The 144,179-nt window shown below is 43.0% G+C and overlaps 4 protein-coding genes across 4 annotated transcripts in view; 3 read left to right on the top strand and 1 right to left on the bottom strand.

Annotated features, from left to right (window-relative positions):
• The window catches only part of retreg1 (reticulophagy regulator 1), a gene marked incomplete at both ends in the record, with an annotated part of 23,637 nt that extends 12,966 nt beyond the window's left edge, over positions 1-10,671 (top strand). Inside the window, 6 exons of the mRNA XM_080543469.1 lie at positions 4,771-4,897; positions 6,929-7,013; positions 8,864-8,986; positions 9,318-9,397; positions 9,625-9,748; positions 10,133-10,671. Coding sequence (XP_080399595.1) covers positions 4,771-4,897; positions 6,929-7,013; positions 8,864-8,986; positions 9,318-9,397; positions 9,625-9,748; positions 10,133-10,671 — 1,078 coding nt within the window. The remainder of the gene's footprint in view (positions 1-4,770; positions 4,898-6,928; positions 7,014-8,863; positions 8,987-9,317; positions 9,398-9,624; positions 9,749-10,132) is intronic.
• Positions 10,672-27,314: 16,643 nt separating this feature from the next.
• On the top strand, positions 27,315-33,322 carry znf622 (zinc finger protein 622). The gene is made up of 7 exons (XM_080543037.1): positions 27,315-27,385; positions 28,456-29,050; positions 29,390-29,680; positions 30,419-30,581; positions 31,021-31,121; positions 32,452-32,595; positions 32,913-33,322. The coding sequence occupies exons 2-7, from the start codon at positions 28,462-28,464 to the stop codon at positions 33,044-33,046; spliced, it is 1,422 nt and encodes a 473-aa protein (XP_080399163.1). The 5' UTR covers positions 27,315-27,385; positions 28,456-28,461; the 3' UTR covers positions 33,047-33,322.
• Positions 33,323-37,172: 3,850 nt separating this feature from the next.
• On the top strand, positions 37,173-42,506 carry marchf11 (membrane-associated ring finger (C3HC4) 11; the record flags this gene model as incomplete). The annotated part of the gene is made up of 5 exons (XM_080543468.1): positions 37,173-37,280; positions 38,654-38,806; positions 41,440-41,635; positions 42,010-42,242; positions 42,495-42,506. 5 exons carry the CDS (start codon positions 37,173-37,175, stop codon positions 42,504-42,506), a joined length of 702 nt encoding a protein of 233 aa, XP_080399594.1.
• Positions 42,507-44,616: 2,110 nt separating this feature from the next.
• Positions 44,617-140,847, bottom strand: myo10 (myosin X; the record flags this gene model as incomplete). Its single annotated transcript, XM_080542730.1, has 41 exons — positions 44,617-45,625; positions 45,869-46,060; positions 46,178-46,666; positions 47,551-47,671; positions 47,932-48,068; positions 48,284-48,491; positions 49,947-50,244; positions 50,505-50,628; positions 51,144-51,301; positions 52,416-52,607; positions 53,450-53,592; positions 54,274-54,329; positions 55,180-55,273; positions 55,579-55,674; positions 56,083-56,326; positions 57,152-57,272; positions 57,614-58,546; positions 58,705-58,744; positions 59,357-59,581; positions 60,798-60,904; positions 62,794-62,908; positions 63,398-63,522; positions 70,171-70,251; positions 70,917-71,025; positions 71,789-71,871; positions 72,268-72,336; positions 72,651-72,743; positions 72,973-73,039; positions 73,134-73,234; positions 73,656-73,802; positions 75,771-75,889; positions 76,635-76,764; positions 77,156-77,259; positions 77,503-77,587; positions 77,868-77,881; positions 78,819-78,943; positions 79,887-80,021; positions 89,715-89,902; positions 101,133-101,291; positions 113,136-113,234; positions 140,827-140,847. 41 exons carry the CDS (start codon positions 140,845-140,847, stop codon positions 45,515-45,517), a joined length of 6,258 nt encoding a protein of 2,085 aa, XP_080398856.1. The 3' UTR covers positions 44,617-45,514.
• Positions 140,848-144,179: the final 3,332 nt, after the last annotated feature.

Genomic DNA, 144,179 nt, shown 5'->3' with positions numbered 1-144,179 from the left:
GTAAGTCATGCTCACACATGGACTTGTAAACTCACCACATCCACATCCTGTTTCATAAATATGTGGATGGCGAGGATAATTTTGTCACCATTCCAAGCATTGTTTCGCTGTCTGTCTGTTAGTCTGTCTGTTAGTCTGTCTAAGACTATTTTTAAGGTACCTTCACTAGACTTGTTAGAGGTCTATGTTGACATGTTGCCCCCTGTGTTATTGTAGAGATTACTGATAGGGTGAAATGCCATGTCTGACAGCTGCTTTGGGTGCCTCTGGTCTTTCCGTGTGACTGTTGTTATGGAAGGAGCCTCTTAGCTTTCCTCTGTGAACTGGGAATAAAACGCAATAGGAATATGGTTAGGATGGATTTTGAGGCATTTGGGGATAAGGAGGAGACACTTTACAGAGGATTGAGCATGAGGATAGAAGATTCAGTGTGATAGCCTGCATCAGTGGCCTAAAAAGTGTTTTGCATGATATTATTAAACTAGAGAATGAATGGGGTTACAGCCATTATTAAGACTACATTTGTCGAAGCCCATGATCCTGTTGCATAGAGTTGGAGTTATAGCCCACCAATGATCATTTACAAGCAGTGGACACTGTAGGGTATCTAAATGTAGATATGGAAAATAGTATAGTAGTATTGAATAACAGATTTTGAGGTCAGACTATATGTCAGTCACAAGACTCAAAGGGCTCTAAACAAGACGTCACATGCTCATGAGGGACAATGTGTTGTTGAACCTGTCCGAACTTTTTTAAAGAGTCTTTTAAATGTCGCGCCGTCCAAATGGAATGGAATCTGATGGCCACAACACTGGTCATGTGACATGGGGGATGGAGAGGGAAAGTTTGGCAAGAGGGGAATGTTTGGCAAGACTGCAAATTGGGTGGGGGGGGGGGGGGGGGTGGGGTGTGATTCAAGAGACACTCGGGCCCCACTAGGCCCCGGCCCTGGCCTCTTGCTCCTGTCTAGCATTCAGGGTAGTTGTTGAAAAGGGAGTGGAGGGGGAAGGCAAAAAGGGGGGTGTGGACGTTTGGCAAGACTGAGACCAAGGCAAATGTGGATGTGGAAAACAGCTGTGGTGTGGGGGTGTAGGCGTTGGGGATGAGGGGGAGGTAACAATTTGGAAAAGGACACTGCTCGAGAGGACCTCCGTTAATAGTTGCCCGCAGCCTGCCAAGGAATCCCATATTATTGTGCCACTTTGAATGCCAGGCCTTTTCCTTGAGAGCTGAGGAACATGCAAACCTACGTCAAAAGCCCCCACAACAAGATTTTCTGAAAGGCATGCTGGGTATTGCAGTTTTTCTTCCCCCAATTTTCCCACCCACCTTACCTCGGAATTAATAACATGTGATACGCTTGTCATCCTTTCCAGGGTCACAAAGGGGGTTTGGTTACAAGCAGGTCGTAAAGGTTGACCTACTCATCTGCCAATTCAAAATGGCAGATTAGAGGGGTGGGGAGTTGTAAAGAGACAGGTTGTGTTCCTTAAGCTTGTCTGTCAACGCACTTCACTTTAGTACCTGTTTGAGATCTGCAATCCGGCTCCATGATCTCAATAACTCCGGAGGTACAGCAAAGGGCAATTGGTGATCCTTAAGAGAATCTTGTAAATGCTGGTAAGCCAAAATAGATCATATCCATTACAACCAGACGTGTATTGATGTCGAGAGATTTCGAGGCGTCTGATACCACGTGGTTATATACGGGCACTGCAGCTGGTGCCAAAAAGCATGTATCCCCATTGAAACCCATGTTACATTGTTTGGACTGTGATTTCGGTTTATATTATTTCCTACTAGTCATCTACCTGGGGCCAATAATGTTTTCATAGCCCACAAGAAATGTTGTAAGAATATTTATAATATAATGTGACAGAGCCGATGAAAAGGTCTGCAAGTCTGGCAACATCATTTTTCAGTTTGTTCCAGATTATGAAAAGTAGATTGTAAGCTTTCAAATTAATGGTCATACATTGAAATCTGAAACAAGTTGAAGAAGTTATGTGTATTTGAATGCTGATACCCCCCAAATCAACGAGCAGAGAAATTCACCCTCAAAGTATTCACAGCTACATTTCACAGGTAGGTAATGGGTAGGAACAATAGCTGGTTAACTCCACCCTAACCACTCCCTCAAGACAACCACTGCCCCATTACACTACCTGTCATTATCTACCTGTCATTTGTCAGTGGGATTGTCAGTTAACCCTCAGGAAACAGATTTGCAGGGCTGACATGTTTAAATTGCTAAATAATAATAACAATAATAATTCAAGATTCATGATTTTTTTATTGCCATGTGTGCCAAAAGTTCATCTCTTATTACAAGTACGAGAGAGTAACATTCTTATGGGTTCAGTTTCAGTCGACATTGCAGCAGCAAGAGAAAAAATGTGCTTCAAAATACTAACAACAAATATATTTTATTGTCATTTTCTTAAATATGGATGGCAGTAGGCTATATAGATTTTTTGGGGGGGTATATTAATTGATATTAAAACTACCCATATTAAATTGTACTAAAGTTGTATTTAATATACTATACAAAAATGTTAAATTATGTAGTACTTTCAACACACTTAAAATGTAATTTTAGTCATATTACAACCATTGAAACTACATTGGTACTTTGGGCCTTACCTGAATACCATAGCACATACTTTCAATATTACTTTTAATATTCAACTTACAAAATGATGATTGAATCCAATAAATAACAACATTGTAAGCGTTGTTACATTTGAGATAGGAATGCTGGTATATTTAATGTGATTTACATATTACCCTACTTCCCTGTCTGAAATGTACTTATGGTGCAAGACTACCCCGTTTTCAATTAACACTGGGAAAGTGTCAAAGCAGTGTTGAGTGGCGGGAATATGCTCACTCTCCACAGTAACCAGATCTCCATGGCGACTGTGAGCGATTTCACGCAGGCAGTGTCCAGGACAGCTGCTTTGACAAGACATGTGGTCTCCAACCAACATTGTTTTAGATTTAGCCATTGTTATTTCATCGGAAAATCCCCCCTCAGGCCCCCCCTCCCAACCTCAATCTCCACTGTCTAATACTGACCCTGTTGAAAGGCGATCCACAGATAGTTCCTTTCTTCATGTCCCTATGCACCCACAGAGTGTGGTGACCCTCAGTGTGTATTTACAATGCACTGTACAGTGTACATATCCGACCAAGAGAATGAAAGGGAGGTGTTTCCATCTTGTCGGGTTGCCAAGTTCTGTCGGATGTGAAGATTCTATGTTGTGGCATATCCCGTGACTGTACTACGGGTCTGTAATACCTCCACAGCATGTGATCATCTACAGATAGATAGCATGACTAGAATATGACGCAGTTCTCACGTCAGGGGTTTATATCTGTTTCATCAGAAACAGGATAGATGAGTGAGGGGGCCTCACATGCTAGAACGCTAACCGCTGATTCAAGGGACCTCGGTTTAACCTCAGTCTCATCCAAAGAAGGGCTTTCTCTTCAAGACAGTGCCCCAATCACTGCCCTGAAGCCTTGGGGTCATCGAGTCCAGAGTGAAGTGTGCCACCAACACAGCTTTCAGCAGCCTTCCTTCGCCCTCGATCCAAAGAGGAACTGGAACAACAGGATCTCACACTTAATTTGTATGAATTCATACAAATTAAGCATGAGGTCCTATTGCCTAGAAAGGACAATGTGAAAGGAAAATAATAGAGCAAACACAGTTTGATTTGGGTTGGCCCTGTAATGTCGAATGACCTGATGGTAACTGATTGTGATGCACTGTCCAGCTATTTGTTCACCCACACCCCTCTGCATTTAAAAAAAAAATGTGTAGTATATTTTACTTAAACACACACATGCATGGACTGTATTACTTAGGGTTAGGCTTTTTGGCTATGGAAGAATGTCTGCTGACAAAGGGGTGTTTTATGACATACTTGTAACACGTCTCAAGAGCCATATGTTTTTGCCTCAGGAAGTGCTGTCCTTATATGGGCATTTTAGGATGACTTCCTGTGAATCTGCCCTGACCTTTAACCTGGAATGACATTAGGTCAGAGTGACATCATATGTGACTGCCCCACTTTCACACTCTGGTCACCAACTACAGTAATTGTGATAGGCTATTGATTGAAACTGTATTTACATATTATTGTTTATAAATAGGGGAGTGGGCCCAAGGGGACGCTCTCTCTCTCTCTGATCCCAGCACCTCTCTCTCTGATCCCAGCACAGCTTCTTGACCACCAGCAGCCAGCTCTCATATATTTTGTAACCTGTATACTTTGTTTAAATAAATTGTCTTAAAAACTCAGAAGTATATTATTGATTATTATCCAACAAGTAAGTGAAATCTCTTTGGCTGCATGCTACAAAGGGAATAATGTCTCAGAATCTGTCATCTTGAAGCTGTCCTTGTTGTAGTTAGTCGCAACACATGAAGTCCAGAATAACAGTTGGTCCGTCTCAAAATGTATTATTATTATTAAAACAGTAACGGTAAAAAGCTAACTGACGCGTTATTTCCCAAACAACGCGAGAGCAGACCAAACGAGATTACATTACAAAAATCACTAGAAACAAATAACAGCATTCAAACATTAATAAGCAGATAATATGCTAACCAATATAAATGCATTGTCAATTATTTACACGAAATGGGTGGCTACAGCTACATACTACAAATGTAATAAAATACAGTATAATGACCCGCATGAGTCAACCTGAGCATCGATAGTAACTGATTCTGTCTCTTCCTGCTTCTGCCTCTAGCTGGGAGATGATTGACCCTGGCCAGGACAGCCGGTCTGGGGCCGGGCCACAGTTCACAGACTCCTGGATGAGCTTCAAGCTTTTCCTGAAGGAGACCTCCTCTTTCAAACAGCAGAATCCAGGCAAGGTGAGGCAAATATATAAATGTATTTATTTATGTTTATTTGACAGGGACAACATGTACAACGTAAACATATCTTAGAAGCTAAAATGTGATGCATTGTACCAGATACAGTATAGCTAAATTGCTCATTTCCATCTGCAATCCTTCATTTGCATGAAGATGGCTGATACTTGTTCTTTAATATTGACCCATAATTATATATGGCATGAGATTCAGGTTTCCTTTTTTCCTTGTGCAAACTGTGAAAAGACCAGGTACCAGGTGGTGGGTTAGGACAGATCTTTACACAAATCTTGCGTTAACACAGTCATAGGAGGTAAATGGAAATGCCGAGAATGCACATTGAATTAATTAAATGTATAGTATGTATATACCTTCATCACGTTACTCAAATATCCCCACCCCTTCATTAGCGAAGACTTGCCTTGCACCTTTTCACAATCTGAAACTTTGCTGAACCCCCCCCCCTAACCCCAAAGTTGCACAGATGTCAATTAAAAATTAAACTAAACTTCTATCGAAATCGCTGCATTTTGCTCATAAGCAAAATGTCACCCATAGTATGTGTTGATGTTCTTCATGCAGTAGCAGCACAAAGGAGACAACAGCAGAGGTATTGTACCTTTATGATTGATGTGCACTCTACTTCTACACTCTACTTCTTTTTTATTATATATTTTTATTAACAGTAGAGAAACTGTACAGAGGGATAGAGCCTCTACATAGAGGGGATGTACTTAGATGTTCACCAAGCTGGATCTTCTTCACCATCTCGCCTGTGTCAGGCAGTGGGATGAGTGGGCACTATAAGTACCTGGTCATGCCCTTCGGGCTTGCGAACAGGCACTGGTAAATGACCCATCCCTGTGCGTTCTTTTCGTAACGGCTCACATCGACGGAATGCAACTACTATTTGGGGAACCTGCTGAGGGTGAAGATCGCATTGGAGGAGAGGAGCCACTGGCTGGAGGGTGGCACGCACCCGTTCATTGTGTGGACTAACCCCAAAAACCTGGCAAACATCCAGGGGGCCAAGCGATACCACCCACGCCAGGCCAGATGGGCACTCTTGCTATATGTACCCTCGCTTCCCTTCACTCCATGCTAAGTCTTCACCAACTTTGTTGGTCGCTTCACAAGCTTGAGTTATATGAGTACACTAATTGTAATTAAACTATCTAACTAAATGTAACTAAATGAGTACTAATTTGAGACTGTGAGATCCCCTTTTATTTAGAGCCTTGAGTCTATATTTTGTATCCTGTTTTGTCTACTCTTCCTAAGTAAAGATCCTTTTGTTTGTTACCGCTAACTTCTTGTTAACTACTAATAGTCCCTCTCTTTGCACCGCACCAGGGTCCACTTACAACGCCAAAACCTTCCACCAAAGTCATGCTGGAATCGACCTCATTTGGCCTGTAACAATATGACTTTTATTGGTAATCGTCTTTTTTGGACATAACTACAAGTTAGCGGCCACTAGGTTTTTTTTCCGCGTGCCCCCCAGACGATCCCCTGATTAACCATAAAACAACAAATTTGTATCACTCACTGTTCATAGACAACCACAACATTGTAGTAGAGTCGAGTGTAGTATTCCTTAGAGCAGTGGCGGACTCAGGCTGTTTGAAGGGCAGGGGCGAAAAGAAAAAAAGGGCACCTACTGCACAACATGGGACCCCATCAGTGCACATGGTCAAGTTTAGACCATTGGAAGGGCAGCCAATAGGGCACATCCTCTAATTTTGCCACTCAAAAGGGCACTTTACGTTTTTCAACTGTGGGGGCACATGGTCAAGTTTAGACCATTGGAGGGGCACCAATAGGGCACATCCTCTAATTTTCGCCACTCAAAAGGGCACTTAAGAGAGACGTTTTTCAACCCTGGGGGCACCAGGAGGGGCGGTCGCCCCCCCTGCCCCCCCCTGAGTCCGCCAGTGCCTTAGAGTTTAAAAATGATCAATGAAATGGTTTCCCAGAGTATGGTCCCGATCCTTAATGAATGTTTCTGTTTTTGTTTTTCATCTGTTTTAGTTTTGTTTGCTGGTTTGCAGTTTGTGCACTTTCTTGGCTGTCCTCGGACGCTACATTCCAGGGGTTATAATTTCATATATATTAGGTAAGTTGTTAATTATTTGAACAAGATATAACTCCTGAGAGTGTACCACCTGAGAAAGAGCATACATACACAAGAGAAACATTGATAGCACTTTTCCTGCAAACATTCATTGTAAACCTGCTAAATTCATAAAGCACTATTAAACTGTATAAGAAAGCAAAAAGAAAACGTATTCTTTCTGTTTATCCCAGACATAGGGCCTTTAGTTTATATTTTGTTCTACCCTTGTATCCCTTAACCTGACCAGTAAGACAGTGTTTACCATGGGTAGACCAGATCAGTCAGTGGTAATAAAGTCCTACCTATCAGTATACATTCATCCACTGCATCATTAACACAGTAATAAGCTACCCAGTAGGTTTGATACATTGGCCTACATGAAGGGATGACATCATATAGTTCATGTAAATTGACATTTTCCCTTATTAACACATTGAGACATTACCTACTGGACATTATTTATAATAAGCTGTCCAGTAGGTAATGTTAAAATCTGTAATGCAATCATTTGTGGGTGGAGAATGAATAGAGGCAACACGTTCAAAAACTCCATATTACATATGTTGGAGTTGGCTCTTCTATTGGACTGAATAATATTTCAAACATATTCACTGCAACCCAATCGTTTATCCAATCCAAAATCCACCTTACAATCCGAAGCTGCTGCTATGGCTCGAGCTCCACAGCTAACATTAGAGCTAGCTACTTTCTAATGTTTGCTTATTGCTAACAATTTTAACAAATATATCATGAATTTAAAAAGTAACACAGCTACAGCATCTGTAGCTATCTTGTAACTTTAAAAATAGTCAGTAAGTTAAACAGTACCTCAATTAGGTTTTTTTGTGTCACGGTTGTTCAGTGAGATGGCTTTTCTTCTATTGAAAGAAGCAATTGCGCGTGAGCCCCTGATGGGAAGCGGCCTCTGATAGGCCGCTTTCACACCGGCAAAGAACCGTGCCGGTTCGCGTTCGCGTTTGGGAACCTCCGAACGTTGGCGCTGTCTGGCGAACGAACCCGTGGTATGAATGCGGGCTCGTTCGCCAGACAGCGCCGACGTTCTGAGGTTTCCGAACGCGAACGCGAACCAATACTACTACATATTAACAACCATGGTCTTTGTTGTGAGGTTGAGACAGGGTACAAGGCTAGAACAAAATGGAAACAGGTAATATAGGATTTTCCAGCTCTGATACCTCATTATTATTAAACATGGAAACTGTAATGGCAGAAGTATTCAGGCAAGGGACTCAAACGCACGACTCTGAGACAAAAATAATATAATCCGATGAGGAGAAAGCAACAGGCAGATTCAGGGAAACTAGTGGTGATCACAACATAGTGCGGTGTCACGGCATACTCAAAGATTCAGGAAAATCAAGTATCCAGACTAGATTTCTCGCATACTCAAATGTCACATACTATGAGTGCGAACGCACTGCATACTCAAAATCTACGTCATACCTAGTATGCTAGTATGCCATTCCGAACACAGCCACTGTCTTTCTTGTTACTGGTAACCACCATTGTTATTACCATGCTATTACCCATTTATTCTGAGCTGTAATGTTAAGTACTACTACAGTCTCTATCTAAGAATGTTACACACAGTTCCCAGTTTTACCCTTCAAGGAAAGAGAGTTAGGTATAACCTACACAGTGTCACAATTCTCCAGGAGTGACATGTGACCCATGTGACATGTTATCCCTGGGACATGCACCCATGTCGTCACATAGTCTCACGTCGTGTCCGGTAGCGCTCGTTCCCCTTTGGTCAGCAGATACAGAGAGAGAAACCTAGAGAGAGAGGCACATATGTTAATGCATTCTACCCCCCCCCCCCCTGTTAGTGTTAGGCATCTTCCTGTGGCCACTGATGTCAACCCAGGAGTTTGGGTTGTGGTTGGAGCCAGTTCTGCAGAAGCTGGACTTCGGACTGGGGGAGTTCCTACAGAAAATCAAAGACAATCATGGTAACCACCTCATCATCATCATCATTATCATCATCATCACACACACACACGCACACACGCACACACGCACACACACACACGCGCACACACGCGCACACACACACACACACACACACGCATGCACACACACACATGCACACACACACACACACACACACACACACACGCACACACACACACACACACACACACACACACACACACACACTCAGTATGTTTCCCTGGCACACATAAGCTACCATCTGTTTGGATACATTTCTCACCATCTGATATAACTTAATTACAGGCTATAATTTGAATAGAATGTTCATTACTTTGTTGTCTGTTTTAGAAAAGAGACTTTTGGAGAGACTCCAAGCACAAGCCGACAGAGAGAACATTGAGGAGGATCTGTCCTCCCTTTTCCCCAAGGTAAGCTAGTTATCAACTTGAATCTAATTATGGTTCTGTTAAGAGTCTTAATCAGAATGTCCCTACTTGAAATTCAATGCTCATGACCCACATTTGCATCCCATGGCCTTGCCAGGGTCGGCCCGGTTGTAAATATTGTTGGCCCCATAGCATTAGTTCTCTCTCTAAGATGACGTTCACAGCTATTAATTACAGTATAACATGACTAATTTGTTTATTTTGAAAAGCTGGACTCCACAGTGTGTAAGGACATGTCCATATCAGATACTGAGGCGTCGGACGTGACGTGGACAGATAACGGCACGTTTAACCTGTCAGAGGGACACACGCCACAGACGGAGAACTCAGAGGGTGTGTGTTACTCTGTGTGTTACTCTGTACTCTGATGACTTCTGATGGAGCACAACTGCATGCCGCCGTTTGAGTGCAACTGTATTGCAAGCAACTACAATTGCGTCCAAGTTTCTTTGTGTAACCCGGTTTTATAATAATTGCATTACTATCACAATAACATCACAATGTAACCGGGTCAAAACCTTTCATTCATCACCAGTTTACGATTTATGTTTTGATCCGTTCTCTATCAGTTACAAAAGCACATGTTAATGCTTCATTTACAGTAAAGCACTTATAATACATATTTCCACATAATAGTAAGATCATGATGATTCATGTTGCTTTAAGTCATTGGACTTATCTGCCATGCACATGTGTGCTCCTGTGTGTTTCTCACAGACCTTGACCGGGAAGAGGTATTCACAGGGGGCCTGCCAGAGTTCCCCTCTCTGGACAACGGCATGGGGACCAATGGCGAGGATGATGATGACCTGAGCATTGGCCTCCCCACCCCTCCTTTACCCCAACAGTCGAGTACATCCAAGGGGGGGTCACCAGGCTGTCTGGACCCTTCGACCCAGGCCATGGAGATCATCCACAGGATGGCTGGCGATGCCATAACTGCCGCCGTCACCGCCGCCATCCAGGAGCGTTTGGAGAGCGCAATCTCCGCATCCATGACCACCAGAAACCCCCCTCCTCGTCTGAGACTCCCCGACCCCGCGACGCTGACACCCTTGGGCCTGGCTGAGGACTCCTCAGACAGCGAGGTGGAGGACTTTGAGCTGCTGGACCAGTCAGAGCTGGAGCAACTGGAAGGGGAGCTAGGATTAGGAGGGGCGGGGAGGGTCCAGCAGCCGAAAGATGAAGATGAAGGTCCAGCCAAGCCCAGCAAGTCATCCGGCGGCTTCTTCTCCAAACTTATGGGGCGCGACTGATTGTAAAAAGAGGAGGGTTTACTTCTCTGTGTTTGGTGGGGGAGGTCTGATGTTCCATTCTTCTTTTTCCAGTAATGCTAATCAAATACTTTTGCTGTTTTATTCACATTTTATGTTCAGAATAAAAGTCAGAGGTTGAAGGTTGTCAATGTGTTTGGGTGGTGAGACCATTTTCCCCACCATCAACCTGTTGTTATGGGTAGAGTTATCGGAGGAATTGTAGTCTTCCTGTTTTGCAACCAAAAAAACATAATCTTTGTTTAAGATTCATAACACAACAGGCTGATTGGGCCTATTCAACTCCATCACCCATGATTCTCCAGTTCAACACCTGTGCTAATATTCAAACCATATCTTCATACTTGTATGTGAAGGTTGGTTCCACATCAGGCGACAGTGTCGTAGACAATATAAAAAATTGTTAACATTATATTTTGTATAATTTGTTTTTTCTAAATGTGTTTATTTTTCATGAAAACATATGTAATCAAGGAACTTTACCTTTTAGGACAGGTCTTGCAGTAGGCAGCAAGTCTTGCAGTATTATGCATGCTCAGTTAAGACTTTGAACTTTTCCTGAAGCGCATTGCCACAAATGCTGAAATAACACTAACATAGTAATGACAAAATACCTGTTTTTATAAGACACATCTGTCAATATCAACCCATTTCTCAGTTATGAAAATTACACAAATATATAATAATTCATTCAATTTCATAATTCAACTAATTGATCATATTGTCATTAATGCCACTCAGGATACTTGCATTATGTGTTATTTTTAACAGTGCACTTCAACCATCAACAAGTTTTACTCAATGTTTTATGTGTACGTGCACCTTAATTGTTATTTAACGATGCAGCTAGGCACTTGAGAAGTTGAAGCTTACCATAGCGCCAGCTTTTAGTACAAACTCCATATTTGACATGAACAATCCACTATGACAGCGTGCATGGTACAGTATGAAGGTGTTATGGCTATCTTACAGTGAGGAGAGGAGAGGAGAACTAACAAAATTCATCCAAAAATATAAGGGGGAAGTAACCCATAGCCACTTTCCCTCCATCATATTATTCCTATACTATAAGACGATAGAGGTTTGTTCAAGAGAGTGGAACATGAAAAAAAAAAAATCCCTCTGTTTTTGTGGATAAAAGGCACCAATGTCAAATCTACATTTAACATTTATAATGGTAAATGGACTGACTTATATAGCGCCTTATTCCAAAGCGCTTTACAATGGCCTCTCATTCACACACACATTCACACACCAATGGCGGCAAGCTACCATGCAAGGTACCGGCCCTCTCATTGGGAGCAATTTGGGGTTCAGTGTCTTGCCCAAGGACACCTCGACGGGGTTCGAGCCGCCGATCTGTCGACCTTGTAATCCTTAGACGCAGGCTCTACCTCCTGCGCCACAGCCGCCCCCCCCATTTATGTTATGCAATGTTAACCTTTCTGAACAAAGTTGTCAAATTTACTTTTATTGCCTACACCTTTTCTACACCACTGGGAGTTTGTTGTACAGTGAAACTGAAGGGTTAGCAGTGATGGATCCAAACCAATTAGGAAAAGTTATTTGATTACATTATAACAAGGTTGTGTTGTTTTAATGATTGAGTCGGAGGTGTAAAATACATTGTCAATAATGTGATTTTAAGCAATTACCATGAACTGTGTCAATATCGTACATTCTGTGGATAACAGGACCTGTGATAATCGCCATGTATATCTCTTTACCAAACAGAACTGACCACTGTCATGACCTACGTTGGCTCATGTGGTCAAATAACTGCCATGTAACTATTGCTTACATGATAACATTGGTGTCAGATTTATGAAACTCATATTTAGAATTATTTACCTGGCTCCAGATCTGTATGCTTTAGACAACTTCTATGATATTGTTACCATGCCATGACAGAGGAGCTGACTAAAGCATACGCCAGGCTGTATGATTACGGTGTTGGCAACTGACAGTTGTGTGTCAGATACTTTTGTTTAGAGGAGAATTCATAGAAATGCTTAATTCCAAAGGTGAAAGTGGAGATATAGTTGAGAATGTATTCATTTATTTTTATTCTGCAAGAGTGTCATATACTGGCGTATTGTAACTGATTCTATCTATCAATGTATAAGTCATCTAACACCTTAATGAAACTTGATGGAAATGTTCTAAATTATGAATTAGGTGGATATTTTATGCTGAATCAAATCACACTATCGTTCTTTTTAGAGAGAGGTTATTCTATTGGGCTAGCATTCATTTAATGACTGACCATGAATACATCTCTGGAATTCACCCTTGTGAATGAGACAAAATTGCATAATCAGTAGTTTGAGCATACAATATTGATCAATTATGCTTCGAACATCCTCTATTAATTGATTAAATGAATGAATCATTTATAGTTCGACCATCATGTCAGGTCACAGTGGCATGTGATTGCCTTACAGTGACAATGTACTGTCTTCTACTCAATAGGTTTCTGTGTGTTGTTTGTCTGAACTGATATGCATACGCAAAATGTAGTTTTATGTAAATTATCTATTAAATAAAGTATCCAAATTTAACACATGGTCTTTGTGATTTCTTACCTGTGTGTGTGTTGTACAATCAAAGAGATATATTTGTTTTACTTTGACATAAAGTACATGGGATAGATAGAAGAAAAAGAGTTACAACTTACAATTTTTCCTCATACCATAATATGGTCATTATGGTAACATATTATGTGACAAAAAAAATAGACTTTTATTTTATGGGGCATATCGCAATGTCACAGCCTAACCACTGGGTGGCAGTAATTATAATTTACACATGTGTGCAATACCGTTTTGCATGGACTGTACAAAAATAGACAAAACTTTATGAAATCCTTTATTTATGCAGGGTGTCCCACTGAGACCACGGTCTGCTGGAGAGAGGGGGGGTAAACACCTTCATCAGTCACACAGACGTTGCGTGGACGACTACCTCTCCTGAGCCGCTGTTCTGGCTGAGGCTGTCTCGGGTGGCCAGATAGGGGGGACAGCAGATGGACAAGGGGCGGAAGCAGAGACAGGACCAGGGCTGGAGGGATCCCTGTTGGGTGGGAAGTAAGGGGCCCGCAGCTGCCTTGTCATAGTTCAGGACTTCCCAGTGGAGGTTAGCGGCCCGCCAACGCATGAAGACATTGTGCACCGCTGGCCCTTCATGGACAACCAGGCCTGTGAGCAGAACAACTAGTTTAGGTTTGGGGAAAAAATGCCTCTCTTCTTAAACTAACACTTCACCTTTGCAATCATTTTACATTTCCTTGGGCCTGTTTTTTTTTTTTTTTTTGCATATCATATACACTTTATAGCCTTTATTTGCTACCAGACAATCACAAGTATGTGTGTTTATCCATAGTTCTATACCACAATGAAGAGGAGTAAGTGAGTAAGTCTGTACTACTTTACAGGCAATGGAACGGTGCAATACTGATTGATCATTTTGGTAACCTGATGTGACCCGATACATTTGGGCCCTAGACAGGACCGTAGAGAGATGTGGCTGCTACAAGAACCTCACCCCAGTGCAGTAAGTGCCCCAGTCTCACCTATACAGACAAGGATCATGAAGCCGTACATGGCGTAGCAGACCTGGAACAGGACGTTCAACGTGGAACCCTGGGGGGGCTGGGGGCTGAGGCCCGACCACAGGAGCCAAGAGATGCTGGCCACCAGGAAGAGAGAGCCCAGGCACACAGCGATGATCTGGACCTTCTCCACCAGAGTAACGGTGATGGCCTGCCACTGTGGTAAATAGGATTTGAAACGTCATGGCCAATCATGGTAATAATACAGATGCAAAATACATAATAAAGACTTTTTATACTTAGTCTCCCTATTTCAGGGCACCAAAGTAATGGGAGAGATTCATATAAAGTCCAAATTAAGCACTGATGATTAGTATTTGGTCGACAATCCTTTGCATGCAATAACAATATCTGCGACCCAGTAACCCCCCCAGGTATCTTCTCTGGTGAAGTTCTGTCAGGCCTGTACTGCAGCCATCAGTTGTTGATTGTTTTTAAGGTTGTTTTCCCTAAAATCTTGTCAGGAAATGCCTTGGCCAGTCAAGAACCTTCAACTTTTTTGACTTGAAAAACTACTGCTATGGCAGTATGTTTTGAGCCATTGTCTTGCTGTATAATGAAGCACCATCCAATGAATTTGGAGGCATTTGCTTGTACTCGAGCAGACACTTCAGAATACATTCTGCGGCTGCCGTCCAAAGTGCAAAAGCAGATATTTGATGTGTGGAGAATAATGGAATTACAGTGATTGTACTAATTTGGTGCATGGTGCATGGTGTCATCAGTGCATCCAATGAGAACAGCAAACACCATAAAAGGTGAAGCGGTTTAATCTAAATGAATTCCCCATACATTTCGCCCCATCTGGATTTCTTTGGTAATAATAATAAACCCAAATTTGAAGACACTCCATTCCAATTTCGACTCTCCATGCCACTCTATCCCACCTGGAGAGGGGAAACAGCTACGCGAGACTGCTCTTCGTGGACTTCAGCTCCGCCTTCAACACCATCCTTCCAGACAGGCTAGTGACCAAACTACTAGACCTGGGTCTATCACACTCTATATGTGCGTGGATCAAGGACTTCCTGACCGACCGCCCCCAGAGGGTGCGGGTGGGCCCCCACACCTCCACAGCCCTCAGACTCAGCACTGGGTCCCCCCAGGGCTGCGTGCTAAGCCCCATCCTCTACAACCTCTACACCTACGACTTCACCCCCGTCCACCCCAGCAACTCCATCGTAAAGTTTGCAGACGACACCACCGTGGTGGGATGTATCTCGGGGGGGGACGAGGCGGCGTACAGGGATGAGGTAGAGCAAATGAGCAAGCTGTGCAAGGTTAACAACCTGCTGCTGAACAAGTCAAAGACCCAGGAAATCATCGTAGACTTCAGGAGGAAAAAGTCCGAGATCCAGCCCCTGCTCATCGACGGAGAGAGCGTGGAGAGAGTCTCAACCCTCCGATTCCTGGGACACAACATGCGGGATGACCTGACCTGGAAGGACAACACAAAAGGCACCATCAAGAGGGCACAACAGCGGCTATACACCCTGAGATGCCTCAGGAAGGAACACAGCAAGCAGGAGATACTGGTGACCTTTTACCGCGGCGCAGTGGAGAGCATCCTCACCTACGGCATCTGCAACTGGTTCTCCAGCTGCACAACAGCGGAGAGAAATGCGCTACAGAGAGTCGTGAGAACAGCACAGAAGATCACCGGCGCCCCCCTCCCCTCTCTGGAAGAGCTGTACAACACACGCTGTCTCAGGAAGGCCTCCAAGATCTCCAGGGACCCGACCCACCCTGGGTACGTACACTTTACCAGGCTGCCCTCGAAAAGGCGGTTCAGGACCCTGGCCGCTAAGACAAACAGACTGAAGAACAGCTTCTACCACAGGGCCGTCCAGGCCCTGAACACAGCAAAGACCTAAGTTCTGGGCCCTGGACAGTCTGGACGGATTGTATGGCAGCTGCTGGACTGAAAAAATCAGGTGTAGTGCTGAGGCACAAACATGTACATTTCAAGCCTGCAAACTGTGACACTTTAAATAACGTGAAACAATACTATTGTGCAATATGACAACCCTAGTCGTCTATCTGTACAGTATAGTACAGTGGATTGTGTACATAGCCTTTATTTATGTAAACCAGCTCCTTCCCTTCTTGTGATTTTTTTTTTAAAGTGTTTTTTTTCCCCTTTCCTAACACCAGGGGAGCCACCCCTCCTAAATGTCGTTGTTTGGTACCTGTACTGTAGCAATGACAATAAAGTCCATTCATTCATTCATTCATTCATTCAATTTCTATCCCTCTCTGAAGACTGTTTGCATAATTTTTTAGTATGGGTTAGGTGTTGTTTCTGGACAAAGAAGCCTTAGATTCAGCATAACAAAAGCCCTTAAGGCCTACTCCTTACCTGCCCGGGTCTCTTGTGAATGGACGTGACGTGGAAGCGGTAGCGGCACAGCTCACAGGCCCAGGAGCCCTTCTCGCTGATCCACTTGAGCAAGCAGTGCTGGTGCACGTGGCGGACTGAGCCGTCACATCGGCACGGGCTCAGCAGGTTGCCCTATGGGAGAGCAAAATAAGTTGAAAGTTCAAAATTCAAAATTGATACAGATCCATGCCAGTAGTGCAACAATAGAGTCGTCAACCCCGGTGCTTGCCTACAGGGCATTCAAGGGAACAGTCCCTCCCTAATCTGCAAGCAATGGTCAGCCCCCACACCCCACCATAGATTTCCCATTGTCTGTTGACGAGTTTTTTTTTTTTGTACGTTGAGTTTGCCTTTGATAATGGCAGTCAATAATATAATGTTTCATTTCAGTTCATTATGAATTGTTCTGGGTTCAGTCTCTGCTGTCATCCATCCTTAACGAGCGATTAGAAAAGTCAAACGGTTATAACCAGATCGCGCCACAGACAGGGAGACACAGAGAGAAGCAAAGAGAAAGGGTGCATGTGTGTGTGTGTGTGTGTGTGTGTGTGTGTGTGTGTGTGTGTGTGTGTGTGTGTGTGTGTGTGTGTGTGTGTGTGTGTGTGCGTGTGTGTGTCTGTGTGTGTGTGTGTGTGTGTGTGTGTGTGTGTGTGTGTGTGTGTGTGTGCGTGTGTGTGTCTGTGTGTGTGTGTGTGTGTGTGTGTGTGTGTGTATGTGTGTGTGTGTGAGCGAGAGAACGAGAGAAAGAGTAGTAGACAAATCATTCGGAGCATGAGCATTTCCACGGGAATGTTATTGGTTTTAATATTTCGCAATCGTGCCAACGTCAATGCAGGGCTCGACATTATTAAGTGCCATAGCTCTATAGTGTCATATGCCATCAAGGGGGAGAAATGCAACATGAAACAGGTAAAAAATATGTTAGTATCATGTACAAATCAGCCTAATGTTAGATAGATAACTTTACATTAAATATGTCTAACATCCGCTGTCAAACGCCACATCGTGAGCTTAGAATTATAAGGTTCTATCTCCGTTTAGGGTAGTTCAGAGATATTGAGCGTCAAAGTTTTTACATTCCATTATGTTCTGTGAGATGGAACCTTTGTATTTTATGAATTACTAACTCAAAAATGTCAACATTTAAAAAAAAATAACACCACACAGGCATTAATGGGTCTGGATGCACCACTCCAGTGGGTCTGGATGCTGATGTGGTTGGTCATCTTCATCCCAGGTGTGGGGGGGTATGGTTATGGTAGCGCCTCCCAGTGGCTCCGCTTCTGTCTCTGTCTCCCCCCCGCAAACTACTAGACCCCCCGCCCCTCCCTCCTCTGGCTCTGCGCTCATCATAATAAAATAATGAAAGAAAAGTCCCAAAAAATTGGTATTGATTGATCACGAACCAAAAAAGAGAGGCATCTCCACCACCACCGTATGAATCATTTCCAAAAAACAACAATCGAATCGAGTGAATGCAGCTTAGCAACCGAATCCCCAACGGTAAGATATTAGTTTGATGAAGTTGTTGGATATAACGGACGTGATGCTGCGTTCGGAAAGGTTCGGAAAGGTTCGTATCCAAACAGACTCTGAGAATCTACTGTGTCCCCGCACCTATGTCGCGTTTCCTAGGAAACGTATTTAATTTCATCCAAGAAGACACCGTGAGTTTAGAATGATAAGGTTCTATCTCCGTTTAGAATGATAAGGTTCTATCTCCGCTTAGAATGATAAGGTTCTATCTCCGTTTAGAATGATAAGGTTCTATCTCCGTTTAGAATGATTAGGTTCTATCTCCGTTTAGAATGATATGGTTCTATCTCCGTTTAGAATGAGAAGGTTCTATCTCCGTTTAGAATGATAAGGTTCTATCTCCGTTTAGAATGATACGGTTCTATCTCCGTTTAGAATGATAAGGTTCTATCTCCGTTTAGGGCAGTTCAGAGATATTGAGCGTCAAAGTTTTTACATTCCATTATGTTCTGTGAGATGGAACCTTTGTATTTTATTAATTACTAACTCAAAAATGTCAACATTTTTAAAATAACACCACACAGGCATTAATAAACACCTAATGGATCAGATTATGTAAAAAAACTCAATTTTGACCAAAAATGGAGATTGATTGATTGATTTATTGAAAACTTTATTAGAAGATTTGCAGAAGTAGGTACATGAAAGTACATATTACATACAAGGTCAACTAACAGGATAAAAACCCAAGAAAGCCACTGGCTTATTTCAATTGGGGTCCTTGATTATAAGGTTCTATAAGATAGAACCTTATAATTCTAACGTCACGATACACTTTCCAGAACCATGTTACCGAGCCTCTGGTGAAACCTTGGGGGGCTATTAGAAGAAGGGTCGCACTCACACTGGTGTAGGGTAATAATGTGGGGTTTTTGCAAGTGCTCTGTGTGCGTGCAAGTGGGAATATTGATGAGAAATTACACCGATGTGTCATTTTCCTGCTGTATAGCAGGCCACTGGTTAATATGACAGAGGTTATTAACTCAATAAATCGTTCATTTTTTATATGTAATAAAGTGTAACCAAGTGTAACCACGAGGTGATGGGTCTATGTGTGTCTGTGTCAGCAAATATGTTCAAGTCAAGACTAAAAACCCATCTTTTTAATATTGCCTTTAAATGACTAAATAATTAAATTAAGAGATTATAGAAACCCATCCTTTTAATATTGCATTTAAGTTACAAAATAATTAAATTAAGATAATATAATATAATGATTAAAGCACTTTGAGCTGCAACGTTTGCAGGAAAAGCGCTATACAAATAAAGTTATTATTATTATTATATTATCATTTAACCACTCAGCAAGGCGACAGTGGCCTTCCAAGCGCTGTAACGGTTTATCGAACTTGTGGCAACTTTTCTCATGTTTTTATCATTCGCATCAGCTAAATAAAGAGGCAATTTTCCATTCTCGCAACAACAAAAAAACACAGTCGTTACTATAATTACCTACAACTTTGGTGTAGTCTTTAATTACATCAGTTGCCTTATACTGTATGTATCATTTAATTTACATTTACTTACCTTTTGTGTTTCCTCTGTGTAAACACGTTCGCATGCACAACATGTATTATTGGAGTAGGCCTATACTCTGTGGGCCAATGTATGGTCGCTGGCAATAGTGTATCCAACATAATAAATAGTTTAGGTTGTTTGAACCTGTTAAGACAGCGAAGACTACATTGGCCTACTGTATTATTTTCCCCTCCCAATATTACCATAGATTAGCCCCCAAACCTATCAGTGATGTATATTTTCCCGGAGAATCTCTACTTTGACCCCATAGTAATTGTTTGATTTTAAATCCAACCTTTTGGAAGCATAGAGCTAAAAGAAGACAAAATGCTACCTCTTTCCAATACTGATGGAGGACACTGTATAAAGGCAGCAGGACACTGTATAAAGGCAGCAGGACACTGTATAAAGGCAGCAGGACACTGTATAAAGGCAGCAGGACACTGTATAAAGGCAGCAGGACACTGTATACACTGTATAAAGGCAGCAGGCATTGTTGAGGTGCTCACACATGATAAGTGATATGCACTGGCCTCAACACAAGGTAGGGCAGGGCTTGCACCCAGAGTTCAATATATATTTCAACTCTGGACGCACCCTAAACACAACACAAAGAGTTCAAATATATTTACTTAATATATATAGGCCTATTGAAATCTTGGCCCAAGCTGCGCTGTACCTTCTGCTGATCCGTAGGCTACAGTAATGACTTGAGAATGACACTGTCGAGAGGGCATTTACCTGGTAGGTAAATATTGATTGCATCTGTAGGAGATCATGAATATGATGATAATAGTCAGCCTAATCTGAAGCAGATATTGAGATAGATATTGTTCTAGAAGGTCAGGGAGGTAGTGAACAAAATTGTGTTTATTAGGATTTAGTTTTGTGTAGCCATACCTCCAAATCACTTCGTTCTCACACCTCTTTAGTTTTTTTTTTTTTTTGCCATTACAGCTTGGACTGAACTGGATGGAGATGGAGCAATGGGAGAATGTGTTGGAAATGTAATTGGATGAACACTCAACTCTCCACTAACACCAGCTGCTTGTTATGATGTTACGTTTCTTATCAGTTTTTCTATTTTAATAAGCACTTATTACAGTATTTGTATCCTACGAGCACACATCATCATTGTACTAGCATGGGAATGAGGGAGTTTCTGTCTGGGAAGAGGTCTCTGTTGGCCTTGAAGCCAGGTGCAGGATCCTCTCCCCTTTTTGTGATTTCACACGCGGGCCACAGACAACACTCATTGTATAGTTTTGTACATTCTGATCAAGGTCATGAGCAGATAATGGTTCTGTCATGATTCATAGTGGCCAATTAGGGGGAGGTCTCTGGGATTTGGGAAAGTATATACGTATGTAATGGAACTGAATAAATCATCACTCTTCTCTGGGACTGCCTCAGATTAGGGTGCACTGCTTTGTACTCTACTTGATCTACGTGATCTTCAAAAATAAACTACCACTTGGTGCCATAGAGAAAATCTCCTCCGTATTTCCTTGGTGCTGTTCAACAATAGAACCAAGGGCTAACAATTGTCCAACTTGCTTAGAAATCTTACTGGTGGGCGCTTAGGTGGCGTAGCGGGTTAAGCGTTGACCATGTAACCGCGGGGTCCCCAGTTCGATTCCGGCCGGGGACATATCCTGCATGTCATCCCTCCTCTCTCTCTCACCCATCCTTCCTGTCTAAATCTCTACTGTATCTGTCAATAAAATGAAAAAATATGAGTGGGACTGCCCCACTCAGAAAAAAAAAGAATTAAAAAAATAAAGAAATCTTACTGGTATGTTTCATACTGTGTAAGCTACAAATTCATAATTGGAGCCTGAGAGAGCCATTTGTCTGAGGACGCCTGTTCAACAAGAATCTGTCCTTTTTTGAGGATGTGTATCGCTTTCGAAGGAGCAGCGGTAATGGACTCTAATGCAACAAAGGAAATTACCACTCATGTCAAATCACTACCTTCATCCAGATCAATACCAGGCCCCAGAGGCTCAGAGGGAGATCGGGAAAAAGAGGAAAGGAAGGGGGTAATTGACAGGTTTTTTTCAACAAATTCCAGGTCAAAATGCTATGTCATGATGACATCATGGATGGGTGGTGGTAGAGGTATAAAACAGTTTGGATGGACATTTTAAAGATAATTAATTGATGCATGACAAAGCATACACACATGGTATGGTTTGATTTGACCCAGGTTAAACAAGTGTTTTTCCCTCGTGGGAATTTGAAAAACAAAATATATCCCTAACCCAGGGTGATAATACCATAGGGATCATACACCCATCCTAATTGACATTCCATACAAATTATAGCATGTGGAAACATATGCCAAGTCTCTGAGCTTTACCATCAAAAGTATAATTCATACAAAGACACTATAAATAAATAGTTGATGTTGAACACATGTTTGGATCAGGCACGATGAGATGATAAGCACCTTCCATTACTTCATTGTGGCTCTGATGCTTTGCAGCTATCTGCACTCTCTCTCTCTGTCTCTCAATGTCAATTAGTCTCATTCTTCCAGCCTGCATGTCTGCCTGGCTTCCCCTATTTTGCGTGTGTGTAGTGTCTGAGCAGTGTACGCTACAGGCAAGTGCCCTGAACCTATCCAGCCACAAACGATAGTTATGGAGATAGACTCCAGTTCTATGAGTGGAGCGGAGCCCCATAGGGGAGCTCTGCTCCTATTGGTTTACCCCGCTACCTAAAGTAGCCAATGCCTGCGCCCGCCTGGGGTGCTATATAAAGGGGCGTACTTCGCTCCATCATTCTCCCAAACATACAAAACAGCCGGGTTTGAACAAGTCGAAGTGGGCCAGCAGCCCTATGGGGCTCCGCTCCACTCATAGAACTGGAGTCTATCTCCATAACTATCGTTCTATATCGTGGAGCTCCGCCCCATAGGGGAGCTCTGCTCCTATTGGTTTAGGCGGAGCGAGCGAGGCCAAATGTACCCCCACTGAGACTATTAGTCCGAAAACAATCTCAGCGGCACCCGGAGCTGACCACTGATGTTGGTTCAAGACAACCTTAAAAAGTTGGCCCAACCCACACCGAGTCTGCTCCACTGATCTAGCCCTTACGTGAGCACGTAGGGTTGTAGATCTAACGGAACATGTCCTGGAGGAGGGTCCCCTCCCCAGGCACATCCGTATTCATCCTGACAGCACTTGAATAGAATCCCCAACCAGGGTAATCCAAGTGCCTTCCCCACTACATCAGTCATCAGCAAAACTGAGGACAGAATGAGAAAAGGATGAGGAAGAAATATCACTTACCTAACCCTTACGTTGGGTTGTTGATCTAACAGAACATGTCCTGGAGGAGGGTCCCCTCCCCAGGCACATCCGTATTCATCCTGACAGCACTTGAATAGAATCCCCATGACCAGGGTAATCCAAGTGCCCTTCCCACAACGTCAGTCATCAGCAAAACTGAGGACAGAATGAGAAAAGGATGAGGAAGAATATCACTGACCTAACCCTTACGTGAGCACGTAGGGTTGTTGATCTAACGGAACATGTCCTGGAGGAGGGTCCCCTCCCCAGGCACATCCGTATTCATCCTGACAGCACTTGAATAGAATCCCCATGACCAGGGTAATCCAAGTGCCTTCCCCACTACATCAGTCATCAGCAAAACTGAGGACAGAATGAGAAAGGGATGAGGAAGAAATATCTTTCAAGTAATACCGTACAAAAAGTGATGGCGACGACAAAGACGCCGCCTCACATATCTCCTCCACTCCCACTCCCCTGAGAATGGCCACTGATGTGGCCATGCCCCTGGTGGAATGAGCCCGAATGCCAGTCGGCACGGGCTGCCCCTTCGATTCGTATGCGAAGCTAATAGCCTCGCAAATCCAATGGGACAGCCTCTGCTTCGAGAGTGGTGTCCCGGCTTTCTGTCCGCCATAGCAGATCAGAAGCCGGGGTGAAGATCTCAGTCCTGCCGTGCGCTTCACATATTGTGCCAACGCGCGCACCGGACATAGACAATGTAAACGCCTCTCCCTCTCTCCGTCGTGAGGAGGAGGAAAAAAAGGCGTTCAGAGCACAGCTCTGAACCCTAAACCCACGATTAACCTTAGGGATAAAAGCCGGGTTAGGGCGTAATACAGCTTTTGTTTCGTCATCAGATATGATCAAACAATCTGCCCGTGACGAGAGAGTGCACAAATCACCCACTCGCTTAGCCGTAGTCAAGGCGAGGAGTAGACTTAGATTTTTTTTTGTACTCACTGGTGCTGTTTAACACCTCACGGCTGTTCTAGTGTTAACCCTCGGGTTGTGTTCATGTTTGCCCCCCCATCCTTGGTGTTCCCGGTCTAATTAGACCGGTCTGATTAACAGCTTCATATCTCCAAAACTACATGGTCAAATTTGCTAAATTTGGTACCTGGTGAAAGCTGAGACCTGTGAGATGTTAAAAAATGAACATAGATATGACCAAATTACTGTAATGTGACTAAATACACAGTAGAAATTGAATATTTCATTTCCGTTTTTGAGAATTTCAAATAAGAAGGCCAGTTACACCCTGAATCTCTATATATCTCTGCCAAACAACACATTGGATCAGTTCTTCAACATCTCAACATATACTGTGCAAAATTTGATGAGACATAAACAATGTAGACTATTGGTTAACCTGAATAACTGCAATATAGAAAGAATAGACACTGAAAATGTATTCCAAAATGAACATTTATTGTAAAACAAATTCACAGAACATCAGAATGAATAGTCGTGTGTGTGTGTGTGTGTGTTTGCTTGCAGAAGCAAGAAAGCCAGGACATATACTATACCATTGCCCAATCATAGCTGTTACTGTAGTGTTGCATGTGCATATAATTCTATTTTGATGATTGGGTTGAGAGAGGAGGTACACCACAAGAACGGTGGTCAGGGTCAAGGTCTCTCTGCCTGTGTGTGTGTGTTCACCCACAGGAGTGGCATTTTGCAATCAGGTCAGAGTGTGCCTTGCAAACGTAGGCATCACATTTGTAGCATGTAAGGCTTGTTTTATTGGCTCTAGGGGCACAGAGCTTGCATCTTTGCCTTTTCTGCCCCTGTCCTTGCTGGGGGGCAGCGGCTGGGGCTTGCTGACTCCTAACCAGACTGGCAGAGGCTGGTGTGCGGGGAAGGTGCTGGCGCCTTTGAATTAGAGGAGTAACTAATGCTTTCCCGAGCTCTGCCAGGAAGGGTCTCCTCTTGAAACTCTTCCCCCGATTCCACACTGGGTCGATCGCCATCCATACCACATATGCGTTACACGCAGACACATCCAGGATGTTGTGGAACACTGCCACTGGCCAACGGGCTGTCATTCGCTGGCAGGTGTACGTGCCAGTAAGCTGCAATGAAAGAAAAAATAAATAAGAGGTTGGAAATAATATTGAATCTGTCGTACACAAAAATGCATTGTTTCACATGAATAAAAGTAAAATAAAATGCATGATAGATGAAAATATACATTACCTTATCAAGGCAGTCCACACCTCCTTTGTTGCTGTTGTAGTCCAGGATGATCTGGGGCTTCCTGTCCTCTGTGGTGCTGACAGCAGCGTCTTTGTGTACCGTGCTCATCAGGATGACATTTTTATTCTTCTTGGGAACATAGGACACAAGACAGTGTGTGGCAGTGAAAGCACATTTTGATGAGAGTATCTCTCTCCCTCTGGTTGACACCAGCGCAGGGGGAAGTTCAGGCTTGTTCTTCCTCACTGTCCCCACCATGGTGAGCTTGCGTTTCAACAGCTCCTGACCAAGCGCATATGAGGTGAAAAAGTTATCACATGTGATATTATGCCCCTTGAGACCGGCTGTCATGTCCAGCACAACACGCATGCTCTGTTTTTTTTCTGGCCTTCCATCAACAAGTTTTCCTGTGTAGACCTGCATATTCCAGGCATAGCTGCTCCTGGCATCACATGCTGCCCAGATCTTGATTCCATACTTGCCTGGTTTGCTTGGGATGTACCGTACTGCTTGAAGGGACAGCGACCTCTGAAACGGACCATGCGCTCGTCAACTGTCACCTCAGGGCCTGGATTGTACATCAGTGGTAGGCGCTCCACCCACCTGTCCCAAGCGTTCCTGATGGCAGCCAGTTTGTCATTTCGCCAGCGGGCAGGTCTTGTATCTCTGTTATCAAATCGGATAACTCTCGATAGGACATGAAACTGCTGTAACGACATAGTGGACCGGAATAATAGGCCTCCCGCACTCCGCATCCCACAGACTCTTTGTAGCCTCATTGTTTGACCGATATACTCCTGCTAGAATCGACAGACCTATGTAGGCTTGAAGGTCTACCTGGTCCAGTGCTCTCCATGTGTCCCCAAACACACGCCTCCCCTCCAGGTTTGTCATGTCCAGTACAATTTCCTCAATGGACTCTGGTAAAAACAGTTGGAAGCTGGACTTGATGTCATCCACACGAGATGTAGCATACCGCGTTGGTCCTGGTGTCATCCTTATGATGTTTTCCACTCTCGCTCTGCTTGCTCTATCCTGGGAGGATGAATACCAGAGCAAGTTGCCACCCTTGGACTGGAATGTCACCTCAGGTGCCTGTTCTTCAGGTGCCTCTTCCACAGGGGCCTCTTCCTCAGGGGCCTCTTCCTCGCCGTCTGTCTCATAACATTCTGGATCGAAGTCAGGATCGGTGTTGTCTTCCAATTCTGAGACATCCTCCTCTATCTCTGGTTCAACTTCAATCTCCTCTTCATCTGGTTCAAAAATTCGGTCGAGAGCCTCTCTGACAGATAATCGCTTAGACAGCCGCTTACTCATTGTGTTCACAGAGTGAATTCAGAGCAAAGCACAAATAACGCTTTAGGGGGTCTGTGAGAGTTTAGTCTGGAAGGTGTGGTTCACGTGGGGGGATGGGCATATAAGCACGGGAAAGAGAAGGGTTCCCATAACAAACACCTGTTTCGTTTGATACATTTCAGTGTTTGTTATGGGAACCCTTCTCTTTCCCGTGCTTATGTGTCCATCAGAACCATACCTTCCAGAGTTATGGGAACCCTTCTCTTTCACCCCAGGTGAACCACACCTTCCAGACTAAACAATGTTTAGTCTGGAAGGTCTGGTTCGGATGGGCAAATAAGCACGGGAAAGAGAAGGGTTCCCATAACAAACACCTAATTGTTTAGTTTGAAATGTGTCAAACTTTATATATGAGGTATTTGAACAGGTCTGATACATCCTGGAATGTTGTAGCTTGTTACAACTTGTGTTATCCATTAATTTCCTATGGCGGTCATTTTTGACCGGGAACACCACCGATGTTACAAAGTTGACTAAAACCTCAAAATTCAATGCCAGTGGTTAGTCAGCAATTTTATATGTTCAAATGCCTAGTGTGGAGGATATCATAAGGCCTTGAGGCAATCAAATGTAAAACACAATATTTATGATTGATGAAAGTTGCTCTCGGTCAGATTTGACCGGGAACACAAAACTTAAATGATTAAACAAGATTAAAAGGGGCGCTTTTATTTTGAAATCCTAATTTACATAACCCGGAAACAGGTGGGCGGAACTTGAACGTTCACGGAAAACAGCCCTCGTGTGGAGGTTGTAGTGACATCTACCAACACATTTTGAGAGGAGATCTTTGTATCGGTAAGTTAGCTGTGCGTTTTCCTGGCCAAGTAGCTAGTCTTCTACACAATCAGCCTAATGTCAATTATGGGAAGTCATGCGATGATTCGCAAATAATCTGTCATTCGTCACACGATATAGCTAGCTAGCTAAACCAAGCTAACGGTAGGCTAGCTAGGTACTGGGGTCCAGGCCCCACAGGTTTAACCAAACCAAAGCTTTTGTGTCTCGCATTAATAGTCACCCTGGTAGGGAATATATTCGAAAAAAGCCTTTTACTGGTATACATGTATTTAAAAGTTAGTCGTTTAGCCGTCTGCTACCTTGCCTTGGAAGCTAAGTCACCAAAACCCTCTGGTGCTCTCCATTTCTACAACATCCACATGTAAACAGTAGTAAATCGAGTCACACATGGGGCTAGCTAGCTCTGGGTTAGCCCATGCGGACCTCAACTGTACTAGCTAGCTAGCTTAGGTCTGTGCGTTATTCGATTGCAATACGTCATTTGGCTGCGTTCGTAAATTCGCTCTAAGAGCGCCAGAGCGCATACTCAGGGTTCAACGTCATAAAGGGAGCAAGTCATTTGATTGGGCAAGACGCATTCCATGAGTGCTGATCAGATTTCCAGAGCGTATTTACGAACGCAGCCGAACCTAATTCAACAACAGCAGCACACCTAACCTGTCAAATAGTAGTGATCTCGTGGTGCAATGACATGTTGACGTGTGTACTAGGATAGTGAATGAAACCCAATTAAGGCGAAACAGTTGGCACAGTTTTAGTAGGGAATGTTATAGGACCTTAACCTGCCCTCAGTAACTTTAGAGAAACTCTGTAGGCTAATATTCTTCTTTCTGGGGCGCTTAGGTGGCGTAGCGGGTTAAGCGCAGACCATGTAACCGCAGGGTCCCCGGTTCGATTACGGCCGGGGACATATCCTGCATGTCATCCCTCCTCTCTCTCTCTCACCCATCCTTCCTGTCTAAATCTTCACTGTATCTGTCAAATAAAAATGAAAAATATGAGTGTGACTGCCCCACTCAGAAAAAATTGTCTTAAATTGTTTTTATATTCTTCTTTCTTTCCCACAGCCAGCCATGTCCTCCATGTCCTACACCTGCATCAGCTGCCGGGTGGCGTTTGCTGACGGCGACGTGCAGCGCGCCCACTACAAAACCGACTGGCACCGGTACAACCTCAAACGTAAAGTCGCCGACATGCCCCCTGTAAACGCCGAGAACTTCCAAGAGCGTGTCCTGGCCCAACGGACTGCTGCCGAAGTGGAAGCAGAGGTGGTTAGCGAGCTCTGCTCGACGTGTAATAAGAGGTTCTCCAGCACCAACGCCTATCAGAACCACCTGCAGTCTCACAAGCACCAACAGGCCGAGAAGCAGGCCGTGTTGGCTGCGCAGAGGAAAGTGGAAAAGATGAACGAGAAGAACTTGGAGAAGGGACTGGGCACGGACACGGGCAAGGTGGACCACAACGCCATGAACGAGGCACTGCGGCAGGCCCTGAAGGAACAGCAGCGGCCCAGTCCGGAGAAGTCAGGAAAACCCCAGGCTTCGGGGCAGGAGGAGGGAGCGGAGAGGCCTCGGCCAGAGAAACCACCCAGGCTGCAGTGGTTCGAGGAACAGGCCAAGAAGCTGGCAGAGGAGGAGGAGGAGGGGGGTGCAGCAAAGGATGGTATGACGCAAATAGTTAAATGACTATATTGCTACTAATTACCATTAGTTTACTACTGTGCTGTATTCATCAAATTATTGCCCTCCCCTGAAAACCTTTTCAACTGCTTGGATTTCCAACCTCAACATATTTTTAGATTGTATGGTAGTTGTATGGTCGCATAGTTTGTGTAAGATGGGGTGATATGGTTAAGAATTCATACCACGAGAATTTGAATGATCATGTTTGTCAGTACAAAAAATACATTTAGGTGGTTACTTTCCATTGCCAAATTCAATCTATCGCCCATCCCTAATAGAGTGTATCTTTGCATCACCTTCATCTCTCTCTCTCTTGCAGAAGAATGGGAGGATGTGGATGGTGGTGATGATGATGATGATGATATGGAAGACGATGATTATGAGGAAGAAGAAGAAGAAACCATGGAGCACGGGGAAGGGGGCAGCGCTGTGTCAGCGGCTCCACACTCTGAGGCCCTGCCAGGGGCCATCCCTATCACGGACTGTCTGTTCTGTCCCCACCACTCCCACTCACTCATGAAGAACATGGCCCACATGACCAATGTACACAGCTTCTTCATGCCTGACCTGGAGTACCTCATAGATCTGAAGGGCATCATTCGCTACCTGGGTGAGTTTAGTGGTGTGGGTTAAAACTAAGCGCTGTTCAAGTTGTATTTGTAATGTTTACTAGTGACGTAAGGACTGGGAAAGCTTCTCTTAGACCAGTGTTTTCCAGCAACTGGATGGGTGAAGTCATCTCTGGCTTCAGGCAGGAGCTACCTTCAAGCACAGATCTAGCTTAACCTCTCCAAATACACCTGACAGGTGTGGCATATCCAGATGCTGATTAGACAGCATGATTATTGCACAGATGTGCTTTAGGCTGGTCACAATAAAAGGCCACTTAAAATGCCACAGATGTTTGTGGGAGCGTGCAATTGGCAGGAATGTCCACACAAGCTGTCGTCTGTGAATTGAATGTTCATTTCTCTACCGTAAGCCGCCTCCAAAGGCTTGTGGCTGAGAATTGGAAACGACTTTGGAGATGGCTTATGGTAGAGAAATGAACATTCAATTCAGTGTCCGGGTGGGACGATTGTCATCATTATTACAATCCAGTACCCAAATCAGTTATGTTATGTAAAGTTATGATTTATGGTCATATGATTAATTCGCATCAAATAATAATAAAATAAAAGTTTCCAAATTAACCGTGATCGTTAACGCGTTAACATTGACAGCCCTAATTTAAACAAATTTGAGAACACAATTTGAGAGAAATAGGCCTTTTGTGTACATAGAAAAAGTCTTTCAACTCATGAAAAATGTGTTTTTTTGTTTGTTTTCTGGTCTTGTTTTCATCCAGGAGAGAAGGTTGGTGCGGGGAAGGTGTGTCTGTGGTGTAACGAGAAGGGCCGCTCCTTCTACACCACTGAGGCCGTGCAGGGTCACATGACAGACAAGAGCCACTGTAAGCTCTTGACAGATGGAGACGCATCACTGGAGTTTGCAGACTTCTACGACTTCAGGTAGAGCTGTGTGTGTGTGTGTGTGTGTGGTTGGTTCAGTGTTTTACTCGTTATTCATAAACAATGAATAACAAAGAGAAATGCAAACTAGCATAACAACAGTCAAAACCATAGATATCCATACTGTGGTCAAAACATCTGTGTGAAACCCCCCATATGTCACAACTGCGACTCAGCAGTTAAAGGGCTCTCGTCCAATTCCCACCATAGAAACATACTGGTGAATTATTAGCGTCTCACAATAGCGTCCGCTACAATATAGCAATTTATGACAGTTTTGATAAAAAAAACGTTGCTATTTTCGAAAACCGCCCAACCCTAATAGACCCATAATACACCCTATATCAATATTTCCATTACCCATGAGGTGTGTTCATGGGTTTGGATTTCTCTGGATGTAACCAACTGCTTTCTACTAACCGTTTTTTTAAATGTATAGGACTAGTTATCCTGACCAGGAAGAGGCGGAAGATGAAGAGTTGCCCGACATGAAGGATTTTGAGTACGATGATGACACGCTGGAGCTCACTCTACCTTCAGGTGACATAACATGACATGACACAGGGGCATGGTGTAATGGCTGTATGCCCACTGAACTATTAAGGCCAATGCACACAGCGTGCGATTTCTGTTGCGCGTCAACATTCCATTTTGAAGTTTGAATGGAAGTCTATGAGAACATCGCATCTCAACACACACGGCCCCGATTTTAATCGCACGGCGAAAATTCGATTCCATTCATTTTGAAGCTAACATTTGCAAAATTTGACAGTGCGCCAAAACTCGCACGCCGTGTGCTTTGTCCCATTCAAAATGAATGGAATCGAATTTTCGCCGTGCGATTAAAATCGGGGCCGTGTGTGTTGAGATGCGATGTTCTCATAGACTTCCATTCAAACTTCAAAATGGAATGTTGACGCGCAACAGAAATCGCACGCTGTGTGCATTGGCCATTAGAGTGGTATCTACAGTATCTGTCAAGGATTATCAACATGCTTTTAGAATTAGGCTAGTTGTTGTTGGCCCCCTAGCCACTCTCTTTGAAATCCCTTTGTTTTTGACATGTCGCAGACTTCAGAGCCAGCGTTAGTGCAGGGATACTCAATTACATTAAGCCGGGGGCTATTTTTTGCTGGAGCAGTCGGACGGAGGGCTGGAACATTATGATCAATCATTTACCACAAATTGGCTATGATGAAATCACACTCATACTTGATTAAATTCTTCCGGCTAACTAAAATCGTCATTGTATCCAAACAATTGCAGATTTGTCGAGCCACAAGCAATTGAAGGTAAAATGTAAATGTGTCCCATGTGGAATTGTGAGAAACCATCACACCAATCTTAAAAATATAGGACCAAATTACAAACAAATAAATGGTTCCACAATCATTTTTAAACGCTGGTTTATTAAGGTTTTTGCTAGGGGGGCCACTCACAGGCCAGATGTGACCAGTGCGTCACCATTTGAGTATCAGTTTACAAGTATTTCCATATGGTACTTATTTTCTTTCATGGCATGTAATCCTAATCCTATAACAAGGACCTGAGAAATTCTTGATGTTTTTTCTCTTGTAGTTCCATCCCGCAGCACCAAGAGGGCGACAGAGGCCCATAATACTACCAATACTTAAAAACAGAATGCAAATAAACTTCTCCTTTAATGATGTTCATAGGGGGCATTCTGAACATATAAGGACATTGGAGGCACACGCCGCGTCCCTTTGAGGAGACGCTTTTGAATGACATATTGATAGTGTGACAGATCAGGTGGTCAATCATTTCTCAGGTCCCTCCCTAAAACATCACCTTCCTAGAACACATCACAAACCCAACAACAACTCCCTTTCTCTCCTGCTGTTGTTCTCAGGTGCTAAGATTGGCCACCGCTCTCTGATGCGCTACTACAAACAGCGTTTCGGCGCTCCCAAGACGGTGGCGCTGGCCCACAACAGGAACGCAGTGGGCCGGGTCCTCAGGCAGTACCAAGCCCTCGGTTGGGGTGGAGAAGTCGGTAAGTCTCAACCTAGACGTTGACCATGCTCCAGACAGGGCTGAACCCGGCTGTGAGACTCTACATACCCAATGTTTTACATACTTTAAGGATGAATGAACATATACATTCACATCTGGCTTTCATATAGGAGCTGAACCACTGTTAAATCATGCACCATGAAGTGGTGAATCTGTACCCTGTACTGCTCCTTAGGTTTGGTGCTGAATTTTCTCTGCCGACCTCTTCATGTTTTTATACAAGTCCTTATCCCACTTCTCTCTGTTCTTCTCATCCATTTATCCATGCATTCATCGTTTTATTTTCTTACCCTCCAGGCAAAAACTCTTTCTATCAGAAACCGAAGGACATGCGGTACGTCCAGAAGATGAAGTCAAAATGGATGATGAAGATGGGAATGAGGGGCAATACCACCAAACAGCACCACTTCAGAGATCAAGTCATGTTCTAGTCTCAGAGGGACTGTTCCAAGCACCTTTCCCCTCTAGAACATTGTTTATCTACAGGGATATTCAGGTCTGGGCTGTTCTATCTAGACCTCAAAGGATTTCAGCAGTGGATACAAATCTTATGGTCCAAAAAGCTCTCTGTTAATATTGTTAGAGACATCAAGATGTATTTGATTCATGATCTGAAATACTTAGTTACTGCTTACATTTTTTTAGTTGTCTTTTCTTTCTTCACGGTAACTCCCCAACTAATTCTGTTGATCAAATAAAGTGTAATGATTATCAAAATGAGTCAAAAATGTTCTACTTTTTGAAATACGGAGGAGATTTTCTCTATTGCACAAGTGGTAGTTTATTTTTGAAGATCACGTAGATCAAGTAGAGTACAAAGCAGTGCACCCTAATCTGAGGCAGTCTCCGAGAAGAGTGATGATTTATTCAGTTCCATTACATACTGTATATACTTTCCCAAATCCCAGAGACCTCCCCCTAATTGGCCACTATGAATCATGACAGAACCATATCTGCTCATGACCTTGATCAGAATGTACAAAACTATACAATGTTTGTTGTCTGTGGCCCGCGTGTGAAATCACAAAAAGGGGAGAGGATCCTTCACCTGGCTTCAAGGCCATCAGAGACTTCTTCCCAGACAGAAACTCCCTCAATCCCATGCTAGTACAATGATGATGTGTGCTCGTAGGATACAAATACTAATAAGTGCTTATTAAAATAGAAAAACTGATAAGAAACGTTCATCCAATTAAATTTCCAGCACATTCTCCCATTGCTCCATCCAGTTCAGTCCAATGGCTAAAAAAACTAAAGAGGTGTGAGAACAATGTGATCCTAATAAACACAATTTTGTTCACTACCTCCCTGACCTTCTAGAACAATATCTATCTCAATATCTGCTTCAGATTAGGCTTACTATTATCATCATATTCATGATCTCCTACAGATGCAATCAATATTTAGCCTACCAGGTAAATGCCCTCTCGACAGTGTCATTCTCAAGTGATTACTGTAGCCTATGGATCAGCACAAGGTACAGCGCAGCTGTAATCAGCTATTTCCAGTGTCCTTCCAAAGTGCCGTTGTGTTTAGGGTGCGTCCAGAGTTGAAATAATATATATTGAACTCTGGGTGCAAGCTCTGCCCTACCTTGTGTTGAGGCCAGTGCATATCACCTATCATGTGTGAGCACCTCAACAATGCCTGCTGCCTTTATACAGTGTCCTGCTGCCTTTATACAGTGTCCTCCATCAGTATTGGAAAGAGGTAGCATTTTGTCTTCTTTTAGCTCTATACTTCCAACAGTTTGGATTTAAAATCAAACAATTACTATGGGGTCAAAGTAGAGATTCTCTGGGAAATATACTGTACATCCCTACTTCACTGATAGGTTTGGGAGCCTATAGGCTACGCACAAAATGCAAAGACGGTTGTTCTTCAATCTATGGTCAATGGGAGGGGAAAATAATTGAAACTAGCATGCAGTATGCAGGCCAATGTAGTATTCACTGTCTTAACAGGTTCAAACAACCTAAACTATTTATTATGTTGAATATACACTATTGCCAGCGACCATACATTGGCCTACCCTAATAATACATGTTGTGCATGCGAACGTGTTTACACAGAGGAAACACAAAAGGTAAATTATGTAAATTAAATTATACATAGGCCTATGATAAGGCAACTGATGTAATTAAAGACTACACCAAAGTTGTAGGTAATTATAGTGATGACTGTGGGTTTTGAGCGAGGATGGAAAATTGCCTCTTTATTTAGCTGATGCAAATGAGAAAAACATGAGAAAAGTTGCCACAAGTTCGATAAACCGTTACAGCGCTTGGAACGCCACTGTGATTCAGATTCAGATAATGTTTATTGCCATTATGCTTAACACATAATATAGGAATTTGTTTTGGCATTACAGAAGGTGCATTTATGCTTTTTTCACATATACATAACAAATACAAATACAAATGCAAAAACAGGCAAAAACAGGACAACACAGGACAGACAGTGCATGGATAGTGCTGTATATATATATATATATATATATATATATATATATATATATATATATATATATATATATATATATATATATATATATATATAAAGTGCAGTGCAGAGTTATTCAAGGTACTGTGACTGTCGCCTTGCTGAGTGGTTAGATGATGATATCATAGACCCATCACCTCTTGGTTACACTTTATTACATATTTAAAAATGAACGATTTATTGAGTTAATAACCTCTGTCCTATTAACCAGTGGCCTGCTACAGCAGGAAAATGACACATGGTCTAATTTTCTAATCAATATTCCCACTTGCACGCACACAGAGCGCTTTGCAAAAAAACACATTAATATTACCCTCCACCAGTGTGAGTGCGACCCTTCTTCTAATAACCCCCCAAGGTTTCACCAGCGGCTCGGTAACATGGTTCTGGAAAGTAGTGAGCTTAGAATGATAAGGTTCTATCTCCGTTTAGAATGATAAGGTTCTATCTCCGTTTAGAATGATAAGGTTCTATCTCCGTTTAGAATGATAAGGTTCTATCTCCGTTTAGAATGATAAGGTTCTCCGTTTAGGGTAGTTCAGAGATATTGAGCGTCAAAGTTTTTACATTCCATTATGTTTTGTGAGATGGAACCTTTGTATTTTATGAATTACTAACTCAGAAATGTAAACATTTAAAAACATAACACCACACAGGCATTAATAAACACCCAATGGATCAGATTATGTAAAAAAAAAAAAAAATTTGACAAAAATTGAGATAGAACCTTATAATTCTAAACTCACGGTATCTTCCTTGGAAACGCGACATAGGTGCGGGGAAACAGTAGATTCTCAGAGTGTGTTTGGATACGAACCTTTCCGAACGCAGCATCACGTCCGTTATTATATCCACAACTTCGTCAAACTAATATCTTAACGTTGGGGATTTGGTTGCTAAGCTGCATTCACTTGATTCGATTGTTGTTTTTTGGGAATGATGCGTACGGTTGTGGTGGAGCTGGCTGCCTCTCTTTTTGGATTCGTGATCAATACCATTGATCATTTTTTGGGACTTTTCTTTCATTATTTTATGATGAGCGCAGAGCCAGAGGAGGGAGGGGCGGGGGGTCTAGTTTGCGGGGGGGAGACAGAGACAGAAGTGGAAGAGCCACTGGGAGGCGCTACCATACCCCCCCACACCTGTGAGCCACTGGGAGGCGCTACCAGACCCCCCCACACCTGTGAGCCACTGGGGGGCGCTACCATACCCCCCCACACCTGTGAGCCACTGGGGGGCGCTACCATACCCCCCCACACCTGTGAGCCACTGGGAGGCGCTACCAGACCCCCCCACACCTGTGAGCCACTGGGGGGCGCTACCATACCCCCCCACACCTGTGAGCCACTGGGGGGCGCTACCATACCCCCCCACACCTGTGAGCCACTGGGAGGCGCTACCAGACCCCCCCACACCTGTGAGCCACTGGGGGGCGCTACCATACCCCCCCACACCTGTGAGCCACTGGGAGGCGCTACCATACCCCCCCACACCTGTGAGCCACTGGGAGGCGCTACCATACCCCCCCACACCTGTGAGCCACTGGGGGGTGCTACCATACCCCCCCACACCTGTGAGCCACTGGGGGGCGCTACCATACCCCCCCACACCTGTGAGCCACTGGGGGGTGCTACCATACCCCCCCACACCTGTGAGCCACTGGGAGGCGCTACCAGACCCCCCCACACCTGTGAGCCACTGGGGGGCGCTACCATACCCCCCCACACCTGTGAGCCACTGGGAGGCGCTACCAGACCCCCCCACACCTGTGAGCCACTGGGGGGCGCTACCAGACCCCCCCACACCTGTGAGCCACTGGGGGGCGCTACCATACCCCCCCACACCTGGGATGAAGATGACCAACCACATCATCTCCATCCACTGGAGGAAGGACAGCAGCCTCGGCATCACCCAGGGGCGGAGGAGACCAGCTGCTGTGGAGAGAGAGGAGGACACCACGACCAGCCTCACCACCTTTGGCCTTTGGTTACAGAACAGTTTGGAGCAGCAAGCAGTGAATGCAATGTGGATAATAATGATGGTGAGGCGTGTTGCATGTCAAGTGAAGACGGGACGATCGGGGAAAGTTATTGGATCTGCAGCAGTGAGGAGAGCTGCATCCACACTCCCAGCTGTCGGATTTGTTTCCAAGGTGCTAAGCAGGTAAGGCTGATGTTCCGCTGGCTGCACACACGATATTACCTGGGCACTTCCATTAGACTACCAAAGCAAGACACCGGAGCACGATATCTGCGCGTTTGTCACAGGGTGACAGTCACCCTGTTCCTCTGCAACAAACGTGGAGATTGTATGAGCGCCCCGGTGTCCCAGTCCAATGGAAGCGTCAGGCACAGCCTCCCCATCGAAATACAGTATACCATTTCATCGGAGTGCGATTCACATTTCCGAGATGTACAATACTGTTTACTTAGAAATAAATTCTTACATGTCGTGACGGTAGAATTATAAGGTTCTATCTCCATTTTTGTCATTTTTTTTTTTTTTTTTTTTACATAATCTGAACCATTAGGTGTTTATTAATGCCTGTGTGGTGTTATTTTTAAAATGTTTACATTTTTTAGTTAGTCATTCATAAAATACAAAGGTTCCGTCTCACAAAACATAATGGAATGTAAAAACTTTGACGCTCAATATCTCTGAACTGCCCGGAGATAGAACCTTATAATTCTAAGCTCACGATGTGGCGTTTGACAGCGGATGTTAGACATATTTAATGTAAAGTTATCTATCTAACATTAGGCTGATTTGTACATGATACTAACATATTTTTACCTGTTTCATGTTGCATTTCTCCCCCTTGATGGCATATGACACTATAGAGCTATGGCACTTAATTAATGTCGAGCCCTGCATTGACGTTGGCACGATTGCGAAATATTAAAACCAATAACATTCCCGTGGAAATGCTCATGCTCCGAATGATTTGTCTACTACTCTTTCTCTCGTTCTCTCGCTCACACACACACACACACGCACGCACGCACGCACGCACGCACGCACGCACACACACACACACACACACACACACACACACACACACACACACACACACACACACACACACACACACACACACACACACACACACACACACACACACACACACACACACACACACACACACACACACATGCACCCTTTCTCTTTGCTTCTCTCTGTGTCTCCCTGTCTGTGGCGCGATCTGGTTAGAACCGTTTGACTTTTCTAATCGCTCGTTAAGGATGGATGACAGCAGAGACTGAACCCAGAACAATTCATAATGAACTGAAATGAAACATTATATTATTGACTGCCATTATCAAAGGCAAACTCAACGTACAAAAAACTAGTCAACAGACAATGGGAAATCTATGGTGGGGTGTGGGGGCTGACCATTGCTTGCAGATAGGGAGGGACTGTTCCCTTGAATGCCCTGTAGGCAAGCACCAGGGTTGACGACTCTATTGTTGCACTACTGGCATGGATCTGTATCAATTTTGAATTTTGAACTTTCAACTTATTTTGCTCTCCCATAGGGCAACCTGCTGAACCCGTGCCGATGTGACGGCTCAGTCCGCCACGTGCACCAGCACTGCTTGCTCAGGTGGATCAGCGAGAAGGGCTCCTGGGCCTGTGAGCTGTGCCGCTACCGCTTCCACGTCATGTCCATTCACAAGAGACCCGGGCAGGTAAGGAGTAGGCCTTAAGGGCTTTTGTTATGCTGAATCTAAGGCTTCTTTGTCCAGAAACAACACCTAACCCATACTAAAAAAGAATGCAAACAGTCTTCAGAGAGGGATAGCAATTGGAATGGAGTGTCTGCAAATTTGGGTTTATTATTATTACCAAAGAAATCCAGATGGGGCGAAATGTATGGGAATTCATTTAGATTAAACCGCTTCACCTTTTATGGTGTTTGCTGTTCTCATTGGATGCACTGATGACACCATGCACCATGCACCAAATGAGTACAATCACTGTAATTCCATTATTCTCCACACATCAAATATCTGCTTTTGCACTTTGGACGGCAGCAGCAGAATGGGTTCTGAAGTGTCTGCTCGAGTACAAGCAAATGCCTCCAAATTCATTGGATGGTGCTTCATTACACAGCAAGACAATGGCTCAAAACCAGGGCTGGACTGGGACAAAAATTAGGCCCTGCCATGTGGCTCAGACCGGCCCAACACAATCGGTCCGACACCGCCGATCAACATGCTGGCAGTCTGTTGAATATACCATTTGTAAAACCCCCTATGTAGCTCAAGCCCCTCTTGCCTATCACCTTCACCACATCCACAACACACTCCAAAACCTGGCGTTTCTTTCTTACTTGCTGCCTATGAGCAGACATCTGACTGCCAGCAAACTTGCTCTGGATATCTCCTTTTCTACTTCTTAGAAAATAGGCTTCAGCACACTTTCGGTGTGTAGCACTCTTTTCATGCTCCTCCACATTCTGTTGCGCACGTCTCCATCCTGTCATTCCAGTAATACATTTTCTGGGGTCAGTGCTATTGCCAAATGCCATACAGACACAACAAAACAATGTATGCTGTTCTTCGCAATATGTGAGCCACTTCCTACTGGTGCCATCTGCACATGTGAAATACTTTTGTGCCGCTGTATTTTTGGTTCTCTGCTGAGGGTGGTCATCTAAAAAGTGATCTAGCATGGAAGGCTCAGGACAGGCAAAGTAATTGAAGTCCTGAACGTGGCACTCTGTTTCCTCTGTTTCATCTTTTTCTCTCTCCTTTTCCTCTCTTTCCCTGACACTCTGCTTTTCTGGGGAGGGCAGCAGCAGCTCAACCTGGTTCAACAAGACATGGACAGAGAAGTAAACTAGCTGGTTGTCAAAATCAGCAAAGTTCTCATTTACATGTACACACAGGCTGCATGATTGCATTATGTTACACCAGAAGCCCAGTCATTTCAAATGGAAGGTTGCAAGACAACATTATTGGGTTGCAGACTGCATGAGTTTTATTTCTCCATGCAATAAAAAGCATTCATTAGTTCTGAACTAGGCTAGTGTAGATTTTTTTTTAAAATATTTTTATTTTCAAATAAAAAGTATTATTAACACCCATTGTTGGTATTGCATTTATGTCAGTGACAGTGATACCTCAACTTGCTAGCTAGCAACAAAATAGAAAGTCACAAAATGCAGAACACCCCCATCTAACGTTAGCTATAGAGTCCACAGCCAAGCAGCACTAACGTTACACCACGAGAGAGATCACTGTGTGTGCATGAATTCCAGCCAAGTCCTGGTGAAGCGCAATGCAATCATGCTGCCTGTACGGGTTAGCATAAGTCATAAGACATTCTCTGCTGCTGCTCCCTTAATCTGGCCAATGCAAGCGACTAACATAACTTTGCTTTTGTAAAACCAAGTAACAACATTGCTTACCTCTCTAGCTGTGTCCTCTGTCTCCTCCTCAATTGCTAACGGCACATCAGTGCTACTGCAGTGCTAACGTTAGTTAGCGGTAAAGATTTTGCTGTGGCAGCCGCAGCTGTAGTAGGCCTAGCCCCCACAGTCGATGCAGAGAACATATCTGTCAGTTTCTGACATTTTGAGGCATCCTCTGCTAGCTTCTTCCTTTTTTTCTCCCTAGTTTTCTGGGCACCCCCTTTCACTATCTTATCTACAGACATGACACTGTACTTGGGTTGTCGGCCGAGGGATCAGAGTGGGGGAGGGGGCCGATGGACAGCAGGTGTGTGATTGGGCCAGCCCATGTGTTAGTATAAACGGGGGCCGCCGCTTGATTCAGCGCTAGTTGATGCCGCGCTATTTTGGGCCGCGCTAGTTTTTTTTTTTTTTTTTTTTTGGGGGGGGGGGGGGGGGGGGGGCAAGGCGGCCCGACCGGCCCAAAACTAGCGCGGCCCATCTGCCAGCGGGCAGAAAGATTGTATGGCCAGTCCAGCGGTGCTCAAAACATACTGCCATAGCAGTAGTTTTTCAAGTCAAAAAAGTTGAAGGTTCTTGACTGGCCAAGGCATTTCCTGACAAGATTTTAGGGAAAACAACCTTAAAAACAATCAACACCTGAAGATGGCTGCAGTACAGGCCTGACAGAACTTCACCAGAGAAGATACCTGGGGGGGTCACTGGGTCGCAGATATTGTTATTGCATGCAAAGGATTGTCGACCAAATACTAATCATCAGTGCTTAATTTGGACTTTATATGAATCTCTCCCATTACTTTGGTGCCCTGAAATAGGGAGACTAAGTATAAAAAGTATTTATTATGTATTTTGCATCTGTATTATTACCATGATTGGCCATGACGTTTCAAATCCTATTTACCACAGTGGCAGGCCATCACCGTTACTCTGGTGGAGAAGGTCCAGATCATCGCTGTGTGCCTGGGCTCTCTCTTCCTGGTGGCCAGCATCTCTTGGCTCCTGTGGGCGGGCCTCAGCCCCCAGCCCCCCCAGGGTTCCACGTTGAACGTCCTGTTCCAGGTCTGCTACGCCATGTACGGCTTCATCATCCTTGTCTGTATAGGTGAGACTGGGGCACTTACTGCACTGGGGTGAGGTTCTTGTAGCAGCCACATCTCTTTACGGTCCTGTCTAGGGCCCAAATGTATCGGGTCACATCAGGTTACCAAAATGATCAATCAGTATTGCACCGTTCCATTGCCTGTAAAGTAGAACAGACTTACTCACTTACTCCTCTTCATTGTGGTATAGAACTATGGATAAACACACATACTTGTGATTGTCTGGTAGCAAATAAAGGCTATAAAGTGTATATGATATGCAAAAAAAAATAAAAAATCAGGCCCAAGGAAATGTAAAATGATTGCAAAGGTGAAGTGTTAGTTTAAGAAGAGAGGCATTTTCCCCCCAAACCTAAACTAGTTGTTCTGCTCACAGGCCTGGTTGTCCATGAAGGGCTAGCGGTGCACAATGTCTTCATGCGTTGGCGGGCCGCTAACCTCCACTGGGAAGTCCTGAACTATGACAAGGCAGCTGCGGGCCCCTTACTTCCCACCCAACAGGGATCCCTCCAGCCCTGGTCCTGTCTCTGCTTCCGCCCCTTGTCCATCTGCTGTCCCCCCTATCTGGCCACCCGAGACAGCCTCAGCCAGAACAGCGGCTCAGGAGAGGTAGTCGTCCACGCAACGTCTGTGTGACTGATGAAGGTGTTTACCCCCCCTCTCTCCAGCGTGATGAGCTTCAATCAGGTCTTGTGGCAAGGGCTCTGGGAGGGGCTATGCCCATGCATGGTTTTGATCCTGTTTTATTGGTTCCTGATACTGGGTGCCTTAATGACTCATGGCAATTAAATTACATGTGTGACATTGTGAAGCGTATGAAGATGACTTGAATGTGACTTCTTTCCTTTTCCCCCCCAACAGGATGCTGTATGACCCACCAATGGTATTTCTGTGGAATGTACAATGTATGTATCTAATGCATAAAATGTTGTTTGTATTGGGAGGTTTGTTTGATGTCATTCTCTGAGTAATATATGAAGTGAGAGGTCTCAAATATATAAGATATTAGAACCAAGGGAATGTAGAATAGTCAGTGAACAAGTTTGATCTGACGCCAATAGAATAAACGATAGGGATGGGACGAAATATCGTATGGCGAATGGCGATATATCGCGATACAAAAACGTTGCAGAAAAATGGATCGCGAAATAAACATTACAGTAAATCCACGAAGGAATGACTCAAAAAGAAAATATTTAGAATTCTGGAATGGCCCAGTCAAAACCCGGATCTTAATCCTATTGAGATTCCATGGGGTGATTTGAAACAGGGCTGTGCATTGATATGTCCATATTTCTTATTTCTTAAAAAATAACAATATATCATGGGATGTCCTTGTTTTTTCAGATGACTTATGTGTCGAAAGTATCTCTCCTAATTATGATGATTCTAATTGCCCAAATCACAATGCATCAAAGGGCAATGGGGTTGTTCTAGCAAGTTAATAACAACACTAGTATTCAATTCATAAACCGTGTTTTCCACAGGTATTCAGCTGCATCCGGAGCTAGCGGTGCAAAACCATTTATACATTCCAATTACTATTGTAAAGAACTGATTGACCATTTGGCCGAATCTCTGGAACGTTGTCAAAGATACATGGCAAAATACACAATCAAAAAATCGATAAAAAAGTTCCAATTCTTCTGACACAATGAACCCAAGATACTTTTTATTCAAATATTTGCACTAAAAGGGTGAACGGATCACAACTATTTTTCTAACAAACTTGGAATGGTCATTCATTGCCAGGGTTAAATAAGGAAGGATTTCCTGCTGTAAATAACTCACACAGACTATTGATTAAATATGTATACATGTATTTATTGTTAGAAACATCATTTTAATACATAACACAGCTAATACAAATGAAAAAATACAGTACATCAAGGCTAGTTTTGTACAGTATATCTGTGATGTTACATTCACTGTGAGCTTTGAAACAAAAATAACCACGGTTATTTTGTAAATATACTGTATGCTGGTGGTCATAGTTCTGTGAAAAAGAAGGCAAAGATTTATAAAATATACAGCCACTCCATTATATATAATGTTGCACATGATCATAAGAAGAAACCAAGAAATATGAAAAGGAATGAGTGTACATGATATACAACAAGGCACTGCGTAAGAAGAATCCTGCATATATTTGGATGGAGCTACCGCCCGCGGAGTTCCAGTGAAATGCTGTCAGGGAGGACGTTGCTGGGAGAGAAAGTATGAAGTACCTGTCAGAACCAATACAAATCTCTCTCCAAGAGCACATACTGCAGGGGCCTCATTCATAAAGAAGTACTTGAACGTCATCTTTGACTTTCACGTAAGCACATTTTTCTAAACGGACGTAAGCATTATTTATAAAACGGGCTGAGATGGTTTAAAGTTGCGTACGTGCTTCCTTCTATAAATACCAAACATACTTGGAATTGAACGCAGGTGAATGAGGTTTGTATTAACGCCCTGTGATAGCGGCTCAATTATAGCGGCTGAATGAAGCCAAGTGCTATAATATAATATAATACAGACAGACAATACTGACAATATTATATACTGTCTGTATTATATTATATTATATTATAGCACTTGGCTTCATTCAGCCGCTATTTGAGCCGCTATCACAGGGCGTTAATACTATATTATAGGGTAGGCGTGCGTCTGGAAGCGGGAGAGGGCAGTAATACCACGTTCATTGATAAAATGACATAAGGGATGGAAAGGGGGGATGGCAGTTTTAGAAGGGGGATGATTTGGACTGTTTTTATTTCAGGGGGGGGTGCCATTCCCCCTCATCCCGACTCAACTCGAAATCCAGTATCATTTAGCACGTGGCCGGGCAAGGCATAGGCATGTTGAAGAGAGATAGACAGCTCCGGAGGGATATAAAGAAAGACTGAAATACAATCATAAACATTAGTTCCCTTTAAATCTTGAATTTAACCAATTTTCTCGGCTGGTAACAACATCGTTAATTTTATTACGAGCCACTTAAACTTCGCATGAATTACAGTAGGCAACGTTTTCCCAGTGCGGCTCACATGCCTGTAATAACTCCGCATAACCAGTAGGTAATGTGCGTAAGCAAGTTGAATACTCGACGTCGAGCTACGATCGTTTCCACGATCAAATTGACTCACGTTGAAATTGTATAAATCACTACGTTGACGTGGTTTTCTACGTACGACACGGGTAAGATCAAAATTTGATCTAAGCACGTTCTATGAATGAGGCCCCTTGTGTTTGCACTGCTTTATTTATCAATTGGACCTAGCTGCCCTATTCCATTAAAGTTTGAATTTACCGGTATAGGCACTTGAGGATCTACATCACTGGCAACATCCCCCTTGAAACAATGACTATCCATCTTATAACTTGAAATTAGTTGGAGTGATGAGTTGTACAGTATATTTACATATCTTGATAATACCAGAGAATAGTTGCTGAAGAATTGTCAATCCCAGAGTATTCCCAAGCAGAAAAGTGGGCGTCCAATTGAGGCGTCATCCGTGGTCCAACCGTGGAATTAGAGGGTTTCTCCATCTCCTCTGCCTTTTTACATTCTGACTGTCCATGGCCTCTTCCAAACACTCGTAGGTACTGCCTCAGTAACACTTAAAAGGGGGGTAGCCTCACCATGTAACAAAAGCCCTTGTAATGCTAGCACGTTAGCATCAGAAAGACATCTACTTGCTTAGCGTAAGCGGTAAAAGCACGTTGGCCTTTAGCATTTTGAAAATCAGTATGATCCAGTGTCCAAAAGCCTGTTTCTCCAATATGCTGAGGAAGGGTGTCCTGATAAAGCTTTTACTAGCCAAGCTTACCCTCCCCAGTGATGAGAAATTAAAGATTGAAGATCAAGGCTGAAGTGTCAGGGGTGAAGGGCCTCACCAGGCACTACACTGGCTGCCGTGGCTGCTGACAGATTGCGAGTTACTGTAGCGCTTCTTGACGATCATGCTGATGTAAGCTTTCATCAGCTTGGCAATATCCATTACCTGAGGGGTGGAGGATAGAAAGAGGACGGTCAGGACTTTACAGTCACACACTGTCTCTGTGGACAGAGTTGGTCATAACGTGTACATTGTATTTGAAGAGCTTACCCTACACATAATAATTAATAATTAATAATAATAATTACACATGACTTGTTAAAAATGTCTAGCAAAATTAGCCTAGTCCTGGATCATTGACAATGACGAATTACCATAAATAATGTTATTTCGTTCTCAAGTACATACCAGACTTGTCTCAAACAACAGCTCGCGCCCCTCCACGGCTATCTTGTAGGCGTTTGGCAGTGGTGCCCCGAAGGAGAGGATGAGCTCATAGGGAAAGACTTCCAGAGGCCAGGGCTCCCCGCGCTTATACACAGAGATGGCTTCCTTGCTCACCCCCAGCCACAGCTCAGCGGGGAAGGCCTCGTTACGGGACTGCAATGGAAGAGAGGAGGAAGAGAGATACATGAGATCAAGGAATGGAGTTGACAGGAACAGGGAAGGACTTTGACACAGATGGCGGATCCGGGTTTTTAAGTGACAATCACTCACCTCCACATTGAACAGCGTGGAGCCATACCCGGGCCACTCCTTGACCAGAGACATGTACTTGACCATAGCCTGCTCCTGGGTCATCCCCTGCAGCTTCTTCCATTTGTCCAGCAGGCTGGCTCGCGCCGTCGCCACCTCCTCCCTCATCCACACCTCCAGCGTGTTCTCCTCCTCCAGCTTCTGACGACTCATCGAGCCGCTCCGGAAGCTCCGCCTCAGCGTCCCCTCCAGGAAGCTGGAGCGCTTCTTCTCCGCACCACTACTGCTGGATCGTTCTGCCAATGACCCCGTTCCCGTTCTCGGGGCGAAGGTCTTGGCTGAGTTTTGGATGCGGGCCCGTAACCGAGCCATGGGGAACACCTGTGACATCTCAGGGACAACAGTCTGGGACTTGTAGTTCCCGAGGAGGTATTGTAGTCTGAGGGCAGCCAGGAATTGGAGGGTCTCCTCCGGGGCTGGATACTGGCCTCTGATAACTGCCTCATGAGCCTTGTGGGGGAAGGGGGGGGGGGAGAAAATAGGAATGAGAGAGGAAAGAGGGGAGATGAGAGTAGGAATAAAAGAGGAAACTGAGAAAGGAGAGGAATCTTTGAATAGAGACTAAGGGCTATATTTGGTAGTGTGGTAGTGGTGGTCTAGTGGTTAGTGAGTTGGACTTGTGATCGGAAGGTTGTGAGTTCAAATCCCACTTGAAACCACACCACTACTAGTGTGCCCTTGAGTAAGGCACTTAGCCCTCAGTTACTCCAGGGGGAATGTCCCTGTAATTGTAAGTCACTTTGGATTAAAAGCGTCTGCTAAATGGCAAAATGATTATTATTATTTTAATGCTGTAAATTGCGGGCACTGGCAGTGGTGCTAATGTCTGTATGAAATATTATTGCTATTTTCAATGGCAGAATTATTCAGCACAACTGATTGACCTGCTCATTGCCATGAACCGTTGCCATTGCTTCTATTACCATGACTCCATCCACCTGAGAGCAGGCGAGACAGGGCTCCAGCGCTGTGGTATTTTCATCTGTTACTGCTGACACACATTATCAATACTCCTGCGTTTGGACCTGTGTCCACAAGCTGATACCATTTGAGTAGTACTTGGGCGGCATTGGTCCATTATTTCAGAAAATATTCACACATAAAATGACCACAACGAACGTTGAAGCCATCTAATAACAAATGGTCATATCAATAAATAAAACGACCACGACGAATCATGAATGTTGAAACCATCTAATAGCAAATGGTCATCTTGAAACGCAACACATCTAAAAGCAAATGACCAATAATCTAATAACAAATGACCACACTGTATCTTGAAAGAACATCTACAACGAGGGATGGCAGATTTTTTTTTTTTTATTGGCTCTTACCTGTTCAAACATGAAGGCAAACTCAACACTGTCCTTGGGTACATTGTCAGTGTCTATGAAGCAGTACAGTTTGAAATAGAACTTCCAGCCCGTGTTGAGCTCATCTTGACTTGAAGAGTACCTGAGAAGAAGAGTGTGTGTTAAGAGTGCTCACAAACACACACCAACACACTCATAGGCTACAAGTGCATACACCCACTCACAGACACACACATACAGATACACACATCTTCAAAATACGTACTGGCTCACTCAGACATACACATTGATATTGATTTCATATCAACCAGCCGACCCTCCTAGTGAGTGAATATACATACCGTAAAAAAAGACACATTCAATTTCTCTCTCTCTCACACACACACACACACACACACTTACTTTTCAAACTTGGCAAGGACGTCGGCCACCACTGTGCGGCTCTCAATGGCTTTGTCAGTTGTGTCGTTGTGCTCAAACAGGGCAAACATGTTCCTGCTTTCTTCCATAGCCAGGCCTCGGATCAGCTTCTCTACCACCTGGGTCACAGCACACGCACACGCACACGCACACACACACACACACACACACACACACACACACACACACACACACACACACACAGTCAGTAAATCATTTCACAGTTTTAATATAATAATAATAATAATAATAATGATAATGATAATAATAATAATAATAATAATATAAGCCATTTAGCTGACAACACCGCAGCCTGTTTCCCCATAGCACTCACCTCTCCTGCTGTCGTATGTGAGTTGATGGTAATCTTGCAGGAGCCCCCTCCGTGGCAGTGGACCGTGGTGGTCATGTCCTGGCGAGCCACGATGGCACGGATCTCCTCCTGGGAGGGCACGTACTCCCTGGCACGGGTCTTCCTCAGCGAGTCCTGAGAAAAGGAGGCGTAGCGCTCCATCTCCGTGCCCACAAAGAGCTCTCGAGTCCTGGGAGAGAAAGACGGGAGGAAGAGATCCTGTCATGTTTGTGGATGGATCTGGATACAGGTTTCTGACGTAATGTCCCTAATGGACGGTACACAGGCTTACTACACCTGCGTGCAGTAGTGACAGCAACACACTCAACTCTGCATATCGTGAGCTTAGAATGATAAGGTTCTATCTCCGTCTAGGGCAGTTCAGAGATATTGAGTGTCAAAGGTTTTTACATTCCATTATGCTTTGTGAGATGGAACCTTTGTATTTGATGAATTACTAACTAAAAAAGGTCAACATTTGAGAAATAACACCACACAGGCATTAATAAGCACCGAATGGATCAGATTATGTAAAAAAACTAAATGTTGACAAACATGGAGATAGAACCTTATAATTCTAACGTCACGATATGTCGTTCAAATTGCGGACATGGGAGGCACTTTGTTTTAGGAACACAAAGACCAGAACGGCCTTTTAGTCTCATTGATATAACATGGGAAACTAAACTGCCTTGTCACCAACTCCCCTAACTTGTTTGTACTAGTATCCAAACTTGTCTAGAATATACATCCCCCCTTATCTAACAAATAGTCTTTGGAGATCAATTTGTAGGTTTTAAGCTGCATTACTTCATTGTTAACTGTCCTTATTGAGGTGCGCCCTCTGCTGCCACTGTCATAGGAACTGCATGTTTTACTCACTTTAATGGGAGATAGGGAGTGGAATGACTGTCCTTAGGGTTAGGGTTAGGCTGTGATAGGAGCTACTATTGAAGAAGCAGATTTTATCTTTGTATTCCAGAATCTCTTTTGGTCTGTTACTGCACATATGCCCACATTGTCCTCTCTCCTCCTTGCTTGGCAGAGTGGTCAGAAAAGGTACAATTGTGAACCAATGATCCATTATCTCATAAAATGCTGGACTATCTCAGAATCCATTGAGCTTCCCAAACATAGTCTGTTCACTGTAACAGACCGTATTTTTTTTCTGGGATTTGCTGTATTCTATAAAGTTCTACCTAGTGTTGCAGTCAGGGCCGCCACTGCCTACACACGCATCACGCACTGTGCATTGGGCACCAAAACAGCCTAACGACAAAATATTTCTCCGCTGCCACTTTCATTCTCCACTGGCAGCTTCCTTTGTACAACATTCACTTTTACTTGGCTACAACACTCCCTCTAGCTTTAACTTCTTATTCTTGGTCTGATGTATACTAAATCTGATTAATATAGCCCTAATTGGGCGCAGGGTCCGGCCGGGGACATATCCTGCATGTCATCCCTCCTCTCTCTCTCTCACCCATCCTTCCTGTCTAAATCTCTACTATATCTGTCAAATAAAAATGTTTGTAAAATGTACGTAAAAAATAAATAGATATAGCCCTAATTAATCCTGACCCTCTTATCAAATCATAACCGTAGCCACCAACATAACACTCTCACTCTCTCGCCCCTTCCTCACCTCTTGAAGTGGAACTTGAGGTACTTGAGGATTCCACGGGAAGGCATGAAGGTGCAGCACATGCAGGCCAGGATCTTCCAGTTGCACAGGTTGTCGGGGCTGCCTGGCTGGGGGGGCCGGGTGGTCTGCTTGACCAGCTGACAGTAGAGCTCGTCCCTGAGGGGCCGCAGCTCCTGGCCCGTCTGCAGCACCCCCTGGATGATGGGCACCGGGTCGGACACGCCCTCCAAGTGCTGCAGAGAGTTGAAGACCTTGAGGGCCTCCTCCTGCAGGGTGGTGTAGCCCTTGTTCCTCAGCGCTGAGGGGGGGGGGGGGTCAGAGGTCAGACAAAAGGTTAACTAAACAAATCAGTCCAGTCGTTTTTTTGCTCTCAACGTGGATCTTTTGGACCCTCCGAACACACTACGCTAAATTCGGGGTGATAAGGAAGTAATCGCGGGTGGGTGTGGCTGTGCCCTGTTAAGTTGAGGGAGGCATGGTGAGCAGGGATAGAGAAGGTGGCATGATCAGAAATAAGGTAAAGTTATGGGCACGACTGTCTATCTTAATAAGACTTACTACTGCTGTGGATGTCTCCGTAGGGCAGGGGCAGCAGTGGAGAGTGGAGCGGGTGATGACTGTAGCGCAGGATCGGGTTCCTCTTGTAGATCTGCTCCACCACCTCTGAGTTCAGAGAGTTTTCCTGTGTATGTGGAGGAGAATCAGAATGAGAATCAGAAGACTTTATTGCCATGACATGTAAACATGTTAGGAATTTGGTTTGGGACAGTGGAGCACGGTTTACAGCAGGACAGGTGCAAGACAGGACAAGACAGTGCAAACCAACATCATAGTGCAAGAGTCATAAATAATATAAATATAAGAAGTGCAAAGATCAAGTGTTCAAGTGTTCATGTCCAGACAGTCCAAAGCTCTCTGGGTGGGGGTGGAGGGAGGGTACATAGATAGTGAAATAATATGGGATTTCTGATCAATCAATCTAAATAACAAGAAATATAACTAGGAACTGGAAAAAGGAAGGGAGTGTAATGGCACTGGGTGGGACCTGATGGCATTTAACAGTTAACTTTTGACATTGTCTCTCTTTCCTTAGATGTACTTTTTTTACACCATGATAAGACAGGTACCCTCACTTGTAATGGACCACAATGTTGATCATGTCAATTTAATGACACAGTTGATCCCTCCCTTGCATACCTTGATGTCCTGGATGAGTTGCTGTGTGGGGGTGTCGATGGGAGCTTTGGTGTCGATGACGTTCTGCACAGCGCTGGCCCAGCGAGTGGCCTCGTTCAAGAGTTTGGTGTACAGGCGATACGAGTGCTTACGACCATACACGATCACATTCCAATATCCTGGTAAAAAAGAAAGTGGGAATTAGGTGAGACAGAATTCAATGTAGACCATTTTAACATAGATTTACCAGTGGGCTATTTGTAAAGGATACTGTATGAATGGCAACAACCTCCGTAAATCAATATCAATCGTTACTTTGCGTAATAGATATTAATGGGACAGAACCGCGTCAGTTGAGGGTTACAAAACCCAGCTGAGGGTACCCCATGTTCTCTGAAGGAGAACTCATTGCCCCTCTCGAGCTGAGCTCATGAAGAGTGGTTCGCTGGATAAAATGGCACCCTTGCTGCGTCCTATCTCATACACATGTACCAGGCGTTGAATAGGGGTCTTCAGTGAAAGGTACACAAAAGTGAGTGTGAGGGATCTCCCTCATCTCTTTCAGAGATAACTTTCCATTTGTATCCTTTGGGCCATGTGAGCCTACGAAGAGGAAGTCGTTGCAGTTCTGAGCAAATAGATTATAGAGACCGTAATTGTTTTATTTTCAATAGAATGCAACATAAATAAATACAATTCAAGGTTAACTTGCAAGTCAACTTTGTCCCAACAGTTTCTCTGAGGAGATTTTGGTATGTAATAATAAATGTTTTATTATTATTTTTTGTATTATTGTGACAGAGAGAGTAGAGATTTGACAGGAAGGATGGGTGAGAGAGAGAAGGGATGACATGCAGGATATGTCCGCGGCCGGAATCGAACCGGGAACCCTGCGGTTACGTGGTCGACGCTTAGTCCGCTACGCCACCTAAGCGCCCTTTGGTATGTAATTTAAAACAATGATGACTTACTTGGAATCCTGTCTATCATAGAACTACTAACTGTTAGCCTGTACTGCAGTAGCAAAGTGGAGAACGGCGAAACCGGAGAAACTTTCATAACTGGTCTATGAGGACAACTCAGGGTAAGATGATATTTCACCTGATCATGAAAATAGGCTGAACCCCATCCCATTACTACTTTGCACACCATAACTCTTGTCCAACAACGCAGTATAGATTGTTTTGATTGTGTATGCCATAAGGTTCAAATTTGGAGTTCGAACCTGACATGGAACACACACAGTATGTGGCATATACAGTAGCACTTATCATGAGGCAACATTTTTCCTACCTGTCTCCTTGAAGACCTTCTCGTCGGGCTGGATCACAGAGCAGAGGCTGTTGAGCACCAATGTGCCTAGCTTTAAGGCATTTCGCTCTGAACTCTTGTAGTAGTCAAGGGAGTTGTGTGTGAGCAAGAACCAGCGTTTCTTCAGCTTCAGAGAAGCCCTGCTGCTATTCTTCAGCTCCTTATGCAGCCAGCCTGAGAGAGGGCAAGCGACAGAGAGAGAGAGAGAGGGAACACATTATAGAATAAGGTTAAACGATGGTATCCCAAACCATCACATCTTATTAGAAAGACATCCCAATCTTCCAGTCACCAGCTCCATTCCTCAGCTTTGGCTGGTGACCGCCGTTGTTGTTGTTGTTGTTTGATTCTCAGATTGCCGTTTTAATTTAATAATACAGCCGTTGCTTATGTAAGCTTGTTTTACTCCATTGTTTGTACGCAATGTAATTGTAAACAAACCCTGTTCCAAACCCTTCCCTCGGCCGTTTACCCCCAAAAAGTGTTGGGGTGACCGCTTTGTTGTTGTTGTTTGAATCCAACATTGCCCCTTTAAAATATAGATGGTTTACAGATGCTCAAACTATCAACGACACTACTGCAACTCCTGATATGAATCAAGTTGCCAGGGTTAGGGTTAGGATTCTAAGTTTTCTTGAACATGAGCCTTGTCCCCTCCCTCAGCCCCCCATACACTTGTGGGTGCGTGTTATGAATGAATGAATGAATGAATGAATGAATGAATGAATGAATGAATGGACTTTATTGTCATTGCTACAGTACAGGTACCAAACAACGAAATTTAGGAGGGGTGGCTCCCCTGGTGTTAGGAAAGAAAAAAAAAAAAACTTTTAGAAAAAGAATAAAATCACAAGAAGGTAAGGAGCTGGTTTACATAAATAAAGGCTATGTACACAATCCACTGTACTATACTGCACAGATAGTCAACTAGGGTTGTCATATTGCACAATAGTATTTTTTCACATTATTTAAAGTGTCACAGTTTGCAGGCTTGAAATGTACATGTGTTTTCTCACCTCTGACGATGAACTCCTGTCCCTCCACCCGCGTGTCTCCCTTAGAGCGCTGCAGCAGTGTGATCCAGTGGTGCATCTCCTCCGGGGTGTCAGCGTTACAGTGTAACACCCGGTTGGCCGTGATCATCACAAAGGAGTTGGGTCTGGGAGGGAAGGGGAGAGAATCAGTGAGTGGTGTAGGTAGGTTCACATTCTGTCACTGCCAAGTTGTTTGGAAGTTGAGTTGGTTAAAATATTGTGACGTTAGAATTATAGGGTTCTATCTCCATTTTTGTCAAAATTGAGTTTTTTTTTTTTTACATAATCTGATCCATTAGGTGTTTATTAATGCCTGTATGGTGTTATTTTTTTAAATGTTGATTTTTTTTTGGTTAGTAATTAATAAAATACAAAGGTTCCATCTCACAAAACATAATGGAATGTAAAAACTTTGACGCTCAATATCTCTGAACTGCCCTAAACGGAGATAGAACCGTATAATTCTAAGCTCACGATATACCATCTGTGCTTGTTATTTTGTTGTTATTTCTTTTTTAAGCAAATGAGCACTTTTTATCATCCTCTCTTCTCTACAAGATCTGTGCTGGTGCACTTGCTCTAAGGAGTAATCCCATAGCTAATTACTCTGGTCACGACATTGTGTGAACATGCTGTTAGTATGATAGTAATTGTATTGGAATTATATAGTAATGGAGATGAGCGGTTTGTGCTACGATCCAAACTGATCCATTAAATATACCTGCTGCCATGTACTGGAGAACTCTGGAACCACATAATACAATGTTGTTACAATGAAGATTCATCTTTTGTATCCTGATGCTTACCGCTCAGGGTTGTCTGAAGCACAGACTGAATCAATCATCCCAACATCAAGTGTTCCCTGTAGGATGAAACAGACAAGGTGTGACCGAGGACATACTCAGTCCAAGCATAAACACACTCTTGTGCACACAAAGGTGAGGTTCAGAGTATGAATGGGGCTACCAGCAATCCTCTGAACGAATATGAATGAATGAATGAATGAATGGATGAATGAATGGATGAATGGATGGATGAATGAATGTATGAATGGATGAATGAATGAATGAATGAATGAATGAATGGATGGATGAATGAATGAATGGATGGATGGATGAATGAATGAATGAATGGATGGATGAATGGATGAATGAATGAATGGATGAATGAATGAATGAATGAACGAATGAATATGAATACAATTTATATAATTCAGACGATCGTTGGAATGTGGAATGTTTTAACTCTGTCAGAAGCGCTATCGTAACAAGATGTCTCGACACCTCAGGAATCCAATGTGATAATCATAAAGTTGAAAGTGATCAGGCAGTCAGGCAGTTTCTAGTGCCGTTTACACATCAACTCATGTTGTGCAATAACATTATAGTCCTTTCTAAAATCCCCAACATAATCATACTACAACACAAATGTATTCTACATGAGTCAAATGTATTCTACATGAGTCAAATGTATTCTACATGAGTAGATGAATGATTCTGAGAGCAAAATCTGGTGCAGTAAAACAAAAGGGTGTTTTCTGCTTAACTTGTGGTACCCTCTTGGCCAGAAGGAATGTATTTTTTGAGAGAAGGGACGGGAACACACCGAATCACACAGGATTTTAGCTGAATGAAATAGACCCCTTGTGAGTTTAAGCCCTGGCCATCGCCATTGGACTCATCTTCCCATCATCCCCCTCCTCCAGTACTCACCACTGCATTCTGGGGGTTGGCCTGCTCATCGTGCATCTCTCGTATCTCCTGCTCGGTGGAGCCGTGGACCTGGCTCAGGACACTGAACCACTGACTGGAGCCGTAGAGAGAGGAACAGAGACAGGAAGAGAGAGTCAGCCAATCGCAAAGTTGTTGGTTCATACAAAAAATTAACCTAATAACAAACAAGATGAAGATGAACTGAAGATGAACTGAAGATGACTGCAGTACAGGCCTGGCAAAGCATCACCAGAGAAGATACCAAGCCTCTGGTGGAGTCAGTGGGTTGCAGACTTTAGGCAATTATTGCATGCAAAGGATTGTCGTACCCCCCCCCCCCCCCCCCCCCGCACACACACACACACACACACACACACACACACACACACACACACACACCTGGCATCTTCAGCAGACTCTGCAATCAGGTGGAAGGTGCGTTCAGGCATGACTATATCAATTCCGTTCTCCTTGCCTGTGTTATCCACAATCTCTCTGAAAGATAGAAATTATACAATGCTAGATCAGCCCCCCTTCTGAAGTTGCACAAACTGGAAGAGTAGAGTAGCAAGATCATCATGTCATTATATTTCTCAGCACAGAGTGACCAACAAAACAGACTCCATTCGCCCTTTGGTCCAAAATCCTAGCTGCATTACCCCAGATTCCTTTGTTGGCAGTTACGGTAACTATACTGTGATATGTGCCATGAAGACTACCCATCACCCCTTATTTGGCAGCGGTGTGTCCTTAACATAACCACCTACTGTGGATGGTAATACACCAATTGATTAATAGGCTTTCCTTAGGCCCTAATTGGCCTAATTGGTCTGTTATTAAAGTTCTCTCTTTCGTTACATCCGTCATTGTACCCTTTTACTCTCTTGTATTGTCCTCCCTTACTTGGCAGTGTGCATGTCCAGCATGCCCTTCATTTTGTCCTCGCCGTCATTCTCAAAGTACATAAGCTTGCTCTGGCGCAGGACGAACCAGCGGCGTTTCCAGTTGCGGCGAGAGAGCGTGGACGAGCCGCCGCCCTTCTTGTTGAGCCAGCCCTGCTTCAGGGCCTCCTGCTTGGCCCGGAACCACAGGAAGGTCTCGTCCTTCAGCACGCACCAGCGCCGCTTCCACACGTTCATCAGGCCACCTGGAGGGAGAGATAGGAGGGGGAGGGGAGGGGAGTGACAGATTTTAAGGCAAGTTCATGTGAAGAGACGAGTAGGAAATATTATCATTTGCAATTGTATCATCGTTTTCAGTTGCGACGTGAAGTTTTAGGAGAGAGGAGGTAGAGATGCTACAGTAGAGTACAGTAGACTGAGAAACACATACATATTGACATACAACTGTTAAAGTAGTTATTGATGTCCCGATTATTGCAGTTGAGAGAAGGACGGACATGGAGTGAGAAGTGAGAAGAAGGGAGAGAGAAATGATGATGAGGGTAGGGGCATAGAGAAAAAGAGATGTGTGGGGGGGGGGTGGGTAAAGTGCCATGGTCACAACAAGCACAAACAATGCTTCCATCTGCTCCTCTGTGGCCTCTTTCACACCGGCAGTTCCGAACGCCGGTTCGCGTTCGCGTGCCGAAACCTCCGAACGTTGGCGCTGTCTGGCGAACGAGCCCGCGTTCATACCAGTGTATCGTTCGTGGCTCGTTCGCCAGACAGCGCCAACGTTCGGAGGTTTCGGCACGCGAACGCGAACCGGCGTTCGGAACTGCCGGTGTGTAAGCCCTATGAGAGAGGGATAGGAGCCATGTCGGGTGCCATTGTGTGGCTCTTCCACCTAGTGGTGAATAATTACTTTCTGAGATGATATGGTTACTTGTCTTAATTTCTCTCATCATATGAACACAGATCACCGGGGAGAGGATTCTGTTTCTTGTACAAGCGTTTTGGCCAACTGGATGTAAGATGCGATCATGACTTCTTATTGGATACATTGTTTATAGAAATGAGGTGAAGCTTACCTTTGATGTGGAGGAAACTGTGGAAGTACGGCAGTGTGACACAGCTGTAGACAGAGTCCCGTCGGTACGACAGCTCGTCATCCGTGTCAAACCTATCAAAGTCGTCCTCGCTGTCCTCGAACTGAGCAAGGAGAAGACAAGAGGAGACACAAACGCTTTTAATCTAAGGCAGAGATCATTCATGTTTTGAGGACAGAGTTCCAAGTATATCAACAATCGGTAGTAACAATCAAGATTTGGGGGCGAAACACATCTCAAGATTGCGTCACAATGATATTAGTGGAGTTTTAGCATGTACCATTCACACTAAAGTGGACCCGCAAAATTAGTTGGTTTGGTACTAGGTCCGGACTCTGCAATCGCCCCAATCACACCAAACCCTCGCCACGAATAACCCACTCAATTTCTAGGTATACTATAGACAACTATGCAGTTGAAGAAAAGCCACTGGCTTGTCCTTACCGATGACTGGGCCCCGTCAGAGCTGAAGCGGTAGGGCCCTGAGCTGTTGTAGGTGCCCACCGAGCCACGGTAGTCTGGCGACCACTGCCCGCTGCGGGGGTTGGAGAACGCCACACTGCCGCTGGACACGATGGCTCCCTCGTCATAGTCATCCTGGTCATAGTCCGAGTCCTCGTCCGGCGGGATGAGCTCCACCAGGTCCTCTGACTGAGCTTCAAACGAAGGGGAGGAGGCACCGTGGCCGACTTGGGGTGACGGTGGCAGAGGCAGGGCCTGGTGGAGCAGCTCGCTCGGTGGGATCACCCCGTCGTTAGCATAGGGATCCTCCTCTGAGGAATCGTCGCTGGTTCGTATGCCGCTGGTGCGCTGGCCGTCGGAGTGGCCGTGCTCACTGGGGTTGGGCGAGTCTTTGAAGGCGTCGTCGTCGGCGCCGAAGCCTTCGTCCACCTCTTCCTCCTCACCCTCTCCTCTTTCTCCGCCGCCTATCTTCTCCGTCTCCTCCTCCTCTTCTCCGACGCCGAGCGAGCTCTCGATGTTGCGCACGCACTCGTCGATCTCGTCGAAGTTGAGCGACTCCAAGAACTGCTGGGCCGCCTTGCAGGCCTCGTCCTCCAGCCTCCGGAGCTCCTGATCGCGGAGGTGTTGCAGGCGGTGGAGGGAGGCCTCGGTCAGAGACTGCTCTTGCTGCTCCTTCTGCCTCTGAAGCTCCTGGATCTCCCTCTCCAGCCGGAGGATCTCTTCTACCTGGGAGGAGTCCTGGGGCCGGACCACCTCTTCCTCCTCAGATACCTCCTCTAACGCTTCAGACGACTCTAGTTCCTCCGTCTCTGGAGAACGGTTCACCACCTGTAGTTGTTGAGCATGGACCAGAGCCAGAGAGTTGAGCTCTTGGGCACGATGAAGCTCCTCTATCCTCTTCCTAGCCTCCTCTGCCTGTGGACAGAAAAGAGAGACGACATAAGACATTACGTTCAAAGTTTAGTATGTATATTTAAGCTTGGTATTTTAAGGTTGGTGGACACATGAAAGACAGAACACAATGATCCAACATGGCCTTGAGAAAGGGGCAATATACTGCTGTGCACTCTTACCTCTCGAGAAAACCGTTCAGCCTCCAACCTCTGCCTCTCCCTATGAGGCCAAAGAGACAAAGATATCACGTCATTCTATATTCCATATGTGTATATACAACACACAGATAGTGTACCTTGTGACCATATGACATTATAATAGCATCTCTTTAGTACTCTATTATGATTTTATGTCCTTTATGTATTTAAAAAATATAATTAGACATTATAGATGTCTCTGCATTGTGGTCTCTTGTCTTCCTTGTATTATTTTTCATATCCACTAGATGGAGATCAGTAGGATTAAAGCACTGATATTCAGGATCTAGTAATCTTGAAAAGTCTGAATCTGGATCAGGGTAATCCTATCCTGAATTGCTTTGAAATACTGGTACAGAATCTGTCCGAGTTGTCTGATCCTGAATCACAAAAAATGGGATTTCAAAATCGGATCTGATTGAGATTAAAAATGTTGAACTACTGGGCCAGTGATATTGAAAAGGGATGGTGAATTCATCCTGCCTGCAAACTCAACATTCCTAAATTTGTAAAATTCCAGCTCTTGTTCCTATAAACCCTACATGTTTAACAAAAAAAACAAAAATCTTAAAACTCACTTGCCCAAAATACATCTCTTTGCATCTCTCAATATAGCAAGAATAATATATCCCACCTCTCCAGTTGCTCCTCTATCTTCCTCAGACGCTCTTCCTCCTCCTCCTTCCGATTCCTCTCCTCTATTAGTTGGCAGTAGACCTTGCGGGCCAGCTGGCCTCTTAGGCGTTTCTGTAAGGTGAGGGCCGCCCATCGGAGGAGCATGAACTTCCTCCTCCAATAGAAAGCCCGGTAGTTCTTCTGAATGACCACAGTGCACTGCAGCAGCTTCCGATACTGCTTCCTGTGGACATCAATGAAAAGGAAATTAATAATGTATTAATGTACTAATATATATATAAGATAGACCTGTGTTATTATATTGGACTAAACAGGTACAAATTCAATAAAGCATGAATGTACAGTGCCTTGCGTAAGTAACGGGACAGTGAATCGTTTTTTCTTCTTTCTGCTCTACACTGCAAAAGTTTGAATTTGAAATTAAACAACTACAGTGAGCTTAATGTTGAGATTCTCAGCTTTTATTTGATATTTGGTATTTATGTACATTCACCATTCAGAAATGACACTTTTAACGCATAGTCCCCCTGTTTCAGGGTACCCAAAAGCGATGGGACTGTCTGAAGTCTGCAACCCGTTGACCCCACCAGACACTAACGTGTCTTCTATGGTGATGCTCCGCCAGGCCTGCGCTCCAGGCATCTTCAGTTGTTTAAAATCATTTAATCTCTTAAAATGAAATGCATGTTAAATTGGATTTGACTTGGCCCATTAAGAGCCTTCCAACTTTTGTTCCAGAAAAAGAAAACTAGCTATAAAGCTACACATGCCCTAACATTAACATCCCCTCCACCATTCCCCTCACATTTGATGTGATATTCTGTACATCTTTGGGAAGAACCTTTTTTCTCCAAGCTTTCCACTCATCTTATCTGTCCACAAGACCTTTTTCCAGACCTCTGCAGGCTATTTAGGTACTTTTTTTTAGCAAACTAAGTTAGCATTCTTTTTTAGGATAACTCGTGGTTTGCACCTCACAGTGTAGTTTGGCTGGTGATGTATTCTGTGGATGTAGTCACATCTGTGTATTCTGTATTCTGTGTATTCTGTGGATGTAGTCATGTGGGGTAGTGGGACAGTTGTTTTGGGGGTTTTGTTAACTGTGGTGAGTCATCCACTGTAGGAGTCTTCCTTGGCCTACCAGCCCATTTGTAATTTCTCCAGTGTTTTTTTTCTCCTTTTTAATGATGTTCCAAACTATTGATTTTGGAAAGCCTACGGTTTTGGCTCTAGTTCTGAAATGTTCAACGTAATAACGGCTTCCTTGACTTTCATAGACACCGCTTTGGTCCTCATGTTGCCAGGGCAACTATGCATAAAAAGTGTTGTAATTTCTGAATGGTGAAACCAATAAGTACGCAAATACCATAAAGTAAAAGCAGAAAATCTCGACTTTAACCACATTAGTAATTGTACTTTGTACGTATCATGTGTCTTACCTGGCCATGTAGCCCATGACATGGGCCTGGATGACCACGGCTGCTTTCAGCACCTCCACCTCCCTCTGCTTCTCCAACCTGTGTTCCAGTGACTCCTTAAGGAAAACCTGGAGAGGGAAAGGCAGAGAGGGGGAAGAGGGCAATTACAATTACAGTAAAACGGCCTACAGTACTGTAATGTTTAAATACCAGCTGAGCTATAGTAGATCTATATGTATTGTAATATGCGTAAAAGCTCTATTTTAGCTGAAACTTCACCACTCAATTAGTCAAATTAAAATAAAAAGATACATAAAAAACCATTTTCGGACCAAATACAAAAGAACAACAGGACCCTACAAGCAACAATGTTAAGTCAAATTAAATTCCTAATTTCTTTGTTCATGCCACCGACCCAAAACTAAAGACTGCCAAATTACCACGGCCCATTTTAAGACCCAAGCTGTCTTCCATTGATAGACAATCCAGACCCCCTGTGGGGCCTGAGGTTAAGCCGATTAGAGACTATGGAAAATGTGATGTGGGATGAAAGGGAAATGTTAGAATGCCACAAGAGTATCGGTGAACAGATTTCCTTTACCCTGTTGAATGATATAGTACTGGACATTAAATCTCATGATTGAATCTCAGAATCTCCCTATCCTCAATGGTGCATAATAATGAATGATAACGCAGCTGATGCCTTTGGATTCTCAGACTGGTTTACATGAAAACCCTTTTGTTAGTAAGCTTTGAGAGGTTGACCCCAGGAGAATAAAGGACACTGGGATGCCCAGCAGGCGCATAACTTCCAGAACATTAATTTTGTGGCCATAAAACTCACAGACAATGGTCACGACATGTGCCCCATAAAATGAGTGCGGGCTAACTCAATGTTGAGGGGCTGAGAGACAATGCAACTGCAGCCCTTTGAGAGTGATCGGATTTATTTAAATAACAAACACAGAAACAAATATACGGAGCCCCCCTGGGGTCACATGGTAGAAAAAACATATTTGATGCGTGAATCCGTTCCCTCGGTTTAGTAATTTGTTCCCTCGGTTTAGTAATTCGTTAGGGTTAGGGTTAGTGTTAGGCCCTACGAGCCAGAACGATCGCAAGGATTAGGGTTAGTGTTAAGGTTAGAATCCTTGTGATCGTTCTGGCTCGTAGGGAACCCGAAATATTGCCATATAGCAGCAGTGATATTTTTTTATTTTTTTTTTAAATTTGTTTTTCAGATTTTATCCCCTTTTCACCCAATTTGGTAGCCAATTTAACCCAACTTAGCATCCAATTATCCCCTGCCTATTGCGAAGGATCCGCCGCACGACCCCGTGGTCGGCAGTCCCAGAGGAGGCCGCCAGGCAGACTAGGCTGACTGGCTCCTCGAGCCCAGTACCGTTACTCCGACACCAGACGGGGGCGGTGTTGCGCGACGGATCCTAGTCCAGAACTACTCCTATACCCCCCTCGGAAGCGGCCGGCCAATATGCCGCTTCCCGTGTGCCTCGGCCATATCTGGATCTGGCGAGCCGGGATACGAACCCCGGCCCCGGTGGGCAGCATGCACTAGCGGCCAGTGCTTAGACCGCTACACCACCGCGGGGCAGCAGTGATATTTTTTATAGGGAACAAGTCATTAGTGTTTTTTTTCTTAGGTGGAAGAGGACACATACACGCACCCTAAAAGTACACTTGTAATTATGTCTCTGAGCACGCTGGCAGCGGCGCTGTTACACATTGTGAATCGACAAACTGCTTAATTTTCGTTTGTTAGATAACAGAGCAGAAATGTTATGACAGTAAAGCATTTTCAAATCTTATTACCGTTATACTGTCCAACCCTATCTGTGAGCTACTCACACTTTTTTTGATATTTTGAAAAACAGTTTTTTCAAAACATAAACGTGTCAGGGGGACTGATCAGTCATATCATGGAGGAGGTGGAGCTCCAAAAGGTGACAGGACATAAATCCATTGCGATGTCTAAACATTCAGAGGCCGTCCCTCTCACCTTGGTCTTCCCCAGCTGCCACTCAGTACTGCTGCTGTCGTAGAGGTGGAGCAACTGGACACACTGCCCCCTTAGAACATCTGGCATAGACCCGCCCCTCATTAGCACCTTGTACCTGAGAAGTCAAATCGTAAGTCAAAATGTAAGAATGGGAATCAAATAAAAATGCAGTGCCAAGCATCAAAACAAACCTGATTAAAAAAACCTGGTTTTGAATAAGGTGTGTTGGAACAAAAGTTCTGTAGTTTTGTATTTGGGACCACGGGTCAACCTTATCTTCAGTTACTAACATGATACAGCATAGACAATCTCTGTAATTGCATTGAACAAATAAACGCCTGCATGACACAAAACTCAGACACACACGGTAGACATCGGAGGACAGGCTCATTGTAAATGCATTGGAATAGAATATCAAACATGTGTGTTTTGCTACCATTCCTCCTTCGATGCGCTACAATGAGCCTGTCTGTCAGATTTCTACCTCCACCACAGCGATGGTCTTAGAAGCTGGCTAAAGGCAAGCACATAGATCTGGAGCTAGACTAGATCTCCAGGACCAGATGTGAGAAACTCTGTTCAGTAGGTTCTGGTTGACACTTACCTGGAACAGAAGTCCTCGAAGGGTCTTCTGATGGGGAAGCCGGTCCGGCGGATTTTCACCGTCTCCAGCATGCCTGAGTATTTGAGCTGGTTCAGAACCACGGTCTTGTCAAACTGGTCAGGCATCTGTAGGCAGATAAATAAATGGGTCAGTGAGTCTTATGTTATTTATTGGAGAGAGACAGGACAGTAAACCCAGGTCGATATGGCCATGTGTGAGCACTATAGGACCGACCACTGGACCACCCTCAGGCCACACATCTGTGAAATGTTGACACATAATGGTTTCCATGTATCATCTAGATGGATGCTTTGTGTGGTGAGTTAGCATACAGTGTGAGGGGAGTACCTTTATATAGCAGTGACTAGTATTTAGTATTTAGTGAAGTATTTAGTTACCATTGTTTATTACAGAAACAGAGAGCAGTGGAATTGAGGTTGTCCCGTTTTCAGGACTAACCCTAGGCAGATATATATCTATTCATTTTTCACAAACAATATACAGTATATGTGACAGGGTCTGGTTTTAATAGTCCCCAAGTAGGGCAAGGTCATTTTTCAGTTTTTTTTTTTACAGATTATGCAAGTGCATTATGTGTCATACACTGACATTTGAAGAAGATATGCGTATTTGAATGTTGATTCACCAGACCATGTCACTGTGTGTCATCATTTTATCATATCTACATTGACAAGTCTGTAACGATTTGGTGCTACATGTACATGCCGTGATGCTTGCACTGAGCTTTTCACAATACACTTTGTAAACAAACAAATCGTAACATTCCAAATAGACTGGATGCGCCAATTCATAAAAAAAGAGATTTGAATTATCCGGATTTTTCGCGTCATGTTTAAACAGAGCAAATATGTGAACTTGAAAGCTGTAGAATTCCATTTGGGCACTATTTAGCAGATGGAAAAAATATACAGTATTGTTTAAAGCAATCCTCAGATAAAAATGTTTTAATAAACTAAACACCAAGGGCACATTCTGAACCTCTTTACAAAGCTGATCAAATTGTGCTAAACATTTTCATGATGCACACCAATGATGGCTTACACCACTCAACTCAAATACCCTTTCAACTTCCCATTCATACTTGCACGCAAAACACCCATCCACACACACACACACACACACACACACACACACACACACACACACACACACACACACACACACACACACACACACACACACGTCAAGTCAAACGCATATCTTAAAGAAACTCTTTCAATACAACCCATAAACTGGGGTCCCCGCTCAGCTTAACCTTGGTGGGCGTAGGGGGATAGAAATGAAAAAGGGCGTTTTTATACCCCTTGGTAATGTCCCTTTTCATTGAAAGGGCTTCTCTCTTGATAGCCCATTGATAGCCTATTTAGTTGGGGAGATGACGTGGACCAATTCACCCATTGGCACAAGTTTGACTGGATGACTGAATGGTTGCCCTTTAACGGCCATAGGCCAGACATATACCTAATTAGCATAATATAATTTACATAATGACTCCGGACCAAGACCGGTGCCACAACACAGCCCTGTGTCAGGAAGCAGCTCTCTGCCTCCCCTCTTTCTTTCCCTTTCCCTCTTTCTCTCTCGTTCTTTCGTTGACATGGACAACCAGTCTCTTGTCTGTCACTGAGAAAAGTCAAGCCTGCTAACAAGCTACCCTGTATCTCTCTGACTCACTTAAATCAGCAAGCATTTCAGGGCACGGCAGTACTTTGTGACGTTAGAATTATAAGGTTCTATCTCCATTTATTTTTTTATTTTTTATTATTTTTTACATAATCTGATCCATTAGGTGTTTATTAATGCCTGTGTGGTGTTATTTTTAAAATGTTGACTTTTTTTTGTTAGTAATTAATCAAATACAAAGGTTCCATCTCACAAAACATAATGGAATGTAAAAACTTTGACGCTCAATATCTCTGAACTACCCTAGACGGAGATAGAACCTGATCATTCTAAACTCACGACTTTTCTCTCTGTGGTTTCTGTTTCATCAGGTAGCGTAGGCTGAAAGAGATGCTAAACAGTATACAGCTGTACAGTGAAAAACAATATTACATTGAAGCCCTAACCGTGTAAAAAAAAGCTAATCTCTGCTTGAGTACAGCCGATCCAGAATATTCCATGAATTCAAATGTGACAGGGTCTGGTTCCAGATTATGAAAGTGCAGATTGTAAGCTTCAAATGTGTCATACATTGAAATCTGAAGATATGCTTATTTGAAAGTTGGTACACTTCAAATCAAAATACCGGAGAAACTCGCTCTGAATCAAAACACAGTCCTTTGCACACATCCTAAAACGTAAGTTTGTTTCCAAGCCATGCATCAAACCACAGCAGACGATACAGTGAATCCGATTCACAAATTATAATATTATTATTATTAAGTATTTAGTGATCCTAAAACTGTTGTTTGTTATATTGAGTGTTTATATTGAGTGGGCACTTCACACTTTCGTAATATGAACAAACAAAAAACGGAAAACACTTTAAGAAGCTTTTTGGTCAATTGTGCGACTGGAAAAAATTGGCGACATGATGACCTTTTCAGACCGTGTCACAAATCCATCCACAAATCCATCCACAACCACTGTGGGAAAAGGTCAATATAAGATAGGCTGAAAGCACAGCCTGTCTATCTCACCCAATTCTCAATTAAAGACCTCACATTTTCAATTAAAGACCAAGCTAAAAGGTCATTCAGCTGGACAAAAGGGGACATGTTGGTAGGGTCCTGGGGGGGGTGGGAACTTTTGGAGGGAAAGGTGAAACACGGTCCCTCGATAACAACAGGCCTTCTGAGGCAGCAGTCTCACCGAGAAGAGAGAAGAGGGGTAGGCCCCTATACACTTGCAAAGTATCTATTAAAGCTATGTTAATAAATACTTCTTAAGGTTTATGGTCAGCTGTTTAAAGTGGGACCCGGTGGATCCCAAATGTTCTTGCGACCCACCAGAGGAACAAAACAAACAAACTTACCCCAAATAAATCTAAATCCAATTCTCTTACTAGGCCTTAACCTTGACCCATCAATGGGTCCTCCTGACCAACCATTGTGGAACCTCTGGTCCAATCTAAAACCGCATTAAAAACACATTAAATTAAAACCATATTACATTAAAACTCTCACCCAATGCGGAGTAGACACTAGCTTCCAGTTATGGAAGACTACTGATGCAAGCTGAAACTGAAGGACTAAGATACGACAGCAAAGAATAACTGCATAGCAGCAACAACAAATCAATATATATCAATACTTGGTCAACAGCTGCTGAAGACCATGTCAAATCAGACCAACTGGCATTTCCCTTAAAAAATCACATACATGATTTAAGCAGTTATGAAAAATGCATTGCTTTAAGAGTTCATGCATTATCTAATTTGAACAACAACAGACACATAATGGACAAACGTATTTGAAAGGTTTGTGGTTGAATGAAGCTTATAGTCAGTTCACATATATTTTCTGCCCTTACTCATTCATTTTAGTCACGCACTGAGGAAAACCAATCAATATCAAAACAAGAAATAGCAAATGTCACCAGCAAAAAAATAACATTTCAACATGTCAATCATTTGCCAATATCAGAAGCCCTCTCCTTCACCACCTCATCTGATAAAGAGTCCTCAGCAAACATGCCGTGAAATAACATAACACACAATCAAACCCTGGATAATACAGCTTAAACAACTCAAATGGATAAGAACAGCCATCAAATGCACCTAGAAATAACTCAATACTCATTTTGTAACTATCATGATAACATTGCTCTATGCACATCTTCAACCTTACATGAATGCCACGTACCCAATACAGTAGCTAAACACAACCACTCAGGTAGCATTATACACCCACTGCAACAAGCATAAAGTTAGCCCATTACTAACATTTTCTCATTAAAACTCCATTGGATCTTACCATGCTATGTAGCGTATGCTTTCATTCTTCTACGTAGTGACTTAACCCTACAGCATCAAGTCAGAGGGATAGAGAAAATGACAGAGTTCCGTAGCCCAGTCTCCTCCCTCTCTCTCCAACACACACACACACACACACACGCACGCACGCACGCACGCACACACACACACGCACACACACACGCACACACACACACACACACACACACACACACACACACACACACACACACACACACAAACACACATACGCCACTAGATACTGAACAAAGCCTTTTCCTGGCTCCGATCTTCTTTATGTGTGTGGGGGGCTGTTACCATGGCGATGTGTCTCATGCTGGGGCTAATTTGTGCAGCCCACTTGTAGGGCCTGATGGGGAGAGAGGGAGGTGTGTGTGTGTGTGTGTGTGTATGTGCGTGCGTTCGTGTGTGTGTGTGTGTGAAGTGAGAGGGGGAGGGGGCGCACTGGACAAAGACTGGACAGAGTGCAATCGGGGGAACAAGAGAAGCGGGCGGCTGGGGAGAAAAGCTGTTTATTTTCAAACACGGGGTGAGTCTTGGTTCAGTGGTGAACAACCTACAAGAGGGGTGCATGTACAAGGCAGTACATATAGAGACACCGGACTAAACATTACGGAACATTACTCTACCCAAGCTGCCAACCCGGACTAGGTAGAATCACAATAAGCACGTTTTATAAGCACTTCAGTTTGGGTCAGTGACAGTGGTGGGTGTCCCTTTCCATCAGTTAGTCCTGATGAAGGAAAGGAGGCTACGTTGAGACACTGACAGGAACTACATTACTGTCTGTCATATGACCTTAAGGCTAGGATCTCTTGCTGATGGTAGATTAACTGTGGAAATATCAATATATTCACAGATTGCAGAGTAACATACAGATCTAGCCGATCGAGTTTAAACACACCTCAGGTCAGGGAAAAGCACCATAGAAGTTGTGGGATGAGTGTGGGGATGAGTGTTTGTTTGTTTATACTTTGTTTGCAAAGTATTAGCATAGTAGTATGCATATTGTATAGTATGTCTGTGTGGTAGTGTATGTGTGTGTTGGCAATGTGTGTGCATGCTTGTGTAAGTATAATGTGTGTGCGTAAGTTCATGTGACTGTATTATGTGTAGCCTATTAGGCGAGTAAAGCAAGTAGCTTTACAATGCAAACAAAAATCAGTCCGTACTGTGATGTTTCGGCTCATCAAAAGACACTGGGTCTCCAGCTGTCGTCTCATAGGACTTGACAGTTAGTTAGGCCCGTATGAAGGCCTGGGGGGGGTAAAGGATGAGAGGATGGGGATAAATGGCCAAAGGGGAAGGGATGGGTTGGGTTGCCATTGTTTTTAGTTGAAGGCACACGTCAGAGCCATGGGGCCCTCACAAAAAGACTTGTTAAATAGTCACCACCTGCAGCACGGGATATAGCTAACCCGTGTACCTGCCCCCTCCCTCCCCCTCTTGATTCATTTTGACATTACGTGACGTTAGAATTATAAGGTTCCATCTCCATTTTTGTTAAAATTTAGTTTTTTACATAATCTGATCCATTAGGTGTTTATTAATGCCTGTGTGGTGTTATTTTTAAAAATGTTTACATTTTTGAGTTAATAATTCATAAAATACAAAGGTTCCATCTCACAAAACATAATGGAATGTAAAAATCTTGACGCTCAATATCTCTGAACTGCCCTAAACGGAGATAGAACCTTATAATTCTAAGATCCCGATTAATCTTGTTTCCACTTCAGAGTGTGCAAACTGCACGCAGTAACATCAATAAAGGATGTACAGAGGATTTGTTTTGAGAAAACGAGTCTCCAAAAGAGAAAAAGTAAAGGACATAGCTAAAACCCTTCTTGTTTTTTTTCTTTTTTTTCTTTCCTAGCACCAGGGGAGCCCCCCTCCCAAATTTCGTTGTTTGGTATCTGTACTATAGCAATGACAATAAAGACCATTCATCATTCATTCATTCATTCATCATTCATTCATCATTCATAAAACAAATGAATTATTTGGGCCATGGCATTGGACCCAGATGCAGTACATATAATGAGCAGACAACAGGCAGTGAACTCAAACAGTAGGTGGCTGGAGGGAGGTGGCCGGAGGGTCCCCTAACCCACCTGTGACAACTGTCTGAGTCTGGGTTAGGGGACACAACTGGATGTTTGTTCTTTGTATTTTAGTAGTTTCCCCCTCAAGCACGACACACGTCGACCACAGACTTTGGGGGGTGTATCAAGCTTTTTTCTCCTCGGTGAAGCCATTATTAATGTCGCATGCTATGTCCTTTGTGAACTAGCTAGGTAGTATTGTCTCTCTCTCTTTGAGCCAAGTACAGGGAGAATGTTTTTGCTAGCACACCTCCAGTTCCTCCATTTGGAGCCAGTTATTCCTCCATTTGGAGCCACGACCCTCAGTCGTGCGATGCGATTTTATCGCACGACAACATTCGATTCTCCATTCACACCAATTGAAATAATTCAAAGAATTGAGAATCGAATGTTCGGCGGTGCAACAAAATCGGGGCCGTGTGCATTGGGCTTAAGTCAAACCATCCTACAACCATCCTACACTACATCAGCCTGTTGCTAGGCAACTAGAGGTCACTAGGCACCAAAGGCCAGACTATTCCCATCCCATGCTCTAATGTGTTGATGTGCTGAAGGAAGAGTATATGATTATCGAATGAAAAGTGAATTCACACATACTGATGTGTTGGTTTCTTATCTAATACATATATATGTGTGTGTGTGTGTGTGTGTGTGTATGTGTGTGTGTGTGCTTGTGTGTGTGACAGAATGAGTTTGTATGCAGCAGTTCTTACCTTGTGAGTGTTTGGCTTGATGCATCGCACGAAAAACGGGTTTGAAGTATTGAGGGTGGACATCAGGGAGTGCAAGGAATTCTAGAATATAAACAAAGAGAAATAAATAAACACAGGCAGGATTCAAGCCCAGGTCTGCCGCTTGTCACCCCAATGTCGTATCAGTTTCCTAGTTTGGAAAACCTGTAGAAATCCTATGCAGAAAGTAGCTACAAAGGGGTGGAAACTTTGGATTACGGTATAGGAGGTTCCAATATGATGATATACATCCCTGCATACCCTATTCAATCATGCCTGGAACTTCATTGGGAAGTCTGCAAGGAGTGCCATTACTATACGACGGTACGGCCGACACTCCCTCATGGATACACAACTGCTATACAGGCAAGGGCTTCACACAAAGCTCAGAGCGCTGTTACACAATGGATTTTCAGTGCTACATCTACACTAAGCAAACTTACCATGCTACGACGGGCAGCAATGTGACACCTAATCTCCTGCTGTTGCGTCCCAGAGTAAACCACTTAACCCATAACTCTTGATCAAGGTTCTGCTGGTCTGCAACGGACCCTGTGCTGCTTCCAGCCCTCTCTGCGATTGAATGTGTGATTGTACAATATGAGGTCGGACAACATGAGAGCGAGATCGATAATAAAGTTGTCCTCTAGTGTCCTCTAACAACACACTAACAGTGGTGGTGAGTGAATGAGAGGCTAGTCTAAGTGCATTAGGACAGAGACACCTACCTTGAACTGGGTGCTGACGGTAGGTCTTCTGTGTTTGGAACTGCATTTCAGAGTGTCTTGCTTGTTCTGGTGGGAAACGTGCTCGAACAGGTCATAGACAAAGTCCAGCCTGCCAATGAGAGGGGAAACACACATTAATGTACCACACACATGCAAACAATGAACATGAACAAGTGATGACGTTGACTTTATGATAACAAGCACCGCTAGGCATGTTAATTTTAATTTAATTTTGCCATTTAGCAGACGCTTTTAATCCAAAGCGACTTACAATTACGAATTACAGGGACATTCCCCCTGGAGTAACTGAGGGCTAAGTGCCTTACTCAAGGGCACACTAGTAGTGGTGTGGTTTCAGGCGGGATTTGAACTCACAACCTTCCGATCACAAGTCCAACTCACTATCCACTAGACCACCACTACCCCACTGTACCAGGTAGTGAATGCTTTGAAGTAAGTAACAGAAAGTACCTGTTGTTATGATTCTTCTTTATATATATTATATAATGCTAAACTGCATTTCGTTGCATAGTACTTTGTACTCTGCGATGACAATAAAACTAAATCTAATCTAATCTAATAATACTGGATAAATAGCAGTAAGGAGTACGGTACTGTAGGCCTACACTAGCGCTACCAACTTTGATTTAATGCATTATTAAGGCTTTTATAGGTATTTGTGCATATAGCCTGCAGTTATAGGGACCCATCAGCTGTTAAGAATGTTTTATTGTCAAGGAATTATCATGAATGCATTATTTGGTGAAAGCAGGCACTATAAATGCATTCAGAACATAATTATACATAGATGGATCACAGAAAAAGTGCTACCACAAATGATGTAATTCTTCCCATTGACAGTTCCCACTCACCTGCTCTCTCTCAGCAGATTGAGGATGTCATCCCTGAAAGTGTCCCTGTTCTTCTCAAGGATGCCCCTCACATCATACACCACCTATGTCACCACAGGGGGGCGACACATAGTAAGGAAATAAACAATTACATACAGAATGTGTTACAGCGGACGGTTGGTACATTCAAGATCGATTTTTCTCCAAACCACAGATCTAGGATGCTAGTGCCATCATATGGAAGAATAAATATCAAACCCTGTATCAGTGGTTCTTCTACCTACTTAGTTAGGGTGGCATTTCCACCATTGAGCATTTCAGAGGTAGATGGACAACAACACATCTCGAAGGATCTAAAAGCCAAGGCACATCTAACCCTGAACCTAATCTTGCTTTTTGCTTGAATGTTCTACTCAGATGATATTGTCTATTGTCCAATGTCATTGTCTGTTGTCCAGAGGAGTGTATTTAAACATGCAGAAATCAGGGACAACTCTTACCTCTCCTGCATAGTGTTTCACGCCAAAGTAGTGCACTGCAACACGTGGTTTCACATAGAAGGAGTTTTTCTGGAGAAAAAAACATACTTTTGCTTTAAAAAAGAAGTCATTATCATCTGCAAGTGTGAGGTTTATATTCCAAGTCCTTTCAGATCACCATAAAGGCCAATGCACACGGCCCCGATTTTGTCGCATCGGCGAATTCGATTCCATTGTTTTGAATGAGACAATGCACACGGCGTGCGATGCGATATTATCGCACGACAACATTCGATTCTCCATTCACACCAATTGAAATAATTCAAAGAATTGAGAATCGAATGTTGTCATGCGACAAAATCGCATGCCGTGTGCATCGGCCTTAAGGGTGTAATATGACTTACTGAGTGCTGACTGTGGAGTTTCTCCAGTAAGGTGTCATCAGTGGCTTTGGGGAAAGAACTCTCCTCGTTCATCAGAGCCAGTAGACCCAATTTCTATGGATTCAACAAAGAACAGCTATAATATTCTGCATTCATAAAATCAAGAGAATTTATCAATTTATGATGCGTTCCAAATGTATCAATGGCGTTCCAATGGATTCCAATCTATGCAATTGTGACAATTGGCTAGTGTATAACTACCAATCATTTAGGAGGCAAATTGTCTAGACTACATTTGAAATAAAAAGCGTTTAAATCCCCAATTAAAGAGAGAATGAAAAACCTTTTCAATCAGATCCAGACATTCACTGTTGTCCATCCAGTTGATATCCTGCCATATAAGCCCTTCTCTGAAGGAATAAAATAACAAACATTCAGTCAATGTCATCAACATATTGTACAGTAGAGCAACACAAAAGAGAATAATGATTGATGGTCACTTACTTGTTATATTCATGTTGCTCCAATGAGAAGATGTGCTTGTTGAAGTACTCCTGAAGTTTCTCATTTGCATAGTTGATGTTGAATTGCTCAAAGCGGTTGACCTGTTGGACAGATAGACCAATATTTAGAAAATGTACTACAGTAGAGATATAAACTCATAAGTGTTGTTTGTCCTTTCAGGTCTACGCTAATGCATATATGGGCTAGGGCTTGTTTTGGGATTGGTACACTTCCATTTCATATGGAGCACTATGAAGATGAGGTTAATAAAATAGGCTGTAAAATAAACGATTTCCCCATTATTATTTTATTAATCTCATCTTCATACTTAAGTCATGAAAAACACTGACAGAATGACTTGCATTAATTCATTACCAATTTGACTGTTAATATAAAACATTGAATAACATCAAAATAACATACTGAATATTCATTATTATCGATGTACAGCACAAGACACTATAATAAAAAGTATATAAGTTGATATAAGTATAAAAGTAAATAAGTTGATTCTCAACCAACCTCAAAATTCTCAAATCCAAAGATGTCCAGGATGCCGATGGATTTGAAGTCCTCTTTCCCCCGGATGCGGTTGTTGAGTTTGCGAATTATCCAGGTGAAACACTGTGAGTAAAGTGCCATGGCCATGGAGTCTCTTGAATCTACCGCCTGTAAAAAATAAAATAAAGGGACTCTTTTTGTTATATTAATGTTTAACAATTAACAATGAAACATCACACTGTTAAAAAAACGTCAGTACATAATTATAATGCATCATTATAATACAAGTGACAGAAACAAGTGAAGGTATATTCCACCCAAAGTTACACTTATTCTTTGACTGTTTTACTGTATTATCTATTGTGTATTGTATTGTTATTATTCTATTTAAATGTTATTCCTATCTGTATGTACACTGCGCTGTTGAGAGATCGCTCATAGAGAACTAAGCATTCAGTTGTATGTTTAAAGCTGTATCCTGTGTACATGGTAAATAAACTTTGAAAAAACTTAAGTCAGGCAGCCTAATGAGAGGGAGTGGGAACTAACAAACAATCGAGAGGGAGAGGGAACTAACTAAACTGTCTGAGGAAGTACCTGTTCGTGTACATACGTATATGTAGTTCAGTAAACCTTCTAAAGGCCATGTTCGTTTTTTGTATGAATTATACACATTGTTATTATTCATTTAAAATCATGGTCAGAGGGACAAAAGTCTACTTCTGATAATCCTGTCTGGAACGAGTTCTGTTTTCCTCCTGAACTTGTCTGCTGAATAATAAGTGTCAAATGTGATTAGCCTGTAGCTACGTTACATGCTCTCAGATGATCTCAGTTACACACAGGCACATGATCAGGTCACGTAAAAGGAACTGCTTCAGGGTCGGGCCAGAAGACTTCCTGGCTTTAAAGCTGATAGCCGACATAAACACTCAAAACATAACAGGAAGGGACAAAGAATGTTTGTTTTTTGGTTTTGTTTGTCTCACACGGGAGCTATACTACCGTACCTAGCAACCTACCGTAGAACTAACGTTACTAATACTACTACTGTACTACTAAAACCTGTACTGTGCCTTGGTACTTTACTCTCAAAATAGTACATACAGCTCTGGAAGAAATTAAGAGACCACTCCAGATATTTCTTAAATCGGCATGTATGGCAGCCATTCCATTCCAGTGTCTGTTGAATTCCAACACAGCCACACCTCATTCTACTTAGTGACGTACTGATTAGGTGATCACCTGAACCGAGTCTTATTTAACTTAAGGAAAAGTATCACTATCCTCTTGCAATAGGACCAGCTGGATGGCAAAAAACAGTACTAGTAGTACCTCAAAAGTGATTACAACCAAAAAAGAACTATTGACCATACCAAATGAGTTTTGAGTGAGGAAAAGAAAGGTCAGATTCTGGCTTTACTGGTAGAGGGATCCAGTGAAGGTCAGGTTGCTTCCATCTTTAAAATGTCAAAGACAGCAGTTCATAAGAACACGGTCAAGACAGAGCAGACATTTGGGACAACAAAGTGATAGACTGGCAGGGGGTGAAAATTACTCTCCACTGACCGGGATGTCTGCCGAATGTCACTCAAAAACCTGAATGTCACTCAAAAACCGTAAGGTGACATCAAGTGACCTACAAAAAGAATGGCAAAGATTTCCCAGCTTTGGTCATCTAATGGTTAGACTGAGACCTGGAGAGGCCTACAAGCAACAGTGTCTCGCATCCACTGTGCATTTTGGTGGAGGATCGATGATGATCTGGGGGTGCTTCAGCAAGGCTGGAATCAGGAAGCAGATTTGTTGTGAAGGACGCATGATGAATCAAGCCACCTACAAGGTTGTCCTGGAAGAAAACGTTCTACCTTCTGCTCTGACAATGTTCCCCAACTCTGAGGATTGCTTTTTGAAGTGAAAATAAAAAGAAACATTGCTTTAAAATGTTCAGAAAGGTGTCATGTTTAACTTTGTATCCTTTAGTGTTCAGGTTTGCTTTCAATCACTTGGAGATTCATTGTAACAGACATTTAAACCATGGGGTGCCCAGATTTTGCACCCCACTGTATATGTTTGTATATGTTTTTTCTCCATAATCATGTGTTGACCTGTGGGTGGTGCCATCAGGATGGTTACCTGTTCCACAGTGAGCGGCGTGCAGATCTCCTCGCCCCTCAGGATCATGGACCTGTGGGTCAGGACCTCGGCCAGCTGTTCTGAGTTCAGGCCCAGGAGGTCCGACGTTCTGCTCAGCGCTATAGACGCAAATACACCCGTTAAAATTAACTCTTCACTAGCTCTGCAGAAACCCACAGCTGATAGAAAGATACGTATAAAACATTGAGCTTTAGTGAACTATGGAAAGATATTTCATGCAGTCATTTTTGTACAATTTCTTGTGCATTCACATGTGATATTGATACCATGAATACATCTACATTTCAAATCAACACCGTAGCACCATTGTAACATTTGAGCTAAATACACAGTGTACTATGGCCTATGACCATTCCACCTGATGCTAAATTGTCGATCAGCACTGTTCACAAAAAAAAGCCTTTAACCGCTGTTAAATGCGACCTTGTTGGATTATTGGAGGATTTGTCTGTATAATACGTCCGTATTCAGGCATATCTGTGCAATGTAGTTCATGGTGCTTGACCAATGGACCACCCCAGGCCACCACCTGGACATTGTTTAACATAGCATAGAATTATAAGGTTCTATCTCCGTTTAGGGTAGGTCAGAGATATTGAGCGTCAAAGTTTTTACATTCCGTTATGTTTTGTGAGATGGAACCTTTGTATTTTATGAATTACTAACTCAAAAATGTCAACATTGAAAAAAATAACACCACACAGGCATTAATAAACACCTAATGGATCAGATTATGTAAAAAACTCAATTTTGACCAAAAATGGAGATAGAACCTTATAATTCTAACGTCACGATAGAGAGGCTAAGCTTGCAGATCACTTGTTATCTGGGCAGAACACACACCTGATTTGGAGGAGACCTGCGCCCCTCCCGCCGTCATGAACTCGATATTCCCAGTGTGGAGGATCCCGGCCAGGAGGCGCAGGATCTCCCAGATGTTCTCCTCCGTGAACTGCATCGTCCGCATGGAATTCTGGGAATGGCAACCATGGCAACACTTGGTTTGAATCCGAAAAAGATGGTGAGGCAGGCTTTATAACACAACTGCTAAATGTTGTTAACAGTATTATCACAACCTAATGATTATGCTATATGAAATATAATATTTGCTCTCAGATAAATCACAACATTTGTGACAATAAGTCCACATCAGTGGCCTGGTCTTGGACTGCCCCAAGTATCAGTGTATGTTCATTTCAAACTGACATGAAACCATGTCATTAGATTAATTATCATAACCCTGGACTAAAATGTTAAACGTGGAGCTTTGGAAACTTGAATTAGAAGCTGCTTGCTTGCTGTGATGAAGGTCGGATTAAAAAGTGACATCTGCTCAGAATTATGACAACGTAGTAGATCCTTACCAATACTTCCTGAAAAGTGTCTTTGTCGTTGATTGTCTTATCCACCACACAGCCTGATTGTTTCAGGTAATAGAAGCTCTCCGGTTGAGACAAACTGAAGGCCTCTAAAATGCCAAAGAGCATACGAAGAAATAACTTGAATGGAATACTTTTAAATACAAACAGCCCAAAAATGCTACATGCGTGTGATTTAATTAAACAGAATTCTGTTAAACACTATTTTTATACTGACGAAAATTCTTGTAATAACCACTTTTCCCCTCAAAGAATCTAATAACCAAACTCATTTCGTTCTATTACATCTATACTTAAATGTAGGTTGGTCCATGTGTAATCATTTCACTCACCCCTCTGTTCTACATTGGTTCCAGCCAGCAGTGCGTAGAAGATATGATAGTTCCTCTCCGCTGGGTTCTGCCTTACAACCCGGTTCTGTCAGCGCAAGAGACACAACGATTAACACACACGCACGCACACACACACGCACGCACACAGACAGACACACACACACACGCACACACACACGCACACGCACACACGCACACACGCACACACGCACACACGCACACACACACGCACGCACACAGACAGACACACGCACACACGCACACACGCGCACGCACACACACACACACACACACACACACACACAGACACACACACACACACACACAGACACACACGCAATAGAGAGGGGAGCGAGAAAAATTACCTTCTCTAGGAGGTCTTCGTGTAGAAAAGAGGCAGTTAAGGTAAATAATAGAGAGATTTGGATGCTTCTCAATGGGGTTCGTGTATCTGTCTGAATATTCCCTGTACAATGTTGTAAAAGAAAGAGAGGAGAAGAGAGCAAGCAAAGCAGAGAGGGGAGAGAAGGAGAAAGAGAAATGCACAGAGCCAATAGAAAAAGCGGCTATGGCGCAGGAGGTAGGGCCGGCGTCTAATGATCATAAGGTTGGCAGATCGGCAGTCCGAACCCCGGCTGGCCACATGTCGAGGTGTCCTTGGACAAGACACCGAACCCCTAATTTCTCCCAATGAGCGGGCCGGCGCCTTGCATGGTAGCTTGCACCCACTGGTGTGTGAATGGTTGAATGAGAGGCCATTGGAAAGTGCTTTGGAATAAGCCGCTATATAAGTCAAACCATAAATTACAAAGCACAGAGAGGCGAAAGTATTCTACCACCCAACATCTAACATGTCTTAATCTGCTTTACACAACGAGGTTGCCATACATTTCCATATTTAAACTCTCTCAAAAACACTTGCTTTAAAACAGCATACACAGCAAAACCAGTGAACCTCACAACAGTATGTAAATCAGTCACTGCAAGTCCCTCCACTGACAAATTACTTTGATGAAGTACTTGGCCACTGTTTTGAGAACTTCCTAACATCCTGTACAGGAACTTGGACAGAATGTAATATTGGAAGCATCAGTCAGTCCCACTGTTGGCAATTCTTTTTTTTTTTATGTTATTTTTTTCTGAGTGATACAGTAGAGATTTAGACAGGAAGGATGGATGAGAGAGAGAGAGGAGGGATGACATGCAGGATATGTCCCAGGCCGGAATCGAACCGGGGACCCTGCGGTTGCATGGTCAACGCTTAACCCGCTACGCCACCTAAGCACCACTGTTGTCAGTTCTGCAGTAAAGGATACAGTCAATGATTTTGCCACCCTGGATGTTGCCCTTCTGACAGAAATGCAGCTGGACAAACTTCCCGAAGCGGCTGGAGTTGTTGTTGTAGACAGTCTTTGCGTTTCCAAAGGCCTCCATGATAGGGCTAGACAGGTAGAGAGAGGGGTGGGGCATTAGTGGCTGTAATGGATAAGGGTAAGGAATACAATTATCACAGAAATAATGGTCATAGAATATCATAATATAATTTGGTTCTGGTTCTCTTCATAAGCGGACTTAAATGCAATTATGATAACATTCTGCAAAATGTGTGTTGTACTGAGTTAGCACTGGGTAGACCTGGGGGCCTCATTTATAAAGCTTTGTGTAGAAATGGCGTAAAAAGCTTGCGTACGTACGCAAATATCTTTATGGAAAGATATATATGCACAGTGTGATGCGTACAGGACAAGGGCGAATGAGATATGTGCAGTGTGCACGTACATTCTTTGTGTGCACTCCTTCATATAGATAATACTTGAGAGGTAATATTTCGATCTATGTTGACGGAAATGGTAACCCTTTCAAAGAGTTTCTCCAGTTTCATCCTCCAGTTTCAGTTGCTAATTTCTCCAGTTTCTGTGCGTACGCATGGGTACCAGTGTGCGTAGAGGTGCGCACAGTTTCGCGCCAAGTTTGTGTTTTATAAATCCCAAAATTGCGGGAAAATTTGTGCACGCAAGCTTTATAAATGAGGCCTCTGATGAATTGTGATGAAGAAAAGAGGAGTCTGAATAGAGACATAACACAATTAAATAATTTCATTCCATTAATGAAGGATTAATTAGGAGCCAAAACCAAGACATGGGCTTCTTCTAGGGGTTGGGCTTGGCTTGGTACTGTATGTAAGTATGATTCTGAAGGGGTGGGGGGGGGGGGGTATATATGAGTGGACCGTATCTAACCCAGAGGAGGCTGGTGGAGGTTGAAATCAGAGAACGAGCTCATTGTCATGCTTGGAATGGATCGTCTTCCGATTTCTACCTCCACCAGCCTCCGCTGATCTAAGCAGTGTGTGTTTGAGAGGAGGATAGGGTAGGGTGCCGCACCTGCTCTCCAGTAGGGCCTCCTCCACGTGGGACGTCCCGTCTCTGGAGGACAGCTCCAGGGAGTGCTGACTCATAGCCGATAGGAACTTGAGGATCAGCTTGGTGCTCTCCGTCTTCCCTGCCCCACTCTCTCCACTGAGGGGATACAAGAACACGAATGTCAGAATGTGCATAATGGTTTGAACTGCAATTTCGAAATGAAAGTTTGTTTATCAAGACAGCATGTAGGAGTGTGAAATGAGTTATGATATGTGTATGTACGAATTGGTATCTATCTACCACTGTGTGCAATCATTGATATTGAAGATGAAATACCATGTGGAGAGAAATAAAGTTCTTTCTTATCTTTTTTTGTAAAAATGCAAAGTAAAGGATTAAGCTAAATCAACATTTCCTGCTTAATACAATGTCCTTAGTGTAGCTACAACAATGATGCTAATGGTGCCCGATAATGCAAGAACATCAGACGATCTAAATGGAGATAATAATGTCTAACTGTTATAGAAACAATGTCAAATGGTAGCACATGTTCACACGTGGCTCAAATGACTGACTTGTGACTGTTTGAATAGGTTCTGCTTAGACGTCCTCTAACAATAATCACCACATTTAACCACTAGAGGGCATTTTGCACAATACAAAGTAGGTAACCTGCCTAACACAATAGAACAATAATGTGAACTACAGTGCTGTACCTGATCCTCAAGAGTTATAGAGTGTGCAGGTTTTTGTTCCAGCGACAAAACAACATAAAGACCGTAATTAGCTCGGTGTTAGTTACTAGGCTTGAACAAAAGGTCTCCATGACTATGGTCGGTGACCATCCATGCTAAACATAATTTGTCAGTCAGTCACAAGTGTGTCAGTTAGAGTATACTGTATTTACATACACATCTTATTTTGAACACACACGTGAAACTCTCCTGAACAAGTGGTCACTGACACAGTAGAGGCCTACATACTGGCTAGAGCAGCAAGAGTGTGTGTCTGTTGCAATCCCAATAGCTTTTCAACAACACAAAGCCACAGCACTGATTACAATATGCTACTACGGTATGTCAGCTGATGCTGCGTGGTTTTGCATAAGAGCTGCACTGTCATAATAAGAGAAGAGTGAAGAGTGAGAATATTAGGCCCAATCCCATTTCACCCCTTGCCCCTATACCACTACCCCTCTGTTTTGCGCAGTCACGTGTTGGGGTAGGGTGTCCCGATTCTTGTTGGGATGGAGGTGTAGGGCGAACTGGTTACTCTGTTACTTCCAAACAGAGTTTTTTCAGAGGCACACTCCAAACCGAGGGTTAAAATCGAGTGTTGAAATCTCCCAGAGTGCCTTGCGAATCATGGGCAAGATAGTGGTGAAAGCATAAGCAACAGAAAACCCCCACAAATGTAATTATTTTCTCAGTTAATAAAGATTTTAAAATTATGATAACCATCGTATTATCTTAGTTTAATCTAATTTCAATGTATTATAGACCTTTTCTTTATAACAAGAATAACAAAAAAATCGCAGTAGTATGCTGATGTCTCTAACTAGCTATCTAACGCTACAACAATGTTTTACGGCTGATTTGTGCATGACAGTGCCGCATTTTGACATATTTTCATGTCACATTCCCTCCCTTTGATGGCATATGATGCCCGAAATGTTAAAGTCCAGCCGTGAAGTTATTGCACTTCTGTTTGATAGGTCAGAACTGACCACATCTAATGAAACCCAGCGGTGTTCAAACTTGGAACTTCAAAGCCACACTTAAACAACAAACAACAGTGTTTCTGATTAAAGGTAACCCTTGGCAACCCTGACCAAGACACTCAGGAACGTCCAGAAGAGTTAAATGTAAACACTGCAACCCACAATCCAGGCAGTTAAACATGCAGATGGACTTGGCAACCCTGAGCTAGACACTGAAGCTCCCAGGCTTAAATGTGACCAAACGGCAACCCTAGGTCAGACGACCGACCGCTTTGAGACGACTTCAAGCTAAATGTGGACAAAGTCATTCTAAGCCAGACCCTTGGAAGTGTCCTGAAGAGTTCAATGTGAACTTGATAGCCTCAAACACTGCCAAATGTTTGAGTAAACACTCCAAGGCCCCACACAGGAAGTGAAATCCATGGTGACAGCAGGGGCAGGAACCATGGCCATTGGCCACAGCCTCTGTCTGCTATCATCCTCCCAGATGTCCCTGGGGGCAAGGCCAAGGTCAACAACACCATCACACTGAAAACACATACCAGAGAGTGGGATATACAATACTACTGGGATAAGATGCAAGTTTGAACGTGTCAAATCCCAATAGGGACACAGCTGCTGTAAGTCTACAGTATGAAGTGGGTTGTGACTGCCACATCAATGATTGGGATAGAATGCCACTAGGCTAGTAGTACACCTTTCATGTCTCTTCAGAGGGACTGTTGCCATGAATACACTTAGTATACATTAGTATACATTAGTATACAAAATATGACCTCTTAAACATGTTACAATACCGTAAATACTACTAAAGTAGACATCAAAATAAAGAATATAACAATATAACATGAGCAAGAGGCAATAAATCTATGCTAGAATTCCAGGGGTGCCCTGGACTAATACTAACAAATTAGTAAACAAGTAAAAGATGCTCACCACATTTTTGGTCCACTCCTTTGCTTTAAAGGCACTCCTAGAAACCCTAGAGGCTGGACATGCTGCTAATATAAGCATGATATGGAGATAGTTAACTAAACATCAGCGTCTGCACATTATCTACACTGAGTTAGGCAACATATTCAGTGTGGCAGCAGAGGTAGCTACAGTATCACAAATCCTGTTTTCACCACCAGTCTCCAGAATTGAGATGTGAGGTGAAGAGGCCAGTCCAGTGGGACATCTGGAATGTTCCGCTATAGAAATATTTACTATGCGCTGGAAAGCAGGTACTGCTATTTAATAACCACCCTTGTCATACACACATTTCTAACATTCATAACCTGCGTGACATGACCGCTTAGGAGGTCAAACATCCTTTAACAGTTAGAGGCCGTTGTCAATAGTGACAGACAGCAGGTCTAGTGGAATAGTGTGAAAAGTCTCATATCGTAAGCCCACGTCTGCATGAATGTGAATGTAAGTCTGCGCAGACGCTGTTATGACAGGGCTGTTTAGAGTTCAGACATGACAAACGACATAGGAAGGCTGAATGAACACAGTGAACTGAGGACTTTCATAATTTGGTTCACAAGCTTACTTTTGGCCATCCCTTGTGAGACCTAATTTCACAGTGACGCCTTGTTTTTAGTGAAATACTTAATCATTTAGAGAGAACATTGTCAAAACAGTTTCACAACTTTCACTAAAGGAAAGATTGACTGAAGCATGTTGTAAAGGCTGGAATACATTTTAACTAAGCTCCATTTAAACGGTTGGGGTAGAACTATTTCAAAGGGTTGACTCTCGTTTTAAAGGGCTAGTTTAAAAGGCTGAGGCCATATTTAAAGGGTTGGGAAATCGTTTTAAAGGGACTGGTAAATGTAACTAATTTAAATGGCTTTGGCTGTGTGCCAGACAGTCTGAACTGGGCACACACACACATATCTGAACTGCACTCTGTCTTTGTGTTAATCCCTGGCCCTCACCAGGCACTGTTAGCCAGTCTATCACCCACCAGGGCAGAGGCACGGTAGAAGTCTTTTCAGAGTCAGTGGGCATGCTGGCAGAGATGGCATCAACCTTAGCACAGCCCCAAGGCCCTTTTGTGTCCCCCATGAACACTGCAGAGGCCAACAAAAGACTGAAGTAGTGAGACCAAAAAGGGAGTTTACACATGGGAGAAGAGAACACGCTGTAAAAGATCTAATACCTCACCCCCCTGTAGGGAAAGCTGGTGTGTGGATTTGTCGTGGCACTAGGCTTAGCGTCAGTACTACTTCCCAGGTAAAATGAGCCATTGGACAGTAATACTTTAGTACTTAGCAAAACTGTAAAGGAGTTTTTTTAGTGAGACCAGTGAACATGACTCACAGGCAGCGACACTTGAGTATGACTTTGGAAAGACCATCGACTCAGGTACTTATGAGAGTCTACAGCTGTTAGTGTGCAACACAACTCGAGAAGGAAATACTGCAACAGCAGTCTGTAATCTCTGTTTAATGTGTTCAGAGCGAAGGAAAGAGAAGCTAAAAAATACTGAGCTTGAGCTTTGAGTACAAGCACCATTTTCACAGTATGGTATTGTTGCTGACCTAACTGTTCCTCATGTCATGCGAAAGTAATAGCCTACAAAATGCCACAACTCTTGCACGTATACACTAAAGTAGAAACAGGTGAACACAATAACACTCCAAAAGCATTGGATTCAAATTGGTAATTTTCGGCAGGTCTGTATCGTCAGATCTCCACCAGAAGCTAGACCGAAAATAAAAATAATACTGTAGAAAAAATAAATAGGGACGGGGGGGGGGGTTGGTTTTAAAACCATGGTTGTTTTAATGTATGGCAGAATCTGTATCAATCAAAATGCAAAGAGGCATTTACCACCATTAATGACCAGATGTCTTTTATTAGGGCTACAACAGCATGTTATGAGTGTTCCTCCTCCTCCTCCTCCTCCTCCTCCTCCTCCTCCTAGTAGCTCCTGTTTCTAGCTGCCCTCCTCGAGACTAACCTGGATCTGAGGGGGAAAGCTTCCTGCTTCGCTTTCAAGTGCTAGCCTACAATTTACTGCCTTTCCACTCCCCTACCCCCAACTGACAGAAGAAAGTAATAGTGTTAGCATCTGGAAGACTACACTACACTACACTTACAAACATTTCAAAGTGTTACAACAAAGTTGTATAACAAAATGTCAAACCATGTTTTCAATGTTTTCTGATTGAGACACGCTCCATTAAATTCCTTTCTGAAAGAGGCAATCTGGGATTCAACAACAAAATGTACCGGCAGCTAGTCACCAACCCAATCAAAATGTTCAGACTTTTATTCTGGAAAATTCCAAATAAATGTCAACGTTGTTGAAAATCAATTACACACTCGCGTGTAGTCAAGCCACAACAGACGCACCTCTCGGGGGGCCTGAAAGAGCGCACCCACCCCCGCGCGTCTCTCCGCTGGGTAAAAGCTTACGGCACCGGGGACTCCCAGGTGGTCTCCCATCCAGGTACTAACCCGGCCCAATCCTGCTTAGTTTCCAAAGTTGGACGAGAGAATAATGTCACTGATCATCCATATAAACGTGGGCACCTCCACACGCTGCCGGTGAGCGACACCGCCCTGCCTGATCGGACCCATTTTCGGAGTGTGGAACCTTAGGGAGCGGGGAACATAGAACCCGGGGAACATAGGACCCTTTTTCGGGAGCGTGGAACCTTAGGGAGCGGGGAACATAGGACCCGGGGAACATAGAACCCGGGGAACATAGGAGCCTTTTTCGGGAGCAGGGAACCTTAGGAAGCGGGGAACATAGGACCCTTTTTCGGGAGGGAGCTAAGGTACCGGGGAACATAGAACCTGGGGAACATAGGTACGCTCCCTGCTGTAGCTAGCTACTTTTCTTTCCCACACAAAAAATACTGATTTACAAGAGAGTGCAGCTGGGTTAGCTAAATGGGAAATAGTAACAGTATCCTGTTGCCATATTAAACTATATTAAACTACATATATTGTCATTTTAATGTTGTCACTTTATATTTGGACTGAAGGGATCTGCACATCAGATTTGCATGCTCTTTTAGATACAAGTGTTGCAGTCACCCAGCAATTAGCCCACATTAGTTTACAGCCTGTTTGACGGCCACTTAAGGAAGCCATTGGAATTGTGGGTAATGGGAGACACATGTACGCTTTTAAACAGCCCTATTTAGATATTTAGAGGACTTGCCCACTTGGGTTACTTTGCAAAGACAAAAGTGTTGTCAAGGAAATAATGAAAGAAAAAAAAAGAGACTATGCTGATGGTGATACACTTTTAATATTATTTTTGGTTTACCTCTCAAAGACAACAATAGTATGGGGAATTTATTAAATTAACACCATCATAAACCAACAGCAGTAAAGTTCTATACAGCCTATTCAAATCTATTCCAGCTGTTCACTGTTAGTGGGACTGAATTCTTTATATGCAATTGTATGCAGTTACATTTGCTTGGCTTAGGCCCGCTGTTTAGAGTATAACACTCTATTGTCTTGGAGGATTGAGGGGATGTGGGAGGACTTGTGCCAAGGCGTGTGAAGCAGGCGCAAAACACAAACATATCATATGGACTGGGAGGGAGAATGGGAGGGACACAATGGTACCATTCTGTTCTGGACAAGTTAGTTACGGTGGCATATGTTCCACATGTGGAGATAGAAGCCAAACCGCAGGGAACTGGGTCACTGAGAGAGTGGTTCTGCCCTGTTCTGCTACAGTGTTCAGATATAGGCAAAGCCCAGGGTTTCCTCCTCAATTGCATGTGAAAGGCTGAAAGGAATTTGTGAAAGTGGACAGGATAAACTGCTTGTGCCACATGAAGACGCTTTGTTGATCTTTTTTTGTAAACGAAAGACTTCTTTGAATTCTCTATGCTTTTTTTGTTTTTTCTTCCCACTCTTGTATTTTGTTTCTTTATAGGATAGAGACAGGGGAGAAAGTCAGGAAAGTAAGGAGGAAAGGGCATGTCAGCAGGGCTTGGGCCCGAATTTGAACCCAAATTCGTATGCACTGTTAGCCATGGTGCTATACCACTGGACCACCTCTCTATGGCAATGCATTTTTCGATACACTTTTGTCAGCAGGTGAAACAGAATGTGAGAATTGAAATAGGTGAATATCCTGGATCACCCTGGATACCCTGTATCACCCTGGATATCCTGGATCACCCTGGACATCCTGTATCACCCTGGATACCCTGTATCACCCTGGATATCCTGTATCATTAGCATGTTAGTCTCTGAATTCACTTAAAGTGTTTGTCGTAGCTCAGACTTCAGATTATAGATCACCGGTTTGCATGGTTAAACGCTTCTAGGCTGTTTACCATCTCCACTCCCCTCAGCCCATTTGTTACTGGTGTGTCCTAATGTTCTCTCTCCGTGGGGGAGGTGTGAGGCTGTGAATAATTGAATAGTCCAACAGTAAAATGGAGAGGTTAATTACTTCTAATAGTTTGTCCTTAGGGCAGCTATGGGGGTTACTGCTAAGTGGCTGCCCTGAGGATGTATGTGCATGGCCAACTTCTAAATGAGTGTCCATATTGTAGATGTCTGTTAGCAGGGCTAATCCAAACACTTTAAGATGGCTTCCTGTCATGCTACCTTAAGGAAATGGGTAGGTGAACGCAATATTGCGGATTGATGTCGCACTTCTTTATCCAGTCTCGATTTAGATCAGAGCAGGACTTGGTTACACTGTTACACTGTATCATACACAGTAGGTCAATAGCAGTGATATTACCAGGAAAGTAAATATGCTGTATCTTCACCCTGTCTCAAATGGTGTCAGATCATAAGGGTTTTGCTCTTAATCAGCTGGTCTGGGGAACGTTTTATTCACTGAATTAGGATTGGGTTTAAGACCACCAGGTCTTATATCAGGTGGTTAAACACATGCTGAACTATCTGAGGGGAATTGTTTTTCATGTCAGAGCCTGAGAGCTGACTCCATAATGTCTAATGATTAATGTTACAGGACATTCAAGGCAGCAACCCAAGTGCATTCACACCTGTCATTTAGTCTGTCAATTAAGTAACCTATCACCTGTGCTTACAGAGCTGATATCGGCTTAAAGGTGCAATCTGGGATTGGACATACATTTTTGGACTTTTGAATGTATCTCCCCCCCCCCCATTTTGTTGCACATTACGAAGTGTTGAAGAGCCCACTCGAAATATAAAAAAACCGTTTTAGGATCACTAAATACTTAAATACTAGTAAAATACTGGTACTAATTTGGGAATTGGATTCACTGTATATGGCTTGTAAACAAACTATAACTGGACTGTGTGATCATCTAATTATGTGTAGTTATGTGTTTTTAGCATGTTGATGTTCTATCAGCAAGTTGTGATGTGCTAAACATGCATTTAGATGTTCATAGCAATGTTCCTTCCTAGCTTGCTAGCTACTAGCAGCTGTTTTGCGTGTGTTTTGATTCAGAGCAAGTTTCTCCAGTATTTGGTCAGATTTCAATTAATTTCAATTTAATTTGAAATCTTACAATCAGATTTTTCATAATCTGGAAAAAAACGGAAAAATAACATTGCCTTACTTTTTTTTTTTTACCAGACCCTGTCACATATTTCCAACCTTACTTAATGCATTTCAATTCCATTATATTTGATCAAAACCTCTACAGTGCATTGGCTGCCTTTCGCTTCTCATGTTGCACAAGCCAAGAATAAGGCTCTTCCAACCAAAAACATGTCCCTTTGGCATCCTCTCTCTGCTAAATAAGGACTGAATGTTATCATAAAAAAACGGTAAAAATAACTTTTGTTTGTTTGATGTCGGAGATGAGAACAGTGCTTTTCTGTTTCAACACAATGGCACAATGCCTGATGAGAAAGTCCTCCGACTACAATCACAGAGGAAGGATGTTAGAAAGGACAAGAAGAACCACAGGAGCAAGGAGATAGGAACAGAGAAAGTGGGGTGGGGGGGGCTGAGATCCTCAGAGAGGGAGCCAATACTGTCCGGAGACTTGAAACTAAATCGGGCGATTGAGGATGCAAATGTATTGCAGTAGGTCTGTGTTTTAAAAGGTTCATACTTTCACACGACAGGCTATACCTGAATGCCTCTGCTGTGGCAGACACAAGTTGTGAAGACATGTCGAGTGTCCACAAGGGGGTGACAAGGGCTCTGAAGGACTTTTGCTAGCCGGTCTCTCGAACCTCTAGGCTACCGCCGCTCCCTAACAAATCAAATCAAATCAAATCAAATGTTATTTGTATAGCGCATTTCTTACAAGATGCAACTCAATGCGCTTCACATACTGACAGAGCCGCAAGCAGGCAAAAGTAAAAACCTGTACACTATGTAGCCAGGAAAATTCCCTTGCAGCCCTCTACTCGTAGAGTGACTACTAACCAGTTTGCCTACCAGCACCCAGCAATCGCGGCTGCCATTATGGTTAATTCATAATGAACAAAAACATGAATTAATTAATATTAGCTCACAAATGGGGCAAGTAGAGACACAGATATGAGCTACTGTTTCACAACAAGCCTATCCATTGATGAACGATGCTCCCTGGTGATCGTTGTGCAGAGGTGAAATACCTCAAATAAAACATGCCAGTTAATGCGCTACTGCTGTCGCGTTACCCCCCCATGCTTCAGTTGCTCAACCATGCATCTTTGAACACTTGGTACTCTTAATAGTCATAAATTCCACTAAAAGCCTCCATTCACTGCCGACAATCTCTCCCAACGCTATTGACTGATGGCATACTCGTTTCTTTTCTTCTTCTGTAGCAAAATATTTATCTGTCAGCTATGAATAATGTATGTATTCCAATGTACCGGTACATATAATGTATGTATAATGTATGTATTCCAATGTACATACTATAATGTATGTATAATGTATGTATTCCAATGTACTTGGACTGCTGTTCAAAATAAAACTAGCCCAGAGGTTAGAGAGGCCGGCTAGCAATCGGAAGGTCGCTGGTTCGATCCGCGCCTCAGGAGGGAGCTGCATGTGAGTGGAGGGTTGCTGGCATCATATCTAAGGTGCCTATCACTGCGCCCTTGAGCAAGGCACTGACTATGGCTGACCCTGTGCCGAGTAAGGCAAAAAAGTACATTTTGTTGTTCTCTGTGCAATGACAAAAAGGTTAAATGTAAATCTAATCACTCACCTGATAAGCACACACTGGTTCTGCAGTCTCTTCCATAAGGAACGGTAGCACTCGTTCGCTACGGCGAAGATGTGTGGCGCGATCTCGCCGAGGTGGTGTCTGCTGTACCTCTCCACTGCTGGACGGTCATAAAGGTCAGGAATGGTCTGGTAGGGGTTTACTGCAGCCAGGATGGAACCGATGTATGTCTACAGAAGAGGAAGAGAAGCGGTTTAATGACGTTAAATGCATGAGATGATATGCATAAGCCCCCTCAGGGCTGCGTGCTGAGTCCCCTATTCTACATCATCTATAGTATATACCCACGACTTCATCACCGTCCACCCTAGCGACGCCATCATCAAGTTCGCTGACGACACCACCGTGGCCGGCTGCATCTCCGAAGGTGACGAGACCGCGTACCACGACGAGGTGGAGCAGCTGTCAGTCCTGTGCAAGCCAAACACTTGCAGCTGAACAAGCTAAAGACCCAGGAGATGATCGTGGACATTATAGGAGTAATGCAATTATGTCATCATGGACCAGAATCTCAAAGGAATGTTTGCAATATCTTGTGGAATCAATGCCAATGCTGTTTTGGGAGCAACGGGAGGCCCTACCCAGTATTAGTACAGTGTTATACTAATAAAGTGTTGGTGAGTGTAAATGCCTACTGTTAAACAGACATGGTTACAACACATATCATAAACACATCAGACATTAGCACAATGTGTGCAATGCAGTATGTCTGGAGACCAGAGACAGAGAGCAAACAACTGACTGAGTAATATGCAGTCTTACATACAACAGGAATAATTCTTCGTCCATGGTACAATGTACAACGTGTTTTCAGACTACCCAAAGGCCACACATAATCAAATTTAAAGACAAAAATACCAGGCCATAACAACATCATTAAGGTCTTATTCTAGGATGGCGGATGATAGCAATCGGCCATAAACTTTAGATTCCTAACTGAGGGGAAAAACAAGTTGTGTACAGTACGTAAGATAAGCAAAATGCTACTTAAATCCCAAATCAGTGCAATTCCATTGATTGCCTTCGTTGGAAAGTTACACAACATTGAGGTTATATTTGACCTTTTACTCTCAATTTCTTTAGGCATATGCCAAGCCTCTTTTTCAAGACCTACTTCTATATTTCGAAAGTTCAAAGCAAAACAAACTAAACTGCTGAAACAAAAGTTCTTCAGCCAGAGAAGTCTTGGCAGGCAGGTGCTTCAGTTCTGCGGTAGTGGGACAAGGATAATAAACCATTTAGGAAAAAGCACAGATACATCTGAGGGGAACAACTGTACATGCATATTTCTATCACCACTCTCAGTGAAGAAGGGTTAGAGAGATGCAGCTATTGAAACATTTGGAGAGATAATGACCAACTCACTGAGGTTGTCCGCACAACAGGAGAGGTGTTTGTGGTAAGAAACCATGTTTCTGATGAGAGAATGATAAAAAAAGCAAAGTGGCATGACAGAATAGTCTGGGGGCGCTAGTGAGAACGAAGACACATTGTTCAGAGCTCTTATTAATTACCCCCAACAAGCCCCACCTGATTACCTGGGATATGTTTATCATAAGATAAAAAGTAGTATTTTTTCCTTTATATCAAAACAAAAGTCTTATGTTGATGCTTAAACATTACAGTGATTATACTGCTGTACTCTCTGCTGTTAGCTTATTTATGCACCCCAATTACCCCACATCACCTATATTAATTAATAGAAAGAATAGAAAAAACAGTAGACAAAATTGTGGAGATTGTATTAATTGATGAAACTGAAATAAAAATGTAAGTAAAAAAATAAAAAATAAACATCTATGACCATTATTTTTTATGACATATACTACATTATGTAATTAATACCTCACTAAGTCAGACTCCATTCAAAAAGACAGTCTGACAGTACACACACTGTTTTCTGTGGATGGGAGGCGGGATCCAGATGGACAGATCCTGTCGACCAATAGAGAGGAGGTGAGGAGGTGCTTGAACTTTTTGGAGGTGTGGTCTTGGTGACAACTTCCGACAGCACTTTTTTCCATCCTGCATCCCTAACATATCAATCGAGAGATGAGATTCTGGGATCCGAGTTTATATCTAGGATAAACGACTGATTGACCAGCCAATTACGAGGGCAAATTACAAACATGCATGAATTCCCCTCTAAGAGAGAGACAATATACTGTACAAATGTTGACATGGCAACAAATCTGTACAACATGTCCACTTACCACGGTAGTGAAAGGAACAGAAAAAAACTCCAATCCTTTCACCATCACTCCCAGGGTTAGGAGAGAGAGCTTGCAGGTGCCCTCAATGTTCCCATTCACCATTAAACCCAGAGTGGCTTTGCCTCGAGGACAAGATGAAATGCATTAGGAGGGAGAGAGTGAGACATCTCTGAAAAACATCTTTGTCTTTGCCCCCCTGAAGCCACACAGCTGAGCTGAGGCCCATTCCTCATAGCCATTTAAGATCCATTGGGCCCCTTCTGCCAAAGCAATAAAACAACAAGACAACATCTCTCTGCAAGCAGCACTCTCTATCTTACTCTTGTACACTGACAGGAATTGTAAACGAGAGTACCAGAAAGAACACGGTCACTATAAATGCGTCATGGGGTAAGCGCCCCACGATGGAAAGGCATTTCCTGTTCCAGGCAAGCCCGGTGGAAGTTTTAAGTATTCGATTTTTTATTAAAATAAGCAGATTAATGAAAAACTGAAAATTTCTGGGATCCTCTTACCTTGTTATAAAGAGGTCAATTGTATGAATTTCAACATATAGTTTATTGTGACTGGATAAGAGCTAACTAATGATGTAAGTAAGTAAAATTGATGTGGGCCCATTTACAACACTCTAAATTATTATCTCCTGTTTCTGTAGCGTGAGGCGGCTTGATGTACGAGTACAACCCCTGGACATGGCGCTGGTATGTCGCAGGGTCTTACTCCCAATCCAACCCTTAATGCTGAGTGCCAAGCAGGGAGGCATCGGGTACCATTTTTATTCTCTTTGGTAGTATGACTCGGCCTGGGATTGAACTCACAACCTCCCAATCTCAGGGCGGACACTCTAACCGCAAGGTACTGAACTGAATTGCTGTAGCTACATGTAATTAGACAAAACTCCAAACTCAAATTCCATGAAGAAATATGGTCTAGTCACTTTGATGCACAGACGGAGATAATGTGTAACCAGACTTCCAACATCAACTCCCATCACACAATGAGCTATATGGTGTTGACAGAGGCAGCCTTCCATAGTCAGGTTTAGTCAATGGTGGAGTGGAACACAGTGTGAGCATTTTAACATCTGGAGGTGAGCAGCTTGGATGTCCCTCTTGAATGACAAATGCCCATCTGAATAATGACCTGCTGGGTAACGCCTGAACTATGTTCTTCAAACATACACACACACACACACTCACACACACAGACACACACACACACACACACACACACACACACACACACACACACACACACACACACACACACACACATAAGCATCACCTAGCTACAGTCCATTAAACCCACACAGATCATTTGTCAAAGATTACACACATGGTGAGACAACATACACAAAGACACACACCTTCACACACAAACAGACACTGTCACTGGACAGCAGGGCTCTTTTAAGGTTTGAAAAACAGCCTGCCGCATGGAGTGTTTCTTTATTTTGTTTGACAGAGACCAGATGTAAAGTATTACCCATACGCAGGGCCTGCGTGTGTGTGCATGTGCATGTGTGTGTGTTCGTAAGCAGACTGATGGGACTTGTGGTCTCATTTATACAGCTTTCCGTAGAACTGGCGTAAAAAAACGTGCGCATCTAGACAAGCAAGAACATTTACGCACACCAACATTTGGCTTTATAAAACGGTGTGCACGTCCCACGCCTGTTTCCCTTTATAAATCAACACAATAAATTTTGCGCACGTGAACGAGCGTCTTGTCCCACCCTTTTAACGCCCATATAGTTGCCTATAAATGGTCAGTGAAACGCTTTCTCTCTATCTACCACTATCTCAACTATCTTTGACACTGTCTGTGTCCCCAATCAAGCCATTGACTCTGCTGTAAGGTAGATAGGCACATGACATGACCCACTGACTGACTGACCCATTTTTTTTTTTACAAATTACACCATATGTAAATAGATTTGAATGGCAGTTGAGTCGACCATATTAACATAGCAAATATTGATTTCTAAAGACATCCTGGTTTTGCAAAGCAGTTTAGACCATACAAGAGCACAACAGACTGAAAACGAGAGCTGTGTTGTTTATCATGAACTGTCACCATAAAAAGTCTGTTGTTAATCTATAAATGCTAATGTAAACTATGGTTTGTAAAACTGAAAGAGGGCCGATTTATTTGTCACAGAGACGTGTGCGTTCTGGTCAGATAGGTGCAGTAGGGCACCTCTCTTGGATCACGGGAAAGCCAGAGGCAAAGTCATACCTCTCTTTAACTCAATGTATTAAGAGCCATTTAGACTAAATAAGAGCCCTTTGCCCAGCCTCTGTAAAGGTTTCCAGTTTCCACGGCTACATTCTACGTATCTTGACAGAGGCGACCTATTGGTTGATGCAATTAGTCAAACTCTGACATTCCTGGGCATTCATTTAGCAAGTTAGGCAGACTGCAGTGCCTTCATTATGACATCATGAGAGACATAAGTGAAGTAAGAACTGTGATGCATAACAGGGCGAATCTATTCCAAAACAGAACATGAACACTCGGCTCATGAACACTGTACCAGGTGCCATCAGAATCATTGGTCATTATTACCTATTAAAGCAAATGACACGAGACCAGGCGATATACAGTAGAAAACATGCAGGGGAAAGCAGTAGGCTATTTTCAGATAGGCGCAAAGCCTCCAGGAGGTTTGTTCTGTGCGGGGAATCATTCTCAATGCATTAGACGTCATTGCTAATGTTGGTTTAAAACAATGTGGCTGATAAAAAAATCGGAGTGACTGGTGAATTTTCTACATCCACCAGATACCTTTGCCTTGGTAATTCATTTGAATTAAAGTTAATTTTATACCCTGACTATGACAAGACATATTTCACTATTATGCAGGCTTATGAAAACACATGTTATTGAAGTGGTACCGACATGTAAAAAAAAAAAAAAGGTGACATTCATGGGTGGCGGTGTAACAGTAAAACAAGCAGGGGGTGACAAGCAAGTAAAATAATAGCTCTAACAGTCCGCTGGCTATATGAGACAAAGCAAGATAAATCTGCAGCAGAGGAAATGAACTCCAAATGGGGCTACGTTCAGATCCAGGTTTTTCTCTGGCCTTGGACGGGGAGGAGGCGGGCCAGGCCGCCAGCCTGCCTGTGAGTGACAGAGGGAAATATAAAATGGTGGGACAGAACAGGGAAAATCTTCCTGGAATGTTGTTAAATAAGGGATAGTTCCAATGCACCGTATGCCAGATTGTGAAGAGGATAGGTGGGTCTGAAATGTCAGTCGTTACAGCAAGTGAAATAGCAGGGAGGGAGAGCTACTGCCATAGCAAATGACATATACTATATCCTTTAGGTGAGGGTGTTCGTACCAAAGGAAAGTGGACTATTCACTAAGGTCTGGTTTCATAGACTCACGTTTTAATAGAACTCAACATTATCCATCAAAAATGTAGTGTACTCCAGGCTTAGGTATTAGTCCAGGCCTAGGCTGTATCCAAGACACTGCACTAAAGCAAGAGACGTACGACAGTTTTAGTCCCTTACTTGAATCAATTCCAGAGGAAGTTAAATTAGAGCATTTGCTCAAAGCATGAGCACCCCATGGAGTGACATTAGACAGCAATTTGCTCACTTCTAGATCAGGGTACGGATCAAGTCACCATCATGAAATTGGCATCAAAGTGACAACACAGAACATTCACTACACTAAAGGCTAACTATGGGTATCAAAGGGAAATGACATGAAAAGTACAGGCTTTTGGTGGAGCATGTTGTTCCATTGAGTAGCCACTTCTCCACATCTGAGAGTAATTAGTTCTGGAGCCGGTCCATGTGTACGGCTCCCCCATCCATAAATAGGTCAGCAGACACAGCAGAGAGCTGTGAATCAGCAATATAAAAGGGTGCACACAGAGAGAGAGAGAGAGAGAGAGAGTGTGTATGTGTGTGTGTGTGTGTGTGTGTGTGTAGTGTACGTAAGTGAATGAGAGCAATAAAGTGTGTATGTGTGTGTGTGTGTGTGGGTGTGTAGTGTGTGTGTGGTATTGCATACATTTGTTCTCACAGTGCAGCAGCTGGCAGTCACATCTATCAATGGCCAGAGCACAGACATGGATACTGGTTAATGTAAGTCAAGCATTCACAGCACTGCAAGACTGCCTCTTTCTTTTAAAAGGAATCACTTGCTGAGGGAGTTTCCTTGATGAGGAATGTCTCTGTTTAAAAAGGGGGGAGGGAACTTATGTTTGATTAGGAATATCCCAAACCAGCCAGAATGTAAGTGTGTCATGTGTCTCTTTCTCACTCTCTCCCTCCACACAACTTGGCGTGAACGGTTGGGTTTGGAGTCAGGTCTCCCCCGTGGAAGACACAAGCATCTACCATTATGCAAAGAAGACATACTACATGGGCTCTCTGTCCTATGTTCAACGGAAGCAATTTACCATGAGAGGAAGGGGGTTGTGGACTCATGGAAATGGGAAACTTGCTTACTTGCTTACTATTCATTTGTAAGAATAGATGGGATGGACAACTGCCTTGTCAAAACTGCTTGCTTCATATGAAGTACTCCCCAATAACAAGTCAGTCAGTACATGTAGACCTGCCCAGCTCCACACCTGATGCCGCTGTAGCCAACCAGAGGGGCTACGAATATATTAATAATATATATAATAATATAATATATATATATATAATAATACTATATTTGCTTAGGATGTGGAGGGTTGGTTTATGTGACGTGTGGTTTGCAAACGGACACCTCACTGCGCAAGATGCATTTGACTAAACAGAGCCAGAAGTGGAGCATAGAGATATGAACTAACTCACACACATAACTATCAATGAGGGTTGTGCTGCCTTAGGGAAAACAATGACGAGAATATACATATTTTCTAAAATACGAGCAGCTGGGTTCTGAAACTTGACCCGCAAAACAGGGATCAAATGGCACTCAAAGGTATTTTTCTGCCACGACACATCCTCAAAACTAAACAAATGGAAGCACACAGACACACACACACACAAAAAAAGACACTGAAGTTGGCAAGTACTGTAAAAACTCTACACAAATGTGACTACACAGTATAATCAGACACACAGACACACAGACACACACTGTCTGACACAGACAAAAACAACATGCACTCAATGCACTCATTCCAAAGCTCTGAAAAAGGAGAAGGAGAGACGGAAAAGGTTTCTGTATGAAATGAAAAATCCCCCTGCCGGTTTGACCCCTGCTGGGAACTTTTGATGTGGGGAGAGGAGAGAGAGAGAGAGAGAGAGAGAGAGAGAGAGAGAGAGAGAGAGAGAGAGAGAGAGAGAGAGAGAGAGAGAGAGAGAGAGAGAGAGAGAGAGAGAGAGAGAGAGAGAGAGAGAGAGAGAGAGAGAGAGAGAGAGAGAGAGAGAGAGAGAGAGAGAAGGAGAAAGAAGGGGGGGTGAACATTGGAATCTCAACAGGAGACGAGTGAGGGCACCACTCGACAGCACAGCTGGTTACAATCAAAGCCTGGGGGGCTTTAGGCTGCATTCTCAATCAGACCCCTGGTAGCTTTAAGCATGGGTGTAGGGTTGATGTGTGTGTGTGTGTGTGTGTGGGGGGGGGGGCTTTTGGTGGTGGGTCTAGGGGGTTCTCCCCCATATATTTCCTGCATTTCTACACAATTTAACAAGAGTAATGGGTATTTTCTTTTCTTTTTCTTTTTTTTTCTTCCATTTCCATTTAAGTCATTTAGCAGATGCCTTTATCCAAAGTGACTTACAATTAGATCAAGTCGTCATAAGTACAACCTTCGATAAGAACAAGTTCCATCGGCAGTCACAATGCTAGAGACAAAGTAAACAGCACGGACGCTACACTGAGATTAAATTAGAATGGTGTGTGCTGTTAACCTACATCCTAATTCCACTGACTAAACGGAGAAGCACATTCCTCAAATTAATTTAGACCCCCTCTAGTCAAAATCAAACGTTTCAAGATGAAAATCCATGTTCTGAGTATAAGTTAACAATAAATTACCATTTAGTTCCGACAATCAGACATTTTGTTCAAATATATATTTAGACCTAAAGTAAAAAATCTGCGATATGACGCGCTTAACTCAACTCACACTTAACATCATTGAGGGGAGTTCTTGAGGTGAGTTCTCTTCCCGCCCTGTTAGAAACAGCTACTCTCCCTCCTCAAACAGTAGTTTGTAGTGTCTTGCTAGCAGGGGATCAATCGGCCGTCTGGCGGGCATACCACAAAGGGGCCACTCGTGGAACCGTTGTCATTTACACTTGTAGTTCTGCCCAAAAAGACGATTCCCAATGTAATTCCAAAGGCAAAGTCATATTGTTCCTGGCCAAATGTGGTCGTTGCCCAGTGTGACATTCATGTTCTACAATTACTTACAAATTCATGACTGAGAGCAATGGCTACTTTCTAAGAATCAACACAGGAGAAAAAAAAAAACAATATGGTGCCAAAATAGCAATAGAAAAAGTCTGGAAGATCTCTACTTGGACTTTACGGTAAACATTCAGGTTCAACAGCACTCTGGACAGAGTGTGTAGGAATATCACTGACTGAATGTGTTTTTAACACGGATGTGTCAGAATGTGCAGTGGCCTCTTTCGAACAGTGTACACTCTGACAGAATGTACAGCTTCTGCAAGCTTCTGACTGTCCACATGCATCCATCAACATTTTTAGAAGGTATCTGGATTTCAGGGGAGGTTGGTGGAGGTAGAAATCAAAGGACGGGCTCATTGAATTCAATACAGAATACAAAATGGTATCAAGCAAGTGTCACAAGCTTAGACAATGACCAAACAAAGGAACATTTTGTATTCCCAAACTCCCCAAAAGTAGTATAGCCCAAACTCCCCAAAATAACCTATGGAATGCTGTGGTACATGAAAAGGAAAATATGTATGACAAATCATTGCAATCCTTCTTGTCTAGGTTGCTGTCTCCCCTAATGAACACATCTGACCCAGCATTTTTCCTCAGCAAAACAACCTTGAGACAAAGGGAGCATTATGCCGCCATCCCCACATATTAGCCTGGGTAACCTTTGACAAATGCCATCTCATTACTATAATCATGTTTGAACGCTCCCGTATGGTCAGAATTATCCAATCAATTTATCATGGTGGCCATGGCATGGCAGTCCCATCTCAGCCTTAGTTTCTTTGAGCAAAAAAAGAGGCACAGGGAAAATTAAAGGAGATGCTAGGAAATATGGCTATTGGTAAACCAAAGGAAAATTCATCATGTTTCTGAAGCCAAGGAACTGCTTCTGCTCTGAGGATCCAAAATGGCTGCTTTGCTTAAGGTCAACATTAACTTTTCATGATCAAATTATTAGCTAAGTTACTTCACCCTTTGTCTCATCAATCCCCCTCTCACTGACAGTCTGGATATGTGGATAGTGTCCAGAGACAGTGTCTTGCTACTGTCTTGATCCATTGTGGATATTGCATTTGCTTTATCTCATCAGTCAAATGATAATAAAAGATATGGGTGGACAAATAACACATTTTACTTTATGTACGGCACAACTTATGTTTGGCTTGGTAGGATTATTTTTGTAAACTCACTCATGTGGCTTTCCACCAAAGCTAACATGCTAACCAGTATGTCCTGGATGGAAAACTAACCCCGTAGAAACAGCCAAGCTCCCACCAGGAACACCAGATTCTAAAATGAGTGTCAAACCAAACAAGCTAAAGCCCTCATCACTCTTTCACACTCGGCAATCTGTTGCTCTTGGATGCAAAACAAGGACCTGATTCAGACTCAGAGTAGACCTGGTTGAATGGCAGATTTAAGAGGGGATTTTTGTGAAAAAGGGAATGTCTGAGATAGAGAAAGAAAGAAAAGAAAGAAAGAAAGACCAAAATCCTCAGGGAAGGCACCTTTTTGCTTTATATCACTCAGCCAACCCTGTCGCCAAGGAAACCTTATGGCACGGATGGATGTTTTTGTTGTGAATACAGATGTAGGCCTACCCTGTGCAAATATAGGACATTCTATCGTACATGAATAACCTCTTGGCACATTTGTTATCTAAAGAAATACAATTTGAAGATTTTAGTTTTTTTTTTAGATAGATTTTATCTATAGAGAACATCACCATAATCACTGTATACCATGAAAGGCTGGCTTGAAATGCTCCTACTGATGTTTTACAGAGACACCATGTCTGGCCTATCCATCACAGTAGCTGTCCTTATCTGACAGCCCTCAGACAGACACAGAGTCTGAATGATTAAGCAACCTCGACAATGCATGAGGGAGGCATTCCAATCACAAAGTATGATATCCTGTATCTCAAGGAAGGCGGTATACCTTGACAAACACCCTTGAAATGTATAACAGCTATTGGAATGGTGCTGAGGCTTCTATGGGGTGTTTTATGTGTCAGGATGTTATTGGTTTTGTTTTATGCACAAGGTTGAGCAGGTGATGAACAGAAAGTTGGGTGGGTTGCAAAGATCATACATGTAAGTCCTCAAGTGTGATGTTCAAAGGGCTGTCTGAGAGAGTGCCTGGTAAAAGTAGAGTTTCTAAATCAATGATTAATAGAACAGTGCTTGAGATATTTTGCTGCTACGTATACTTGACAGTGATGCAGGGCCCTAGTGGATGAATGAATAACAAGTCTCAACTCTTGGCCTGGGAAACCAGATTTCTCCCATTCTCTGTTTTCTTCATCAACTGACCACTTAATTCATCCCCAGTATTTGTGTGAGAGATATGTTTGTATAAGAGTAGGAGTTTTAGCGTAAAACACCGATTTCAAGCCATTCCTCAGCACGTTTGGCTTCTAAACTGTGTTAATGTCAGACACAGCACAGATTTGCATAACTTTTCAACATATGAATTTGTGAGCCAGCTCTGGCAAAAGTATTTTGGTTACATTACAAAAAAAAAAGGTTATACAGTACCAAGTCTGTAAAATGTATCTCGGAGCAGCTTCATTAGCTAGCAAACTGTATATCAGGTTTTCTCAGAGTATTTATGGCTGTATTGTTCACTGAGTCGTTCTCCCCCAGGAGTGCATTTTGTAGTGTGATGTCCCAGCTGACTGAGGAGACCCAGCCATCATTTGAGACCACTGTAAAGTCCAAGGCAGTGTCAGAGACCTGAAATGTGAAGTTCTCATGTGTGGTTTCAGGTAGGCTGCACTAAACAATGTCTCAGGTGAAACACTCACATAGATTTTCCTTTGCTGGTAGCGCAAGTAGAGGTTGTGCATGATGGCTCCGTCGTGAAGATCCTCCAGGGTTGCCATGTCCTCCACTCCGCTGACGCTGCTGTGGTGCATGGGCTGCACCTTCTGTCTGGTAAGAGCATTCTGTTTGAAGGTGTACACCTGCCAGAGAGGAAACAAAACAGTGTGAGAGATTATTTCTCTAAATGGTTTGGGGTGACAGTAGGATGATGTTCGACAGGCGCCAAATGAGAAATGTATTTCACAATTTAGATGTGAAATGCCCCATGAGGCAACTCTTGGGTGACTATACCTGGACCAACCTCATTTCATCAAGACACATGCAAACCTTCTGTAACCTCCAGATGGATAGATTTCCGACATGATTCATATTTACAGTATGAACAACATAGTCATGATTCAGTCAGTCAGATTTATTAGAGAGGAAAATGTACACCTGACTTGAACTTCCCACCTGAAGAGCAGATTTTGGATACAACATGTCTTGACAGGCATGAATCGTAAACTCAACTACCTGACCCCACCTGACAGTAGTAAACCACAGGTGTGTGGTCAAACCATACATCAGAATGACTGAGGTGAAAATCAGACCGGACAGCTCATATCTCATGTTGCCACCTACAGACATGACACACGTGTCTTTAACTCTTCAAATATGACCCTGGGTTAGTAAGTGCTGCTGATTTGTTGTTACAGTATGTGTAAAGGTGTGGAAGCATACTTATCAGCAGTGTCTGAAAGCCAGACCAAACAGTGCTTCAAAGCCAGCACTCTAACCAACCCTGGCCCAGAATGATTCTGTTGTATCATTGCGATACTGTTGCGACGCGGTCGGCTTTATACCGGCACCAAGTCTCCGTTTCGTTTGTACGCTCCAACTCCTACACTGTCACACATACAATACATTAACCCTCAAACAATCATACATTTGCATTGACTTACTTCATACACACAAACACGCACACACTCATGCACGCACACACACACACACAAACGCGCGCACGCACGCACGCACGCACACACAAACACACAGGATCTGGATCTGTTTCCAATCACGCCTTTCCCGCCGTTTCCTCTCCCAGGCTTCATAATGGCTCCAGAAGCTTAAGGCCCCCATATTATATATACTGTGAGGTCATGAAACTTTCCCCCTCTCCCTTTCCTGCCAGTGCTTGAGCGTCGTCTGTCATTAATACATAATCTTGGCAGCCACCAAGCTTGTGTATAGAGAAACTCCACTCTAGAAACTCCACTCAAGTAGAATCCACCTATTTGAAAAACGCTTCCAATTGCAAAATATGTCATTTTTCCACCTAGAGACATTTTACGTGGTAATATTTTATTGTGCTAACTGCTAACATGCAATAGCACTGATTTGAGTTCCAGATTTAACCATTGGTTTGGCTCGGGGGAAGATGGAAAGCCCACCAATTGGAACATTTTAAAACACACAGAAACCACTGTGAGTGCTTCTCTCCTGTTCCAACAAAGAGGGATGATGTCAGTGTAATATGTTTGGTATGAACCTGGAAAGGACTGCTCAGTTTCTAAATTAAGAATGTACCGTTTATGTCCAAGTGTGAGATAAATCACAAGTGCATGTGGACATTGTGGCCAACTAGTACCACCTGTATGAGCGATGCATAACACCTCCATGATTAAATTGAAAATGTTATTAAAAGTCAATTGAAAACCATACAATGTATTTTCAATGAGAATTAAATTATGAACAATTGTTAGTATGAATCATGTTAAACATATCTTTCATTGATTATGAAGGTTTTATGCTGTTAATTGAAGCCAGAAGCGTTGTGTTTGTCCTTGTGAGAGGTTGAATGATTAGTGCTCCCTAAGTAGACAAATCCTATGCTGTCTCAGCCTTTTCCACAAATCTCCACATGGTAACACCACAGCGCCACAAGAGGCTCCTTAATAACTTTGGCCGTGGTTACCGGTTAAACAACATATTATTCTTCTCGCCACACATGAAACGTGTCTTTAAAATACTGTTTATGCATGCGCTCATCTTCTCCTCCACTGACATCAGTAATGAATAGCAACATATCGTGACGTTAGAATTATAAGGTTCTATCTCCTTTTTGTCAACATTGAGTTTTTTTACATAATCTGATCCATTAGGTGTTTATTAATGCCTGTGTGGTGTTATTTTTTAAAACGTTGACATTTTTGAGTTAGTAATTCATAAAATACATTCCATCTCACAAAACATAATGGAATGTAAAAACGTTGACGCTCAATATCTCTGAACTACCCTAAACGGAGATAGAACAGTATAATTCTAAGCTCACGATAAGCTGAGTTGTATCAGTATAGCTGTCATTGGTTTACATCCTAGTTGTGTTGAAGAACATTGAATCCAATACACACACATACTGTAGTGATTATAGCTCATTGATAGCTCTCCAAATCAACAAAATAGAGTGTTGCATCTTTCTCATGACTAAAATAATGGGGTTATCCTGGAGCAAAGAGGAAGCACAAAGACCAGAGACAGAGAGACGATACACAAGAAAGGCATACCTAAAGCTCATGCCCACCAGTCTGTCATGCTATAAGGTTGAGATCAAGGACCTCTTTGTTTAAGAGGGATATCTTTGTAATGTTGCTGATCAGGTGACAAGGTGTGTATGTGTGTGTGTGTGTGTGTGTGTGTGTGTGTGTGTGTGTGTGTGTGTGTGTGTGTGTGTGTGTGTGTGTGTGTGTGGGTGCGTGCGTGGGTGGGTTTGTGTCTACGTACTTGCGTGCATGCGTATGTGCGTGCGTACAAACACACAGACACACACACACTTTTGAGTCAGGGTCTGTGAAGCAGCAGACGGCTTGGTGTCCTGTCACCGACCCCTGTAACCCCGGGACCCATGGTGACATTTTCAATAGCAGCCTTGATGAAAGCTAGCCACTGTTAAAGGAGTCAATCACATGTGACCCTCTCTATGTGTTTCCTCTACTCTCAGAAGCCCCAGTATTCAACAAGGCCCATTTCTGACATTGCTGCATTAGAAATGCCTCAGAGTCTAACGTCACATCCTAGAACTGTGTGCTGCTCCATTCATCATATGATAGTAAGTGAAGTACAGTAGCAGAAAAAGGTTAATGTTAAAAAAACGACAGTTTAGTGTAAAAGGTAAATACATGCTATTCACTATACAAGGACAGAAAAACAGCGTTGTTTCATGCCCCTTCACATTCTTGTTTCTCATTGTATTTTGTTGTATTTTCCATGAACGGATGTAGATTTGAGGTCATACTGTATTTATCATACATGAAATATGAGCACAGTGGAATTATGTAAGTAAGTTACTCTACGTATATTCTTCTATGGCTATCTGTATGATGGTGTATTCATAATCCTATCATTGTTACTATCTGGATGATGGTGTATTCGTAATCATATCATTGTTACTATCTGGATGATGGTGTATTCATAATCCTATCATTGTTACTATCTGGATGATGGTGTATTCATAATCATATCATTGTTACTATCTGGATGATGGTGTATTCGTAATCATATCATTGTTACTATCTGGATGATGGTGTATTCGTAATCATATCATTGTTACTGGATTTTGTTATATTCCCAGAGGGGTGATGAACATTGTGGTACAGTTAGTAGACTAATTAAGACTAATACTTTACTGAATGCTATGTATAGTCTGGTGGTTGAATGTCTCTTGAACCATATCAGAGGACTATATCAGAGGGGTACTGTTGGATGGCTGTGAGTGACAGTTTCTGTCTTGAACATCTCAACATGTCACACCCAACGGTCTGTGCTCGGTCTGGCTCTGTTTACAGTCAACAATCCGACATCTTGGGTGAGCACTTAAGTGGGCGGTTAACAAAATGTAAACACACAATGTATGGTCTTCTGTGGTGTTGATTTGAAACAGTGGCATGCCTTGTATTGTTCCATTATTATACCCACTAACATTTGTTTAATAAATATTGTGCGAATGAAACTTGTCAGAGGGCAACGGGTGGGGTCAGACTTTTGGGCTAGCAACGATGGTTGTAAGTTGAATCAGATTTAAAGTCTCACACTTTTCTCTCATTGCTGTGACATTTATTCAGCACCGACGTTTTGGCTCAAGAGCCTTCCTCGGGGTGTGATACGTCAATGATCACATCAGGTAACACCGTCTTCGACAGCTTCGGCCTGTTCCAATGCCTTTGATGTGAACCATTCGTATGAAGAGCACCATTTGGTAATAGAAGGGGATTGTGGGGGATTTCATCTGATGCACTGACTGTAAAAGGTCTCCTGCTACGGCAACGTTTAGCCAAGACAGACACCGCATAGTGAATTTGGATGTCCAAAGCATTTAGGCTGGAACAGTGTTTTGCAAAAATGATGAAAAAATGATAATTAGACAAGTGCCTGAACATTTATGTTAGAGTAGCTTTTAATATATCACCATCAATTAGTATACCTAACCTTGAATAATGGCAAGATTCCGAACACAGCCTCGGAAATGTAGCCCTGTTACTTCTGGCAGGGGGACCTCCAACGGAAATTAGCCTATGGCTATAATTGGGTACATTTACACTGATGATATGTGCGCATTCCATTTAAGTGTTCATTAATGTACTGTGTCCCCCTTGAACAAATAAATAAAAATCAAATCAAATCAAATCAAGTGTCTAGCCTTGAATACCTATGCCTGAATTAGCACTAACACTTGGACCAGTGTTTAGTTAGACTATCATTTAGCCTGAGTTAACACTAGCTACAACTTGGGTAAGTGTTTACCTTGGAATTGTGATTAGTCTTAAGTATTCAGCCATAGCTACTGTGCTTAACCCTGCCCAGCCCGGTCTATCCTTCAGCCTGGTTAGGCATTGCTGACCATGCCCATCAGGCCTTAGAGTAGGATTTGTCTAATTAGGCTTCTAATTGACCAAGTAATCTCCTGGGGGACGAAGAAGATCCACTACAGATCCATAACAACGCCATGGCGACCAGGGTTAAGCCTGACAACAGATGCTAACGTAAGTCAATCTCCCACTGACAACCAGGATTGCAAGCCGACAAATTTCCTTTTCATCTTGATGAGTAAAGAAAGTGTTGACATCTCAGAAACAGAGTAAGCCTATTGGGCAAAAACCTGTTGCTGCGATTTACAGTCTACTGTACTTACATTTTTGTAATATATACATTATTTTGTGCAAATTCTGGTTGTGCGCCGACCATCAAGTGTAATTTTTGTTGATGATGAATAGGGGGCAGGTAATTATACGATTTTTCTTCTTCCTGCTCCTTTTTTGCCCATGGGGAAATTAATTAATTGTATAGGACACATACAAATGTATGACATGTATGATAATCTCATGTGCAAAAATAAATAAATGAAATGAAATGAAAAACATAACCCTAACACATATCTTTTGCATTGACTGCCCCCCTTTTGCATTGACTGCCCTCTTGAACTTTCATCTAGTGTTCCACTGAAATGCCATACAAAATGACTACATATAAAACAATAAGGCAATATTGTTTCATGCTTTTACGGATGCTTTATGCAGCCCCTCTTCCTATCATCACTCTCTTTGATTAACAAGACAGATAACTGCACAGCTAAGTCCCCCTTTGTCCCTACTCATCAAAAGCACCAGGTGCTCATTGAATGACCATTACTTGTGTCCTGTGGTGTCCTGAAGTCAACTCAATTCATAAGATAAGATGTCTCCTCTGACAAAGGGACTGAAACCTGATCAAGAGAGGGGGGACCTGCTACACACTTCAAAAATAAAAACTCCATGACCACAACCATATTATCCTTCTGCACTTTGACACTCTTTGATAGTTTCCTTGGCAACAATGAGCCCACATGCCCATTTAAACACACACACACACACACACACACACACGCACACACACACACACACACACACACACACACACACACACACACACACACACACACACACATATTGCTTGTTCTTGTCCCCTATCAAACTAAATCGACAGATGGTCTACATATGCCTTGCATTAAGATATAGACCATGATTCGGGGTGTTTAGCAAGGGTGTGTGTGTGTGTGTGTGTGTGTGTGTGTGTGTGTGTGTGTGTGTGTGTGTATGCAGGCAGGGATGGGGGCCTATGAGATAAACAAGCACACTGCTGCGAGGAAGGACAACATCTGTTCCGCGACCAGGCTTCTTCGGTGAGCAGGTGTCAACGCTCTCATTAACCGGTTACCACAAACAGCCAGGGAACTGGCGGACACCGTATCTCATGTCTCCCCCACCCCCTTTCTTGTTGATAAGATAAGATCCTCCATGTGATTGGGACTAATACCTGCACCCCTCCCAACCCCCCCTCCCAACCTATCACCCAATCATCTCGTTACCAGCTTTAAGGGAGCAACTGGATCCTGTCTCTACAACAGTAACCCACGACTGCCTGTGACCTTGCGGCTAGCCAATTGAAGAGATTAGTGTGAGGCCCCATATAGGGTTTTTGAGCAGATGGATTTTGACAGCAGAGCTCCTGTACAATGCTTTGATCCAGGAGTTGCTCACCTTTCTGTCTGTATCTGTGGGGCAGGAGTGGACACATAGTGCCACCAAACCCCTCCTCAGTAAATATGCCATTGCAATATCCATTATGTACAGCTCGTTTACAGATAGAAAATAACTACAAAAACGTTTCTTTACACTACATAATTATGTTATTGCATAGCCGATATATTATTATCTTCAATATGTACAGTCCACTAAAATCCCTAGTTGTGTCAAACTATCAATGAAGAGAAGCATAGCGTAGAGAAGTGCAACAGTACAATGTACAGTAGACCACACTCACAGTGTAAACAAAACAACCATTACAGTGTGTCAAAGAGGATACACTATGTCAAACTGTAAAGAACTGTTTACACAATAGCCTCCGAGCAAACCACTCTGTATGTCAGCAGTAAGACACATTAAGCTCTTAAAGGGATTGAATGAGTCAATGAAACACTGCCGGAGCGCGAGCCGCATTAAAGCCATATTAAGGAACACGAAGCCGTAACATGTCCTCAATGTCCCAGTCTGATTGACAGTGCTTATCACAGACATACACATAAAACAACAACAACACAAATGTGTGCTTCTGTTACAACAAGAGTTGGAATGAATTCCATTTAAATTGTGAAATTAATAAAAGAGGAAATCAATTGGATGTGGTATTTATCATTTACATTAAAGATATGTTTCAACTAAACTGCCCAAGTTCTCGCCCTAGTTGGAGAGAAGGATAATGGTAGTGACCTTGATTTGAGTCAAGGTAGTCTGTAGAAGTTTCTGACTTAAGGAGGTGACAACTGATAAGAATGTCTATTAACCGTAATCCATGGCACCACCATGTAAGTAAATCTCCTTGACAATGCCCGGCTTGGTATATATATTTAAAGAGTGACTGCACTAGCTGATTTCACCTAGATAAAAAGTCAAATGCAACTGATGCAAATTAATAATGATGCAAATAACTTTATTATTATTAATTAATTAATTAACTGAGAACGAGATATGTTTCTTGGAGGTGTACCATCCAAAGCCCAACCGTCAAATGTGTCAGGGAAAGGAGGGGGCGTCACAACTCTCACGGTCTGTTCTAGGACTGACTTGATTTAAACTGAACAGAGTTTATGTCCAAAGCTTTCTTGAACATTTAGGGGCTAGAACTTATGTATAACTACTACCAATGCTACACAGTTTTCAAGAGTGTGGCTTTTTTACTTCAGTACGTCTTTATGCCAATCCAAGCTCATGTAAATAGCAATATTCCAATATGTAAAACGTGGAAAGAAAAAAGTAAACTGCTATAAGTATGACTGTTAGACAATGCTGTAGTTTTACATTTCTGTACATCCCCATTATGTTTTGTTGTGTCTATTTGCTGTCTTTTTAATTTATTGTCCAATGTCAACTGTTACTTGTGATGGATGTCTGATCATTGTTTGTTTATTGAAAATAATAAAAACTATTAATCATTAAAAAAAACTTCAGTACGTATTTATTTCCCCACACACTTATGTTCCCAAACTGTGTTCTGTTAGTGACGCCTTCAACGACCAACAACCATAAGAGATGGGATTTGGGTGACATTTGATGTGATAAAGTCTGACAGAATGTATTCCTAACTCCATCATCGAACCTTGTTGACAGTAATGACTTCCTGTTGAAAAGTGACATTCAGACACCGGCTCCTTCATGTGTAGCGTGTAAAATCAGATTGTACGTCTGCTGTAAGTCAAAGCTATTAAATCGTTTTCAGTTAAGTCTCTCTCTCTCTCACTCTATCCTTTCTTTCTCTTGAATTGTAAAAAGTATTGATCAAAAACACCTATGGGTGTTTATTTCATGGTAGAGCAGTAAGTAGTCCTTTAAGTATACAACACAACACAGGGGTGTTAAGTATACAACACAACACCTAATGAGTGTTAAGGAAGCCGTAAATCAGCTGGTTCAAGGGTACTGGATGAATGAAGATGAATGAATGAATGGACTTTATTGTCATTGCTACAGTACAGGTACCAAACAACGAGATTTAGGACACACCGTTTTTGGTCACACCGTTTTATGGTTGTACTGAGTCAGCCTGCACTCACTGTAGGGAATGTGTGATGACACATCAGTATGCGGGTTGCCCCCCTCTGTAGTTCTAATCATCAAGCCATTATTTGATGTTAAAGATATAGGCACATCAAATAGGCTAACCTTAGTGCAGCTTTATGGATGTAATTACTTGTTTTTTTTCATTTGAACACTTTCTTAGGAAACCTCACCTCTAGGACCACTCAACCGAGACCAGCCATGTTTTTTGTATATGAAAAAAACGGACATTTGTATACTATCATTCATAAATGTGTAGGTCTCGGATCACATTATTGATTTTAATCCAAAATGTCTAATGTTACATTTTCCCTGTTAACCGACTGAACACTATAACAAACACACAGCTTGTCTGGCAAGGCAATTAGCTGTATTTTTAAAAAAATGCTTTGATAATGTTGATTTCACTTGAAGCAATACAATGGTGCTCAGTTCTAATATGATTTTTAATCAGTTCCAGCACTATGCTGCGTGGAGAACTAAACAACTCATCCACTGTTGTGTAAAACATTGGGAAATACAGTGCATTCGGAAAATATTCAGACCCCGTCACTTTTTCCTCATCAATCTACACTCAATACCTCATAACCCTAACCCTAACCCTTTGTTATAACACTCTAAATTGAGCTGATGATGTGCATCCTTTCCGTTGATCATCTTTGATATGTTTCTGCGACTTGATCGGAGTCCACCTGTGGTAGATTCAATTGATTGAACATGATTTGGAACATCACACACCTCGTGAGTTTAGAATGATACGGTTCTATCTCCGCTTAGGGTAGTTCAGAGATATTGAGCGTCAAAGTTTTTACATTCCATTATGTTTTGTGAGATGGAACCTTTGTATTTTTTATGGAATTACTAACTCAAAAATGTCAACATTTTAAAAATAACACCACACAGGCATTAATAAACACCTGATGGATCAGATTATGTAAAAAACTCAATTTTGACAAAAATGGAGATAGAACCTTATAATTCTAACGTCACGACCTGTCTATACACTGATGAGCCGAAACATTATGACCACCTGCCTAATATGCTGCTGGTCCTCCGTGTGTCACCAAAACAGCACCGACATTCTTAAATGGAAGAAGTTCGGAACCACCAAGTGTCTTCCAACAGCTGGCGACCCGGCCAAACTGAGCAATATGGGGACATTGTTAGGGGGGTGATCAGATAGCAGAACCTTCCAGAAGGACGACCGTCTCTGCAGCGCTCCACTAATCAGGCCTTTATGGTATAGTGCCAGACGGTTGCCACTCCTCCACTCCTAAAAAGCACACGACGACTGTCTGCTTGGAGTTTGCCAAAAAGGCACCTTAAGGACTCAAGAGTCTCTTGGTCTGATGAAACCAAGATTTAACTCTTTGGCCTGAACGCCAAGTGTCATGTCTGGAGGAAACCAGGCACCGCTCATCACCTGACTAATACCATTCCTATACGGTGAAACATGGTGGTGGCTGCATCACGCTGTGGGAATGTTTTCCAGCACGAGGGAGGGTCACTTTCCTCTGCACGAGCCCTCACCACTGGGGTCCCCCAGGGCTCTCTCCTTTACTTACTGTTCTCGCTCTATACCAAATCTCTTGGCTCTGTAATTTACTCACATGGTTTCTTCTACCGCTGCTATGCAGATGACACTCAACCCTTCCTCTCTTTCCCCTGACCTGACCTGAGCATAGATGTAGTGGTGGTCTAGTGGATAGTGAGTTGGACTTGGGATCGGAAGGTTGTGAGTTCAAATCCCGCCTGAAGCCACACCACTACTAGTGTGCCCTTGGGTAAGGCACTTAGCCCTCAGTTACTCCAGGGGGAATGTCCCTGTAATTCGTAATTGTAAGTCGCTTTGGATAAAAGCGTCTGCTAAATGGTAAACAATTAAATTAATTAAATTAAAAATTAAATTATGTATTCTTCCTGCTATGACTGGTGGATAGATGATTTCCTTACTTCAGTCAAATGTATTTGTTGTATGTCGCTTTGGATAAAGGTGCCTGCTAAATGCCAAAAATGTAAATGTAAAACGTAAATTTGTATAAAATCTGCCAACCATTACCAGAGTACATGCAGGGTGTGCTAACCTTCATCTAAGATTGCCTTCAAGGCAGGGAGTAGGTTGAAACAAACATTGAAGCAAACATATTTATCTCTCTCTCCTCCGCAACTACGCCTTCTCTGCATCAACTGCTAAAGTGTCCTACTATTATTCCAAAATGCATTCTTCTGTCTCTAATCCGAGGAAACTGTTCTCCACCTTCTCCACACTCCTCAACCCAACTCCTCCCCGTCCTTCTTCCTCCCTGTCTGCCGATTACGTTGTCACCTACTTCGAAAAAAGGTCGATGACATTAGCAGCACCTTTTCTCCTTCTCCCACCAACGCTGCTAACACCCCTTCCAGACCCTCTGCACTACACTCAGTCTCTGGCTTAACATCCTTTTCCCGCTCTTCTCACTCTATACCAAGTGTCTTGGCTCTGTAATCTCCTCACATGGGTTCTCTTACCACAGGTACGCAGATGACACTCAACTCTTCCTGTCTTCCTGTCCCCCCTCTGACCTACATGTGGCAACACATGTCTCTGCGTGTCTTTCTGACATCTCTACATGGATGTCAGCCCACCATCTCAAGCTCAACCTTAACAAGACTGAGCTACTCTTCCTCCCAGGGAAAGCCTGCCCTCTTCAAGACTTCTCCATCACAGTGTGTATTAGATTAGTCACCCTAATGTGACCCCCTCCCAGACAGCAGCCAAGAACCTTGGAGTGATCCTGGACAACCGCCTATCCTGGGCGGAGAACACTGCAGCGACAGCACGCTCCTGCAGATTCTTACTTTACAAGAGCAGAAGGATACGTCCATTCCTCACCAGAAGGAAGCAGTGCAATTCTTGACCCAGTCACTGTTTATCTCCCGCCTTGACTACTGCAACGTACTCCTGGCTAGGCTCCCCGCCTCCGCCATCAGACCTCTGCAGCTCATTCAGAATGCTGCTGCCCGTCTGGTATTTAACCTCCCCAAATTCTCTCATGTTACCCCCCTCCTTCGCACCCTTCACTGGCTCCCGAGTCCCGATAGCAGCTCGCATCAGATTCAAGACCCTGGTGCTTGCCTACCGGGCAGCAAAAACGACAGCCCCTGCCTACCTGCAGGCAATGGTCACCCTCCAAACTTCAGCCTGTGCACTCCTCTCCTCCACCTCTGCTGGCCAACTGGCCCCACCACCTCTACGCCAACGCGTCAGTCACTCTGCCCGGTCACGTCTCTTCACTACACTGGCTCTACAATTGAACAGCTACAGTAGTAACTCACTAGAGGGGAATATTCACGTCTTTTAAAAAGGAAGTCATTGATAGTTCTTACCTGTCCATAGTCTGTGGCGAAAACCACAACACCTCCGGAGCAAGAGGACACGGTGCTGGGGAGGTACTGTTCATTCTCGCGTAACCACACACGAGCTCCCTGCGGAAAGACAAAAACACACGTTTACTTTATCTGAAATGAGTATAATAAATCTTGTGAAACTACACCACATCATCAAAGAAAATATCAAAACAAATACACAGAAAACAACAACAGTGAACTGCACCAGAAAGTAAATGGTCAAGACTAATGGTCTCTTTTTAATCCCCTGAGAAATAACTTTTTGAGGTTTCATTGAGGAAGTCTTCGTGATCAAATGGAGTATTTAAAAAGCTAGGTTCAGCTTGAACTTGTGAACCCTTTGCAGTACATGATACACTCATTTATAAAACCTCCATCTTTTGACACAGCTGAATTGACCTCTGTATGGCATTGCTATGGCGATGACCTTTCTTCAGCCAATAGGGTCACAGCTGTCCAGAAAAGGGGAAAACGTGAGGTGTCAAATTACAGGGGTTTATACCTGTGGGCATGGTTTTAGTACACTCAGGAGAGTTGTAAACATGGATGTTTATGAGGGTCTTTGGTGACTGAACAATAGTGGTTGAGCCTCTCTTCAGAATATACTTGGATTCTGCAATATTTCCATATTTTACAGCTGGATATTTACTTAGACAAATCAGGTCAAGTGTTTTCCCTGAGTGGGAACCGTGCCAGTTTATTTCACTGTGATATGGGCTACTAGATGTTGAAGAATGTATAACCCCCACAAGCTGATCTGTGGTTGCTATAGCTATTTACTTACTACCTTATGGTTAAGATAGGTTTGAGTTGAGGAAAACTGATCCTAGACTAGAACTAATAACTTCTGCCAAGAGCAATCCACTCCCTTTAGTTTGATTCTCAGTCGAAGAGTTCCCCTTTAGTCTTTGCCATCAGTCAGCAAGTCTCACCATATCGCAATATACTTTGTTCTCTTTTTCTTGTTTGGCTTTGGCCCTGCTCTTGCAGATCCCAACATCCCCTGAAGAGAGTAGCTTCTGGTACACAATCTCAAAAACCTCTCCAAAATGCTCTCCTTCATGAATTGCTACCAAGGCAAATAACCAGAGGGCCTACGATGAAGCCTCTTAAATGCATAGCCACATGTGCGTACGTTCATTAGCGTGACAGGTTAATGCTAATGTGAAAAACATACAGGATTTTCGAGTAATGGATTGGATAAGGCCAGGAGGCCCCCCTCTGAAGCAAGAAAATGATTGACATTTGACACATATGACCTATGTCTTGACTGACTCAGCCTGTCTTCAGAGGCACCTTACTGAGAACAGAAGAGAGAGAAAGAAAGACACATTTACATTTACATTTACATTTTTGGCATTTAGCAGACGCCTTATTGCAAAGCGACTTACAATCGATAGTCGTAGCAGGAAGAGTAATCTAGCTCAGGCCAGGGGCCATTGGCAGTCGTCGCACACACACACACACACACACACACACACACACACACACACACATTCAAAGAACGAGGGAGAGATAAATATGACCCACAGAGGAAATTGATAAAGGAACTAAGTAAGACCTGAGTAATCTGTCTGTTTCCTTTACCCATCTCATTCACACTTTTATTTACATTTTTCGGGAATAAATGTCTGAACGGTCCGTCGCTTGGCGACTTGTTCCCGGTTTCACCAGCAGCTGTCATCATATCATAAACCCATGTACAGATACAACAGCAGGAGATGAGACCAAACTGTCTTAAACTGAGACTCAGTTTTGCTCTCAACTGTAGAATCCTATGTTGAATAACTGAAATTATCTCACTAGCTTGCCAAATTTCCCTCACAGAAACAGCAACAAACTTTAATAGTGTTAGCCAAGTGATCCAACTGGCTAGAAAGCAAGTTATTACAGGCTTACTGTTCACAGAGTTGTTATGACACAGCAAGGTAAGATTTGACATGTTGCATCTTGGAGACATCAACAGCTGCCAAGAGATGTCATAAAACTGGGTCAGATCAATAAAATTGCATTTCAAAACTGTATGTCCCATCTCAGCCAGCCGTATCTGTACCCACGTTAAAACTGCCTACATACTACAGTAGGTCACGGTGAGGCAGAATGAGGCCATTGGGACACAGAGGAGGGTTCTCTGTGCAGAGTGCGGGGAGTGACTGGAATGGGAAGGATGCTGAAAAAGCACTGGAAACCCCACTGAGGAGCCTTGTCTCGGCCAATCGGCCAATCAGAGGCCAGCTATTGCGGCAGGGCTTATACCCCACAATGATGTCTCTTTCAGTCCTGTCATAGTCTGGCTAGCTAGCATGCCATACAATGTACCACCAGCCCGAACCTGGTCATCGTGACGTTAGAATTATAAGGTTCTATCTCCATTTTTGGTAAAAATTGAGTTTTTTACATAATCTGATCCATTAGGTGTTTATTAATGCCTGTGTGGTGTTATTTTTAAAATGTTGACATTTTTGAGTTAGTAATTCATAAAATACAAAGGTTCCATCTCACACAACATAATGGAATGTAAAAACTTTGACGCTCAATATCTCTGAACTACCCAAAACGGAGATAGAACCTTATAATTCTAAACTCACGTCATGTTAATGCTCCTATACAATACAAAAAACATTACGCCAATATTCCTATTTTTATAAAATGATCACACTGATCTTACCTAATAGCTATTTCAGGGCTTGATCTTAGACCTTTAGAAAAGCATCACCTTACAAATAATAATTGCATTTTGCCTATTGTAAACATAACAGCAATACTGTCGTAACTTTATATGTTACATACATGATTTATAGGTTACATGATTGATTTATAGGTTTAGGTTACATGATTGATTCATATGTTACATGATTGATTGACAGTTAAAAGAGATTGATTAATATGTTACCTACATTTCGTTGTTTGGTACCTGTACTGTAGCAATGACAATAAAGTCCATTCATTCATTCATTCATTCATTCATAATTGATTGATAGTTAAGAGAGTTAAAAATAAGTTTCATTTCTGTTGTAGTGTCTAACTGCAGGTCCCACAAGGCCTTGCGGCAAGACGTCATAGAAGTTGACAGTTTGTTGACAGTTGAGAAATGCAAATTGTAACCTTTTTCTCAAGCATACATAATGTGTGGCTAACATTCGCTTCACGAGATGCTGGGATGATGGGATTCGTGCTTCCGAGGAGCTGGGAGTGCGGTATCACTGTCTGGGTTAGGAATGAACAGCTGTCTAGCTGGGAGCTTGCATTTCCTCTCCTCTAACAAACAGAGTCTTGTGGACAAAACGTGGCTATTCCTCAGTCCAACTGCACTGAATCAATGGGAGAGTCTGTGTGCTGCTAACACAGTGACTCGACACAACTGGTGGCTATGTGATAGTGTTTGTGTGCTGCTACTGCTGAATTTTCATACAACTGGCAGTGTGGTAGTGTCATAGTAGTGTGTGTCTGTGTGGTCTGTAGTGCAGTCTTCTAGTGTCGGGCCTGTGGAAGGCTTCACTGGTGTCATACAGTGTACAAGCTTACACCGGTATAATTCCTGTCACACCATCCATACTGTTATTTTGCCATTACACTGCAAATATTTATCAAATTACGAAAATTACATATGCAACACACAAGACATGATCAGTGGACACTGTGGAAGATTTTGAGCCTGCTATGGGGGCTGCAAAAAAGTAAAAGGGCACGACCCTAGAATCAGTCATATCAGGATGGTTATACCACCGTATCCCAACCCTCCTGCTATAATATCAGTGGTCAAAGGTTCCTCGGCAGAAAAAGAACACGTTCCTCGTGGTTAACCATGTGGAACCGATTAACTCCTGCATGTTTGTACAAGCCACACATCCTAATCATGTCCTTTCACTCAAACATTTGGCCAGGGGAGACGGGGAGACGAGGAGACACCACAACTACAGTTTACACAGAACAGAAGACAGTGAAGATGAGTAGAATAGAGGTTATATACATTTTAGGGTTAGGGTTTTGAGGGTTAGGCATTTTGAGGATACTAAAATACATGTTGTTGTTCAGAATGGGGAATGAAAGATAGTGATGCCTTCATCACTCCAAGTTAACATCAATATATCAGATATGGTATGCCACTTTTCATTATTTCTAGATCAATTAGTATTTTGTGATTGATTACTACTCCAAAAGGATACATTATATTCCAACATACTAGTTAGTACTAGGTTACATATCTAAGTCTTAGTCTTAGTTTAAGACATCTTACCTTTATTTGAGAATTTGACTTTGGCTTTACATAGACATTTGTCGTTTGCAGACATTTACATGAAGGTAAGCAGCTTGTATTTGTGTAATAGTATTGCTTCAAAAAAGGATGAGAATCATAACATGACTTTATTCGCGTAAAAAGGAGCCTCTTTTCTTCTGTTCTTTGACATGGCAAACAGGGTTAGGGTTAGGGTTAGGGTTAGCCTAACCCTAATACATTTTGGGGAGATGACCAACAAGGGACATGGCTTGCTCTCAGTTTATTTTTCACACACATTATTGTAGAATTGTGCTTCCTCCCACCAATTGTTTAGTAATTGATACTGTGACTAGCAATTAAAGTTAATAGAACAAATGACATCAGGTGTTGCAGCCGTGTGTTTCGCCTGCTACAAAAGATAAGTACAGGTGGATGGACTCAATGGATTAATAATTAACATTCAGTAGGAACGGCTTTGTTCTACAGGAGGATCAGGTTGAAAGTGAACAAAATGAAAGATGCTGGTTCAGATTGCTTGAGCGATTGCTGTTTGGCTATAATTTGAAGGGCATTAGATTTGCTATATGGATTGGTAAAAAGGTAAAGTAAAAAGGTAAAAAGTAAACAACAGAAATGTGCATTTAATTTTGAGCGATTACCATTGGGCTTGGGCTTGAATTCGATTGGATCCCTACATGGAGGGATGTGTTGCTTTTACTTTATAGTAACTAAATTATAGTCATTTTCAGGAATTCCAAGGCTTTACTTTTGGATTTTCCTTTTAAATGTGTTTTCGCCAGACTACTAATTTGTCTGAGGGCCCTCCGCTTCATCAGAGGCAGGGACGGATTGTGTGAGTTCTCTGTGCCATAAATCTTCACTAGTGGTTGACATTACACATGCTCACATTTGCTCATGCCAATCCAAACCTAGAGCTGTTTCAGGTGGATTTCATGCCTATTATTGACGACTTTTGTTCTACCAAAAGTAGTTGAAGTATTTGTGCCTTGAGGGTAGAGTAGCTGTGTAAATAGTACAATCTAGGATCGCCATTGGAAACGCACAAAACAGACAAAGCCTGCGGTAGTGTTTATGGGGACAGACTGTCTGGGGAAAAGCCAAGCAGGAGGACGTCTGCATACTAGTGCAAACCTTGAACCTTGAACCTCCGCCAGCATGTGGCTCGGACCAATCAACTCGCACAGCCTGTGTTGAGCACCAATCAATGTGAGTTCCCTGACAAAGGGTGTTTGGATTTGAATGATTGGACACACTAGGTCAAGACCAAGTACTATGGGAACTTATTGCCATTCTGTATTGACTCTTTGGGATGTGTGGGAAATACCACGCACACACACACGCGCACACACACACACACGCACGCACGCGCACGCATGCACGCACGCACGCACGCACACACACACACACACACACGCACATACGCACACACACACACACACACACACACACACACACACGCACGCACGCACACACACACACACACACACACACACGCACATACGCACACACACACTTATGATTACTTATGTGGCGGTGCAGATGGAGATAGACCATGGCCCAGAGCGACATAAAAATAGCTAATTACATGTTTCAAAGACTTGGTCCACCTACCCCCACCAAGACCGCTTTACAGCTACCAGACGTATTTTCAGCAGTTCCAGTTAGGAGAAGCAAAAAAGATGAACATATCAGAGAAATGTATCAGAGGAATCCTCAAAAGAGATGACATCTTGTGATAAGGTACTGTGCAGGCCCGGATTAACCCCCTAGGGTGCCCTAGGGTGACCAGACTTGATGTGTGCCCCCCCCCCCCACACACACACACACCCTCCTACTTTGCAAGTGAAAGTGTGATATTTACTATGGTTACAAAACCCATAGATTTACAAGAGCATATAACTACAGTACAGGCTGATGCTCAAATCTGAATGCAACTCACATCACAATGCAACACGACTTTCTAAATATAGGCTAATTATTTCCATCATAAGGGCCTGAGACTACATGCTAAACCATAACAAAGGGGGAAAATGCACATACTGTATACTACAATAAAACAAGCTCAATACCAACCAAGTCCAATAACGACTGTTGCAGGCATATAAGAATAAGAACATTATTTTCTGTCAGCATTAATGAAGCGTACTACAGGTATTATGGAAATAAACAGCGCCTCTCTCTGCCGCTCTGCTCACCTTCGTGATGCTGTATCAGACGTAGAGACACACGGCCCTGCGTCATCGCGCACTTGTCTGTGACTGGGGGGGGGGGGGGCACTTACACCGAACTCGCAATTATTTATCTTTTTATACATGATAGCCTAAATATAACCGTTAGTTTTGTACCTGTGTGGATGACTTCCAGTAAATATAGCCTATATTTAAAAAATGTGCGCAAAATATTTTAAAGGTCTCTTCATTGTCCGAATAATTTGGTGCCCCCTCATTGGCTGGTGCCCCAGGGCGTTCACCCGATGCAACATATGGATAATCCGGGTTTGGTACTGTGTAGTTAGTAGATCTTCAGTTTCAGTTTCTCAGACTCCTAAACCTATCCAAGCCCATGGTAAAGACATGAAGCAGTAACGACATGAAGCAGTAACAAAAAGAGATTCAAAATAAGAGACATCTGCTAAAGTCACTTTTTCAAAATGTGGAATCCCACTAAGCATATTCCAAAAGGCTTAGAATTCAGAATTTGTTATTTAGCAGACGCTTTTAATCCAAAGTGATTTACAATTGCAAATTACAGGGACGTTCCCCCTGGAGTAACTGAGGGCTAAGTGCCTTACTCAAGGGCACACTAGCGGTGGTGTTTCAGGCGGGATTTGAACTCACAACCTTCCAATCAGCAGGCCAGCTCACCATCCACTAGACCACCACTACCCCACAATACAATAAATCCATTCCTATTGGAGACTTTTCAAGGTCTTCAGGAGAAGCCGACTGCTGTCGTCCTGCATGGTTGTGAATGATGTCCACCGTGGCTCTAATCGTCATGACTACACAGCATAAGACACAGCCTTCAGAAAGGGTATCCAGTCCTTAATGCCCCTTAATAAGAGGTTAGATACTACTTAACCGGGGTGGCTGAACATAATGGGGGCTGGCCACATATTATTCTTTCCTATTCTAGGAAAAAGCGTTTTCTTTTCAATCATGGCATTCACATGGCACAATGTACAATGTTTAACAAACCAGAACACATTGTGTAGGCCCATGACGAGGCTGCTGATGAAAGGGAAACAGACATAACCCAATCAAAAAGTAATTACACTCATTCTGCTGATTATTGAGACGCATAAAAGGCAGCTTTTCTTTCTTCTTTTTATTTTTTATTTTTTATTTTTTTTAAACACTCCTGTTACAAGTGGTTAAAGAAAACCATGTGTACCAATATCTCAGCCTGACTGCATGGCAGGGTCTGATCCTCATGCCTAGAGAGAGCTCTGGACCCTCAATGGATTATATACTGAAAACACACAATGAAAGTCCATAAGTCACAAACTGCAGAATGTAAACAAAACTGGAGACACTCGTTGTTTTTGAACAGTGTTATGATTGCTGGCAAAAGAGAATCAAAAGTGAATCTAATCTAATTCAAAGTACATTCCAGTGAATTACTCAATTGACCTTACCTGCAAGCTTAGTAGTAGCTGTAGAAAATATCCCCCAAAAAATAAAAAATAAAGTAATGGCAGCCTGGGTTTGGTGGCACACACAGCCAAGCAGTGCATTGTGGGGGACAGGAAGTAACTGATTTAGAGTTTGTTGTGGATCAATGTGGATTTGACAAAACAGGAATTGTTTAGAGGAACTGACAGACAATGCTAAGGTGGAGACAAAGAGGACCCAGAGAGAGTGGTTGTGGGGTACACAGTATACAGTGTCAGATTGTACCACACATACTCACATACACACACTAGAATTGACAGTAGGCTTGTATTCCCAGTGTTTGCAGTATCAAATGAGCAGTGGTCAGAGTAGAGTTCAGAGTAGTCACGACCTTGCCGTCGATGACCTTGCCCTACTTGAGGACTTTTTCACCAGACCCTGTCAGATATTGGAGGTGGAGCTGAGAGATGTGAGGAAGGCAGGTGAGGCAAAGGTTTACAGGAGATCCAAATCTCACTAGACAGAAGAACACTGGTGCGGAAACAAACTGCTCTGACAACCTTGTTCACGTTGACACAACCGTATTCACATTCCAATGAAGCAGTCTTACTGGAAAATTTGCCGTTTGTTTTGTTTTAAGATATGAGATATGAGAACTACCGGTATATGTGACATGTCTGGTCATTTGGGCCGCAAGTCGACAACCAATCAAAATGTTCAGACTTTTATTTTGAAACACAGAAATATGTTTCAGCGTTGTTGAAAATCACAACACAAACTCACTAGTCAAGCCAAAATACTGCAATGCAATGGATCCGGTGAGTAATCCCCACTGCTACCTAGTTAACTATAACACTACTTTACATTGTTAGAAGGCTCACAAAACAAGCTGTGTTAGTTGAGTAGCAACTAAATGAAAGATGAAAGAGTAGCAACTTTCAACAACGCTGAAATGTATTTACATCTTTCTAAAGAAAAGTTCAAACATTAAATCGCCTGCGGACCAATTGACCAGACCGTGTCCCATATGAAGACGACAGCTAGTCGTGTTGGTTTAGGAGGTGTAAACACACACTTCCACTCTGTATCCATATGGTTACACACACTGGGCTCCAATTAGCTTCCTCTAAAGAGCACTGTACAACACTACATTTTAATGGGCATGGCCACTAAGTTGGTAATTTCGCTCAGCAAAGTAAGCAAGTAAGCAAAAGTTGCGTAAAGTAGGTCTCCTGAGGTGAGTGGGTGGTAGGGTTGGGCCGGTGGAAGGTATTAACGGTAGCATGCGGTGTACAAGCTTCCACTGGTATAATTCTTGCCGCGCCGTGATTTTAAGCCTGCTATGGTAGCCAGAGAGAGAGAGAGAGAGAGAGAGAGAGAGAGAGAGAGAGAGAGAGAGAGAGAGAGAGAGAGAGAGAGAGAGAGAGAGAGAGAAAAAGGTTCTGAAGCAAACTAAACAAACCCATGTACTGACTGCGCATCTTGAGTTAGGATGGTGGGATCAAATTCCCCCAATGTGGAGAGAGGAGAAGAGTATATTTAAAGTTGTTAAAGACAACTACTCAACAACTACCAATGGAATATGATTATCAGTCCACGCAGCAGATTAAATGCTTTTTAATTTCAAATACTAATAGTAACTATGGCACATTAAGATTAAACAGCTTCCCCCAGTTTCACAGCATTGACTGTATGGGCTACTTGTGTATGCTTCAAACTCTTGCGGTCTACAGAGTATACTGTATTTAGACACTAGACATAACTAACTTAGACACTAGACATAACTGATCTAGACAAAATACCCTATGACAAAAATACCCCAAATATGACTATGGGTTTAAACCCAGTAGTCATCTATGGAGCACCTGGTATGTTTGAATTATTAACACAGGAAGAGTGGGAGGGGTCAAGGGTCATGTCACTCAGCGCTCTCTCGTTTCAAAGGGGCTGGGGTGCTAGCTGGAGGCTATGCTCTTCTCACACCGTCAACACAGGAAGCAGCTGTTGATGAGCTATGCCTTTTGTTTTGATCGGGTGCTCAGAAAATGATCAGAGCCTTTTCAGATGGAACAACAACCATGACAGGTTTCAATGGATCCTTCAGCCAGATGATGTTTGTTTACTTTATAGTGTGCACTTACTCTAATTCAGTAATGAAGTATGTTTCATGATCCTGGACGCTGATCCTGGACAGCGTTGCATGAGTATTGTGTATGGAATGCAGCTCTAGGGTGTATCCATGTGAGTTTACAGCTGACTTGGGAGAATGCTGAACAACAGAACATCTGATCGGTTGGCTAGGGAAGCTGCTACAGGGTAATAACAACAGTCTTTCGTTAATAGACTGTGAGAGAACAAAACAGATATGCAAATATTCAGAATTTGTGGACAGTCATAAAAGGCAAAAGCTCCTGTGTTTTACTTACAGTAGACTTGAAATAGGAATGTTCCTGTCTGTGTTGAGAAATGTTATACTGTAGGCCAGTACTACTAAACAACTACAGACCCATATCAAACCTTTCCTGTACAGGAAGAATAATTGAAATGGTTGCCCACAAACAACGTAGCAATTATTTGACCCTAAATGATCTCTTTCAATCGGGCTTTCACCCCCTACATAGCACTGAAACGGTTTCTAATACCTTATTAAGGTCCTTAATGACATTCATGTAAACACAGAAAAATATCTAGTAGGCTAGATCTTAGCGCTGCCTTTGACACTGTAGACCACGACATTCTAATAGATAGACTAAAAACCTGGGTAGGACTTTCGGGCACTGCCCTAAACTGGTTTAGGTCCTACCTACAGGTCAGAAGCTACTATGTCTTCATTGGCAACTTTGTATCTGACCAAATTAAAATGACATGTGGGGTTCCCCAAGGGTCAGTCCTTGGCCCCCTTCTATTCAATCTCTACATGCTTCAATTGAGACACATCATAAAAAAGAACAAAATTGCCTACCACAACTATGCGGATGACACTGAAATCTACATAGCCCTCTCACCGAATGACTATATATAGCCGTGAGCCGTGAGGTGGATCAGAAGGCAGCGAGGTCGGAGAGCTGGCTGTTTGGTTCGACTTCGGCGGAGAGGAACGCGACCACCACTCCCGGGCATATTCCTGAGCAACGTGAACTCCCTCTACAATAAAATGGATGAACTCCGGTGTCTCGTTGCAAGGAACAGCGACTTCCACTCCTCGGCTGTCTTCGCGTTCACGGAGACGCACCTATCTCCATCTGTCCCCGACGAGGCGGTGGAGCTAGAGGGATTCTCCGCGTTCCGGGCTGACAGAGACTTCGAGGCGGTGAGCAAGTCTAGGGGTGGGGGGTTAATGTTCTTTGTTAACGTGCGCTGGAGTTCCGAGGTGACAGTGCTCCACAAACACTGTTCCACGGCTATAGAATCGCTATTCATCCTCTGCCGTCCTTTTTATTCACCCCGTGAGTTCAGCTCATTCATTCTCGCGTGTGTCTACATTCCACCTGATGCGGACGTCACCGCAGCATTAGACACACTGGCAGAGCAATTGATGAGTGTGGAACGTAATTACCCGGACAGTTTTGTTGTTGTTTTGGGGGATTTTAACCAGGCTAATCTTAGCCGGGCGCTCCCCAAATACAGGCAGCAAGTCACGTGTCCCACCAGGGGGGTGAACACTCTGGACCATTGCTACTGTACAGCTCGTCAAGCCTACCATTCTGTCCCCCGTGCTGCACTGGGCTACAGTGACCACATCCTCATACACCTGATCCCTCGCTACAGGCAGAGGTTAAAACTGTCTAAACCTGTTGTACGGCGATTCAGGGTGTGGTCCAGTGAGGCATGTGAGCGACTCTGCGCCTGGTTGGAGAGTGCAGGCTGTGACCAGGACTTGGTGGAGTGGGCGGGGCCAGAGGCTGGTAACAATCTGGATGTATACACAGACACTGTTACATCATTTATCAGCCTTGGCGAGGAGGTGTGTGTCCCCCTCCGCTCCAGGAAGTCCTTCAACAACGACAAGCCCTGGTTTTCATCCCAACTCAGGCGTCTGAGGTCAGAGAAGGAGGTGGCTAGGCGCAGTGGGGACGTGGACCGGGTCAAGCAGGCCAAGTACAGGTTCGCCAAAGCGGTGAAGGAGGCGAAGCATCGCTTTTCGGAGAAGCTGCAGAAACAGCTCTCTGAGGGGGATTCCGCCTCCGTCTGGAAAGGCCTAAAGACCATCACCAACTACAAACCCAGGTCCCCGCTGATGTCCGACAACCTCCCCCTCGCTAACGAGCTGAACGAGTTCTATTGTAGGTTTGAGAAAGAGAGGTTCCCGCCCACCCCCGCCCTCTCCCTCCACACCCCCCGGCTACAACCACCACCCCCGTCCCCCAGGGGGGCCAATGTCCCTCCTGCTACCCCCACCCTCCCCCCTCCCCCCCCCCTCCCTCCCCCCTCCTCACCCGCCCCGCCCACCCCCACCCCCCCCTCCCCACCCCCTCTCTCTGTCACAGTGCGAGAGGTAAACAGACTGTTTAAGAGGCAGAATCCCCGGAAGGCAGCTGGTCCGGATTCCGTCTCTCCCTCTGTCTTGAAGCACTGCGCCGACCAGCTGGCCCCGGTGTTCACCAACATCTTCAACGCCTCGCTGGAGCTGTGTCACGTCCCAGCGTGCTTCAAGGCATCAACCATCATCCCCGTCCCCAAGAAGGCCAAGGTCACAGGCCTCAACGACTACAGACCCGTCGCTCTGACCTCCGTCGTCATGAAGGTCCTGGAGCGCCTTGTCCTGGCCTACCTGAAGCTCATCACGGATCCTGTACTGGACCCCCTGCAGTTCGCGTACAGAGCCAATAGATCCACGGAGGACGCCGTGAACATGGCTCTGCACTACGTACTAGAACACCTAGACACTGCAGGCAACTACGCCAGGATCCTGTTCGTGGACTTCAGCTCGGCCTTCAACACGATCCTCCCACACATCCTGGAGCACCAGCTATCCCTGCTGCAGGTGCCGGTCTCCACCTGCAGGTGGATCACGGACTTCCTGACTGACAGGTCTCAGCGGGTGAAGCTGGGGAAGAGCATTTCCAGCTCCAGGACCACCAGCACGGGCTCCCCGCAGGGCTGCGTCCTGTCTCCAGCACTATTCTCCCTCTACACCAACAGCTGTGTCTCCCGCCACCCCTCGGTCAAGCTCCTGAAGTTTGCAGACGACACCACCCTGGTGGGCCTCATCTCCGGGGGGGACGAATCTGCCTACAGGGGTGAGATCGAGGGGCTGCAGAGATGGTGCAGCTTAAACAATCTGGAGCTAAATGCTCTAAAAACAGTGGAGATGGTGGTGGACTTCCGAAGGAAAGCAGCCCTGCCCCCTCCCATCACGCTGGGAGGTACCCCGGTGGCCTCCGTGGAGTCATGCCGCTTTCTAGGCATGACCATCTCCCGGGACCTAAAGTGGGAGCAGAACACCGAGGTCCTCACAAAGAAGGCCCAGAAGAGGATGTTCTTCCTCCGGCAGCTGAGGAAACTCAGGCTGCCGAGGTCCATGATGGTCCAGTTCTACACGGCCATCATAGAATCCATCCTCACCCACTCCATCATCACCTGGTTCCCTGCTGCAACGACCAAGGACAAGGCCAAGTTGCAGCGGGTGCGACGTTCAGCAGAGAGGGTGATCGGCTGTCCCTTGCCCTCCCTCAACTCCCTGCATGACACCAGGGCTCTGAGGAGGGCAAGGAAGATCATGGCTGACCCCTTCCACCCCGGCCACGGCCTCCTCACCCTGCTTCCCTCTGGAAGAAGGTTGCGGCTGCCTAAGGCACTTAAGGCCCGCCACAGGCTCAGCTTCTACCCCTCAGCCGCCAGGCTGTTAAATGACTCTGGCTTCCCCCCCCCCCCCGCCCCCAAGTCTGCCCAGGACTGAACTGGACTCTGTAAAAAAAAAAAACTCTGCACTGCACTTTACTTTATACCGCACTATCCAATGCACTGTTGTCTGTCCTGTGTTGTTGTTGTGTTGTCCTGTTTTTTGATATGTGAAAAAAGTATAAACGCACTTGCTGTGGTGACGAAGCAAATTCCTATATGTGTAACGCATAGTGGCAATAAACGTTATCTCAATCTCAATCAATCTCAATATATAGTGACAATCTCTGTAATTGCATTGAGCAAATACACGCCTGGATGACACAAAACTTCCTCCAACTAAACAAGGACAAAACAGAGATAATTGTATTCGGTGCACCTGACAAAAGATCGAAAGTCAGTGCAAAACGTGATTCTCTCTCTCTTCAAACAAAAAAACTGGTCAGAAATCATGGTGTAATTCTAGACTCCAATCTAAACTTCAACAGCCACATCAACTCGATAACTAAATCAGCCTACTATCACCTGAAAAACATAACAAGAATGAGAGGCTTCATGTCCAAGCAAGACCTTGAAAAACTCATCCATGCATTTGTTACTAGTAGAATTGATTATTGTAATGGTCTACTAACAGGCCTATCTAAAGGAGCTGTTCGTAAATTGCAGCTCATCCAAAATACCACTGCTAGGGTCCTAACAAAAGCAAAGAAGTTTGAACACATTACACCAATCCTGAGATCTCTACACTGGCTACCAGTCTCTCTTGGACCAAAATACATAGATCCATCAGATCTTCTCCCACCCTATATTCCAGCAAGGCCCCTAAGGTCAGCTGAGACTAATCAGCTAATCATTCAAAGAGTGAAAACAAAACACGGTAAAGCAGCATTCAGTCACTCTGCTGCATGCTCCTGGAACAAACTCCCTGAAACAGGCCCAAACCCTACAAATATTTCAAACTAAGCTAAAAACCTTTATGTTCTGCAATATAGAGTACCTGATGATCAAGTGTAGACCGTTTTACCTGCCTAGAGAGGTTACAACGTTACAACTATCATGGTCATTGCAGCCTATATTTCTCAGATGCCAATACTAAGCTAGCAATGAAAGAACAACATGCAGCTCTTAGCAAACAACAAACTGCACACTCAGGTGGCGTCTTTATTGTCGGTAAAGACTGTACTCCCAAAACATATCCCCGTGTCACTAGAGGAAACAAAACTCTCGTCCATGTGTACACAAACATTGCTGAAGGTGACAGAGCCATCCTCCTCCCCCACCTAGGACAGTCTGATCATCTCTCATTGCTCCTACTCCCAAAGTACACACCCCGCATCAAATTTATTAAACCTCCAGTGAGGACAGCTAAAGTCTGGCCGGAGTGAGCAGATTCCACACTACAACAGCTGTTTCAGAACACAGACTGAAGTGCATGTACGTCAATCAGGATCGATTATATCTACTTATGATAAGGTAAATAAAACGTTTATGTTTCAGTCTTCATATGATATGGTACATATATCCAATGCAAGAAACATTACATTTAAATGATATTAATATTAATTTGCATATTTATTTCCATGAATTCCCATATATTTCTGTTAATTCCCATATATTCCCACGGAACCTTTCCACCTCTGAATATAAAACATTTGAAACTCTAGTGACAAGACAACACACTGTTGTACATTTTTATTTCAGGAGGTATGCTGACACATCTGAACAACACCCTGAGTGTCTTCTTGTCGGTCACACCCCTAATTATACTTCATGTCAAATATGATTGGTTTGCTGTTTCATTCATATTTTTCTCCACACACCTTGTTTAACAAGAGTCTTAGTGCTAATAGTGCTATATGTCTCAACTGTTTTCTATTAATCCTTCAGCTTTGTTTTGAAATGGTTAGCGCAATCGGACTGACTCACATAGGTGTGTGGAGTTGTATGGCTGACACTGACATGTTCTGTCACAAAGAAAAGGCCTGGGGGACATCACAGCGCTCGCTGAACAGCATCAAGGCATCTGGGATTCTAGGCACAATTAACCCACCCCTACCCGACCGACGGTGGATTACGGGACTAAAACCATTCATGCCTCACTGCATTTCCCCAACACTTTGTCTTTGAATGTGGATTGCAGAGGCCAACCTGCACTACCAAGATAATCTAACAAAAAAATACATTTGGTGGAAAAGTTGTCTTCTTAAATTGTGGTGGGCCTGTAGGTCCCCTTCCGGTTGAACTCTAGCTTCTGAAGTTGAATAATGTTTATGCACACATGGGTTAATGCTTCTCTCTCAAAGCTAGTCAATTAGCAAATTGCTTATGCTACACAAATGAACACTGAATTGGAGTGAAGATGAGTCTGTTTGAGTCACAGTCTCTGATCTCTGAACACTTCAATAGTCCTTATTATACCCTGTTATGTGACAATTCTGTAGCGCTTTGCACAATGACAATGACAGAGATGAGTAAAGCACTGCAAAGATGAATCATGGGCCTCATGATTACGTTGGCATCAACCACTGTGAGAATTTCTCAAAATCACTGATTATAATGCATTTGTTGTAGGGATGCACCAAAATATATGACTTGGCAGTAAGCATTCATCACTCGATGCTCGTCTCATTCACAGAACAGCATGGGTTGCTGTCGGTGTTCGGTAAACTTTCGGTCTTTTCACACACTGAATGTGTTTTAATCGCACGGCGAAAATTCGATTCCATTCATTTTGAATGGGACAAAGCACACGGCGTGCGAGTTTTGTCGCACTGTCAAATTTGTGCTTTTTCCCATTAAAAATGAATGGAATCGAATTTTCGCCGTGCGATTAAAATCGGGGCTGTGTGTGTTGAAATGCGATGTTCTCATAGACTTCCATTCAAACTTCAAAATGGAATGTTGACGCGCAACAGAAATCGCACGCTGTGTGCAGAGCCCTTTAGGCTACTTGTTGTCAATGGAGGACACAAAGCGATATCTTCCAGCAGTCTGTGGTATGATTTAACAAGGTCCTTTTTTTTCCCTCCTCAACTGCGCGGTCATCATGAACACTTTGTGAATAATTGTCAATCGAGCTCTTGTGACTTGTAAAAGGCATAGATATAAATTCACACACATTTTGGTATTGACTTGAGAAGGAATCTACACTTAAAAGTGCAATTACAAACAGTTAATGTGAAATTCCACTCAGGGCCCCAAGCCAACAATTGTAGTAAGCTCTTACACTTTTTTTTTTTAGAAAGAAAACAGGTGTTTTTGCTTAGACCTTGACCTTGAGATTTCAAAAGGTCTCCTACATACATGACAAATACATTCTCCATTAGACAACCGTGTGAACGTGAAAGCATTGGAGTCTAGAATTACATTTCTGTATTAGAGAGTCAACAGCAACTTTAGCAAAACAGCTATGTTAAGACTGAAGAGATAAAGAAGCTTTAACAGAGAACAGACATCCTCTGTTACCTATCCCCCCCCCGCTCCCCCAAACTGAAACATAAACACACTTATCCTGTACACAAAAAAGATTTGAAAATAAACAAACTTTGAAACCCTGTATTTGAAGTGAGGGCAAAATCCTGCTCTGCTTTCCTGTTTACATTCATGTTTTGTTCTACGGCCTTCATCTTCTTCGGCCACAGTGTTCCCGGAGAGGCGGCCATTTTGGTTTGCTCTCATAGCAATTAGTCATTTTAAATGAGGAGACGCTTTCAAGCTAATATTGGTTTGGAGAACAAAACAACTCCGAAATATGTGCTTACAGAGCAAGTTCACTGTTTTCCCTCCACTGAGTCACATTGCAGAGTACACGGAAAAGAAGGGAATAGGGTTTTGTCCTCTTATTTTTGTTCAGACAGCCACCGCATGCAGCACAGAAACATGAATTGGGTTGTGTGTTTATCTAAGTTTACCAACCAGGGTGTGTACTTTTGGTGACTGTGACCGGGCAGGTGTTTTTATGTGTGTCTGTCTGTCTGTCTGATGATGATGATGATGATGATGATGAGTGTCTTATTTCATCCTCCTTTTCCATAGTTTCTGCTTCTCATTTCAACAAAAGTTGAGCCATATTTATAATAGAAATATGTCTACGAAGTGAAGTATTACCGAATACATAGTGTAATGGCAGCACCAGAATCTATTGGCAGTGCTATACTGTCTGGAAACATATGAACAGAACAGAACATGAACACTGAACCAGTTGAAATTCCAGTTGAAATTCATGGTCGATGTTTTCTCTCCCTAGACTCAGGTCTAGACTTCAGGTGGGAACTAGTCTTTCATGATGACCTCACAGAGAACTACCGTACAGTGAAAAGTTATTGTCTGAGCTCGCAAGCCAAAGACCATTCAAACCAGTGAGGGGGATGATGAAACTCTCTTCTCGCTAAGCAAACCGGTGGCCCCACACTCAAAGACTACAGTACCTGACCTACTTTCTCCTCCGCCACAAGTGTGTGTGTGTGTGTGTGTGTGTGTGTGTGTGTGTGTGTGTGTGTGTGTGTGTGTGTGTGTGTGTGTGTTATGGGCTGGCAGCTGGGGCCAGTGTTGCCATGTGCTGCCCAGCTGTGGTCCCTTGGTGCGGACGCCTGCAGTTAGCAAACTCGTAGTGGAGTGGAAATGCAAGAGGATGGGGACAGACAGAATGTAAACACTGGCTTCCCTTTCTGGCATTCTTCTCTTGCAGGGAACAACAGACACCCTTGTTGTAGAACGGACACTGTACACTGTAGCTGCAGCTATGAGCTAGGGTGTTCGGCACACATATTAAAACTATCTTAACGACGTACAGGGCGTAAATACAAAGCTCATTCTCAAGTATATTTGGTATTTATAGACTTTAGTACGTACGCAATTTTAAACAAGCGCAGCCCGTTTTATAAATAATGCTTACGTCCGTTTAGAAAAATGTGCTTACGTGCAAGTCAAAGATGACGTTCAAGTACTTTTTTTTTTATAAATGAGGCCCCTGGTGTCCTGGTTAAATTCCCAATCTGGCCCTCACACTATCATGGCCATCTACTATAATCCCCCCCTGCTACTCTTCCCCAGGTTGTTGCTGCAAAAGATCTCAACTTGTTCTCAACTTGCCTGGTAAAATAAAGAATAAATAAAACAATTAAATAAAATGTATATACCGGTAGTCATAGTTTGTTCAGTCAACAATCAGAATGGGAAAAACTAGGATGTGTTCTAGCCCTCTCAGCATTTAACATCATATATAGCATAATAATAGCATTTTTGCTAATCTGTAGAGTCACTGAATACACTCCTGTATACTTAACGTCAGCAGCTTAGTCAGTGAAGAACTCAACTGTGGTGAGGTAAGCTTCAATTTTGAAGAGAGCTACTCTACAGTTTATTTACCTCAGAAGACCCCTCCAAAGCATTCTTAGTTTTATTAATTACCACCTGACCCATACAGCATCCTCATAGCAACTGTCTCTGAAAAACTACAGAAGGCCTACTACTTACAAGGTCCGAAAAGTTTGGCTTTTGGAGAGAACGAGAACTATGAAGGCACTTCAAACTATTTGGTTCAGTGATATTGTGGTCACATAGCAGAAAAATTACTGGAAAAATTCAAGAATCATTTGAAAAGTTCTGAATTGAGTCTTCAATGCACATTCTTCATTTGGGCCACAACCAGACAAACAGAAACAGTTTGTTTATCCCCTGACATTCCTCCTGACCCTATGTGGCTAAAACATACCAAAAACAAGTTGACTGCAAATTAAGTGTCATTAGCTTGCTATAAATTACATCTGTCTGAACGAAAGGATGTCAAATTCAACAGAATCTTTTGTTTTTCTTCTACCCTTGTGCTTGAGGGAATGCTTTGTATTTTCAGAGACGGACTGAGGTCTCCCGGACAGGAAGCAATCTTTGGAGCGCCAGTTTTCCCATCTGATTTTCTTCAGCCCTGACATCCTGCGAGTGACATCATCAGCTATCAAACAGTTATGAAAGTGAAGCATCCAAACCAGACAGACCAGTCAGGATGTGGGTGTCCTGATGACAGGTCACTGCCTACCAGCTCTCACTCAACTGCTGCGGATGTGTAGGGGGCAGAAGTCAGTCTCTATTTCTGACTGGACTATTGGTAGTTCTTTGTGAACTTTATTTAAACCGTCTACAATGTGAAAATACTGTGTTGATACACCAAAGCCAGTGATACAGTAGTTAACATGCAGGTGCTTTACCTCTAAACTGTTCATTGAACAGTGATCCTCTGCAAAAATTGAACAGTGATCCTCTGCAAAAATTCATATATTTCTGTTACGACGGTAACTAACTAACCAAATAACTAACCAGCCTATAAGAACAGTTAATCCCTATGAACAAAAATATATTTTAATCTGTACATAATTTAGATTAATAATTTATCCTAAACCACATACCAACCCACATCATAATAATCTCAAGACTACAGAACCCAGCCATCCAATATTACCATTCACTTGTACTCTAATCCTACCTCATATTTTCTCTTAAAGATAAACGCTTCTCACAAACATGATGCTCATAAAGGCAATGTTAACTAGAGCCCATAGATACTTGGGTCCGACCGATACCAATGCCGATTTACGGGGGTCAAAATTCACCAATAACTAATATGTGCCTAAGGTATCTTAGCCTTCAATTACTCTAGGGGGAATGTCCCTGTAATTATACGTCGTTTTGTATTAAAAGCATCACAAATTAAAAATAAATAAATAATAATAATTCACGCCAACAGGTTCATAAAAATCCATATATATAACCCTAGCCCTGCTCTGGAAAAACCCAATTCAACAATAATTTCAGAATATGTGGATAATATAACACACATCTTTGGGATTGTATCGGCGCATTATTGGAGGAACATGTGCTGATACAGGTATTTATGTAAAAGGCTAATATCGGCCAATAAGAACTGTGCTCCAATACATGTCTCAGGCTCCAGTGTTAAAACCCACAAGACATATCTCTGCTCTGTAGCCCTTCCTGCTCAAGGACACCTTGTCACTGATCATTAATCAAACAGTGAGATTGAGACACTTTTATGCTGGTTTGTAATTGACCAGTTAGACTGCCTGGAATGCACACAGAATACACCCAGCAGGACTCCTAGGGATTAGTGTCAGGAGGACAGTTCAAATCTTTCCTTTTTTTTATTTAACCTTTATTTATACAGGTAAAAACACATTGAGTCCCAAGGGCTCATTTTCAAATGTGACCTGTTCACAGGCATACAACAACAACATCCTCCACAAACAAATACAATACAAAACCTGGCCTACATAGTCTAAAACTAAACTAAAACTACATAGTCTAAAACCCAAACTAGTCTAAAACAGTCTAAGATAGTCTAAAACTAAACTAAAACTACAAAACCTAAAACTAGACAGCTAAAGAGCTAGGGACAGGGAGGGGTCAGCAATGGGCAAAAGGGAGGGTCAACTCAATTGCAAGAACAAATCATAGACTCGCACTGTATGTCTCTCTCTGTATGTGTTCCCTAATAAGTGTCATGCATCTATATTTTCCAAAATGGGAAATGGCCTCACATGGACAGAGACTATAGAGAACAGGATTTTCACTCTATGAGCAAATAATGGAGAAAAAAACCATTTGATAAGAATTGAGAATTGTTCTTGACCAGGTAGAGGGTCTGAAACCAGTGCAGAATTCTGTAATGCATTGTCTTACGACAGCCACAACTTGTAAAGCAGAAACAAGTATACTATAAGACATGGTTTCAAATCAAATGCAGAGAACACAGCCACTGCTTACTGCAGGTCCACGTGTAGACTGAAGCAGGAGAATGTTAGAGGTTAAAACGTTTCAGAGTCTTTTGGAATGTTAACAGCGATCAGCCAGGAAGTGGGGTCTTTTGTGAAAGGCCAAGGAGGAAGGACAACGAAACGAGTCCAGCTCATTGCTCTTAAGTTCTGCCAGGAACCTATTTACAACCACCACTTAAGGACCTGAGCTTTCAGTGTGTTTACACTGAGGGGATGGCTACACAGCGCCGGATTTGGCTGAAACGGCGACAATCTGATATCGTTTGCACCTAGCGGCTACACGACTCCGCCGAATTCGACAGCTGAGATGGTGACGATACGTCTCCATCATACTTGAAGAATTTTCGGGGTCTACCAGTTTGCGCATGCCCAGTGTACCTGAATACGCGATTCCATGTGGCCAGAGATTCTTTTGCGCAACGATGAAAAAACGCTGAGATCAGATCGACCCTGAAATTGTGTTTCGTCGTTGTTTCATCGTCATGTATATACCCTGAGAGGAGGGGGTAAAGTAGTGTGTATTCCACACTCATTTACACTTTTGCAATGGTGAGAAAAAACACACAGCAAGTAGTAGTTGCTGGCACAGATCTAGGATCAGCATACTCTACCTCATAATACTTAAGCTTAATAGTCAGGGAGAAAACTAAGTAGTCTTAGTTTTATATCTTTAAACTAAGCAGAAAGTCACGGATGGGCCTGCAGAAACCTAGATACTTATCTACATATCTGAATCAGGTATGAACCATCAAAATGAAATGATAAAACAGATAGAAAAACTTGATCTGAGTCTGGGATGTTTAGGGACCATATAGAATATCTTCAACATACTGCATTAACAATCATAGTTTAATCAGTACAAAGAAAATACAAGGCTGGACCTTGTTTAATTTCTCACAGACACATTTCTTACAGCCCTGACTTTTACCCTACATACGACTGTCAATTCGGTGTGGAGAAACTGGAAATTGCAGACTGTTCTGGCACAGATCCAAAATGTCTGCCTCCTTTGAGTAGCTGTTATTAGAGTAAGTGTAAAAAAAAGAAAAAGATCGAGCAGTCATTTTTCACGAGAAGCAGGGCTGTCTCACTGTTTTTCTTTTTTGTTTGGTAATGTTACAGACATTACCAGCTTTTAGATCCAGGTTATTTGTTTATAATTTAAGCAGATAGAAACGGCAGACTAAGCCAGTGTAAGAGGAGGCCTACACAGCACAGTTGGGTAGGAGACACGAGGCAGAGAACAAAAACGACAAATCTGCAAGGTCTTTAAATTCCATCTAGTTGTTCCACAGGTATCATGTTTCACTCTAAGTACAAGATGGGGAAGAAAGAAGAACTAAACACTCTTAGCACAGACGTACTGCTTTGACATAATGACACATCTTGTAAGCCATCTTTACACTGAGAAATGTGGATGCACAGAGATGGTACTGATGGCTTCCTAATTTTGTGAAAAGATATGAAAAGCAGTCCAAAAGCAGTCAAAAAAAGGTGTCTGCCACCTCAACCCCTTGTACCAGAGACGCCTCTGTAGCGGTATTTTGTCAGTGGAAATGAAGGACGCTACCGTGCAGACCTAACACATGGATAAGCTTCATCGCAACAAGTTAGTCAGAAAAGGCGAATGTCATGTGAAAGATGTGTCACAACAGGAACCTTTTACGTGTTTATGTGTAAGACGCTATGCCGTCTTAAATTGCCGAAATGGAATATCTGTGTAATGTATTGTTTATATAATTACAACAGCACTGTTTTGGATTTTTATGACCGATCAGCAGTGTAAAGATGCCTCTATAGCAGGGGTAGGCAACCTTTTTGATATGAAGTGCCATTTTTAAATGTTCTTGTTAGTCAGTGTGCCAACCACAATATCAACATTAATTATGACTCGACATCAAACCAAACCAAACAGACCAACAGATCTGCAAAAAAAAAATCCCCCCCTCGGTGGATGTTTTTTTCAAAACAGTTGTGCAATAGTCAATTTTGATGAGTTGTTTCTATACAATTTACTTATGTGACATTAAGGTAATGAATAAAGGAGACAACTACAGTATGCAGGTAGTAGCCTACATCTTTCCTAGCAGGCAGACTGGTTCAATCTCCTTAGAAACCAAACTTTACAGATTTAGCTATTCTCAACTCTAAATTAACTGCACTGTTAAAACGCTAGATTAGACCTCACCTGTGTCCCTGTCACCTGTTTAGAGCTCACCTGTGTCCCTGTCCCTGTCACCTGTTTAGACCTCACCTGTGTCCCTGTCCCTGTCACCTGTTTAGACCTCACCTGTGTCCCTGTCCCTGTCACCTGTTTAGACCTCACCTGTGTCCCTGTCACCTGTTTAGACCTCACCTGTGTCCCTGTCACCTGTTTAGACCTCACCTGTGTCCCTGTACTTGTCTCTGCTGCCCTTTGAGCAAAAGAGGTCTTTATGTCCATTTTCCTTTTTTCCCCTGGTATATTTGTTTTACCAGCTCAACTAGTAAAAGTGAGACGATTGATAATATCAAAAACATGCTTGCACACACATATAACTTACTCACACACAAGTAAGTGTTACTGGCCCCAATTTGGTACAATTATTACTGAAATTATTGAGAATAGAGACATTGTTGACATACGTAAACTAGCTCTTGTAATCTTTAATGTTCGCTAACTAGCGAACTCACTAAAATAACATTAGAACATGTTTGTACTGACAAAACATGACATGAACTTGTTCATTACTATGTTACATTTGAACCAACAGTATGTAAATGGCATTTATACAGTTTGTTTAACCCACCTGAATGAACGAGAATCGTGGACAAGGTTTTAACATGAACGTTACTCATGGCTTGTTTATTGAGGAACCGATGTCCCGCTCCAGTGTTGCCAGATAGGCCTACTTTTGGTCACACTGGACAGGTGAATTTGGCAGCTTTTAGACTGGTTGGGCTGGAAATGGTCAAATCCCGTCTGGCAACCCTGCGCTCCACTACAGCGCTTGGCTGGTGGGGTGAGATGGAGCCGGGAGGTTTTGAGTTACCGTTGTGTGGAGTGGATAAAATCACCAACATGACTAAACGTGTTTCAGATTTAAAAAAAATGTTAAGCCAGGTATGGCGAGTGCCATGAATTGCCATACCAAAACGACGCCTATTGAGACACAGAGAGCGAGCCACGCACGTTTAATGAATGGATTAAAGAGCCGCACAGAGACAGGCAAAGAGCCGGGTTGGCCACCCCTGGACTGGGGCTGCATTCGTAAATTCGCCCTGAGAGCGCCGGAGCGTCCCTGAGACTGCCTCTAGTCCAATCAAATGACTTGGTCCCATTGTGATGTTGAACCCAGTGTGCGCGAATTTACGAACGCGGCCAACATAAAAAAATAAAATAAAATAAAAATCCCATTCTCGCACTTATTGCTTGCGTGCCACTGTTTAAGCTGTCGCGTGCCACTGCTGGCACGCGTGCCATAGGTTGCCGACCCCTGCTCTATAGGATTATAACTACTAGGGGTTTCGGTACATGTTTTGTGAGTAAGGAGAACAAAAATGCTACTATTTGTATATAATAAACAATTACTTTCATGAATAAAAAACCCGAAATGACTCAACAACGCAGATTTGTAGCAATCCGGGGCATCCTCAAACTGTTGCCATGTTCTCAACTCCACTCGCCATGAACACACATTTGAACAAGTTACAGAAGCAACTGTGTTCCAGACAAACTCGACCTCCGACTTTCAACGAAACGCAGCATAAACCGAAAAACCGCCACGGTTCACTAGTAGGCCTATATTGAACCGTGGCTGGCGAACCGTACGGATAAAACGCGTAAAATGGTCTGGTGTACCAACACATCAAACTTGGCCTTCATTGAGCCAATAGAAAGACAGTCGGAAATGGACGGCGCATAATCATTGGCTTTACTTGGCATCAATCATCTCCCACAGCACGTCCTACCAGTGCTTTCACACCACATACATGTGTCTGATTCGGAGCTTCACCTCGCTGCCGTATGATTCGCTGGAGTCAAATAGCAACTTTACTCTTTACACTAAATGTACAGTACTCCCACTAAGGCCAGGTTTGAGTCGTAGTTATTCTAGGCTTACTGTATATGTGCTGTGTGCAATAACCTGGGGACGAGGTCAGTAATGTGATAATGTAATTACAGTGACACACCAGGTAGATTTGCTCATGATAGGTGTGGAGATGTAATGTCTGGCCGAGTTACCTTGAAACAAGACCGCCCACAACACAGTTCAAATAAACACAAGCCCGTTCAACCAACGGCTGACAGACGTTGAACTGTCTGACTCTGCTGTGTCAACAAAGCCCTACCAGCCACTGGCTGAGGATAAGGTTGTGGCTATAAGTGGGTCATGGGATCTACAGGAAAACCTATTAGGGAATGTTATCTTGCCTATCAATGGCAACTTACAATAAGGTGTTGAGTGCTGGATTCTATCGCTGCATTTAATGAATGAGCAAAATGCCATTTGAGGTCATTAGTTTGACACAATTGTATTGACAGTCTCTGTTCCTCACTGCTGTTGTTGTGCTTGTAGTGTAGTGGAAGTAAGTTTGCTTCCGACTGACATTTTGCGTATCCTAACTACAACACGTATCAAAATCAATATCAAGCTTCCAAATTCTGCATTCATTGTACTGTACATAATCTGTTCAAACTGTTGGCCTTATAACCTTTGCTGTTTGGAAGTGAGATGAGCTTCCTTGTCAAATGCCCTTTTCCTTTAAAGACTGGGCCCTTTGTTTCAGATGAGATTAGCTGAGGGACATAAAGGCAGGCAGGCAGGCAGGCAGGCAGGCAGACAGGCAGGCAGGCAGGCAGGCAGGCAGGCAGGCAGGCAGGCAGGCAGGCAGGCAGGCAGGCAGATATTTGAGACTACTGTATGCACCAGCCTGCTCCTGGCAAAGATAAATATTCAGTCTCTCTGCCTTTTGGGGCTCAAGGGTCTGAGGAACCATGCTGTTGTCATGCAACCAGGATGTCTGGTTTACTGGACTGTTACTTCAACTTTTCCACACGCTTTTGTTGGTTCCACTAATGATTATACATACTCTACCTGGGTGGAACTGGTTTTGAATTTTTTTTTTTGCTTTGACGCCACACCCACATCAAACAGACCATGGGCTAGGTGATGATAAGTACATTTCCCTAACCGCAATAACTGCTTAGGGCAAAGGGAGATTCAGGTGTAACTCATATATCAAGGTGTGGCATTATGACATCATCATACAGGTTTCATAAATAAGTCATAGTGTGTACACACAGTTTCAACATAGTATTTCCCCTTCCATGAATCATACTGTAAAATGACTGAAACATAAAATAAAATAATAAGAAAATAAGAATAATCTAAAGCATTTACATATTCAGTCTCAACTAAATAGGCTATTTAATCAGAATAGAACAGGCTACATAAAGGGTTTCTGTTTAAGACAACGTTATAAATCATTAACAATACATTACTATTATGAACATTATCAACCACCATTGTAATTAGTGGTAGTAACAATAGCAGATGATCATTGATGTTTTGTGTTTATTTGCCAAATCAACAAGTGTCAATTGCCAGCTTCTCAAGCCTCACTAGGTTGTTAGGTTGTTAGGTGTCTACACTGCAAAAAGTGAGCTCTCAAAAACAAGAAAAAAGCAATAAAATCGGGGAAATATGACTTAAAATAAGCCAAATGATCTGCCAACAGAACAGGAAAATGTCACATGCCAAGAGTTTCTTAAAACAAGTAAAAGAGATCTTAAAACTAATGCAGTCAGAGAAAAAACAAGCATATATTGCCTTGATTTAAGATTATTTCATCTTACTTAGATTGACTTATTGCAGTGTACTAAAAGCTATACGGAACCTCTTGTTAAGAAAGGTGAAGGTAGGGAAATGCCAGGTTCTACTGGGAACGGGTCCAAACTAACCCCACATCATTTCACACACAAATCAACGAGCTTCAATTGCCTTATGAAGTTCTTATGTCTATTATAATTGATACATTTAAGCGCAAAACATACTCCCAGAAACACTTCAAAGTGTTGAAGATGTTCGTTATTCCCACAATGAATCGTTCTTATTCCAAACGTATAGGCTGCTCAAACTTAATCCACCGTAATTGTACAGTTCTTTCTCTATTCTAACAGTTAAAGTTTTGATAAGCCAACCTACCTCCGTGAAAAAATTATCCATCGTCCTTGTTATGTTAATAATCCACAAGGATCACTGTATGCAAATCGCGCATCCAAAACCATGTGTTTGATGTTCAGAGCAAAGGCATCATCCACAGTCTTTTAGTCCATGGCCAGATAGGCAAGTCCCCTAATAGTTCACCGGGAGAGGGAGAATCAACTTCTGCCTTTGTTTCATGGGTTATAGTTCCAACACCATATGTCCTTTAAAAAGTGTTAGACAACGATGACGACCCTCTCCGCTAATAATAAATAACGGTAAAAACGCGACTCCTGTGTTGCGCTCTTTAACACTTTAGAGATCACTGGCTGTGTGTGCTGCGGAGCTGGGTCATAGACACATTGGTAAATAGTCAAAAGTGCTCCAGTGAAGTATTTGTGGTGAGCCGAAATGTTGGAATGACTCCACCGGTAGATACCGTAGCTCCACCCAGTTCCATGGGAACGTAATCCGGGACAGGATGGCCTCTCTCACTCCGCCTGCCGTCCCACATGGCAAATAAGGGCAACCAAGGCAAATAACAGACATGGCTAAATAAGTATTGCACAGCCCATAATTCCAATAGAGAGCATCAGAAAATAAATAATCCCGGGGACATGTTCCATCATTATATATATATATATATATATATATACTATATTATTTACATAATCAAGATTTATCAGCATAGATCTTCAGCATCTAATCTTATGTATGAAGCAAATAATTAACATACTGTACTTTCAAATGTAACATAAAGGGCTCATGGGGCTCAGCAATAATTTTATAGCAAATAAACCATAATAGTAAAACATGTACATGGACGGTCAACAAAATAGAAATAGGCTGTGATTTTGGGATCCTACACATGATCACCATTGCCTGTTATTTATACACATAGTACATGCATTTACTTCCATTATGTTAGATAAATGAACAAATTGTCTATCATTGGAAACATACGTATTTACAAACTACGCTATTACTGGTATGTCTATATTATAAGCAATTTATTACACCTACCTTCAAATAACATATTAGTACGTTAGTATTATAAGGTTCTATCTCAATTTAAGTCAAAGTCGAATCTGATCCATTAGGTGTTTTTTAATGCCTGTGTGGTGTTATTTTTAAAATGTTGACATTTTTGAGTTAGTAATTCATAAAATACAAAGGTTCTTACTGTACCTTCAAATAACATATTACCAAAATGTCAGTCACCTCTGTCTCAAGTGTTTCAGAGTCCCCCGCTCTAGATTAAACAGATTAAACATGATTTTATTCCGGTTTCTGTTAAACTTTTAAACCGCACCAGATGAATGTTGAACATATCTTGCTTATCGTTTTATTTCCACTCTTAATCAGGGCTGCCTTCTGTCTGTGTTTTAACATGCTGTATTGTCTGTTGTTCTTTGTTGGCTGCTGTGGGGTGTAAGCCCAATACACATTTCCCAGTGATGGGACACTAAAGTGACTTTTGACTTTTTGTTTCATTATCACAGCTCTTTGCTGGTTGTTCAAAGTTCATCAATCTATACTCAGCATTAAGGTGCCAAGAGCCCTGGAACCTCATCATGGTGATTACCCATGCAGTATTTCAAAGACCTATTAAATGGGTATGGGAGGAGCAGTTATTGGGCTACTATTAAAGTTGAATCAGATCATTATAAGGACTAGTTGTTACATGTCGTGTAGCATTCCTGCTACTTCGCCTAGATTTAAGGTAATGTGGCATGAGACTGTAAACCATTACCTGTTAGACAATAGGATAAGGGAAGTGGCTCTGAAACCAACCAGAAGCCAGACATGGAGGGAGGTTGGGCACATACTCCAGGCCAACAAAGGGAAGGACATCGTGATTCTGATGGGAGACATGAATGCAAAGATAGGAGGAAACAATAATGATTAGAAACTGATAATGGGAAGACAAGGACTAGGAACCATGAATGAAAATGGAGAAAGATTTGTAGCAGCTTGTGCAGACGACAACGTCATCATCTGTAGGTCGATTTTTCCCACATAAGGACATCCATAAAGCAACTTAGGCTTCTGCCTCCCATACAACAGAAAATCTAAGTGACCATATTAGCCAAAAGTTTAGGCGCTCACTGCTGGATGTCAGAGTTAAAAGAGGAGCTAAAAGAGTTAAAAGAGGAGCTAAAAGAGTTAAAAGAGGAGCTAAAAGAGTTAAAAGAGGAGCTGACGCTGGATCTGACCATCACCTTGTTACAGTAAGGATCCAGCTGAAATAGAAATGTACACTACAAGTACTACAAAACCAAGAAACAAAAACCCCAATGTCACTGGAGCATACGTGGAAAGGTCTGAAAACCATTATGGAGAGAGACTGCGAAGAAGGGGTAGGGATAAGGAAGACCAAAAAAAACCTGGCTATCCATGGAAATGTACAAGAAAGTGAATGAGAGAAGGCGAAAAAAAGTTTCGAGGTACTAAACAGAAGTAAAACTAGAGCAAAAAAGGCGATAACACAGAAGGACTATGGGATGGCAGATGTTGAAAGGGGGAACGAGTCGGCAACCTACCGAAGGCTCAGACTTTTATTCAGAAAAATGAAAATCAATTTCAACGTTGTTGAAAATCAATGACACACTCGCTAGTCAAGCCAAAATATTGCAATGCAATGGATTCGGTGAGTAATCCCCACTACTACCTAACTCTACTTAAGCACAAAAAAGCTCACAGGCAAGTTCAAACAAACACAAGTACATGTCACAGTATGGAGTGAAAACCCTTACTTTACGGATCTGAATCTGGAAGACAACCAACCAACATACTCAACAAACTACAGACATTCACTAACTGCTGCCTCTGACACCTCCTGGGAATCTACTGGCCCGACACCATCTCAAACAGCAACCCGTGGGAACTCACCAAACAAGAAACAATAGAAATCCAAATCAGGAGGAGGAAAATGGAACTGGATAGGCCACACACACAGAAGACAAAACAAATCAATCACAAAGCAAGCTCTAATATGGAACCCCCAAGGCAGGAGGAAGAGAGGAAGACCTAGAAAAACCACAGAACAGGAGATGAAGGCGGAAAGGGTTCTCATGGAAACAACTGGATCGGAGAGCACAAGACCAGAGAGGATGGAGGGGGGGTTTCATCGATGACCTATGCTCCCTAGGGAATGTATAGGCATAAGTAAAGTATGTTGAACTAATTCAATCTTGCCAGTCTGTCTTTTCCTTTTGAGTGGAAGGGCAGGAGGAGTGTATCCCTGTCTGACCCTTGCCTGCTTTGCCTCTGGGCGCCTCTCACCTCCACAGTTTAGCCAACATGAGAGCAGTTAGCCTGGCTAGCGCCCTGTGACTCTTATCCCACATCGC

The sequence above is a fragment of the Nansenia antarctica genome (assembly GCF_963989245.1).
Source record: "Nansenia antarctica genome assembly, chromosome: 12".
Classification (NCBI taxonomy): domain Eukaryota; kingdom Metazoa; phylum Chordata; class Actinopteri; order Argentiniformes; family Microstomatidae; genus Nansenia; species Nansenia antarctica.
This window is presented reverse-complemented; position numbering and strand designations above follow the sequence as displayed.

Bases quoted from the DNA above. Each gene is read 5' to 3' on its own strand.
- znf622 (XM_080543037.1), top strand. From the start codon at position 28,462: ATGTCCTCCATGTCCTACACCTGCATCAGCTGCCGGGTGGCGTTTGCT. The intron at 29,681-30,418 runs GTGAGTTTAGTG...GTTTTCATCCAG, and splicing joins GGGCATCATTCGCTACCTGG to GAGAGAAGGTTGGTGCGGGG. The intron at 31,122-32,451 runs GTGACATAACAT...TGTTGTTCTCAG, and splicing joins GGAGCTCACTCTACCTTCAG to GTGCTAAGATTGGCCACCGC.